The sequence below is a fragment of the Melozone crissalis genome, unplaced genomic scaffold (assembly GCF_028551555.1).
Source record: "Melozone crissalis strain CALT ecotype California unplaced genomic scaffold, PUWL_Pcris_2 ptg000026l_1, whole genome shotgun sequence".
In the NCBI taxonomy this organism is placed as follows: domain Eukaryota; kingdom Metazoa; phylum Chordata; class Aves; order Passeriformes; family Passerellidae; genus Melozone; species Melozone crissalis.
In genome coordinates this window covers 11,112,694-11,234,763 of record NW_026535804.1, presented here as the reverse complement: position 1 = coordinate 11,234,763, position 122,070 = coordinate 11,112,694, and the positions used below count along the sequence as shown (strand labels likewise).

Sequence of the window (122,070 nt, the reverse complement as noted above, 5' to 3'; positions counted from 1 at the left end):
ATGCTGCACACCTTGGCTCACAGCACCACACAGTGATTCACAGGAAGATCCATAGATTAGAAACCCAAACACACAAAAATCTATTCTCTTTTAACAATATTGAGGGTGTCTGGGTTCCAGGTCAAGCTCTGGATGTTGGCAGCTTTCAGTGTGACGCTTCAGTGTCCTGCATGCAGGGACAGAAGGACACTTGTCCCTCAGCAATGCAGTGTTTGCCAGGGAGTCTGAGCCTCTGGATGAGTTTTGCAGTGTAAAATCTGTCATTTTGCCACATGAAAGTGATAAAGAAACAGAGCAAGGAATTGATATGATCCAAAAAGAGCCTGAAAGGCAGTGCTTGAACTTCCTGCTGTGAGCCCAGCATGAGTCATGGGCCCAGAACCCCCGTGGACCCTGAGAGGTGCTGCGTGCTTGACATCAGCTCTGTGGAACAGTCCCCAGTGCAGAACCAGTTTGCCATGGGCACATCCCAAACCATTTCCATATGTTACTTTGAAGAAGAAAATGACTGCTAAGACTCAAATCAGAGCAAGCAAGTGCCAAGAAAAAAAAATGCCCTGAAGTGGCCAGATCTAACAGATAGACCAGTGGGGGAATCCATCTCCATGTGCCAGACGTGCCTGCTGCAGCACAGCCCTTCAGAGTCCCAGCTGGAAAGCTCCCAACACCCAAGGGGCAACACTGGGAACATTTCAGCTCCTGAGTCAGTGCTGACGAGCCCAGCGTGAGGGAGGCTGTGACCAGCTCAGCTCTGTCACACAGCTCTCCTGTGTTGGCTGAACCACAGGCTCCACATTTTGAAAAAGCCAGGATACCCTGGTTAAACTCACATTGGTAATGGTGCTCTTCCTGCCACCCAGCCAGGCTCAACTTGAACTCAGCGTTCTCTTTTTCTAGCCTGGGGAGTTCTGTCCTAGAACAATGCTTAACCTCCACCCCAACAGCAGGCCAAGAAGTCTTTAGGCACCCTCCTGACAATATTTACTGGGAACTCCTTGCTCAGGTGTCTCTGCACTTCAAGGGCTCTCCCTCTCCTCAGCTCCAATGAGGACAGGCATTAATGCAGTGGGAAACAGTTCCAGGTAAGGGTTAGGCTGCCCCACAAGACCTGGGAGATAGAAAACAGCACCTCAAATGGGGCAAAAAAAGGTTCTTGGCTCCAGAGAGAAGGAAGGAGATGGGAGAGCAGCAGGTCTGTGCCTCCTGCAGTTTGGATGTCAGCAGGCTTTGTTCTGCATCATTAACTTTATACAGCCTCTGGGCAGCCTCAGCAGTTCATGAACTGCCCAAGCATCTGCAAATGTGATTCTTGACTTTGAGATCTCTCTGGCACAAACCAAATTAAAGAGCACTGAGATAGTGTGCAGCTACTGCCCACTTCTTTTCCGGGAATGCCTGGGAAATACTTCCAGTGTTTCTTTTGTAACAGAATGTAAATACCCCCATTGAAAAGAATGCTCAGTTCTTGTGCTTTTAACACAGTCTGGGAGAGCTCCCTCTCCCAGTATCATCTGGGACGCAGTTCTCCTGCAAGATAAATGCACACATGAAAGCATTCAAAACATTTGAATTTGCTTACGTGCTTTTCTCTGAAAGCAGGTGGCAAAGTAAACACATTGGTCAGATGCACTCTCCTTGGTCTGGACTGACATCCAAGCAATGTCTGGCCTGACATCTAACAAACTGGCTACAGAATCAAGCCATTTCTGCAAGTTGCTGCCTCCCTCCCCCCAAGATAATAGAGCATTTTCCCAGATGGAAGGAACCCACTTGAAAAACAAAAGGTCTTTGAAATGTCAGCTCAGGCTTGCTTGGCCGCGCTGTGTGCCCACAGGAAAACGATGGAGCCTTTTTTCACTCTCCAGCTGTAACACTCACATCTGAAGCAGCAAGATGGTTAAGAATTGCAGCTCTAGATTCCTGCTCTCCTACTGATTTCCAGCCTCTCATTTAGCCATTTAGCCCCACTCTATCTCCAGCATAATGAAGATAAAAGCACTTTCTGGGCTGAGCATGGATCCAAGCTCTTGAGAGGTTTGCATGCTGCAGTAATGGGGATCAGCAATTGAACTGCTTGAACAAGCTTCAAGCCAGGCACAGGAGAACTGATCCAGTGTGGTTGGCAAAAGGAGTCAGGACATGGCATCCACATGGATGGGGGCTCCCTTGGCTCTGTGGGTACCAGAGAGTGCTTTGGGCAGCGTAGGTGCTGCCCTGCATTCTCTGTTTGAACTCGGCTATTTATCCAGTGTGGTTGGCAAAGGAAGTCAGGGCATGGCATCCACATGGATGGATGGATCCCCTTGGCTCTGTGGGCACCAGAGTGCTGTGGGCAGTGTGGGTGCTGTCCTGCATTCTCTGTTTGAACTCGGCTATTTATCCAGTGTGGTTGGCAAAGGAAGTCAGGGCATGGCATCCACATGGATGGATGGATCCCCTTGGCTCTGTGGGCACCAGAGTGCTGTGGGCAGTGTGGGTGCTGTCCTGCATTCTCTGTTTGAACTCTGCTATTAATGCATTTATTACACCAACATTTTGTGCCACTTCTCCTCCAAACCCCTCCTTGTCTCCTCTAGCATGGAAGAGGAGAAAGTCCCCCAGGTGATAAATCTTCCATGCCAAGAGCTTGGGCAGTGAGCGTGCCTCTCCCAAAGTTCTCCCTCCCAGCTGCTCCCTGCTCTGCTCACTCCAGGCTGAGGGAACCCAGCACTCCTCTGGCTGTTGGGACCTCCGTGTGTGCCCAGTCTCCCTCTCACAATGCAGCTTGTTCTGATCTCTCGCGTCAGAGCATTTTTTGATCTTTAGATAATTACAGAGGAGTTACAATTCGTGCGGTATCCAAGAGTTAAAAGGAAGGGGAAAGTTTCTCTCTCCCAGTTTTAACTCCTTTGCTCTCTGTGGTACAGGTCTCATGATTCTCAGCTGGAATCACTCCAGTGTGCACCCCAGAGAGCCAGGAACATGAGCCACCCTTGCTTGGCCTGTGTCACCCCTGTGAGCAGTGTCAGGCCCCCAGGGAGATAATCCGTGACCAGGGCACGTGAGATGTCCTAATGCTACTTAGGGAGATGGAGCATATCCAGAGTGAGGACAAGATAAGGAGCATTAATCCAACTGACAAGGAAATGCAACATCCAGTTGTGAGCTCTCCCCTGACCTCATCAGGCACATCTGCAAGGGCTGCTCCCAAGCACCCTGCCTGGCAGGATCAGGCACAGGCTCAGCACCTAAATCAGAGAAGGAACAACCACGAAAAGCAAAGCTCACAAAGCCTTGGTGACTCCAGACTGGCTGTGGAGTCTGCCATGACTGCTCCTGTTCCTCCCTCACCCTGGATGATGCCAGTACACACACGGCTCTCAGGGTCCCCATGAATCTTTCCCAATTTCTGTACCTTAAACAGAGGGCAATGAATTCCCTGTGCTCATGGCACGCACATCTCCCCTGTGTCCCCCTTCCCCTCCCCACTCCATGTTAGAACCTGCCCAGACAATTCAGCAACACAAGTTAGTCTGCTGGTGACTCTCACAAATGTGTTCTGTCCATTGGTTTTTACTTCCCCACATTTTTATATTTAATACGGGAATCACAATATTAAAAAAAGGATTTGAAGTGATGACTTCTGTGGTAGCTGCATCTTGTGATCAGGATTCTTCCAAACTCAGAATGGCCTCTGACAACCAATCCAGCTCTCTGCTTTCTTCTTATTTTTTCATTGCATAAGAGGAAAAATCTCCTTGTCTGCCCTGACAGAAACAACGAATAAACTCATCAAAGCATGAGGAGAGTGCAGGTGGAAATTCCACTCTCCCTTCTCTAGCACTCCATTAGCAGGGCTGCTCAACTCCCTCTGATGTCAGTGCTTCTTCCTGCAGGGGAGGGGCAGGGAACCCATGGATACTCCAAGGAGCAGGATTGAACAGACCCGGTGTAACCCATGGGTAATCCAAGGAACAGGATTGAACAGACCTGGTGTAACCCATGGATACTCCAAGGAGCAGGATTGAACAGACCCGGTGTAACCCATGGATGCTCCAAGGAGCAGGATTGAACAAACCCGGTGTAACCCATGGGATGCTCCAAGGAGCAGGATTTAGCAAACCCAGTGTAACCCATGGGTAATCCAAGGAACAGGATTGAACAAGCCTGGTGTAACCCATGGATATTCCAAGGAGCAGGACTGAACAAACCCAGTGTAACCCATGGGATAGTCCAAGGAGCAGGGTTTAACGAGCCCGCTGTAACCCACTGCATACTCCAAGGAGCAGGATTGAACAGACCCAGTGTAACCCATGGATATTCCAAGGAGCAGGATTTAGCAAACCCGGTGTAACCCATGGATACTCCAAGGAGCAGGATTGAACAAACTCGGTGTAACCCATGGGTACTCCAAGGAGCAGGATTGAACAAGCCCAGTGTAACCCATGGGATGCTCCAAGGAGCAGGGTTTAACGAGCCCGGTGTAACCCATGGGATGCTCCAAGGAGCAGGGTTTAACGAGCCCGGTGTAACCCATGGATACTCCAAGGAGCAGGGTTTAACGAGCCCGGTGTAACCCATGGATACTCCAAGGAGCAGGGTTTAACGAGCCCGGTGTAACCCATGGATACTCCAAGGAGCAGGGTTTAACGAGCCCGGTGTAACCTATGGATACTCCAAGGAGCAGGGTTTAACGAGCCCGCTGTGGGTGCGATGCCGGCCCGGCTGTGCGCAGCCTGCTCGGGGCACCAGAGGGCGGCATTTATTGTCTGTGAGAGCCTGAAGCAGCGCCACTGGCACTTCAGCGCTCCACACTTCGTGCTTTAAAGCTCCTAAAGGTCGGGGTGCAGCCCCTTCTTCCTCCTCCACCTGCTCGATGCACTCGGGAGGGGTGACAAAAAAGAGCAAAGCAAGCACTGTCCCTGCCACCTCTTCCTGCTCCTTCCACAGGGAAAAGTGGTTTCCTTGCTCTTAGAAATACTTGCTCACCTTATTACACATTCACCTTTTGCCTGTTTATCCCCTACAAGGCTGTAGTGCCTGAACAGGCTTCTGGTTATCAGGAATTCCAGTGAAGGATATAAAGATATTTAACAGATTTAGCTCTGCCAAGACCTTTTTCTTTCCCTGCAGCAGATTTAAAATACCAGATCTATCAGTGGGAGCAGGCTTTATCTGAGAGGGAAGAACTGAGCTGGAATTTCAACTCTGAGCCATGGAAAAGCCTAAAAGCTCTCAAAACCCTTTCCCATGTGGAATGGCAGCACACAGGATGCCATGGCTGGGAGAGGCCCTTCTGGGCACAGCACTGGTTTCCCAGCTTCTTCACCTCTGTTTCCTCTTTAAGGTTTCAGTGCAAACACCCAGGGTGGAGATCACAAACCAACATCCCTCACACCATGCCCTCTGCGCTGGAAAACATCTGAGATCAAATGGTCACACTCTGGACTGGGTTTGGAGTTAATGACTGAGTTGAGGTTGTTACTGTCAGTAGTTACTGCAGTCACAGGATTGTCAGGAAAGGGAGGCCCATTCCTGATATACTCTTCCCAGCAAACACATGCAGCAGCACAGGGACTGTCCTGGTGCCTGGCAGGGCTCTGCTGGCCTTGCCAGACCATTTTCCCAGGTGTGACATACACTCAGATCCCAGGAAATATCTTAGAATTTAACTACTACCCTAAATACCACCTCCCTCCAAAGCTGAATTCCTGAAGAATCACTTCAGCTACTTCTTTATGTTTGAGGCACCTGACACACCTCATCTCTTACCAGAAATGATGCCTTGTGAAGGCTGAGCTGGAGCAGAGGCTGGGCAGAGTTACAGAATAAAGCAGGGATTTATTCAAAGCATCTCCTCCATGGATCCACCTTGGGCAGCACAAGAGCCCAGCCAGGGCTGCACCTCAGGCAAATCAAAAATGGTCCCAAAATGAACCCAAAATGAGCCAAAATGTTCCCAAGATGAACCAAGATGGTCACAAAATGAACCCAAGATGAACCAAAATGGCCCCAAAATGCACGGCCGGGCACGGGGTCTCTCCCTTGGATCAGTTCTGCTCCATTTGCACCTTGCAGTTCATTGTCCCATTCCAGCTTTAGCCCATCCAGTCCCACCCTGCTTGTTTTTCTCTCTCCAGCCCACGGTGTTTGTGCTCCTGGGCTGAGATTTGGATCATTTGTCCTTGGTGCCCAGCTGGAGCAGGAATTGTTTTGTCTCCCTGCTCTGTGCACAGAGCTCAGCATCCCCTGATGTGAGCCCAGACCCTCACACTGAAGCAGCACAGAACCTGAAACATAGAAAAGATAAACCTGAGGCATCAGACTCAGTTTCCACCCAGAGCACCCCAGCTTCTATTTGACACCCAGCACCCAACTGCTCCAACATTCCAGAGCACAGATCCTGACATTTCCAAGGGTTTCACCAAAACACAGCAGCTCTTCCAGCCCAAGGAGCAGCCTGTCCTGACCTCACCCCCACCATGGTGACACAGCTGTACCCAACCTGCTCCAAAGGCCACCCACACTTTTTTAATGCTGCAGCAGAGGACAAGAACTCCCTGTTTCTCCCAGTCCTGCTGATCAAACAGCCTTTGCAGGCAGTGAGCTCAAAGGAGGATTGACCAACATGGTTGCATCAGTCAAACTGCAAAAATAATTGTGTTACCCAAGTCTCGGGTGCTTTATCAAGGTTTCATTTTAAAACCATGGTGATTGCCCAAGCAGCAAACATCCAGCTGCTGCTGTTGCTCAGAAACTGGGGGTTTTTTTTGAAACACAAGGCAGTGTCTCCCTGGTTTTGTTTATTGGAGGGCTTTGTTTTGTTTTCAAATTTTTTCCTGCTCCACAACCCCACTTCCTGTCTGACATCCCTGTTTCAAAATCAAACTTTGCTGATCCACAGGGACAGTTTCAGGACATTCAAGACCAGCTTTTCCAGTTCAAGTTTGGGTTTTATTAGAACTTTCCACTAGGCCCCTTGGAAAAGATGATGTTTTCCCCCCAAACATGATGTCCTGAAAATTATTCCCCTGCAGTGTCACTCATGTGTTTTGAGTCCTAGGGATGACCCACCATCCACCTCCCTCCAAAACGGTGTTTTGAAGATGTGTCTTTTCCTACTTCCTTCCCAAAATCAATCTATCTTCACTGCTGCAGCCTTCCAGCTGCCTCAAGGGGAATATTACAGGCACTCCAGGTCCCCATGGAGCAGAGGGGGATTAATCCAGGCAGATAAATGTGTCCACATGGACTCTGCCTCACAGGGATGGTATTGCATGGGGCTCCTTTTCCAAAAGTCCTGTGGTGCACACATCAAATGATCCGGGCCCGATGACTTCAGCACTCACATGAGGATTACTCATCTAATTATGGGGTTTGCAGGCTCTGCCCCGGCAGAGTTTCTGTGCGCGGTAATGTCACTGCACTGACTCCTGGAATGTCTGTATCTGACTCGGAGCTTTGTTTTCCTTTGTGTTTTCCCCGGCAGATCTGACCCCCCCACGGCAGCAGCGGTGTTAAGCACAGGAACGATGCACAAACGCCGTTAGCTTTAGGATAGCAATGCTGTAAAAACACAAAAACAACTCTTCAAAGCACTCTTAGCCAAGGAAGTGGAGAGGCGGACTGACTTGTTTTCCAGTCAGCGGTGCCACCATCACTTTTCCCCGCCCCATCCCCTCGCCCACGCCTTCCCTAGTGCCACCCCCGGCCCCTCAGCAGCCCCTTGTCGCCGTGTCCCCCTCGCCCCACCGCCGCAGCCGCGCTCCGCCAGATGCGCTCCAACATCTGTCCGCGCCCGTCTGATGCAACCACAACATCACCACGTGGCCACGCGCAGCTGTTCCGCGCCGCCAGCCAATGGCAGCCCGTTCCGCCACTCCGGGGGGCGGGCCCGCCCCGCCTGCTCCTCATCCCATAGGTCAGCCCCCGCGTCCATCAGCGGCGAGCGAGCCAATGGGCGGCGGCACCGCCCGTGCGGCGGCGGAGCGGGGCCAGGGCGGGCGCGGGGGCCGCAGCGGCCGAGGCGCCGCGCCCGCTCCATGGAGGCCGCGGCCGAGGCCCCGGGGGCGCCCGCGGCGCTCAGCTGCTTCTCCTACAACCAGGACTGCACGTAAGCGGGGCGGCCGCCGCGGGGCGGGGGGGACGGCGGCCGGGCCGCGCCGGGCGGGGTCGGTCCGGCCCCGCGGCCCGGAGCGGGGCGGGTCCCCATAGGGATGGCCCGGCGGAGCTCCCCCTTCACCGAGCGCTCACGGGCCGGGGCCCGGCGGAGCCCCCCGTTCACCGAGCGCTCACGGGCCGGGGCCCGGCGGAGCCCCCCGTTCACCGAGCGCTCACGGGCCGGGCTCGGGCTGCTCCAGCCCGGGTGAGCGGCCCCGGCCCCGCCGGCTCCCGGGGGAGGTGAATCGAGAGCGATGACCGGGCTTTGCCTCCCCCGCAGCCCGGGGAGCGCCCGGGGCCGGGCAGGGCAGCGGCGCTCCCCGGCTTTGTCTGCGGGCGCTGTGTGGGCACGGGGAGGCGGCGGCGTTGCCCAGGGCCACCGGCACCCCCCGGAGGCTCCCGGTGAGCAGCGGTGCCAGAGCACCGCCCCAGCTCGGGATAAATTACAGCCGCGCTCCCGCAGCCTCCCTGCCCTGCTCCCGTTTCTGAACCGTTCCCAGCCGGGACAGCAAATCCCGCCCGGAGCAGCGAGGCACACACGGATGTGGGAGCCCGGAGCCAGGATCGGCCCGGAGATAAGAATCAGAGATAGCGGCCTCACTCACACCTGGAAATGCCCTTTCCTTTGCAGCCCTGCTTTGCATTGGTGTGCCCGAACAAAGGGTGCTTTCAGGGATGTGGATGCGCTGCTGACGTGAACCTGCTGCTCGCTGTTCCCAGCGCAAACGCTGTGCATTCTGTTATGGGCTGGCTGCTGGTTTAAGACTTAGATCTCGCTGCTTACTGCATCTGGAACTGGGCAGAGACAGCGCTTGGCAAGACTCTGCCCACCACCCTTAACAGTGAGAGCAGAGCTTCCCCAGCCAGGATAAACCTTTGTGTCAGTACAGGTGGATCAGCCCCGGCTGAGGAAACAGCCCCTTCTGTGTCCCACAGCTCCTGTGTGCATCCTCCCAGGTAGATCTGGACCTGTTTGTTCCTCCAGCAGCCACAGAGAGGAGAGGATGAGTTTGCTCTCTCAGAGGGATGCTTGCCTTCTGTAGGCTGCAGCAGGCTGAGATGAAGAGCTGCATTCCTGAGTTTGTTACTCTGTATTATTTATGTTGGTATCTGAAGTTGTGCCTTCACAGAGCACTGTGCCAGGAACTACTCGTTTCCTCAATGTCAGGGTTTAACCCCAGCCAGCTCTTCACTCATCGAGGTGGAAAGAGAACCAAAAGGGTGAAAGTGAGAAAACTTACAGGCTGAGATAAAGACGGATTAATAATTAAAGCAAGAGCCACACATGCAATCAAAGCAGAGCAAGGAATTCATTCCCCATGTCCCATGGCAGGCAGGGGCTCAGCCATCCCCAGGACAGCAGGGAGGACAAAGGCCACCACTCCAAATGTCCTCCCCTTCCTCCTCCTTCATCCCCTGAGCCTGACATGGATGGCCTGGGGTGTCCCTGGGGTCACTTGGGGTCAGCTGTCCTGGCTGTGTCCCTTCCCAGCTCCTTGTGCCCTCACTGGAGGGGTGAGGAGCAGAAAACGCCTTGACTCTGCAAGCACAGCTCAACAATAACAAAAACATCCCCAGGTTATCAACCCTGTGCTCAGCACAAACCCCAAACCCAGCCCTGTATGAGGTAATAAGGCAAAACATCCCCATCCCAGTCCAAACCAGCCCACCATCCCTGCAGGGACTCTTGCTGCCACCTGGAGGGTTCCAGCTCTGAACCAGCAGGGTTTTGCTTTGTCTCTGCAGCTCCCTGGCCATTGGAACCACAACTGGATACAGACTCTTCTCCTTAAGTTCTGTGGAGCAACTGGACCAGGTCCATGAAAGCAGTAAGTCTCCTGTTTCCCTGGGAGGAACATTGACCAGCAGCACCTTCCATTTGTGGGAATCCTTCACCTTTGTTAGAGCCCAGTTCTCTTCCACTGCAGTGTATGCTGCAGCCCAGCACTCAGAGCAACTCCCCACTGGAATGTTTCAGGTACATGTGCAGCAGCCCACAGGCTTCCAGCACAGCTGCTGGAGAGCTCCCAGGCCTTTAATCCACTGTGGTATTTACAAGCAAGATGTTTTTAACAGGTTTTCCATGTAGAGAAGGTTCCACTCCCAGCAGGCCTGCAGCTCTTAGCTGTGCTCACAGCAGCATGCAGCACTCACTGAGCAGCCCAAAACAAGGCTGGCCTTGTGGAGCAGGGACCCCAGGCTGCCTCAGCACTGAGGGTAACACTTCCCAGCTGGGTCTGCTCATCACTGGGTATGCTCAGTGGCTGCAGGAGGGGTTTCAGCAATCAGACACAGCTGCCTCATCTGGAGCAGGGTCCAGGCTCCTTCCCCAGAGCCAGGGAAAGGGAAGCAGGTCCCTGTGATGGTGTTTGCAGGGGTCTGAGGATTAGGAAAGAAACAAGGATCTGACTCCATGTTGCAGAAGGCTGATTTATTATTTTATGATATATATTATATTAAAACTATACTAAAAGAATAGAAGAAAGCATTTCTTCAGAAGGCTGGCTAAGAACAGAAAAAGAAGGAATGATAACAAAGGCTTGTGTCTCAGAGAGAAAGCCTGAGCCAGCTGACTGTGATTGGCCATTAATTAGAAATAACCACATGAGTCAATCACAGATCCACCTGTTGCATCCCACAGCAGCAGATAACCAATGTTTACATTTTGTTCCTGAGGCCTCTCAGCTTCTCAGGAGGAAAAATCCTAAGGAAAAGATTTTTCATAAAAGATGTCTGTGACAGGTCCCTGCTGGTGTCACACTCACAGTTGTGGGGCAGCATTTGTTCCTCCAGTGCAGCCCAGCCCACGCTGAGCATCACTCAGGGCTGGGCAGGCTGGAGATTGCAGTCCCTGGGGATTTAGGTGCAGGGCCACCATTGCCTGCTGCCTTCTCCACACAGCAGGAGCCATCCCAAACACAGTCACTGCACTGTTTGCTCCCCCAGGGAGGCTGGGAGAAACCAGGCACCACACAGGAGAAACACCAAGCCACAGCCAGCTCCTGCCTTGCCTCAGCAAACCTCTCACATCTCCAGGAAACTCCCCTGGCCAAAGGCAGGCAGCTCCTCCCTTTATATCCCCTTCCCAAGGATCTAGTGCAGCTGGAGGGCCTGGGGATTGGCTTCAGCTGGGCCCTGCCCAGGAGAGAGAGGCACAGCAGCCCTGTCAAAGAGAACTGGGTATGTTCTTCCAGTGGATATGTTCTCTGGTGCTCCATTTCTGCCTTCGGGGGAAGGTTTTTTAACCTCTTCCTACTCCCACCTAATTGCTTTGTGGCAGGCATGGGAAGTTTTTCACAAAAATGATGTTAACACCTTAACACAGAGCTCCCAAGCCCATCCCCTCCTGAGCTGTGTTGTTGCTGCATTTTGCCCAGCTGAGGGCTCTGCCTTGCTCTCCCTGTGTGCCCAGATGAAATCCCAGAGTCTCCCAACCCCATCCCCTCCTGAGCTGTGTTGTTGCTGCATTTTGCCCATCTGAGGGCTCTGCCTTGCTCTCCCTGTGTGCCCAGATGAAATCCCAGATGTTTACATCGTGGAGCGTCTGTTCTCCAGCAGCCTTGTGGTCGTGGTCAGCCATGCCAAGCCACAGCAAATGAATGTGTACCACTTCAAGAAAGGGACAGAGATCTGCAACTACAGCTATTCCAGTAAAATCCTGTCCATCCGCCTGAACCGGCAGGTGAGAGGGGTTCCCACAGCCATCCCACTCTGGCTCTGTGCTGCCTTTGCTTTTCCAGCTGGGAGGGTTGTGAGTGGGATTTTAGGGGTGGATTTAGCCTGTGCTCTCCTCCCAGCCCCACATGAGAGGCCTGTGGCAGGAGCTGCAGGGCTGTGCTATCAGCTGCCCCCGCTGCTTCCTTCAGGAAAATGAAGCCAAGGCCTTGGGTTGGTGGCAGTTGCACAAAGGCTTTTTGTCATCTGCCTTCTTGCCTGTTCAGGACACAGCTCTGCCAAAACAACACCTTTTCATGTTCCTCCCTCCCTTGGATTCCACATCCTGACTCCAGGCCCACCTCTGCCATCCTGGGTGCAAGTGAGACCTTCAAAGTTGGTTACAAAAAACCCAGGAGTAACTTATCTGTAACCCAGGAGTAACTTTTCCACACTTATCTGTGGATAAGGCAAAAAGCTGCTTTCCAAGTGCTGCCAGCAGCCTTGGTTTTGTTTTAAAGGCATAAAACCCACTCAGGCCACTTACAATGAGAGTTTTAGAGTGTTATTCTCTACAATGAGAATTTTAGAGTGTTATTCTCTGATGTGAGACAGGCTCGTGCAGCCCTGAGCTCTTTTGGAGGATTTTAAGTCATCTTTTCCTTTTTGTCCATAATTATTTTCCAAGTATATGCCCTAAGAAGCAGAGGACACTTTACAATGAAGAAATAAGCAGTCTGGGTAATTGTATATAATCAGCCTCTCCTCAGTTAGCAACAGTGAGACCTGCAGTGAGCTCTCTGGACTGAGCTTCCAGTAAAGCTGTCTTTGACCAGGAGTTCCTGCTCTACAATTAAATCTGTCCTAAATTGATTTTTTTCACTTAAGCTCACAGGGAAACTGGCAAAAGAGAGAGTTCCTTTGAATTGCAGATAGATGTGTGTGTATAAAAATAAACTGGGAGTTTCTGCTGAGCAGCTCTAGGAGATTGGTGTGAATAAAATACATTCAGGCTACTCCCCTTGTGCTGCCTGAAGGTGATGCACAGTCCCAGCCTTGAATCCACATTTCTTGGCTGCATTATAAGCTGGGTTCAAATTCCTGGGCTGAGCTCATCCTCTGGCTGTGCCACACACACACCTGGGGGGATTTGGAGATGCTGCAGATGTTTAGAAACACAGAATCACATTTAGGTTGGAAAAGACCAATAAAACGTCAAGTCCAACCATTCCCCAGCACTGCCAAGGCTAAACCCTGTTCTAAAATGCCCCATCCACACATTTTTTAAATCCCTCCAGGGATGGTGACCCCACCACTGCCCTGAGCATGTTCAATACTTAATAACCCTTTTCACAAAGAATTTTTTCCTCAAATCCCATCTAAACCTTCCCAGTTTGGGTAGGTTGGAGAGGAATCATTATTTCAGTGTACATTCAGGAGTTGAACTGGTGCCCATCAGGTTCTGCATGTGACACTTGAACTCTTGCCTGAGCTCCTGCAGGAAAGCTGCACTCCCTGCAAGTTCACAGGAGGACAAATCCCAGACAAGGCATTAACTCAGGGGAATGGTGACAAATTAACCAGGAACAGGTCTCAAACAAAAGGTGCATGTTTCAATCTGTTCTCTCTGTGAAAAACTCCTCATTGTGCAAACAAGCAAACCCCTCTGTTGTTGTTGTGGGAATTCTTAGTTCCAAGCTCCATGATAACTCTGAATGTGTGGAGATAAATCCTGATTTGTCTCAGAGTGGGCAATCAGGCTGTGCTCTGGGACTGGTGTGAAACTCGTGGGGTTTCATTCACTGCTAAACCCTGCTGAGCTCTTTGGTGAGGTTTCAGGTGTTTATTTGGCCATTTCAGCCCCCAGACACAGCTCAGCTGACCTGATCCATCCAAACTACAGACCAAGCTGGTGGGCAGTGACATTTTGGACAATTAGCAATGCCTTGACCCCATGTAGCAATCACAGCACCTTCCTGAGGCTCTGTCTGTGTGCACAGTGAGGATAAAGCCCATCCCAGTGCCCCTCACGTGGCCACAGGGCTGCATGGAGGCCAGGAATTCTTAGTTCCAAGCTCCATGATAACTCTGAATGTGTGGAGATAAATCCTGATTTGTCTCAGAGTGGGCAATCAGGCTGTGCTCTGGGACTGGTGTGAAACTCCTGGGTTTTCATTCACTGCTGAAACCCTGCTGAGCCCTTTGGAGAGGTTTCAGGTGTTTGTTTGGCCGTGTCCAAACCCATTTCAGCCCCCAAACACAGCTCAGCTGACCTGATCCATCCAGACTACAGAACGAGCTGGTGGGCAGTGACATTTTGGACAATTAGCAATGCCTTGACCCCATGTAGCAATCACAGCACCTTCCTGAGGCTCTGTCTGTGTGCACAGTGAGGATAAAGCCCATGCCAGTGCCCCTCACGTGGCCACAGGGCTGCATGGAGGCCAGCAGGGGTGAACCAGCCCTCTCCAGCTCCTGCTGAGCTTGTCCAGACCTCCTCTGCCTCTTCACATCCCAAACTTTCCTGGATTTTGTCCCTGTGGGTACCAGCATCTCTGGAAACATCTGGAAACCTCCCTTCCTTCACCTGGACATCAAGAGCAGCCCGTTCTGGGAAAGCACATGGTGGCTTTGCCCAAATCAGCTGTATAAATATTCCTCTGCTTGCAAGTGGATGGCTCTTACTGTAGAAAAGGCAAAGTCTTCCTGGAAATGCAAAATGGCTCTGACACAGCCCCAGATGCTGTGGTTAGCAGGAATAGAAGTGGGAAAGAGTTTGATCTGAGAGTAATGGTGGAGCAAGGCAGAGATTTTTAATGTGGGTGTTTGAAGTTAGTGACTAAGCTCCACATTTAGATGCTAAATAAGTGGCCTCATTTCTGAAGAGGTGGAGGCTTCCTGGACATGGATTTGGGTGCTCCAGCTTCAGGATGGATGGGGTCTGGGTTTGGGCTTTTATTGGGATGTTTGTAGTGCTTCTGGACTCTTGGCACCAAGGGAGGTGAAGCTGTGCACTTGCTGGACTTACAAAGCTCAGCCCTTCAGCCAGACCCAAAGCCTGGTCCCAAAAAAGCCTCTGTGGTGACACAAAGCTGAGTGGCCCCAGAGGTGGTGGCCCAGGGCTGAGGTTACAGCATCAGGCTTCCCTTTGCCTTTCTGCCCTGCCTCCTCCTGGCTGGCTGGACATTGCTGGCAGGGTCAGCAGAGGACGTACAAGCACCTGAACTTGGGAAATCCCAGCCAAGATGGTGCAAGGGTGACTGTCCCTAACAAATGTGTCTCAGCTCTGTGTTTGTGCAGTTCTGCAGGCACAGAAAGCAGAGTTTTCCCTGCTGACATCAAAGGGGAAAAGAAACATTGGTGTGCTGGGCAGGTGCATTAGGTTTAGCAGCAGTGCAGACCCAGCAGCTCCATTTGTGTCCCAGATCAAGAAGCAGTCAGGGCAAAGGGCTGCATTCCCTCCTGGAGGCACTGACAAGCAGGACTTCAGCCTCTCTTTTTGTGATCAAAAAGTAATTTGTTAAGAACTGCAGAGAAAAGTTGGGGTAGGGATGGATGGCAGTCAAGGCTTGAGGTGGGGTGTGACCCTGGTGGGTCCTTCCTGTTGCTGGGGGTGTGGAAGATGCAGAGGAGCAGAGAAGTCAGGGTGTTTTGTCTTCTCTCTAAAGCAAGACTGGATGCAAAAACTCTCAAAACAAGAGTTGTACAAACCCAGGTGTGAGAGGGGATGGAGAAGCACAAGAGATCACGTTGCTGTTCCATTTCAGTGTGTGGGAAACTCCTTTTGGGTTTGTCTGACAGCAAAGGTTTGGGTTTGGGAGTGTGGAAGCCGCAGCCAGAGGCACTGCTGGCTCTGTGCATGTCCCCTGTGTCCTTGCAGAGGCTGGTGGTGTGCCTGGAAGAGTCCATCTACATCCATAACATCAAGGACATGAAGCTTCTGAAGACTATTATGGATACACCTCCCAACACAACAGGTGAGCATGGCAGAACTGTGTGAAAGGAGCTTTGGAGAGCCACAGCTTTGTTAGAATTTAAGCCAGCATTGTTAGAATTTAAGCCAGCCTGTGGCCTGTGCATGTTCACCCAGCACTGGGCAGTCAGAAATGCATGGAGCAGAGTGTGAAGGGACCCACAAGGATCTCTGAACCCAACTCCTTGCCCTGCACAGCAGCATCCCAACATCCCAGAGCATTGTCCAGACTCTCCTTGAGCTCTGCCAGGCCTGGGCTGTGACCCAGCTCTGTCCTGAGCAAAGCCTGCCCTGTTTGGAGCAAACCCCTGCTCTGGCCAGAGCAGCTGCATCAAAGGAGAGCAGAGATGGGCAGAAGGCTCTGAGTTCCCTTTGGGGTCATCTCCCAAAGTGATCCCTGGGGACAGAACACACAGCCAGGCCCAGCCCCAGTGCCTGCCAGGGAGTTCCCAGGAGCTGCCACCTGCTGTCACTGCAAAGCCCAGGGCAGGGCAGGGCAGGTGGCTGCAGCACAGATCCTGTGGGTGCGGCACAGGGGGAATCCGGCTTTCCTGCTGCTGGCAGAGGCTATTTTCTATCTTTAGCAGCAGAGAGGGAAGCTTGGCTGGGTGCCCACGGTGCTGTGCTGTCCTGCAGCATCCTTTCATGGCTGGGTGCTTGGGAAGCTGCTGATGTGCTCACGCTTGGCCTCGGGGCTTTCAAGGGATGCTCTGCCAGCAGCTCCCCTGACCTACTTCAGGTCTCAGCAGATGGACTCTCTGTGTGGATTAAACATGCTGAATGCTGCGAATATAATTAAAGTTTAAAGCCTTCCTGAGAAGGCCCAGCTGCAGGGTGGGCAGGGATACCCAGGCCTGGAGCTGTTCTGCAGAGGGGCTGGAGGATCAGGTCATGGTTTAAGAGCAGCAGGGCAGGACTGGGATGCTGCAGATCACAGGCTTCATATGGGCTTAGTGTTTTAAACCCCTTTTACTGCAGCAGCTGTCATTGAAATGAGCTCAGTGACAAGTGCAGTGTCCCTGTTGTCCCTGGGCCACCTGCTTTGGTCCCAAGCTTGACCCCAGTGATGGTGTGTCCATTAGGTCAGGGCAGTCCAGCCTCAGTGCTCTCTGTGCAGCTTGTTTAGGAGTGGGAATCTGTGCTGGGGGGTTTAGGAGCACATGGGAAATGTGTCACCCCCCTAAAGTGTGTGCCCTGGGCATGGTGACAGCAGCGCAGGCAGGACCAGGGTCTGCTGCAGCCACCCTGGCCAGTCACAGTGAGATCTCTGCCTGTTCCTGGCCAGCACCTGGCTCCTGATCCAGCCTCCTCCACGTAGGAGAGGAAAATGCCCACGGTGTCCAAGGCAGTTGTTTTTCATGTGATTCACATCAGGGGCAGGATTTGAACCAAGGAGGTCACAGTGCTCGGGGTGACTTGTGTGCTGTGTGGGCACATCTTGGGAGTGACTGCAGCTTTGGAAACCACCTTGTGGCTCCCCCCAAGCCCTGGATGTGCCTGGACCTGCTGGCCTGAGGGCAAGGCCAGGCTCCCTGGGCACAGTAGCATTTTTCCATGCTGCTTGAGGAAGCCACCTGTGACGTGGCACTCCCAGAGGTGCCATCTGAGCAGTGCCAGCCTGCCTGAGCCCACCACTGCAGCACCAACCCTCACCATGGCTGGGGGGCTGCTGCTCAGGGGAGAGCAGCATCTTCAAAGGCTGCCCGTGGCCCTGTGATCCCTGTTCTTTGTGTGTCCCCGAGGTCAGCCCAGTACACTCACATCTGTGTTTTCCCCTGGCCTGGTTTTCCGGCGGCTCTGCCGGCCAGAGGAGCAGAGGGAGCGGGTGACTCAGCCGGCTCAGAGCTCGCTTTGTTCAGCTCCAGCCTGCCCTGATCCTGTCTGAAAGGGCTCTGCTCATCTCCCTGGACCGGGGGATCACCATGCAGAGGGGGCAGGATGCTCATCACAGCCGCAGTCTCTGGGCTGTCTTTGCCTTCCTCCCATCCCTCCCTCCTTAATTGCCTTTTAATTGCGCGGCTTTGCTGCTGCCGTGCGTGCTCCTCATGCTCCTCGTGCCTCCCCCGTGCGCCATTCCTGGATGATGTGCACGCCTCTGGATGGATGGGGAGCGGATCCCTGGGGCCTCTGGCCGATCCTGCAGCTCCTGGCTGTGCTGAGCTCTCTTTGTTTGGTTATAAACAATGACCTAAAACGAGAGCTCCGGCCGATCCTTCCCCGCTGCTGCTGGGCGGGGGCCAGGGCTGTGTCCTGACACGGGGCTTGCACGGCACAGCACGGCACGTCCTGTCCCTTCTATGTGCTCTGTGTGGCTGTCCTGCTGCTGTGTGGCTGTCCTGCTGCTGTGTGGCTGTCCTGCTGGCCCCTTCTGTCCTGTCCCTTCTACGTGCTGTGTGTGGCTGTCCTGCTGCTGTGTGGCTGTCATGCTGGCCCCTTCAGTCCCATCCCATCCCATCCCATCCCATCCCATCCCATCCCATCCCCTCCCATCTACGTGCAGTGCGTGGCTGTCCCACTGTCCCCTTCAATCCCATCCCATCTACGTGCAGTGCGTGGCTGCCCTGCTGGCCCCTTCGGGGTGTCCCCACTGCCTTTAACCCCGCTGTTTCCTCCACACGTGGGATTAGGTGGGACTCCCGCCATGGGTCAGGAAGCTCAGGTCGTGCTGGAGCCTGGAGTCGGGTTTGGGGGGGCTGTGAGCACACGGATGTGGGGCAGGAAGCGAGTGAGGCAAGTTTGGTGTGTGACAGGATTCACTGGGCTGCAGGACGAGAGGCAGGAAGAGATGCTCTTTTCCGAGGTCACCTGGGGGACAGCGGATGGATGTACCCACTCACGTATCCATCTGTCCCTGTCTCATCCTGCAATTCCTGCCTACTTTGAAAGGAGCATTTGGGAACCTCTGTGCTCGTGTTGGCACAAAACCACATGGCTTTTGTGGGGAAGAATTCCCCCTGTGCTTGAGATTTCGCTGTGTTCGAGTTCCTTGTCGGCCGGTAACTCCCTGCACAGCTGGCGCATTTCCTTTGTCTTTCTCTGCTTCCCTTTTCCATTCCGAGCAGAAGGAAACGGCACTGCCTTCAGTGAGCTGCACCCACTCTGTGCTGCTCCTCTGAGCTCCCAGCCTGGCACCTACACCCTGTGCACAGCTGGACGTGTCCAGATGTGTCTGGACAGGAGTGCTGTGAGCACTCAGACCCACGTGTGCTGTTTCATGCACCTTCTCCGGGGAGTTAATGCAGGGGGAGCGCCCAGAGCGTGCTGAAAAGCCAGATTGGGTTCCTGTGCTCGGGGAGGGTGGCAGGGCACAGCCGCCCTTCTGTCCCGTACCAGCAGATGTCCCCACGGCCGAGCTGTTCCCAGCCCGGGGCCGAGCGGTGCCAGGAGGAACCAGAGCCCGAACCCCCGGCGTGCCCCGTGCTGTGCTCCCCCAGCCACAGCCTCAGCCGTGTCCCTGTGCCCCTGCCAGGTCTGTGTGCTCTCTCCATCAACCACGCCAACTCCTACTTGGCTTATCCCGGCAGCGCGACCAGCGGGGAGATCGCGCTTTACGACGGAAATACTTTGGTAAGTGCGAGGCTCAGCCTTTGGATACCGGCAGGGGCTGAAAACAAACAGAGCCACAGCAAAGCCAACGGGGCCCTTGGGAAGGATGAATAAATCCACTGCACCGAGCTGGAGTGCGAGGGAATTGCCTGGCAGGCACATCTGGACAGATCCCCCTTGCTCGGAGCTGACAGCTCTGAGATCAGGACGTGCATGTCCCAGCACGGGATATTGAGGGAAACGTGACCCACTGCCCTGCAGCCCCAGGGCCGCTGCCAGGCTCACGCTGGGGCTGCTGTGGGAGCGTCAGCAGCAGATCCCAGGGGAATGATGTGGCCAGCGTGGGTCGGGGGGGTTGGAGCTGCTCCAGGCACAGCACAGGACCTGGAGCAGCTTTGCCACACCGTGGGCTGGAAGGGATGCCTGACCCAAAGTCACAGAGAGGGCAGAGTGTCCAAAGTCCCCTTAGGAAATCTGTCCCTGGCTGGATGCAGGGTCATGATCATCTGCTGTTTATGCCAGGGCTTTGAGTTACATAAGGCTGGTGGCCCCCTACGCGCAGCCAGAGCTGAGGATCTGCAGCAGGGGAGGAGCAGAGCACAGGGAAATGCTGCTGCTCCAAGAGGTGCTGCAAGGGCTGGGGCTCCCTGCAGGTACCAGGGTGGTGCCACTGCAGCAGGAATTGCAGGGAAGGGCCAGGCTTTGGAGAGGGTGCAGGCACAATGCTGAGCCCTGGAGAGGCGGGGAGCTGAGGTTCTCTGCCCCTGAGGTGAGTGTCCTGTAATCACAGCGGCCATAACAGCAGAGGAATGAGCTCAAGGCAGGGCAGAGGTGAAGTGCTGAGGATGTTGAAGGGATCCCATCAGCACATGATGATCCCATGAATCCATATCAGCAGGTGTGGATAGCTGCAGGGCAGGAACGCCCTGCCCTCACACAGTCCAAGGAGCAGTGTGTGCCTTTGCTCTCACGTTCCCTTGTGCCCTACAGAAAACAGCCTGCACCATTCCTGCCCACGAGGGGCCTCTGGCTGCTCTCACCTTCAACTCCACCGGCTCCAAGCTGGCCAGTGCTTCTGAAAAAGTGAGTGAGTGTGGCTGCAAGTACCCTCCCTCTGCATCAGCACCCCTGAGCTGCCCCTTCTTAATCACAGCCAGCACAGGAGGGCCGCTGACTGGTCAGTGCGTGGGATCAGATTGAGCCCAGCTGGCAAACAGGAGGAGCCTTTGCACATCCTGAGTTTCCTGGGTGTGTCAGGGAAAGGGCTTGGGCTCCTTGGCCCGCTCCTACGTGGTATTTCCATTTGCATTTTTTGCAGGGCACAGTCATTCGTGTATTTTCCATTCCTGGGGGGCAAAAACTCTATGAATTCCGGCGAGGGATGAAAAGGTCAGTTCATTCTTCTGCAGTGACAAGTACACAGAGGCTCCCGGAGCCAGAGTGTAAACACAGGGACACAGGGCAGCGTCAGATCCCGGTGGCTTTGGCATCTTTTGCAGAAGGAAAACAAGAGCAAACATATCAGCTGGCAATGTCACTGTGCCAGGCTCTGCCCAGCTCATTGATTCCTTCCAGTGTGTCACAGAACAGGGCGAGGGCAGGGAACAGATGTGGAGTCACTCCATTTACTCTGTCCTTTCTTTTTTTCTTATTTGAAATAATGAAGTCCCCAGAATTGTCAGAGGCCTCATTCCAGCTGAACCTGTGCAGGAGATGCTGTTTGTGTCCCACTGTTCAGCACTTTGGCCATCCTCCCTGGTCTCTGCAGCACCAGCAGCTGCAGTGAGGCTGGCACAGATGTTCCCTCCACAGGCAGCTCTGTGAGCAAGGACGTTTCCACCTCTCTGGCTGTTTGTCACTAGCTGGAGGGTTCCCCCAGCCCTGCTGAGCAAAGGGATTAGGGAATGGCTGATCAGTGAGCCCACAGGCTCAGCAGCAGCTGTGCAGGGTGATCCTCACCATGGATGGGTCTCCTTTGTGCCCAGGCACTCCTCTGTGAGGCAAAGCCAGCAGTTCCCCTTGAGTGGGTGGCTGTGGGAGTGACAGTGCTGTCCTCGCTCTAGGTATGTGAACATCAGCTCCCTGGTGTTCAGCATGGATTCCCAGTTCCTCTGTGCTTCCAGCAACACTGAAACCGTGCACATCTTCAAACTGGAGCATCTCACAGACAGGTGAGGGCTTAGCCTGGCTTCACCTGCCTGCCCCGGGGCTGGGTCTGCTTCAGAGCTCTGTGTTTACACAGCTGCTCTCCACGTCCTCACCGTGTACTCTCCATGAGCAATTCCAGGTGCACAGTGTCCTTGTGTCCCCAGGGACTCACTCTTTGGAAAGCCACACACTGCAGCCCTGCTGTACACCTCTCTGGCTTTATTAGGTGCCACTGTCCCCTGTGATCTCCAGCCAGGCTGGTGCACAGTGTGAAGGTGCTCCAGAAAACCCTTCACCCGTGTGAGATCAGGTCTGTTCCTGGTGTTTTGTCCCACTGATCATGCTAACCCCACTGACCCTGCTTTGTGACCCCCCTCAGCCGGCCAGAGGAGCCTCCAACCTGGAGTGGGTACATGGGGAAGATGTTCCAGGCTGCCACCAACTACCTCCCTGCCCAGGTGTCCGGCATGATGAGCCAGGACCGAGCCTTTGCCACCGTCCGGCTGAACATCTCCGGGCAGAGGAACATCTGTGCCCTGTCCACGTACGTGCTGAGCCTGCTGAGCCCTGGCCAGGCCAGCCTGGCCTCGTCCCCTGTGCTGTGGGTGCTGCTCTGTCTGTGTGGGGGAGGATTTTGGCCTCAGGATGCTTTTCCCAGCAGGATTCAGAAGCTGCCTCGGCTGTTGGTGACGACGTCGGATGGACACCTCTACATCTATAACCTGGACCCCCAGGATGGAGGGGAGTGTGTCCTCATTAAAAATCACAGGTAACTCTACCTCCACTCACACCTCATACAGAGGCTGATCTTTTAAGCAATGAAGGGAAATCTCACCTGACAGCACAAAATGGAGCTTAGGAGCAAGAAAGTTAGAACTGAGTTTGTGATTGGAGCTCCCTGATCTGACAGGCGTGGCTGGGAAGCACAGCAGACACAGAGCTTCTTGCAGGAGAAACCTGAGACATCTCAGATGCCATGGCAGCTGTGGGACATCCCAGCAGGGCTGTGCTTTAGGAGATGCCCCAGCAGCAGAGCTCTGAGCATTGTGGTGGCAGGAGAGCAGAGCACCTTCTTCAGCATGGAGTGGGTGCTGGAGAGCTGACTGGGGGTGGGATGGTGTGGAGTGACACTGTGAGCTTCTGTGAACAAAGCCCAGTGCCAAAGCACAGGAATTTCTTCGTGGAAGGGGTTGTTAAGCACTGGAAGGGGTGCCCAGGCAGGTGGTGGGGAGCCCCAGAGCACCGAGGGCCACATCCAGTCACTCCTTGAACAGCTCACCATTCCTGGAATTGTTCAGAGAGTGACTGGATGTGGCCCTCAGTGCCCTGGTGTGGTGACAGGCTGGTGGTGATCAGTCAAAGGTTGGGCTGAGTGATCTCAGAGGTCTTTTCCAACCTAAATCACTCTGGGATCCTGTGCAAACAGAGCCTCCCCCGCCGCTCTCCAGGCCATATGCAAATCCCATTAAGCACGGAACCCCCCCGCACACATCTGGGCTGCTTGGCTCCAGATGTGAAGCCTTTGGGGTGGGGTGAGATGTAACATGTGCTCCAGGCCGGGAGGTGGCTGCCAGCCAGGAAAGTGCCAGCAGCTTTTGGAAAAGCCGCAAAACAAAAGCACTTCAAAGCTGCGCTGTCCAGCGCGCGCCGCCCGCAGCCCCAGCCTCGTCATGTGGGCTCCTCTGAGCAGCAGAGGGCTGAAAAGGGCCCTTCGGTCATGAGTTACATTACATCATACGATATCTCTGCTCAAACTCCGTCCTAAACTAGCCAGGGCTGCTTTTCCCATCTAGTCTGCTCCTGTTGGAAGCCCTTCGGAGCCCCCTCTGTGATTAGAAACACTGTTTGCCTTTGTAACCTAAAGCTTTTGTGGTCAGTCTGTTCCCTTCTGTTCCCATGCCAGCATTGTCCTCCAGCTGAAGTGGTGCTTCCCCTATCTCCTTCTTCACCCCCTGCTTTCCTTGTGGAGCACAATGCTCCCCTGTCCACAGCACTGCTGGGGCTGCTGCATGCAGTGATGGGGATGGGTGATGTGCTTCAAGATGTGGATGCATGGGCTTGTCTTAGCTGGAGCTGGGGAGGGACAGCCAGGATCATAAGTAACTCTTCTCCTCTCTCTTGATCTGTACAATTAGTCTGCTTGGCTCAGGAAAGATGGAGGAGAACAAAGAAAACGACCTTCAGCCTCCAGTACCTCAATCTTATGCAGCAACTGTAGCCAGACAAAGTACAGTGCCTTCAACTTCGACCATGCCAGGTGAGCACCACATGTGCCCTTGCTCAGGCAGAAGCCACAAAACCACCTGGGGCAAAGGGGAAAGTGTCCCACGTTCCAAGGGCTCATCCAGGATCGCCACAGGTGCACTGCACTCTGGGGCAGCAGGACTTTGGAGCTCTCTGGGTTCATCCCCTGCCACAAAAACAGGGCACGAGTTTTCTGCTCTGCTTCCTGTGCCAGCTCTGCTCCCAGGGCTGAGCAGGAACCACTCTTTAGCAGACAGCAGCTGCTGCCAGGTGGTTTCCAGGGGTTGTGACCATGGGTGTAGGAGTCATGGCTCACTGGTTTTGTGTCAGTCACTGACAGTCAGTCACTGTGGTGAGATTGTCACACCTTGCACTAAACTGCTGCAGGGAAAGACTGAATGACTGGTGACTATCTCATTATATCCCCAAGTGTAAGATCCACATCCAAGTGCAGATCTTACTCTGAAATTGGTGCTTGGGTTCATGGCAGGAGGAGGAAAGCTGCTGCCACAGTAGCTGGCCATGTAGTTCATCCATAACCCATACTATCCATGGAAACACCTTCCTCTTCCTCAGTCCCTGAAGGCAGAGGAAGCAGCTCAGTGCTGCAGAGGTGGTGACAGTGTGTGCTGCTGTGTGCAGCCTCCCCCCTCCCTTCCTGTAGTAACCCTTGGTGTTTTCCCCTGGCCAGGTTACTCGGAGGACGGCGGAGCCCTGCGGGGCGAGGTGATCCCAGAGCACGAGTTTGCAACTGGACCAGTCTGTCTGGATGATGAGAACGAGTTTCCTCCTGTGAGCATTCGGGACCCCTAAACCCGCAGTGCAGCCCTCATGCTGAGAAGGAAGTAGCAACCTCTCCCAGAAGAGATTCCATGGCCCCCTCCTTGTCCCAGCTCACTGGGAAAACTAAAATAACTGGATGGGTTCTAGGGACAGTGCCAGGAAAGTGACACCCCACTAAACAGCAGCTGGGGATGGGGCAAAAATGATTAAACCTAAGCAGAGATAGATCTGAACAAACTTGCTGAATGGTGTTCAGATCCAGACCTAACCTTTGTGCCTTGAGCAGATTTCTAATATTACCAGGGATAGTTTTAATTGGAACAATTTAGAAATAAAAACTTAATACCCTGTTGCATTTTCAGTCAGTTGTGTTAGTTCATGGAATGCAACTGGAACATACCTGAACTTCACCAGTCTCTTCATTTCCAAGGTAACTGAGAAGGAAACTCCTTTTCCAAGTACAAAGATGAAAGGAATAACAGAGTTTTAAACCATTTTATGATTTTTATGTGGCACTTTCTCAGTTACCATTGGAAGGAGCTAGTGGATTTTTCAATCTGACTTCAGCCTGGCAGTGTCTTTCTGGCTCCTTTTCCTATTCCACACTCATTAATTAAGTATCTAACCCCTAATTGGACAAATGTTGGTCTGTGCTATGATCTGGTTGTAATCAGCGGTGTCTTCATAGCAGTAATGCAGCAGAATACTGTAATGGATTTCAGGTTGCAGCCTTGGCAGGCTTCTGGAATTCCTTACTTCATTTTTACATATCCTGCTGCTGGAGTTTTGCCTGAAAAGGAGGAAGTACAAACCTTATTCCAGGATTCATTCCATGTGCTGAGCTGACCTCTGTGAGGCACCTTCCTCTGAGCTGAGGCAAAGTGTTACTTAGATAAAAGGAGCCTGGCTCATGACTCCCTTTGAGCCAGCACCACCTAAACCCAGCTCAACTCACACAACCCTCAGATTATTTCTTTCCTTACCTGCACCATTCCCTGCTGCAAACTGGGAGCAGGAATTTCCCACTTGTCCAACTCCATTACTCAAGAAGGATATTTCAAATGTCTCCCTCGCTGTGCCCACAGAGAAGGTGATGGCCCAGGCCCCTGGAAGGAGCAGCAGGGACAGAGAGAAATCCTTTGTTTCCTTCTGCTAAACCTGCTCTTGAACTCATGGTTTGGGGACAAGCAAATGCCAGCAGGCAGGGATCACGCTGCTCCTGAATGAGGCTTCCTGCTGGGGCTGTGCTGGATGAAAGCAGCCCCAAACCCCTGCTGCAGCACAGCAGGTGCTTTGTGAAATGAACTTTGATCCCTCCAAATCCTGTCATTAACCTGACAGAGCAGTGACATGTGTATTGTTAGGGAGGAGGAGGAGGTGTGGGAAGGGAAGGTGCTTTCCAAAAATACTCCCTGATAACGGTGCCTGAGCAAGTGGAGCTTCCAGATAAAGCCCCCGCTCCTGCTTTGGGGTTTGCCCTCGCAGTGGGAGCACTCAGGATGTTTGGATGCTCTGGATTTCACTGAACTTGGCTGTTTTCTCAGCACTTGAGATCTCCAGTCCCAGTCAAGGGGGTTTCAGGCCTCGGTCACTCCTGTGCAGAGGAGGAGGGGGAGAAAAACCTGACCTTATCCAACAAAAATGTTTTGACAGCGTTCGGCTTTGCGGAAACATGGGAAGGGTTTTGTTTGTTTTCCAGTGTGCAACAAAAAGACTTTTCAAAACCTCAAAACTTGTGACAAAATGGAATATTCACCCGCAGCCCACGGTATGGCTTTGAACTCAGACATGGTTCTGGAGAAACAGCAGTGCTCAAACCCCACAGTTTCTCCTCATTTTGAAACCTCTTGTCTTCCCTTGACCTCAAGCAAGACTTCAGAGGCTCTGCTGTTAAAGACTGAGGAAAACCAGCCTCAGCCTGACATAAAATCTGTCAAACACTGCCTGTTCATTAAGTGGAAGGAGGGACAGATCAGAGAGGAGATGAGGAGCCCAAGGAGGACTCATAAAAAGTGGCCTCACTAGAGGGGACGTGGATGTTGCTGCTGCTGGTGCCAGGATTGCAGAAGGAGGTTAAACCAGTTCAGTGACAATCCCTGCATGGTTGGGGTGGATTAAGCACTCCCAAGTCACTGCTGGTTTTGGGCAGGAAGGACTCAGGTGTTACTGAAGGGGACTGGAGCCATGGGTGCTGTGCTGGATGTGCAGGGAGGAGCCTGCAGAGATTTTACAGGGTAGGAAAAGCAAAACCAGCTCTGGCTGCAAAACTTTGGCAGTTTGAGCTGTTTTCTGCTCACCTGCCTGAGCAGCCACCCCTGTTCTGTGCGTGTAGCAGGGAGTGAGGTTTCCAGTGGTGCAGGGAGATGCTGGGGTGTGTTATGGGCCAGGCAGGGCACTGCAGTGAGGTTTGGCAAAAGAAATCCTACAGGATTCTGCAAGCAGCTGGGGAGTGCAGCCAGGGGATCTGCCCAAAACTCCTGGGGTTCAGTAGAAGGATGGTTTATTCCAGCAGGTTGGTCAGTGCTTTCCAGGCAGAGGTGATCCATCCTGCATTTGGCTGCAGGGCCCAGAGGTGTAGCTTTTATCAGGAGAGCCATTTCATTATGTCAAGTGAGACAGCAATCAGCTCTTCAAAGGCAGCTCCCCCTCACTGATACTCCATCACTCTTAAAAACCATCTCTTTCCCATCAGTTTTTGGCAGCTCCAAAACAGTTTGGGCACTTTCCTGCGCTGCCAAAGATTGCTGCTGCCTGTTGGAGGGCAAAAATCTACAACAGGGCAGAAATCAGTGCCCTGTCATGGAGTCCCCACACCCCTCTGCTGCTCCAGACCACAGATCTTGATACAACCAGGCTGCAGATACATCTCTGGCTCTGTGGAAGCAGTATTGGCCCAGATTCCTCCTGGCTCTTTGCTGGATGGTGTTTCCCTCATGCTGTTGCATGGATATAGACACTTAATTATTTTAAGTGATTATTTTTTAACAGCTGGCTGGTGGCAGAGGAAAGGCCACAGACTTTCCACTGAGGCTCTGCTTGTAATTATGTGTCATAGGGCATGAGGGAGCTTGGCAGAGCCTGGCTCCTGCCCTTGTAGCTCAGAGTGGCATTTTGGGCAGCTGGGCCTTGCAGGATTAAGCCCAGCTTATCAGTACATTATCTGAGGTCCCCTGGGAGTTGTGCCATCCAGTGTCAATGCCTGTGCCTGGAAACCTGGCCAGTGATGGTCCTGCAGCTCGTGGAGAGGCAGACCTGGGAGGAGGAGCTGGCAGAGAGCTTGTGCAGCAGGAGCTGTGGGTTCACATCCCTTCCAGAGACCTGCAGCAGGATTGTGGGGTTCACATCCCTTCCATGTCTGTGAGGCTGTGGGGTTCACATCCCTTCCATGTCTGTGAGGCTGTGGGGTTCTCATCCCTTCCATGTCTGTGAGGCTGTGGGGTTCACATCCCTTCCATGTCTGTGAGGCTGTGGGGTTCACATCCCTTCCAGAGACCCTCTGCAGCAGGAGCTGTGGGGTTCTCATCCCTTCCAGGCCATGTCTGGCAGGGCTGGAGCTGGGACAGATCTGTGCCAGGGCTGCCCAGGCCCCCTCAGGAGCAGGGGCACATTTCACCAGGATCTCTGTGGCAGGAGTAGCTGGTGGAGGTGAATCAGGGGCTGCTGCTGCCTCTTCTTCTCTGCTCCTGCTTTACTCTTTCACTCAGAGGCTTTGCTGGTGTTTAGGCTGAGCTTTCCCTCCCCTAATCCTGTCTGACATGTTGGAGTTGAACTCTGGCATCCATCCAGAGACCCCAGAGCAATGCAGGGATGCCCAGCACAAACCTGTCCCTCCAGCCACACCAGAGCTGAGCTTTTTGGGATCACTTAGTGAGGCAAATGCACTCCCCAAAGCCTGGCTCTGCTGAGCCCAGCACCAGCCAGAGGCCAGACCCCCTTATCACTGATCCAGATGGTTCCTGTTCCCAGGACTGTCAATTTGGGGAGGGGGAGAGCAAATAAATAAACCTCTCCCCAATGTGCCTTTGAATGGAAAGTAAAACACTGCGGGACATCCCTCCCCCTGCTCCTCCCATGTGCGTAAAACCAACTGGAAAAGCTCCCTGGTGCTGGGAAAAGTAAGGCCCTTGTGTTTTGATTTTGGTAGATAATCCTGTGCCGTGGAGGTCAGCCGGGCAAGGCCAAGAGGTCGTGAGGAGAAGCAAAACAGCCACGCTTGGGACAGCTGCTGGAAAAGCCAGGAGTTTCCAAGAACAGATCTGTGAGTCCCCAAGATGAGAAAAAATATATAGAAATTAAGGTTGGGCCAGGCTTTTTGCTGTGTGTAAGTGAACACCTGGCCCTGTTAGCCCCTGTTTTAATTTGTGTCTGGGTGGGGTGTCAATGTACTGTATGCACATGGCTCTATTTAACAAACTCTATGTTAGAACCACAGTGTAAATGCTAATTTAATCAGATTTGTATGTAACCAGAATTTTATATACCCATTTGTCCCCTTTTCTAATTTATGCTGTTTTATGTGTATAAATGTACTTATAGGAAGAGATATTAAACTTATGTCTTTGTACAGTATATACAGACTATTTTAACCCAGGCAAAGTATTTTTGCAGTGATATTAGAGAAGATGCCATTTGCTATGTTGAAAGACAGAATAAAGTCACAGTCTGTCCCTGGCAGCTCCTGCTGTTCTTTTTGGGGCCCTAAAGGTGTCAGTCTGGATTAAGTTTGGGGAGTGGGAGGGGTTTTGGGGGCTGGGGTGAGGGCAGCACACCTGGGTGAGTCCACACAAGTCTTCTTATGGCCAAAGAAAGATCTGGGTGTGTAAATCAGAATCCAGAATGGTTTCAGAACACCCTCACTCAGCTGCTGAGAAATCCCAGTGGTTTCTCAGGTTTCAGTTGCACCTTCATTTCTGCCTTTGCAGCTCCCCAGCCCTTTGCACCTGCCCAGGAATGGCCCCACAGGAGCTGTTCCACTCCATCTGTGCCTGCACTGGGATGGGCAGCAGCTCCTCTGCCTGGAGCCCTGATCTGCTGGGAGACCCCAGAGCAGGAACCCTGACCTCCCAAAACCCCACAGTTACACCCCTCTCTTTGCTGAGAGCTGCTGGGGACAGCCCCAGTTCTCTCCCAAACCCTTGGATGTCCCAGCACAACCCTGAGCTCCCCCCTGGCAGGACAAGCTGAGCATCCTTCCCACATGGATGGACAGCCCAGGACCCCCTTCCTTCCCTCCACAGCCAGCTGGGTCCTGCCATGACCCCTCTGAAGAAGCCCAGCAGGCAGCTGAGGGGCAGCTGCTCCCTTCCCAGAGCACTCCCCTCGTGCCAGCCAGGAATTGTCCCTCTGCAGCCACCAAGCTTGCAGGGTCTGTGCAGCAGAAGGGCTGATTGAGCCCCATCCTCCCCTGCCTTGTGCTCCCACAGCTGCTCCTGTAAGGTTCCTGTTCCTGTTTAGAGGAAAACCAAGCAAATTTCCCAGAGGAATCCTCTCCCAAAGCCGACTCTCACAGAAGGTAATTTTAATCCAAGAGTTCTCTCTTTCCCAGATACAGAGCCCTACAAAAAGCCTTCAAAGGGGACCCTCTGTGTGCTCCCCCAGACCCACACCCAGCTCACCTCCCTCCTCCCAGCACGGAGCACAGGGAACCACAGCCTCCATCCCACCTCCAGCCTGGATTTCACAGACACCACCCTTGGGAAAGGAGCAGCCTGAGCAATTATTTGCCTAAAGACAAAGCCAGGGTGTTGTGCTTTCCACGTGGGGATCCCGCGTGGCCCCGTGGCACCGGCAGCCCACGTGCTGCACGTTGCAGCAGGGAATTGCAGCTGGATCCTGGGAATAATCTGCAACTGAGACATTGTCTGCTGCAATGTCCTGCAGGGCTTGGGCATAAGCCCTGCTGATGGCAGGCAGCACTGCCTGGTACTCCCTGGAGGCCACATCCAGAGGCTCCTGCTCCTGGATGTCACGGGCCAGGTTGAAAATGAGGGGTGGGTGGTGCTGCTGTGCCGGCCCAGTGCTGCCATCACAGGCCAAGGCCCCTCCTGGGGAGGAAATGAGAGAAAAGCCTGGAGTCACAGAGGTCCAGGGATCACCTCTGTATTCCTCACCCACCCAGGATGGCCCATTCATTCCCACCCCATCCCAGCTCCTATTCCCGAGACCAACCCTGTCGCAGACATCTTTTCATGAAAAATCCTTTCCTTAGGGTTTTTTCCTCCTGAGAAGCTGAGAAGCCTCAGGAACAAAATGCAAACAATGATTATCTGCTGCTGTGGAATGCAACAGGTGCATCTGTGATTGGTCTCATGGGGTTGTTTCTAATTAATGGCCAATCACAGTCAGCTGGCTTGAACACAGGGCCCGAGCCACAAACCTTTGTTATCATTCTTTCCTTTCTAACCTTCTGATGAAACCTTTTCTTCTATTCTTTTAGTATAGTTTTAATGTAATGTATATCATTAAATAATAAATCAAGCCTTCTGAAACATGGAGTCAGATCCTCATCTCTTCCCTCATCCTCAGACCCCTGTGAGCACTGTCACAGCCCCAGGCTGCAGCACCACCCTGCAGACACAGCTCAGCACATCCTTGGGTCTGAATTAACCTGAGCTGGTTTTCACCTGCATCTGCAGGTATCTGAGAATTCCAGAAGCCTTTCCCTACACTTCAGACCCTCTGGCAGGGATGCAGTACCTGTGGTGTAGAAGGCCTTGTACTGATGCAGCCGCAGCGCCTCGACCTCGCCCACCTTCCCCGCCGCGCCGCTGTTGGGGTGCAGCAGAACCTGCAGGAAGGACAGGACAAGGACAGTTCCTGTCAGCCCATGGCAGGGAAAACGTGCCCCATGAAATCCACTCCCTGCCCACATGAGCCACATCCCACCCCGGACACATTCACAGCCGTCACTGAGGCCCTGGGCTCTGAGCAACAGCAGAGCTGTGAGCGCTGAAGCTGCTGTGCCTTCCTCCTGATTCTGTGTCACAGCAAGAAAATGAGTAAATAATTCTGAATTTAGCCAACACTGAACCCACCACATTAACTGGTGCATTGACTGGGAAATCTCAAACTGGTGAACTGAAACCACTACATGAAATTGGTGTTTCTGCCCGGTTTCAGTCTGGAACCACCACAGTGGGATGATGGCACAAGGGCCCCAGGAAACACCAACATCTCCCTGGGACTTTCCTGGCCCTGCAGGACCCTCTGAATTTACCTCCCAGTTTTGTGGCAGGAAAGGGATCACAAAGGCTCTGGGGCTTTCAGCAGAGCAGGGCAGATTATCATAAAATCACAGAATGGTTTGGGTTGGAAGGGACCCCAAAGCCCACGGGCAGGGACACCTTCCACTGTCCTGGGCTGCTCCAAGCTCCATCCAACCTGGCCTTGGACACTTCAGGGATAGGAAGCTTCTTGGGATAACCTGTGCCAGGGCCTCTCCACCCTTAAAATTAAGAATTTCTTCCTAACATCCAATCTAACTCTCCATCCTTTACTGTAAAACCATTCCCCCCTGTCCCATCACTAAATTATTTGGGAACCAGGATGGTCTCAGGTGCACCCAGCACCTCCCTGGGTGCTCACAGCTCAGCCAGCAGCGGGGACATCCAAGGGAGCCGAGCCCCAGGCTGGAGCCAGCAGGCAGCCACGAGCTGAGGGTGAGCTCATGGAGCAGAGGGGAAGGTGAGGTGCTGGAACATCCCTCCCACATCCCTCCCGTCCGTCTGACTCACCCCGCTGTGCAGGGGCTCCCTTCCCTGGCAACAGCCAGGAACGGGGTGAGCAGCGAGGGAAGGAGGGAGGGAAGGCTCAGATCTCTCCCCTTTGGTATTTAGGACACTTGATCCACACAGGAGGGCTGCTCTGGCACTGGGGAGCGAGGAGACAAGTGAGCTGGACGCTCCAGCAGCTCCTCTCTCCGATAACATCTGCCGCGGAGCCAGAGCTTCGCTGAGGGATGAGTCACTTGAGGTTTCCTCCCTGGGATTTGAGTTTAAAAAGTGATTCAAGAAATTTCCACTGTGCTGAAAAATTAGAAACATCTGCTGGAGTTGTAGGCAGCTGCAGTGCCAAGTTTAGTAACAGCACTCACAGCTGATGAGCGCAGCAGTGCCTGAGCAGGTGCCCGGCACGGAGCCCTGCCCCTCAGGGAGCACCCTGGGCACCCCGAGGTGTGGCACAGGGAATTCCTGGCACCCTGGGCACCCCGAGGTGTGCATCCCACCCTGCCTGGCACAGGGAATTCCAGGCACCCTGGGCACCCCAAAATGTCCATCCCACCCTGCCTGGCACAGGGAATTCCTGGCACCCTGGGCACCCCAAAATGTCCATCCCACCCTGCCTGGCACAGGGAATTCCTGGCACCCCGAGGTGTGCATCCCACCCTGTTTGGCACAGAGAATTCCAGGTACTCTGGGCACCCCAAGATGTCCATCCCATGTTGTCCAGATCAGAGCACCAATGGGCACCCTGAGATGTCCATCCACACTGCCTGGCACAGAGACACCCTGGGCACCCCAAAATGTCCATCCCACATTGTCCAGAATGGAGCATCAATGGACACCCCAAGATATCCATCCCACCCTGCCTGGCACAGGGAATTCCTGTTACCCTGGGCACCCCAAAATGTCCATCCCAGGCACCCCGAGGTGTCCACCCCACGCTGCCTGGTCTGGATGTAGCCACTGTCTCACACGGGGCTGGTTGGAACCTCATCCAAGAAATGCCAGGATTCAGGGTAGGGGGTGATCTCCAAATGCTCTCACTTTCTTTTATTGCTCTCAGTTGTAAGGTAAATTATTTGTTATAAAATCACCTTTTGTAATTTGGTTGGATCTTTTTGTGTTTTTGGGGGAAAATAAGAAGGGTGTGAAGAGGAGGAGGTGGTGCAGTGTGAGCCTGGTGCAAGGAGGAAGCTCTGCTGCAGAGTGCCCTTCTGCTGACACTCCTTGGGCAGGATAAAAGAGCTCCAAAGCAGGAATCAGCAAATATTCAAGGCCCTGTGAAGCCAAGGGACCAGGAGCTGAACCAATTAATCTGTCTCCAGCCTCAAAGCTTTGCCTGCACCTTTAACAGCACAGCTGGGACGCTGCCAAGGGCACTCAAATCTCCCTTCCTGCAAACAACCACGTTCCTAAACCTCTTAAAACCCCACACTTAGAAAATCTGTTATAATTTACTGCATAATTAAGGAGCTTGTTTTGACTCAAGAAACATTCCCAGATCTGGAACTCTTCCAATAATCCATGGCTATTATTTTAATAAATAAAAAATAGAGAAGCAGGGGTGGGGGGGAAGCCTTTTCTCTGCTGTAAATTCATTGCTTGAACTTGGTGCTCTGGGCTATTCACACTGAGCTGATGGACAGGGGGATTTACAGCCCTGGTACCCTCGGTGCTCCTTGGAGGATGTGGTTTATTTCTCCTGCCAACAGCCCTTGCTCTCAGCAGGACCTCGGTGTCACCCCAGCCCCATTGCTGCCCGTGCCAGCAGCAAGCACAGGCTGGGACACTGGGACAGCCCACACGGGGAGCTCCAGCCACCCCAATTAGCAAAGTGTGGAAATTGGGCATTGGAGTGAGCACGGAGCTGCTTTCAGGAGGATTTGTGTCAGGGCAAACCCTGCACGGGGTCACTGCCGGCCACTCACGGGCAGGGGATGGGACACAAGGGGACAGGAGGGGACAGGAGGGGGACATGGCTGCTCCCCCACCCCACGGGGCTGTGGGACCCTCTGAGGGCAGCCCACCCCATGGCAGAGTGATCCCAGCCCTTGTGGGGAGACCCATACAGGAATGAATGGCTGCACACTGACACCCAGAAAACCATTGCTCCCAGCAAACCATCATTCCCAGTAAACCACTGCTCCCAGCAAACCATCATTCCCAAAAAACCATCACTATCAGCAAAGCATCATTCCCAGTAAACCATTGCTCCCAGGAAAGCCTCGTTCCCAGCAAACCATTGATCCCAGCAAACCATCATTCCATAAAAACCCACCAATATCAGAAAAGCATTGCTCCCAGCAAACCATCATTCCCAGTAAACCACTGCTCCCAGCAAACCATCATCCTCAAAGCGTCATTCTCAGCAAACTATTGCTCCCAAAAAACCATCATTCCTGAAAACAACACCACTATCAGCAAAGCATCATTCCCAGCAAACCATTGCACCCAGCAAACCGTCATACCCAAAACAACACCACTATCAGCAAACCAGCATTCCCAAAAACACCACCACTATCAGCAAACCATTGCTCCCAGGAAAACCTCATTCCCAGTAAACCATTGCTCCCAGCAAACAATCATCCCCAATAAGCCACCACTATCAGCAAACCATTGCTCCCATTGCTCCCAACAAACCATTATTCCCAGGAAAACCTCATTCCCAGCAAACCATCATTCCCAGTAAACCACTGCTCTCAGAAAACCATCACTCCCAAAAAGCCACCAGTATCAGCAAACCATTGCTCCCAGCAAACCATCATTCCCAAAAAAACACCACTACCAGCAAACCACCATTCCCAGCAAACCATTGCTCCCAGGAAAACCTCATTCTCAGCAAACCATTGCTCCCAGGAAGCCATTGCTCCCAGGAAAATCTCATTGCCTGGAAAGGCTCATTCCCAGCAAGCCACTGCTCCCAGCAGCCCCAGTGCCCTGCTCCCAGCAGGGTTAATCTGAGGAGCAGAGCAGAGCAGAGCGTGCTGGCCCCATCCCATCCCCTTCCCTGCTCCATCTCCCAGTTCAGCAGAGGGTTCCATAAATACAAAGCAAATACCAAAGCCCTGATGGACACCGAAACAAATCCAGGATCCCGCTGGGAGCTGGCTCACAGCGCTTGCAGAGGGTGTACTTTAAAAGCAAAATCAGGGTTTATCCACGGGACTGCTATTGAAGCCACTTTTCTTTTTTTTTAATTGGTTCTGCAAAAATCTTGTGCAACTCCGAGACAAAAGTGTGGTCACCCTGCTTGTCCTGCAAACTGCGTTTTTTGGGGTGAATGGAGCTGTGGGATATGGGGTGGGCTGTCCTGATGGAACGAATTTTGTGTTTGTGTTTGATCAAGGCACAAGTTTGTTGTGTCTCAATGTGGTGCAATAAATAAGTGGGGATAACCAAGTTTGAAGCCCTGGAGCTGCCCTTGCCCACACTGATGCTCCTTTTGGGGCCAGGCAGGTGCTGTGCTGGGCACTGCAGGCTGCCACGAGCCTGAGCACCCCCAGCTGGTGTCCCTGGCTCCTTTTCTGTCTAGGGGCATTATTATTTGTTTTGTAACTAGGTTAACAAACCATAGTTGGAGGGTTGAAAGTTGGTTAGTAATTCATCAGTTGTCTAGGGAGGGCAGTAGGAGAGCTGGGAATGTCATTGAGATGAGGATTAGTGGGGTTCCTAGGAGGGATGGGCTTGAAAATTGGTCAAAGAAGCTGAAGTTCATGGTCAGGTTCAGGGGGCAGTGCTTGGAGCGATGGGTGGTTTGCTAGAGGGGGATTTATTGATGTGAATGACAGAATTGTGTGTGAATTGTCAGGTCACAGACACAGCTCTAGGAAGGTGCCAAACTGCAGGCACAGACATTTCCACCTCTGATCCCAGGTTTGTGAACGAAGCACAAAACAATTTTCATTAACCCAAAGCCCTTTAGGGCCAGTGAGTGTCCCTGCAGGGCTGATCGAATCCCAGCATCCCATGGGGAGATGCTCCGCCCAGGGGAGGAGCCAAGCATTCCCGCCTGGATCCAATCTGAGCTTTGGGACACTCCAGCAGCCTTTGCCCCCTGCATTCCCAGAGGAGCAGCTTTCTGCTGCCCTGCATGGCCAGAGGGAGCCCAGGCCCATCTCCAGCAGCCCTGGAGCTGCAGAGCAAAACTCCCCCCTTGTGCAGGATCCCTGCTGCAGCAGAGCCACAGCTGGCACTTCAGGAGGGCTGAGCCCCCGTGGCATGGGGCTGGGACACCGCCCTGGCACACAGGGGGCAGGGCATGGTCTCACTCTGACAGTGGTTTATTTTCTCTTTTTTGTACTATTACATTTGTATTTTTAATTTCCCTAATAAAGAACTGTTATTCCTGCTCCCATATCTTTGCCTGAGAGCCACTTAATTTCAAAATTATCATAATTCAGAGGGGTGGGTTTTGCATTTTCCATTTCAATGAAGCGGAAATTTCCGTTTCTGCCCTCCTCAGCACACACCTGGCTGTTCCAACCAAGGCACCACTCACCTGTTTCACCTGCTGCCAGGAGGGGGTGACACCAGGGGTGGCTCTGCCTTACCTTGTGCCCCACATCCGACCAGCCAAAGAGAACTGGGGACACATCCAAGCCATCAAAGCGCCTGTTTGGGGGCAGCGCTGCCCCAGCCAGGGCCACCAGCGTGGGGAAGATGTCCAGGATGCTGGGGAGAGAGGGGACAGCCATCAGAGCAAGGAGTGAGCACCCCTGGAGGGTCCCCCCCAACCTCATCTCTCCCAAGAGAGCTCCCAGCAGCTGGAAAGGCTGAACCCAGCCCTGGCCCTGGCTCCACAGCCCTGCCACCCCCAGACTGAGCCAGGATGTGGGCAGGGGCAGGGGGAGCAGGGCACTGAAGCCCTGGGCAGTAGGAAGGCAGCAGCAGGTCAGTCGCCCTCTGCAGAAAGTGCTACCCAGGGGTCTCCATGCCAGTGCCAGCAGCCCCTGGTGCCCAGGTCTCGGGTTTTGGTTGTTAATTGCTGCTCTGAGATGGGCAGGATGTCTCTGCTTCAGCCCATGCAACTGAAGAATGAGTCTGGACTCTTCACTTTTCGGTCTTGAGGTTGTTTATTAATTCTTATCTATAAAATTTTCTTTCTGCCCAGCCGAGATCTGCTCAGCAGGGCAGCCGCAGGCACTCTGTGTTGTCCTTTTATACTACAAACTACATATAACATATTTACACTTAATCCCCAATGCCTATCACCTATGTTAGACAGTGAACCTCTACTCTAAACCAATCCCAAAGTGCCAACAGCACTGCAGAAAATGGAGAACAAGAAGAAGAAAGAAAGGCTGGACACGCCCTGATTCCTCCATCTTGTCCCCATAACCCCCACACCAAAAATCCTAAAATCTGCATTTTCACCCTGTGATCATTTTGTTATTACACCGTTCAAGCCTGTGTGACTTTCACATCCTCATACAAAGCTGGCAACTTGCTGCAAGGTTCAAAATCAAATCCCCAGGTGTTCTGGGCTGCATGCCAGGGTCTCTGGACACCCAGAAGGATGTGCTGAGCTCCAGCAGAACCCTGCCCTGCTGTGGTGGGATTGACACGGTGCTGAGCACCCCGGGCACCATGGGGCACAGAGCCCTGCCCTGCCTGGGCTGCAGCAGCTCTGCCCAGCCCAGCTGCCAGCACAGCCAGGATGGTGCAATCTCCTCCTCAGCACCCTCCTGACCTACTTCTTCCCTGCCCTACTTCGGGCTGGGGCAGGGCAGGAGCACGCTGGGTGGCTCTGACCATAATTAACCATCATTAAGAAGAGCAGACGAGGCAGTTTTGGGGCAGTTTTGTGCAGAGCCCAGCGTGCAGGTGCTGGTCTGGGCTGAGGCATCAGCGTTGCTGTGCTGGCTGCAGCTCCCTGGCCCCGGGGCACGCTCACCCTCGCTCACCCCTGTGCTCATGGAGCCGCTGAGCAGCCTCTGTGCCCCAGCCAGGTGTTTCCATAACCCCAGGGGAGGAGGAGATCCCTGCAGATGGGAGAGGCCCTGCCCTGGTTTTTCCGGGGATCCCTCTGAGTGCTCAAGGCTCCCAGCCCCTCCTGCTTCACTCCGTGCCCATCAGCTGGGGGGGTTCAGTGTCCCCGTGGGGCGGTCCCCAGGGAAAAGCCACCAGTCCTGTGGGCACCTCGGTGTCCCTCCACACTCCCTGTCCCACCTCAGGGTGACACTTTGCTGAGCACGACCCATCACTCTCACATGCCCTCATCTGGTTCTGGGCTGCTCCCAAAGAGGGGGTGCCCCTTCCTGATGCTAGAGCACACCCTGCACAGCTGGCATGGCCCCACAGTGCCACAGCACCCTGCACAGCTGGCATGGCCCTGTGGCAGTGCCACAGCACCCCCTGCACAGCTGGCATGGCCCTGTGGCAGTGCCACAGCACCCTGCACAGCTGGCATGGCCCTGTGGCAGTGCCACAGCACCCCCTGCACAGCTGGCATGGCCCCACAGTGCCACAGCACCCTGCACAGCTGGCATGGCCCTGTGGCAGTGCCAGCCTCCTGAATGTGACTCCTGTGACTCCCACAGAGCCTGGAGTGACTGCCCCAAGCACCCGGAGTGCTGCACCTGCCTCTGCTGCATTTCCAGATTCCCAGCTGTCCAACCTGCCAGACTGGAGCTGGGAAATGCAGCAGATCAGATCTTGGAGCAGATAATCACAATTCCTGGGCTTGGAGGCAGGGCCAGGGGGATGGGATCCAGGCACTGATCCTGCCCGTGCTGCCCCAGCTGCCACAGGGGGTGGCAGCTCTGCCCCACAGCCCAGGGGTTTGGAGGTGAAGCCACAGACCCACAGCTCTGCCCCACAGCTCTGCCCCACAGCCCAGGGATGTGGAGATGAGGCCATGGGTGCTACGTGCTCCCCATCCCCTCACCAGGCTCCAGTGACTCAGTCATGGCTCAGAGCTTCCCCTGCCTGCACACACGCAGCTCCAGAGCTGCCCTGGGGCTGTGGAACGAGTGAGTGTCTGCAGCTCATCCCAGGGAGCTGGGAACACCCAGCACTGCCCCAGGGCCCACCAGCCAGGACCTGCTCCCAGCAGCTGGGACGTTTTTTCCCAACAGCCAGCAACCCCTCAGCCCCACCACTCTGTGGGATTCAGGGGTGAAAGGGGACACGGCATCCCAACATCCAACAACCCATCAGCCTGACCCAACACCATGGGGACCCGTCAAGGATGAAAGGAGACAGGACATCCCAATTCCCAGTGACCCCCAAACCTTCTCAACCTGACTCCCAGCATCATGGGGACCCATCACGGATGAATGGGGGCAGGACATCCCAATCCCCACTAACCCCAAACTCCCCCAGCCTGACCCCAGCACCGTGGGGACCCATCAGGGATGCACAGGGACATTTCCCCCACCCTGCCCCAGGCTGTGCCCCACACCTGCTGCCCAGGAGGGCTGTAAGGGTGGGTACAGCTGGCACATGAAGGGGTGCAGATGCTGGGCACATGGAGGGGAGCAGCTGGCACATGAGGGGGTGCAGATGTTGGGCACATGGAGGGGTGCAGCTGGCACATGAAGGGGTGCAGATGTTGGGCACAGGAAGGGGAGCAGCTGGCACATGGAGGGGTGCAGATGCTGGGCACATGAGGGGTGCAGATGTTGGGCACATGGAGAGGTGCAGATGCTGGGCACATGAGGGGTGCAGATGCTGGGCACATGAAGGGGAGCAGCTGGCACATGGAGGGGTGCAGATGCTGGGCACATGAGGGGTGCAGATGCTGGGCACATGAAGGGGAGCAGCTGGCACATGGAGGGGTGCAGACGCTGCAGGGAGAGGGGCAGCACAGACCCTCCCCTGCCCTCCTGCAGGGACTCCTCTCCTCACAACCACTCCCTCCTTGCACAAAGCCATTCACAGACCGCAGAGCCACCCCTGCTCCGTGCTGGGCAGCGAGAACATCATCATCATAATTTGTTAATTATCCAGGAGCACACGGAGCCCTGGTGGCTGCGAGCCCCAGCCCTCCAGCCTCACAAAAAGCCCTTTCAGCTCCTCTCAGCTGAGGCATTCAGGCTTGGAGAGGACAAAAGTACAGCCTGGCACAAGGCAGGGCATAACCAGAGCTGCCAAAGTCCAGGTGATGGCCTGGGGGGCAGCGTGGGAATGGGGGGTCCCTCCTTTTGGGTTGGCTGTTGATATTTGCTGCTCTGAGATGTGCAGGGTGTCTCTGCTTCAGTCTGTGCAAGTGAAGAACGAGTTTGGACTCTTCACTTTTCAGTCTTGAGGTTGTTTATAAATTCTTATCTATAAAATTTTCTTTCTGCCCAGCTGAGATCTGCTCAGCAGGGCAGCCACGAGCACTTTGACTGCTTCTGAGGCAGTGCTGTCTTTTTATACTACAAACTACCTATAACATATTTACACTTAATTCCCAATACCCATCACCTATGTTAGACAGTGAGCTTCTGTTCTAAATATAACATATTTACAACTACTTCCCAATACCCATCCCCTATGTTAGACAGTGCACTTCTGCTCTAAACCAATCCCAAAGTGCCAACATCACTGCAGAAAATGGAGAATAAGAAGAAAGAAGGACTAGACACGCCCTGATTGCTCCATCTTGTCCCCATAACCCCCATACCAAAAATCCTAAAATCTTCATTTTCACCCTGTGAATATCTTATTACTACACTATTCAAACCTGTGTGACTTTCACGTCCTCATACAAGCTGGTAATTTGATCCATGGGTCAAAATCGAATCCCCAGGTGTTCTGGGCAGCGTGCCAGGGTCTCTGAGCCCCCCAGCTCTGGACACCCGGAGGGATGTGCTGAGTTCCCACTCCTCCAAATGGGGCCACCCTGTTCCCAGAGGGGCTCTTACCTGAGGAGAGCCTGGCTGGTCCTCCCAGCAGGGACACGGCCAGGCCAGTACGCCAGGGCTGGCACCCTGTGCCCTCCTTCCCAGGTGGTTTGCTTGGCTGAGCTCCCACCTGCAGGAGAACAGGGCAGTGCTCAGCATCCTGCAGGTGCTGGGAAACCTCCTGGGCACGGGGCTCCCCATGGAGAGGAGCTGTCAGAGGCAGGGATGGTGTGAATCACCCCAAAGGAGGGTGGGTTCACTGGGCTAGGGAAGGGAGGAGCAGGAGCTGCTCAAAGGGGTCCCAGCTGGGCACTGGGTTGTGTTGGCGCCAGTGAGTGATGAGAAATGCAGCATTTGCCAGAGCCATCGCATTTCCATCCCCTTTGGTGCCAGGTGAGAGGATGGAGCAGGCAGGAAATGCAGGAATTTATTCCAGGGGCTCCTGTCCCTTACAGGGCTCAGCACCAACAGCTCCCCCTCCCCTGGCTGCTGGACACCTCATTAAAAACGCCATCGTGCTAATAACCCTCAGTTAATGAACCTGATCCATCCTCTCCCTGACAGCACCCAAAGCTCTGCCCTGCCCTTGGGTTTGAGATGCTGCCCAGTCCCTCCCTCCACCTGCAGTGCTGGGCACCAAAATCGGGGTGCTGAACTCCAAAATCGGGGTTCTGAGCACCAAAATCGGGGTGCTGAGCACCAAAATCGGGATGCTGAGCATCAAAATCGGGGGGGAGAACACCAAAATCGGGGTGCTGAGCATAAAAATTGGGGTGCTGAGCACAAAAATCGGGGTGTTGAGCACCAAAATCGGGGTGCAGAGCCCTGAAATGGGAGCACCAAGCATCAAAAGGGCTGGAATGGGTTTGTAGGGCCTCTGGCCTGGCTGCAGCCCAAAGGGCCCCAGGCAGCTGGAGGGGGAAGGGGTTGGGAATGGGGCAAAGAGAAAATCCCAAGGCGATTCACAAACGTCCCAGGAGCAGCCTTTGTGCGCTGCCTTTCAGCGTGCACATGGCAACGGCGCCTGGCCCGAGCCATTTCCTGGGGGCACGGCCAAGAGAGCCCCTGGGCTGTCCCCAGAGCTGTCCCCAGGGCTGTCCCCAACCCTGCTGGCCTCCCCATCCCTGCCCGGTGCTGATCCACGCCCTCAGGCAATGCTGCCTTGCACACCAATGGCACAGGTGCCCCAAAATCGGGGTGCTGAGCCCCAAAACTGGGGTGCTAAGCACAAAAATCGGGGTGCTGAGCCCCAAAATTGGGGTGCTAAGCACAAAAATCGGGGTGCTAAGCACCAAAACTGGAGTTTCGAGCACCAAAATTGGGGTGCTGAGCATCAAAATCTGGGTTCTGAGCACCACAATGGCGGTGCGAAGCACAAAGGTCGGGGTGCTAAGCACAAAAATCGGGGTGCTGAGCACCAAAATTGGGGTGCTAAGGACAAAAATTGGGGTGCTGAGCACCAAAATCGGATTTTTGAGCACCAAAATCGGGGTGCTGAGCCCCAAAATTGGGGTGCTGAGCACAAAAATCGGGGTGCTAAGCACAAAAATCGGAGGTTTGAGCATCAAAATTGGGGTGCTGAGCCCCAACATTGGGGTGCTAAGCTCAAAAATCGAGGTGCTAAGCACCAAAATCGGAGTTTTGAGCACCAAAATTGGAGTTTTGAGCACCAAAACTGGGGTGCTGAGCAGCCAATCGGACCAGCCCAGGACTGAGCACACTCCCAAATTCCTCACCCGAAGTTTTGGTGTTTCCCCCAGACACCCCAGGAAACCACAGCAATTAATATCCAGCCCCATCTGTGCCCATAAATGAAAGGGCTCGTGCTCCTGGGCGCATCTGCAGGGTTTTTCCAGGCATGGTCAGGGGGCTCTGGAAGGACATCAGACGGATGTTTCCTGACCAAGCCACCCCAGCACCGCTGGTCAGGTCAGGGCAGCCTGGGGTGAGGTCACATCAACGCTCGGGGAAGCAAACAGGGCTGAAACACCCAAAGCCAAGCAGGGAATTTTCTGCAGAGCGGGGATGATGCAGCCCTGCTGCCGCTGTGGGGACTTTCCAGGCTCTCCAGGAAAGCTGAACTGTGCATTCCCGCGGCGGGACGGAAACCTTGGTGCCACCACACGCACGGCAGGTCCTCAGCACAGGGACACCGGGCTCTGCAACTCCCCCAACCTGCCCCAAAACATCACATCCCCTCAATGTTTATCCCTCTCCCAGTATCCCTCCCCTTGCTGGAATTTTGACCCCAAAGTGGGAGAGGAATTTTTGGGGGTTTTGGGAAGGACAGAGAAAGGGGCAGCACACACGGATCTGCTGCTCTATCCCAGCTCCAGGGACCACCTGAAATCAGTGGAAAACATCCCTGGAATTTAGGGCTGGACCCTGAAACAAAGGATGGAGCTACAGGAAACACGCAGAAACATATTAACATGTAGAAACATGTAGGAACATGTAGAAACATGCAGAAATGTTGGAAATGTATAGAAACATGTTGGAAACACATAGAAATGTGTTAGAAACATGTAGAAACATGTTAGAAACATATAAACATCTAGAAACATATAGAAACATGTAGAAACATATAGAAACGTTAGAAACATGTAGAAATATGATAGAAACATATTTAAACTGTAGGAACACATAGAAACATGCAGAAACATGTTGAAAAGGTATATAAACATGTTGGAAATGTATAGAAACATGTTAGAAACATAGAAACGTGTTAGAAACATCTAGAAACATATGTTAGAAACATATAAACGTCTAGAAACACATAAACATGTAGAAACATATAGAAACATGTTAGAAACATGTAGAAATATGATAGAAACATGTATAAACCTGTAGGAACATATGGAAACATGCAGAAACATGTTGGAAAGGTATATAAACATGTTGGAAATGTATGTTAGAAACATATAAACATGTAGAAATGCATAAACATGTAGAAACATATAGAAACTTGTTAGAAACACATAGAAGCATGTTAGAAACTTGTAGAAACCTGTAGGAACATACAGAAACATATAAAAATATGTGGAAACACATGTTCTAGAAACATGTTAGAAATATAAAAATATGTAGAAATATAGAGAAACATGTTAGAAACATATAGAAACGTAGTAACATGTTGGAAATGTATAGAAACATGTTAGAAACATACAGAAACATGTTAGAAAAATAAACATGTAGGAACATATAGGAATGTATAGGAACATATAGGAACGTAGAAACATATAGAGACATATAGAAACATATAGAAACATATGAAAAAATATAGAAATAAATAGATTTTTTTAATGTATATTTTTTAGCCAGGGAGCAGCCTATCTTCCCCTGCTGTCCCATCCCTCGGGGGCTTTTCCCTGCCCAGGAACAATCCCCAGGGCTGGAAGGGCTGAGCATCCCAGCCTGGCATTCCTGGCAGTGCCAGCCCAGCCTGGCATCCCCAGGCTGGCTCTGCAAACGTCCTGCAGGCACCAGCTCAGGGATTTCCATCCCACCCTGGCCCCGGGGTGTTTTTATCCCCATGCCAGCCCCATGGGGATACCTGCATGTATAGACCCAGCAAAAACTGACAGTAAGGTCAGGACTAAGCCTTTTGTCCTTGGGGGTGTGTGGCAGCCATCTTGGCATCTTCATGCTTTTTATAAAATTTGGTGGGTGATTGGTTGATTATTTGTATCATGGTTTGTATTTTTGTATGGTTTTTTGGGAGGGAAGGGTAAGTTCTGGGGTTAATTGTGTGTTTGTTTGGGGGTGGTTGTGGAAACCCGCCTCATTAAAAACACCATCCTGACAGATGATGACAGTTGGGTTTTGATAATAGGAAATATAGAGGAAGGTTAATTGAAAGTATTGGTGATAAGCGATTTGGATAATGTAGGGATATATGGCTTAATTATTTGACAAAAAAAAAAAAAAGTCAAGATAAAAGAAATGGATGCGTAAAATGGAATTTAAATCCAAGTTCCTCCCTCCCTGCCGGGGGCTCTGCAGGGCACAGGGGCTGCAAGGGGCCGTGGTCTGAGTTCTGCTCGTCCTGTTCTGCACCATCTGCTCGGGCTTGTGACCGGGGGTTGCTCAAGAGCAGCAGCCCGGGGCCGGCAGCGGGGTTTGCTGGGTTTGTTTACTACAAAACTGAGGTTACGGTTCCATCCCCGGGGCCAGGAGAAGGAAAGGCTCCGGGAATGGGACAGAGCCAGCGCTGTTTGCCCGGGGAATGGCCACGGTGGCGCGGCCAGGGTGTCAGGAAGAGGAGGAGGAGGAGGATGAGCCTCGGTGCTGACCCCGGGACTGGCACGGTAACACCGCGTAACACAAGCAGAAGTGGGAAACGCCTGACTCATGGATGTTTCTGGCTGCCCCGGCTGAAATAAACCCACCGAGCAGATGGCTTGGCCGGAAAAGGAGGAAAGAGTGAAAAAAAAAACCTCAAAACAAAACAAAATTAAAACCCAACAAAACGGTGGAGTGAAAGAAAAGCCAAATCCCAGCGTGTGGGGAGGGTGGTGGATGGTGGGTGCTCTGCTCTGGGGGCTGTGAGACCCTGATGGGGCAGATCCCAGCATCCCATCTGCAAACCAGCACACTCACCCCAAGCTCCGGGGTTATGGGGACCCAAACCCACCCCCCACAGCAGTTCTGGGGGAAACTTGGCTGTTTGAAAGAAAAAACATAGCGCTGGGGTGTGTTCAAGCCAAGGGCAGCAGCCAGGGAGAGGCTGGCATGGATGGAATGATGCCCATGTCCCTTTGGTGGGCACCGAGGGCTTTGTGGAGCAGCCAGGGAGAGGCTGGCATGGATGGAATGATGCCCATGTCCCTTTGGTGGGCACCGAGGGCTTTGTGGAGCAGCCAGGGAGAGGCTGGCATGGATGGAATGATGCCCATGTCCCCTCGGTGGGCACTGAGGGCTTTGTGGAGCAGCCCCCCCGTGTCCCTGGATTTGGGACCCCTCTGTGCCCCTGGCACTGGGACCCCCCCACGGTGCCAGGTTACCTCTCTGCCTCTGCCAGGCACCCACGAATGGCCCCAGGCGTCCTGCCAGCTCACACTTCTGTGCCCAGGGGCCATTGTCACCTGCAAGAGAAAGAAATGTCCCCGTGAGGGACACCAGGACCACAGGGGACACCCACAGTGTGGGGTAGGCAAGGACAAGTGACCCTTGCATCCCTCTCTGCCACCCGTGCGATGCCTCCCCACGGGGAGTTGATGGATTTTGGTGTTTTGCAGTTTGTCTGCAGGGCTGATGGGTTTTGGTTATTGCAGTTTGTTTGCAGGGCTGATGGGTTTTGGTGTTTTGCAGTTTGTTTGCAGGGCTGATGGATTTTGGTGTTTTGCAGTTTGTTTGCAGGGCTGATGGATTTTGGTGTTTTGCAGTTTGTTTGCAGGGCTGATGGGTTTTGGTTATTGCAGTTTGTTTGCAGGGTTGATGGGTTTTGGTTTTTGCAGTTTGTTTGCAGGGCTGATGGGTTTTGGTTATTGCAGTTTGTTTGCAGGGCTGATGGGTTTTGGTTTTTGCAGTTTGTTTGCAGGGTTGATGGGTTTTGGTTATTGCAGTTTGTTTGCAGGGCTGATGGATTTTGGTTTTTGCAGTTTGTTTGCAGGGGCTGGAGGGCAACCAGGGCAGCCAGGGCAGGGCAGGGCAGGGCAGGGGGGGCTCGGTGCCACCAGCTCCGGGTGTTAATGAGCGGCCGAGCGGTTCCTGTCATCAGCAGCGAGACATCCTCATTAGGGAGGCTGCTCGGGACACAGAGCGGATTTGGGCTTCTTAACGAACGAGGATTTGTGCCTTAATTAGTCACGGCCCTGCCACTGCAGCCCCGCAGGCGGAGGGGGGGGTGGCAGGGCGGGCACAGTGGCAGGATGGGCACAGTGGCAGGATGGGCACAGTTTGCAGGGTGGGCACAGTGGCAGGATGGGCACCATGGCAGGGTGGGCACGGCAGCCTGGGACCCCCACCCAGCCCCACGGTGGGACCACTCCCCACCCACAGAGCAGTGAGAGCATCCAGGGCAGGGGACACTGAGAGCAGGAGACATTGAGCGCAAGGGATATGGAGGGCAGGGGACACTGAGGGTAGGGGACATGGAGGGCAGGGGACACCAAGGGCAGGGGACATCGAGGGCAGGGGACATCGAGGACAGGGGGCATCAAGGGTGGGGGACATCAAGAGGAGGAGACATTGAGGGCAGGGCATATCGAGGGCAGAAGACACTGAGGGCAGGGGACATTGAGGGCAGGGGACATGCAGGGCAGGGGACAAGCACAGATCCTGCCCCCACCCCCAGGTGCACCCCCAGTGTCACCCCCCTTTTGGCACAACGCAGGAGCAGCGAGTGAGATCAGAATTGTTTTGCTCATTCTTTTCTCTGCTCCTCTCAGGCTCAGAGAAGCCCACAGCCCCATCCCTGCAGTGCCCTGCAGTACCTGTGAACCAGAGCAGCGTGCTGCCCCTGCCCAGGCTGTCTGCTGCCTCCTTCACCCGTGCCACCAGCGCATCCATCTCCCCCAGGGAGGCTCCGTAGATGCCCCTGCCCAGGCCGGGGGGCAGCGGGGGCACCAGCGGGACGTGCATATGGGCCAGGGCCAGGTACAGGAAGAAGGGCTGTCCTTTGGCACTGCACAGGGGACACACAGAGAGCGTTCAGCCTTTGGGGTCACTGGGGTGGTGGCACTGCTGAGCCTGGGGACACAAACCCTTCCACTCCTGCCTCTGGAAAATCACCCCATGTACACCACCCAGCTCCAGGCACCCCTCTCCTTACAGGGAGGAAGCTGAGCTGAGCCATTTCTCCCCTGCTGCTGCTTAAACCTCTCCCCACTGTCCCCCTGTTGTCAGCTGTGCCCCCATTTGGGGTGGATTTGCCCCTTCCTCCATCTCCATCTCCAAGCACTCCATGCTGCTGCACCCACACACCTCCCTCCCCTCTCTGAGGGCCCATTTTGTCCCTTTTTCCCCCTCCCCAGCTGGTGCCCGGCCTGGTGGCACTGTGGGCACAGGATGTGGCACAGCAGGGCCCCCACACAGCCCAGCACGGCCCGGGCAGTGCCACCATCCTGCAGCACGTCCACCGCCATGCATAGTCCCGCAGCAGCACAGGACACGTCCTGTTTGCTTGTTTACAGCTATATTTATCTGCTCCAACGAGCCTGCTCTTCCTCAGGGAGCTCGGAGGGGAAGGGTGGGATGGCAGCAGCGAGGAGGGGCCGGATCCAGGGCTGCGCACGGGCCCGGCCCCATCTCTGCCTCCTGCCAGCCCTGCCCGTGCGTGGCTGCGCTTCCTTCCTCTGCCCGGCACCCACCTGGCCTGCAAAATGAGCAAAAAACCCCATCCTGCCCGGAGCTGAGGGGGCTGGAGCCCCAGGAAGGGTTTTCTCAAAATCCCTGCTCTGACTTTCCTCAAAAATTATGGCTTTAAAAATATACAACCCCTTTAGAGGGCACCAGAAGAGCCTCAGGGCCTCCTCCTCCAGCAGGAAGCCAAGCCATGGACACCAAGCCAAGGCCCGATCCTGCCTGGAGCTGAGGGGGCTGGAGCCCCATGAAGGGTTTTCTCAAAACCCCTACCTTGACTTTCCCCAAAAACAATGTTTTAAAAGCACACAACCCCTTCAGAGGACACCAGAAGAGCCTCAGTGCCTCCAGCAGGACACCAAGCCATGGACCCCAAGCCAAGCTCCCATCCTGCCCAGAGTTGCTGGGGGGCTGGAGCCCCAGAAAGGGTTTCCTCAAAACCTCCACTTCTACTTTCCTCAAAAATGATGGTTTAAAAACACACAACCCCTTTAGAGGGCACCAGAAAAGACTCAGTGCCTCCTCCTCCAGGAAGCCAAGCCATGGACACCAAGCCAAGCCCCCATCTTGCCTGGAGCCCCACAAAGGGTTTCCTCAAAATCCCCACCTTGACTTTCCCCAAAATTGATATTTTAAAAACATGCAACCCTTTAGAGGACACCAGAAGAGCCTCAGTGCCTCCTCCAGCAGGAAGCCAAGCCATGGACACCCCAAATCTGAGCCATGGAACAACACCCATCTCCTCTGGCATCTCTCCTGGCACCCTGCCCATCCCTGCAGGACGTGGGGCTCCGCAGAGCTCATGTGCCCCTCGCAAACAGCCACTGTGAGAGCTCTTCCCAAGGGATACCAGAGCCCCCAGAGCAGGGAAAGCTGCTTCCCCTGGCTCCAGCACCCAGACGGACTCGTGGCTGTGGTGCTCATCCCTCTCGTTTGCCACTCAGACACCTCGGAATTGTCCTGAAGATCAGGCAAACGTTTAATCAATAACTGAAGACAGCAGTCCCTGACTTTTGCTCCCACGTTCGCCTGTGCCACGTCTCACTGTCACAAATTGCTCAACCTCGGCTGGTTAAAAAAACACCGAGATGGCAAATCCGGTGTTCTTTTGTTGCCCTGTAATGAATGAGTCAGGCAGGGGAAAACTGGAATAAGCCATCAAAGGGAAGGGAAGAAAAGGCAGGCACCTGCCTAATCCTGTTCTCCATGAACACAGATAACCCCTAAACACTTCTGGGAGTTTAATGGTTTTTCCTATTAACCCAGAGCTTACACACTTGGTTTCACAGCCACAGAGCACCCAGGCAGCCCAGAGGGCTGAAGATTTGGCAGGAGAAGGGGTTGGTGCTGCCCCACAGCCCAAAGCCTGGGTACCCTCAGCATCCCAAACGTGGCCAAGCAGGCAGGGGAGAACTGGAATAAGCAGGGGCAGGGGAAAACTGAAATAAGCCATCAGGGGAGGGAAGAAAAGGCAGGCACCTGCCTAATCCTTTTCTCCATGAGCACAGATAACCCCTAAACACTTATGGGAGTTTAAAGGTTTTTCCTATTAACCCAGAGTTTATACACTCCATTTCACAGCCACAGAGCACCCAGACAGCCTGGAGTGCTCTGTTTGGCAGGAGAAGGGGTTGGCAGGATACCCACAGCCCAGGGCCTGGGTATCCTCAGCATCCCAAATGTGGCCAAGCCACCCCACGGCAAATCCTTGGTATCTTACGGGTCAAATACAGGTTTTATGCAACAAAACAGTGCCCAGTTTGATAAAGAGCCATTTCCCCCTGTGCTGCTCCCTGTCCAGCCCTGTTTCACACAAACCTTCCCGTGCCTGTTATCCCGGGATGCGGGCAGGGATGGGCTCGGGCAGGGCTGCCCGGCAGCGCTTCCTCTCCTCGCTCTGCAGGGAGGCGTTTTGCAAAGTCACAGCTCGTAATCCGCCAATAATGGGGATTAAAATTACACAACCCGTCAGCAGGGCTCGGGGGCCTCGCTGGAGGAGCCACTTTGCTCCTCGGGGACAATCAGAGCCGGGCACCTCCTGTGCTCTGAGCCTGGGGGAGGCAGATCCTGGAGCCCAGGGTGCTTTATCCCCAAAATGGATCCAATCTCTCATACAGGGAGTGTTCAAACACCTCTGGTGCTGTTCTGGTCCCACCCTGACACCACTCAGCGCCTGCCAGCACTTCACACCCATGGAGGCACCTCCAGCACCCCATTGCCACCCCATCCACAGGGATGGACAGACCTTGACATCCTTCACATTTCCCCCAGGAAGGAGGCGTAGCCCCACACCCATGGAGGCGCCTCCAAGCACCCCATTGTTGCCTCATCCCCAGGGATGCAGGGATGGTCAGACCTTGGTGCATATTCCCCCCAGGAAGGAGGCACAGCCCACTCAAAGGCTTTGACTTTCCCCAAAAACGATGGTTTTAAAAACACACAACCCTTTAGAGGGCACCAGAAGAGCCCCAGTGCCTCCTCCAGCAGGAAGCCAAGCCATGGGCACCCCAAATCTGAACCCATCTCCCCTGGCACTGCACCAGGGTGATGCAGAGGAGTCCTGCAGTGCCCCAGGAGCTCTCCCAGCTACGGGGACACACAGGGGACAGTGGGTGGCCTCACCTGGCCCTCTGGATGAACCTCTCTGCCTCCTCTGCGTAGCGCCTGGCCAGGCTGCCGAGCTCCACGGGCTGCTGGACGATGGTGATGTTCTCCATGAGAGGCAGGGCAACCTCTGTGTAACAGTCCTTCCTCACCACCCTGCTGGGAAAAGCCACCCCAGGCTTGTCACAGAGCCTGGCTGATCCCCTGGCTTCAAGGGAGGGAGAACAAGGGGAGTGGTGCCAATGTCCCCATGGAACGGGGGGCTCACAGGCTGCAGGGGGAAACTGGGGGCACAGAGCGTGAGGGGAGGTGACCACAAGGGCAGCCCTCAGGGCTGGGGACACTGCTGCACACACCCAGCTCCCCGTGCCAGCCCTGGAGCCCCGCGCCAGCCCTGGAGCCCCGTGCCCGTACCTGGCAGCGGCGCTGTGCCCTGGGCAGGGCGGGCAGGGGGGCAGGTTGTAGCCAGGGGTGTCTGTGCAGCCCATGTCGTGGCTGTAGGGGATCCCATAGTAGTAGTCGAAGCCTGAGAGGACAGTGAGGGGGTCAGCAGGGTCCAGGGGGCCGCAGGGCCCTCAGCCCGTGCCCCTGGCACAGCCCTTACCACGGGAGGTGGGGTGATGGTGGCCGTGGTGTCCCAGGTGCCACTTGCCTGCAGGAAAGCCACAGAACATCATTTCAGGGGTGACACAGCCCTGGCCACCAGCAGCCCTCACCCACAAGGTGCCCACAGCGCTGGGGGCTTTAATCAAGCTACAAGGAAGGTCCCTTGTTTGTGCTGGCTGCCATTCCAGAACGCCGTCTATTTTTGCAGAAAACCCAGAAAAAAATGCATAAGGTATCTCATGGCTGTGCAAAGCGAGTGTTTCCAGCCTTAAAAGGCTCTTTCATGTGTTTGTGTTCTGAGCAGACAGCTCCCTAAACCCAGCTTCATCCCCTGACCTCCAGCACGTGTTTGCTCCCACCAAACGTGCTGATCCAAGAGGGAAAACTGCAAAAACTGGGGGGGGGAATGGAGAAACAGAGGGAATTTCTGCCAGCACAACAGCAGGAGCTGCAGATGCAAAGGGTTTGGGCAGACTGAGGGGCACCCACAGTGACAGGAGGGTGCCCAAAGCCACCAGGCCAGCAGCACTGCCCATGGTGTGGGATGCAGGATGGCAGAGCCAATCCTGTTTGCTAAGGAACACCCAGCACATTCCTCGGGAGATAAAGCAGTGAGAGATTAAATGGAGAAGTCGGGATTTCCGGCAGCACCCTTGAAAAGAAAGATTTTAAGCCTGGCATTGCAAAATGCAAGGGGGATGTGTGAAATCTTCCTCACGTGATCCTTTAGTTTTCCCTTTCACCGCCAGCATTTCACCCTGGCACCCCCTGGCACGCTGGGTGCCACCATTTCACCCTGGCACCCCCTGGCACGCTGGGTGCCACCATTTCACCCTGGCACCCCCTGGCACACTGGGTGCCACCATTTCACCCTGGCACCCCCTGGCACGCTGGGTGCCACCATTTCACCCTGGCACCTCCCCAGTGCCCCTGGCACTCTGGGCATTACCTATGGCCCCTGTGCTGTAGCCAGCCTCCCTCAGGACCTCGGCCAGGGTGGTCTCGTTGCGGGGGAGGCCCCCAAGAGAGGAGATGGCGAAGTTGTGGGTGACCCCGTTGCGCAGCCCCAGGCGCCCCGTGAGCAGCGAGGCGCGGGACGGGGAGCACGTGGAGGCAGCTGAGTGGAAATCCACGAACCTGCAAAACGAAAAACCCTTCAACCCATGACATCCTGTGTGCCCTGTCCCTCCCCGCTCCCCTGGATGCTCCCCCTTTTGCCCTGGGGATGAGGGTGAGGACTGGCAGAGGAAGGCTCCAGCAGGGATGGATGGAGCTGCACCCCAATGTGCCAGGCTCTGGCTGCCCTCCCCATGCAGCCAAACCCACACCAACAAAATTCCCTCACCTGCCAGTCCCACCGGGCTGAATTCCCCTGTGCTGCAGGGCAGAGGAACCAGGGGTGCAGGGTGAGGGCAGGGAGGGCGACAGACATTACCTTGTTCCTTCAGCAGCCAACTGATCCAAATGCGGCGTCTCCTTCGTCTCTGCCCAGTTGGCGCCCAGATCCCCCCAGCCCACATCATCAGCCAGGATGACGATGAAGTTGGGCTGCCTGCTCTCCACACAGGGAGCCCAGAGCCCCACCAGCACCAGGGTGGGCACCAGCACTGCCCACGGGGACAGGGGTGGTGTCCCCATGGTGCCACACGTCCCCTCCTGCCCGCGCTGCAGCACCGCTGGTCTCCCCCAAACTGCCCCTGCCGTGTCCCTGTGGATGCAGCTGAGCCTTCCAGGGCTCTGTCCCTTCCTCAGCTGCTCTGTGGGGCTGGAGCAGGGCTGGGGTCTGGGTTGGGAGCGGGGCTGGGGTCTGGGTTTGCAGCAGGGCTGGGGTCTGGGTTGGGAGCGGGGCTGGGGTCTGGGTTTGGAGCGGGGCTGGGGTCTGGGTTTGCAGCGGGGCTGGGGTCTGGGTTTGCTCCCTTGGCTGCCGACCGAGCTGCGACACCTCCTCCGCCTTTCACACCCCGGCACAGCCGATATTCCCGAAACCGGCGCCAGCAAAGGTGTTATTCTTAGAAGTCAAAAAACACCCTTTGAAGTCACTGTCACCCTATTTATATCTTTCCTTCCTTCCTGGTAAATATCTAATTAGACACCAAACCGAAGCGGTATTTTCCCCTCCAGGAGCGGGTTCGATCCGCGGCAGCTCCTCGCAGCTCCTCTCCCCTCGCCGCAGCCTGAGTGATGTTTGTGTCCAAAACTGGCTCCTTCCCTGCAGGCTGAGCCCCTCAGCCTTGGGTGGGGCCTGCTGGGGCTCTGTCAGTCCATCCTTCACCTGCTTACAGCATCCCCTGTGCAAGGGAAATGAAATAGTCAGGACAGGGGAGTGAGTGCTCCTGCAGCCCAGCCTGGGGCAGAGCAGCTTCTGCAGAGATCAGGGCAAAAAGCCTCCAGAGACCAGGGCAAAGCAGCTTCTGCAGAGATCAGGGCAAAAAGCCTCCAGAGACCAGGACAAAACAGCTCCAGACACCTGGGCAAAGCAGCTCCTCCAGACACCAAGACTTTGCCTTTGAAGTTGTTCTGCTGCCTGGTTCCCAATGGCTCAACTGGAAAGGATGGGAATGCAGAGTGCCCCTTCCCTAAACCCACTGCTCAGGCTGGGATGGTTTCCTGTGCTCCTGCCATCCCCTGCTCCTGCCATCCCATTCCTGCCATCCCCTGCTCCTGCCATCCCATTCCTGCCATCCCCTGCTCCTGCCACCCCCTGCTCCCTCCTGCTTGTCAAGAGCTTTCCCCCAAGTGCTACAGCCCCACAAAGGGTTCATACAGGGCCCTGCCCTCGTTTGTGACAGCTGGCACGTGTCTGAATCTGAAGCTCACTGTCTGAATTTAGTTCTGCTCCCTCTGCCCCACAGCTGCCAGAGCAGAAGCACAACCCGGCTGCTGGAGGGAGCTGCCCCAGAGGTGAAGGGCAGGAATCCATACAGACCCAGAGGGCAAAACCCACCCTTTTTTTGGGTGAATTAAGCACATCCAGCTGCTTAGGGCAGAATTTGGCCTCCAGAGATGGGAAGGTTCAAGGACAAAGCCTCCAAGGAGCAATGGCAGAGCTCCATGGAGCAGATGGAGATGCGGAATACGACGTCTTGAACACAGAGTTATGGCCAAAGGAGCTGCAGAGATCTGCCAAAAATCCTGCTGGGTCCTGCACCAGGAGCTCTGCAGTGGCTGTGGGGTCTGTGCTGGGCTGGGATGGCCAGGACCAGCTGTCCCCAGAGGTACCAGGGATGTGGCAGGAGGGATGCAGCTCCCATGGGATGGCCAAGCAGGACAACACCCATTATCACAGAGAGGGAGAGTAGGGAAGCCAAAACTGGGAAACAAAAGAGAAGAACAGGACAGGAGGAGGCAGGAGAGGGAATAGGATGAGCCCCATCTGTAGGCCAAGCTGTTTGTAGCTTGCAAAGGGAATTATTCCCAGGTTTTGCTGTTCACATCTTTAAAAGCTTTGGGCTGTCACTTGGATCAGCAGCTCCTGGGCTGTCAGCAGAGCAGTGCAGTGATCAGAGATGTGGCTCCATTCATAATTCATAGCCCAGAGTGATAATTTATGGAGGCTGGAGGCTCTCAGTGCACAGCTAATGGGGGTGGGATGTGGGGCTGAGCTGTGGGAGGGGGCTCAGCTCTGGGAAACCCTGCTCAGCCCTGCCCTAACAAAGCCCACGAGCTCAGCTCCTGTTCTGCACCCTCTGCATCCCCACAGCTCCAACAACCCAGAGTAGGTGTCTGGACATGTTTGATGGCAGCCAAGCTGCCTTCACTTCCAAAACAAAAATTCCTTTGCAATTTCCTTGGATTTCCTCATGGGACTTGAAAGGAGCAGCAGCTCTGCTTGGGTCCCACACCCCCTGCCCAGGGCTGAGCCCAGCTGGGCCAGGGACAGCACAGAGCTGAGTCACCAACCTCACAGTGGGCAGGGAGGCCTCAGCCCATCCCAGCCCCATCCCAACCTCATCCCATCCCATTCCATCCCCATCCCATCCCATCCCCATCCCAACATCATCCCATCCCATTCCATCCCCATCCCATCCCATCCCATCCCATCCCATCCCATCCCATCCCAGCCCCTTCCCAGCCCCATCCCAGCCCCATCCCAGCCCCATCCCAGCCCTATTCCAGCCCCATCTCAATCCCATCCCAGCCCCGTCCCATTCCCATCCCTGCCCCATCCCATCCCTTCCCAACCCTATTCCAGCCCCATCCCAGCCCCATCCCAGTTCCCTGTCTGGTTCTCTCCACAACAGAGCGGGATATCAATCACCCTGTGCCAGATATGAGGTTTGGGAAAAAACAAAGCCCCAGAATTGGGCTGATCTCCTCAGGCAGGTGGTGTTCAGCTTTCTGGGAAGACACACCAGCTAATCCTGCCCTCCGGCACCTCCACTGGCACCCAGCAGCTCCCAGCCTCTCCCAGGCTGAGCTGCTCTCTGTGCCAAGTCCCAGCCTCTCCAAACACCCTTCCCAAACCCAGACCCAGCTCCTGAGGGGCTGCTCTGCACCCCCAGAGTGCCCCAGGCTCCCCCAGCTGCACCTGCAGCCCCACAGAAACCCCAGCCCACCTCAAAGCAGCCGAACCCACAAACCCCCGTCCCTTCCGTTGACTCTGGGCAGGGATGCCAGGATGACACAGCTAACAAAAACAACCCAAACCATTTTCAAAGGACACTCTCTCCTCCCTAAATTACAGGGAAAGTCTTTCAGGGCTCAAATTCATGCATTAGCATCAAACAAAACCTGCTGATCCCTGATGCCCAGAGCTGTTTGAAGGCGAGGCAGAACACAGCCTGTGGGATGCCCACATCCAGACCACATCCATGAGTGTGAGGCCATCCCTGGCATCAGCTCTGAGCCCTCCCTGACCCTTTCCAGCTCAGATTCCTGGTTCAGGCTGTGCAGGGTGGGAGCCCCCTGGGATCCCCCCTGCACCAGGACCTGCACCCCCTCCGCAGCCAGACCCACGCAGAGCTATCCCCATTGACTTTCAGCTCTTTCTGCAAAAAGCAGAATGACTCAGGAGAGATTCCCCAGGCTGGCAGGAGCGCCGTGGCACCTGTGCCAAGCAGGAAACGCTGCCCGGGTGGCTGCAGCTGCAGGAGGGGCAGGGAGGGATCGCTGGCTTGGGGATGAGCGGGGTTGGCAGCTGGACGTGGCACACCTGGTGAGCGGCACAGCACGCACCTTGGACCAGGGCAGCCCTGAACAAACAAAGAACCTGCCTTCTGCAAGCCAGGCACGCAGCTCACAGCAGCCTGGAGAATCAAAACCAGATAAACCAGTTTAGAAAAGCACCCAAAGCCTCTCCAAGCAGGACTGGTCCCTGTGTAGATGCCTCTCTGGGATGTCACCCCTGGCAGTGGCACCACAGAGGGGTCACCCTCACTGTGCTGGCATTATCTGTCGTGTTATTTATTACACATTAACCAGAAAGTTTACAAATCTTGGGGCCAGCGTGATCGTTTTCGCATTTTTCACATTCTTTCACATCTTCACACCTGCCTGGAGAGCAAAGCAGTGGCTGGAGCCCAGAAAAACCTGCGGCCCTTTGAAGCACACCCAGCTGTGCTGAGCCACCCCCTGGGGCTCACAACCCACTCTGGGGGTCCCAGCTCTGATCTCCAGCCCAAACCCACCCAGTGGTCCTGCCCAAAGTCCCAGCAGGACCCCCCATCCCGACCACGAGGAGCAGGGAGAAAAGGACACAGCAAAGGATGAGAAATTCAAACTGAATTTCTGCTGTTACCCAGGAGCTCCCAGTGTCACCCCTTGTGCCAGCAGGGGCCAGGGAAACTGAGGCAGGCAAGCAGGAGTGATGGCTCAGCTGTGCTGAGTGATGTGGGATGGGGACACCTCCCCATGGTGCTGACCCCACTGGGGGGGATGGATGGCAGGGCAGACAGGCTTTCAGGGGGCAGAAAAACAAATCTATGATTTTTTTTTTTTTTTTTTTTTTTTTGCAATTTAGGATCCCAGAGATTTTGATTTGAGCAGAGAAGGGCAGGAGTACCTGGTGAGGAGTCTGACCATGGGGCAGGAGCTCTGTGTCTGCCCCCTTGGGCCTCCCTGGTGCTGGCATGTTTACCAGCAGAGCTCCATTCCCAGCACAAGCGTGCTGACAATGCTCTGAACACAGTCAGGACTTCATTCCAGGAAAAAAGGTTTTCTGCTGGCATAGTTTACACTAGTTCTCCTCACAGAACAAGCAGCACCGACAAAAACATACTTCTGCAGATTTACCAGGATTTCTGCCAGCTCCTGGGACAGGAGAATGTTTTTCACCCATCTCACTGCTGGGTCTTTCAGAGAAAACATTTCACATGCCGAGCAGGGCTGGGCAAACCCCGGCAGAATAAATGAGCTGGAAGTGCCGGAGCCACCCAGCCAGGGGCCCGCGCTCCCCTCTCTGCCCAGCCCGCCCTCCTTCCCAGCTCCTGGCTCATTTATCTCATTTATGCCCTCAGCCAGCACTCCGCTCTGCTTCCCTGTGGGTTACAGAGCCCCCAGCCCTGCTGCTGGAGCTGCTGGGATGATGGAGAGACACGTCCTGCAGTGAGCGCTGCCAGGCACGGGACTGACCCGAGATGGAAAAGGATCCCAGCCAAGCCAAGCAGCAAATTGGGAAATTCCCCAAAAAATATGGGGAAAAAGGGTTTTATAGTGGGGCTGGAGAGGCTGTAGCCACCATCCCTGTGGGTTACAGAGCCCCCAGCCCTGCTGGAGCTGTTGGGATGATGGAGAGACACGTCCCACTGTGATCGCTGCCAGGCACGGGATGGACCCACGGTGGATGTGCCAGGGAAAAAGATCCCAGCCAAGCCAAGCAGCAAATTGGGAAATTTGGGATATTACCCCAAAAATATGGGGGGAAAAGGGTTTTACCCCAGCCCTGCTGCTGGAGTTGTTGGGATGATGGAGAGACATGTCCTGCAGCGAGCACTGCCAGGCACGGGACTGACCCGGGATGGAAAAGGATCCCAGCCAAGCCAGCAGTAGGGAAAATCCCAAAAAATATGGGGGAAAAAAGGGTTTTACAGTGGGGCTGGAGAGGCTGTAGCCACCATCCCTGTCCAGCCCCCAGCCCTGCTGCTGGAGCTGCTGGGATGATGGAGAGACACGTCCTGCAGTGAGCGCTGCCAGGCACGGGATGGACCCAGGATGAAAAGGATTCCAGCCAAGGCAAGCAGCAAATTGGGAAATTCCCCCAAAAATATGGGGGAAAAAGGGTTTTACCCCAGCCCTGCTGCTGGAGTTGCTGGGATGATGGAGGTCCTGCAGCAAGCACTGCCAGGCACGGGACTGACCCATGGTGGATGTGCCAGGGAACAGGATGCAAACCAAGCCGAGCAGCAAATTGGGAAATTTGGGAAATTACCCCAAAAAATATGGGGGAAAAAGGGTTCTACAGTGGGGCTGGAGAGGCTGCAGCCACCATCCCTGTCCCCCCACAGGGCCCCTGCAGCCCCCTCGGCTCCCCGGAGCCTTATTGCTCTTGGAGAGCCCAAAGGGAAGGATTGGGAAGGTGAGGCAGAGAACAGATGCAGAGCACTGACAAGAAATACCGAGGAGCAAATCGCTCTGGGGTTTTTCATGCCAGAGATATTTGCATTCTTATTTCTCCCCTGGAGGCACAAACCTCTTTTGTTGTCCCACAAGCACTTGCACTGTGTTACCAGGAAGAATTTCAGCACGGGGGAAGGTGCCCCATTCCCAGGGAAAAGCTTGGATAACGGGATTTTGGCTCTGCAGGACCAGATAAAGGGTGGTCACCCTTTATCTGCACCCCTGAAAGGCAGGGCATGGGTAAACGACACCCATCCCAAAGGCTCCCTCAGAGAAAGGGGCTTCCCATGGCTCTCAAGGACACATAGGGTCCTCCCATGGCTGAGGATCCAGATTTCTGATGGATTTCTGGTGGATTTCTGGTGGATTTCTGATGGATTTCTGATGGATTTCAGCTTGTTCAGGAGGGGACTATGAGGAGGGGAGTGCTGAAACCTCCCTGAGAGCACCAGCACTTGCGGTTGGGCCAGCATTGCCAAGAGAAACCAGCAGCAGCTTTCCAAAAAAAAAAAAAAAAAAAAAAAAAAAAAAAGGCAACAATTTGCCTCATTTTGGGCAATCTGGATAATCTGGAGAATTTTGCCCCAGCTACCTGCTGCCCTTGGCTGTGTTGTCCCACCAGCAATCCCATTGGGAAAAGCAGCAGAAGGGGCTGTGGCCAAGCCAAACACAGCAGCGCTTGCAGTGCAGGGACATTTGAACCTGGCTGCTTTTTCCAGGATCAGGAAAAAGGATCAGGATCAGAACCAGATCAGGAGGTTCCACATTAACCCAGCACTCTGTGGTGGGCTCCTGGGCCAGCACGGGAGGCAGAACCCAGTGGCCCACAAGTCACAAGGAAAGGTGCAAGGCTCCAAATCCTCCTGGCAGCCCAAATCCATCAGTGCCCAGCGCACAGAAAGCAGGAACAGCAGCAGCTCTGAGGCTGCCAGAGCTCCATGAGAGCTTGGACAACACTCTCAAGGACAATGTGGGATTTTTGGGGTGTCTGTGCACAGCCAGGGGTTGGACTCAATGATCCCTTCCAGCTCAGGATGTTCTGTGATTTTAGGATGACAGAACCCCTGTTCCCTCCCTCCCCATGCCTGTAAGTGGTGAGTTTGTCTCTCCTGCTCTGCTTGACTCACAAATCCCTGCTTTTTAAGCATCCTGCATAAAGGACACGTTTTCCCTTAAAAATCCAACTAAGGAGCTGGTTTTCCCTAGGAAATGCAACCCATGGAAATGTTTTCCCCTTATGACTCAACCAAGGGACATGTTTTTCCCTAAAAAAATGCAACTAAATGAGATGTTTTTCCCTAAAATGCAACAAAAGAGCATGTTTTTCCCTAAAAGCCCTTAAAAGTCCAGCTAAAGGAGATGATTTCCCAAAACAAATATAGGCAAGGGAGATGTTTCCCCAAAAATGCAACTGACAGAGATATCTCCACCTAAAAATTTAACTGAGGGAGATGTTTTTCCCTGGGAACGCAAGTAAAGGAAATGTATTCCATAAAAATACAACTAAGGGATGGGTTTTTCACTAAATAAAAAAAAAGACAACTGAAGGAGATGTTTTCCCCTAAAAATAGAACCACGAGAGATGGTTCCCCCTAAAAATCCAAGCAAGGAAAATGTTTGCCCTAAAAACGCAACCAAAGGAGATGTTTTTCCCCTAAAATTGCAACAAAATGAGATTTTCCCTAAAGGAAAGGAGGTTTTCCCTAAAGATGCAACTAAAGGAAGTGGCTTCCCCTAAAAATACAATGTTTTTCCCTAGAAACACAACTAAAGGAGATGTTTTGGTCTGGAAATTACAAACAAGGGGTATATTTCCCCGTTAGGGAAAAGATGGGCAGCACCCAAACCTCGGAGGGGACAGAAACACCGGGGGGTTGGGGGGCTCCGGTATGTGCTCCCTGCATCCCACCCACACCTGGGGATGCTGTGGACCCCGAATTGCGGGGATGATGCGGATTCCGAATCGTGGGGATGTTCCGGACCCCAGGAATACTCCAGACCCCAGACCCTGGGGATGCTCGGGACCTCGGACTGCGCACCCCGGGGATGCTCCAGACCTCACACCCTGGGGATGTTCCATACCCTGAATTGTGGGGATGCTCCGGACCCCACACCCGGGGATGCTCCGGACCCTGAATCGTGGGGATGATGTGGACCCCGCATAGTGGGGATGCTCTGGACCCTGGGGATGCTCCAGACCCCACACTCGGGGGATGCTCCGGACCCCGAATTGCGGGGATGATGCGGACCCCGCATTGCGGGGATGCTCCAGACCCCTCATCCCGCACCCGGGGGTGCTCCGGACCCCGCACCGCAGGAATATCCCGGACCCCGAATTGCGGGGATGCTCCAGACCCCGCACCCTGGGGGTGCTCGAGACCCCGCACACGGGGGATGCACCGGACCCCGGGAATACCCTGGACCCGCACCTGGGGATGTTCCAGCCCCCGCACCCTGGGGGTGCTCCAGACCCCGCACCCGGGAATACCCCGGACCCCGCACCTGCCGGAGCGCCCCGTGCGGGGCAGGTGCGGGCCGGGGGCTGTGGGGGCTGCGGGGCAGGTGCGGGCCTGGGGCTGCGGTGCTTGCGGTGCTGCCGGGGATGCTCGGGACCCCGCGGGGCCGCCCCTGCACCGCCCCTCCCGCACACGCGGTGCCGCCGCTGGGCGAGCCGGGCCCGGCGCCGCGCACATGGGCGCTGCGGAGCCGCCGGCGGAGACCGGCTCCAGCCGGTATAAAAGGGCTGCGAGCGAGCACCGAGCAGCAGCAGCCGCCGCCGCGGGCAGCGGGAGCAGCAGCGGCCGGAGGCCGGCGGGCAGCGGGGCCGCCTCCTCGCCGAGGGTCGCCCGCTCGCCCTCCCGGGCCATGGGCAGCCCCTGACCCCGCCGCAGCACCGGGTGAGTGGGGCTCCCGCCCGGCCATTCCGGGGGAGCTGGGTGGGGGAGGGCTTTGTTTCCCTTCTTTTAAATTTTTTTTCCCCGTCTTTTGGGGCGCTTTTTAACGTTATTTTTTCGTTTTTTCCAGCGTTTTCCTTCCCCACCTCCCCTCGCCCGCATCCCTGTATTTTTAGCCCGCGGCCCCGGCGATGCAGGAATCAGGGCTGAAATGTTGGGAAAGTGATGCAGGGAAGGGGGGGCCACGCCGGGCCCCTGCGCTCCGGCTTCTTCATTTTCAATTTTTCCCCCGACCACCATTATTTCTTTTAATCTTTAAATGTACAAAACACACGCCCAGGTTTGCGGTTTCGCTGGGTTGTTTTTCCTTCCCTTATCATTATTTTTTTTTTTTCTGCTCCCTAAGCGTGCTTCCTCCCGATCTGCTTTTTTCTCCCCTTGCAGTGACACAGGAATTGGTGGAAATCTCTCGGGGGGTCTCCCGGCACTTCCCGCAAAGTTCGGGGGTCCCGCCCGCGCCCCTCGCCCTGCGCGGCTGCGGCAGAGCCGGGCGCGGGCGGCAGCGCAGGGAGGGATGCGGAGCCCCCGCCTCGCTCCATCCATCCCCGGCGGAGCGGAGCGGATCCCCCGGGAGCCGTGCGGCACCGCACGGGGGGCTGCGGGGTTTGGGGACCCCCCCTGCCCCGCTCGGGGACCCCCGGCGCGGGCTCGCAGCCCGGCCGGGCTCCCGTGCACTCACTCGCCTGCTGCGCCGGGCCAAGTTCCGCGGTGGGCTCGGAGCGCGGGGCCGAGGAGCCGAGTCTAAAATGGAGGAGGGAAATGCCGGTGGCTGCCGGGCACGGCGGCGGCGCGGGGGGAGCCGCAGGTCCGGGCGGGACGGGGCGGCCGCCGCGGGCACCGCTCCGTGCACGGCCGGGAGCGAGCGGGGCTGGGCGCGCTGTGTCCCACGGGGCTGGCTCCGGCACCGGCACCGGCACCGCCACGCGGGTGGGGCCGTGACCCCGGCGCTGTCCCCCCGCAGCGCGCGTGAGGCGGTGACCCCGGCACTGTGCCCTGTACAGGTGCGGCAGTGATCCCCGCACAGGTTTGGCAGTGACCCCCGGCACTGTCCCCGGTACAGGTGTGGCGGTGACCCCGGCACTGTGCCCTTTACAGGTGTGGCAATGATCCCCGGCACTGTCCCCTTTACAAGTGCGGCAGTGATCCCCCCGCACAGGTTTGGCAGTGACCCCAGCACTGTCCCCTGTACAGGTGTGGCAGTGACCCCCGGCACTGTCCCCTGCACAGGTGTGGTGGTGACCGTGGCACAGCAGACCCCCCTGCAGGTGTGGCAGTGAGCCAGGACCGACCCCTCCACTGCAGGTGATTCTGTCACTGTCCCCCTGTGCCGGGGCACTTGTCCCCCTGCCCAGGTGTGGTGCTGCAGTGGCCTCGGCTCCATGCTCCCCCCACGCAGGTGTGGCAGTGACCTGGCCCTTGTCCCCCTGCCCAGGTGTGATGCTGGCCCCAGCACAGGGGGACCCTCTGCAGGTGTGGCAGTGAGCCCAGGACTGTAACCCTGACATTGTCCCCATTGTGTGGCTGTGGCGGTGACCCCAGCACAGTGTCCTCCCCCGGTGTGTGACACTGGTGCTGTCCCCCCGTGCAGTGCTGGGGTTCCGTGGGCAGCTCCATGTGGGACCCACAGCCCCGGCTGACACGGGGCAAGGCTGAGGACACCCCATATCTTACGGGGTGATCCCGTCCAGCGGGGTGGCAGTGGTGCCAAGGACTGCAGGGGAGCTGGTGATAGCGGGGGTGTCCCCACTCCCCATTTTGAGGTGTGGGCAGCCCTGTGCTGCAGTTTTGGGGCCAGCCAGGCTGGGGACGATGGGTGCCCGGGGCTCCTGCGGCTCCAGCAGCCCGCGGTGGATCTTTCACGAACTGCATCCATCCGCCCCCGTGCACCACAGGCAGATGACAGCTCCCAGCTCCCGGGCTTGGCTGCTGGGAACAGCCAGCCCGGGTGCTGAGCTGGGAGTTTCTGGTGCTGGGCTCACAGGGCAGCAGCAGCAAGGAGGGACAGAGGCAGAAACACCAGCCCAGCTCCCACACTTGGTCCAGCTCGCGGTGCCTTAGGGTGCTACAGCTCTCAGGCTGTGCCTCTCCCAGCAAAATTCAGCTTCAACTGATGCCTGGCTGCCTGTCCCCTCTTTTCCCAGATCCAAAATGACGGTCAAAGCTGTAAAGATGCCGTGCACCTCTGCAAACGTTTATACTAAAGTGCCTGACGGAGGATGGGGCTGGACGGTCGCCTTTGCGTTCTTTGTTGTGGAAGCCCTGACATACGGCATCATAAAATCCTTTGGAGTCTTCTTCAACGACCTGATGGACAGCTTTGACGAAACCAACAGCAGGATATCCTGGATAATATCCATCTGTGTGTTTGTACAGACCTTCACAGGTAAGAGGAGCGGGCGCTCGGTCCGGGTGCAAGGGGCAGCCCTGCTGCTGACTCAGCACGCAAGGACCTGGCACCTGTGACTTTTGTGCCTCTAATGGCTCCATTATAAATTAAATCACAGCCATAAAGCTCAGAGGCTGCTCCTCAAATGCCAAGGAATGTCTGTCTCAGCCTGGCAGTCCCTTTGAGCCCTTTGAGTCTGTGGGTGGTGCAGGGACATGGTCCATGTCACTGAGCCTGACCCAGTTGTTCAGGTCCCACCAGCAAGGGGCAACACCCAGAGTGTTCAAACAAAACTCTGCAGTGAAAAGGATTAGAAATAACTTGAGTCTTGCTGAAATCCAGTGGGCATGTGGCTGGAGATTTGTCCCAGGCTGCCAGCAAGGGGCAAAACCCAGAGTTTTCAAACCAAACTCAAAGTAACTTGAGCCTTGGTAAAATTCAGTGGTACCAGGCATGTGGCTGGAGATTTGTCCCAGGCTGCCGCGTGTGTTCTGGTGATTTTTAGCATGTCCTAAATGCTGTGAGCTGTGCCCTGAGGGTGGCTCCAGGGTGATGCTGTGCCATGCAGGGAGGTGGCACCTCAGGGAACCCAGGCAGGAGCATGAGGAGAGCTCTGCAGGAGGTGGTGGCTGTGAAGTTGCTGAGGTGGGTGCTGACCACGTCGCTCTCCCTCTGCAGCTCCTCTGTCGACGGTCCTGAGCAACCGCTTCGGCCACCGGCTGGTGGTGATGGCCGGGGGGCTGCTGGTCAGCGCTGGCATGGTCATCGCGTCCTTCGCCCGCAGCGTGGTGCACATGTACGTCACCATCGGCATCGTCTCCGGTGAGCCACCCTCCTGTCCCCCGTGCTGCTGCCCCTCCTGAGCCGATCCCGCAGCGAGGATGGGCCCCAGGCTCGGCTTTGTGCCTGTGCCACCCCGGGCACCGCCCTGGGCTCGGCCCTGAGCTCGTGCAGCGGCACCGGTGGCTTCTGGTGAGCTGAGCAAAGCTCAGAGAAGGGCAAAGCTGCACCCGGGATCAAATCCTCTAACGCTGCCTCTGTCTCTGGTTTCTTCTCCTGATGCTTTTCCCCCTCTCCAGCCTGCCCTGGGTGTTCTGTTGATGTCCATGGCCAGGAGCTTGCCTTGCTTAGGGGAACAGTTGCTACAGGCTCAAATACTTTAAGCATAATGAGGTCCTCAAAGTGGACCCCACTGGAGGTCCATTTGCATTATCTAGCAGGTTTGGGAGGCTGGGTCTCTTGGTTTGGGTTTTTACTCTCCTTTTTTCTTTTTTTCTTCTTTTCTTTTCCCCCTTCCAAATTACAAAAAAATAACATTCTGGTTTCCCCAATGATTTTCTTCCAGGGTGACTTGCTGAGTTGGCCGAAATGATTCTGTAATGACCGCCGGGAAAGCCGACTTAACGTGTTCTTGCATCGGTGTTTCCCCCTCCTTTACTTGTTGTTATGGCAATTTTTGGCATTTATTCACAGGCCTGGGATACTGCCTCTCCTTCCTCCCGACTGTCACCATTTTATCACAGTATTTTGACAAAAGGCGCTCGCTGGTCACAGCGGTGGCATCCACAGGGGAATGTTTCGCCGTCTTCTCCTTCGCACCAGGTACGGTGCCCACGTGCTGGGAGGGCCAAAAGCACAAATCCTTTCCCCAAGCAAACAGCCAGAGGCCAACTCAGTGCCCACAAGTGGTTGCTCACATGCCTGTAGCAGACAGAGTGACAGCAGTGCCAGGGACGTGTGTGACACTCCCTGAGCCCCCCCGGTGCCATGTGCCAGTGCAGGACATGCCTGGCTGATACGCAGCCCGCCAGCCTCCCTATATAGATCTGGCAGGGCTAAAAATAAGCCCGAGAAACTTCAGCTATTTAAAACACACAGTGCCCAGAACTGCTCCTAAAGGTTACTGGGCTTGTGCTCAGCACGGGCTGCCAAAGAGCTGCAGCCTTTTGGGGAGCTGTGCCCAGGCGTCACAGCCCTGTCACCTCTGCCCGTGGAGGTTTATGTGGTGTGCTGTGCTCGTGTGCTCTGGGCTAATCCTCACTGCAAAGCTGCTTTGGGTGCAAAGGAGGGCTGGTAATTAGGCAGTGACGTGCACCTTTGAGCAGAGCTGAGAGACTTCCTCTGCTGGCTGGTTTCAGGATGGGGGCAGCTGAGGAAGGGCACTTAAGCACTGAGTTTGCCCTCTTCACAGGAAACAACACCCCTTTGTCCCCAGACCTGCTGAGACCTCAAAAAAGGTTTTCTAGAGAGTGGCATCTGCTAGCAGGTGGTAAAAGCCACAGCTTTTCGCTTCTGTCTGCTGCAGCAGAGGGGAGGAATTTGGGTGCCAGACCCCAGGGTGGAGGGACCCCTACTCAGCCTTTCTGAGAGGCAGCCAGAACCCTCCAGTGCAGAATCTCCACTCCCTTCCCTGGCTGTAAATTCAATTCCTTGGTGTGACTACAGGCTTTCCCAGTTACACTTCTCCTCTTCCCCCAGCAATCACGGCCCTGAAGGAGCAGATTGGCTGGAGGTACAGCATGCTTTCTGTCGGGGTGCTGCAGCTGGGCATCACCGCCTGCGGCTCGCTGCTGCGCCCCATCGTCATCAGAGAGCAGGAAGAAGTGAAAGCACAGCCTCCAGAGGAGTCCACAGAGACAAAGTACATGCTTGAAAACGAACAAACATGCACCTCAATCGAGTCCATAGACTCAGGAGTCGATATAACTACCTCACCCAGCAATGTGCCTGGAAAAACCAAAGCAGAGCCGAAAAGTGAAGAACCAAAGCAACACGGACAGAACCCCGTTGACAATAGCAGCACCCCTCCAGCACCAAAAACCAAACTACTGGACTTCTCTGTGATGAGAGACTATAGCTTTATCTGTTATGCATTCTTTGGCCTGTTTGCAACCCTGGGCTTCTTCGCTCCCTCCCTCTACATCATCCCCCTGAGCCGCAGCCTGGGCATCGGCAAGGACCACTCTGCCTACATCCTGTCGGCCATGGCCATCGCCGAGGTCTTCGGCAGGATTTTTGCAGGCTGGATCCTCAACAAGAAGCCCATCCGCAAGATCTACATCGAGCTCATCTGCGTCATCCTGCTGTCTGTAGCCTTGGTTGCCTTCCCTTTTGCCTCTGGATTCTGGGGCTTGATGATATGTAGCGTTTATTTTGGGTTCATGCTCGGCACGGTGGCGGGCACACATATTCCCCTCCTGGCTGAAGACGACGTGGTTGGCATTGAGAGGATGTCCTCTGCAGCTGGAGTCTATGTCTTCATTCAAAGCTTAGCTGGGTTGGCTGGACCACCCCTCGCAGGTAACACAAACTTTGGTCTTGGTTTTGTTTTGGAGATGTTAGACAGCTGTGGGTGCTGATCTCTGCCTAGAAGGTGTTCTGGCAGCACTAATCACAGCCCTGCAACCACTACTGGGAGTCTCCCAGAGCCAGAGACTGCAATGCAGCTCTGCAGAGTCCCACGGTTGAGGCGCTGAGGAACCTCAGAGGGAAGGGAAATACTGCAGTGCTCCCCTGATCCTGTCAGAAACCCAGAGCTGGCACCACTTCAGGCACCAGCAGAGGCGAATCCCTCTCGCTGTGCCTGTGCCACGCGCTGCAGGAAGGTGAGGGCTGGCAGAACAAACAGATGCCTGCTGCATCTCAGGCTCAGCATCCCTGCAGTGCCCAGGGGAACGCTGGAGGTGACACTGTGTACCCCAGAACACAATGGGGTTTGCTTTTTTAACATGGCATCCGATTGTCACCGAGTTTTGGCCGCAGATAAAATGCAGATTAAAGCCCTACAGGAGGGCATGGCGGGGGGGGAGTGGGCTGTGGCTGACTGCTGTAAATGTTTATTTTCCAGGTGTCTTAGTGGATACGACAAAGAACTACAGCTCAGCCTTCTACTCCTGTGCTGCTGGCATGGTCCTGGGGGCCGTGTTCCTGGCCCTGGTGAGGCCGTGCAAGACTGGGCTCTGCCACCACCACCACCAGCAGCAGCAGCAGCAGCAGCAGGTGGAGGAGAGCACGGCAGGGCCACCACCAGAACTGCCAGATGACTTTATAGATATGGATATTGGAAAAGCAGAAAATTCAGGAAAAGGCTCTGACAGCGTGGTATAAAAAACCCTGTTCCTTCTCCATCTAATGCACTCAGTGTAAGGCTGGGGGAAATGTCAGCTCTGCTCCACGTTTTAAAACTCCATTCTAAAGGGAATGTGAAATTTTAAATGTGAACAGTTGCTACCAACAATTTATTTTTTTTTTTAAATATTAGACAGAATTTTTTTTAACCAACAATGGAAAGCTCCATAGAAAATACGGATAGCCACATAAGAATAACTTCTGTCTAGCATGAAGATGTGATGCACACTTGCTTTCCTGATAACAAGCATAGGTAAAGGTCCAACTGATCCATAAATACTGACAACAGCAACAGCAGAAGCAGCTCGGCCTCTGACTGTCACCCATCCCCTACCACAAATTCCACACAGACCCGATGATATGAACTGGAGCATCTCATACACCACCAGTAGCCAACTGAATCTTCTTCTGGAGGGACACAGACTCACCTTTTAGCTTGGAGGAGGAGGAGGAGGAGGCCAGGCTAGATAGCTGACAATTAGAGACCATTGCTAATGATCTTAACTTGAATGTCACATAATGCTGGGAAATCCAAGGCTCCGTGTGTCTTTATGGCCAGTTATTACTGCACATATTTCGTAAGATCATTTTTCTTCTCCCAACTGGGATCCTTAGAACTGTTTTCTGTTGATAGTCAGACCTGATGTACTGTTTCTAATTTAACTAGTATTTATTAATTTATTCTGAGATTGTTAAAAGGAGTTTAGCTTAAATAACTGGAGAGGAAAAATGATCTTCTGCATAACGGAAAGCTGTCTTTACATCAACCTCTCCAATGCCTATCTTGTATTGCTTGTGAAATTGTTGGGAAAATTACTCTTACAGCATAAAGTGTAGCTGTTTTTAATAGGTAAGTCTTAAGTAACCCAGTTATTTTAAAAGGAAAAAAAACAAAACAAAACAAACAAAAAGAATTACAGGTCCAGCATCGTTTTCCACGGCAAAGGCTCAGCTGGAACCAGCCCACCCCACAGGGAGGATTTGGCCCAGGATGTCTTAATGTACCCCAACCTTGGCTCAGAGTGCACGAGGGGATCTCTGCTGCAGCCCCAGACCCTTCCCCAGTCTGTGCCCCCCAGTTCTGCCCCCTCGGGATGCTGGGGGGGCCGGGCTGAGCTGCACCCCCTCCCCAGCTCTGCCCTCACGTCAGCCAAAGGGGCTTTTATATTTTTGCTGCTGACCCCAGTGAGAAGTGAAGCGGAGCCTGTGCACGAAGGGGAGGATGAAAGGCAGCGCTGGAGCTGTTCATTATGAACGGGAGAGATTCCTGCTCACGGTGACACGAGCTTGCTTACCCCACCTATATGCATCTTCTCGCCTCTAGGCAACTCAGGGGGACAAATCAAACAAGTCTGTTCTGGTTTGGGGGGGGAAAAAATCAACCCCAAACCGCCATTTCTGTGTACTTAAGTGGAAGTGGCATCATCCATTAACTGCTACACTGACCTGTCTTGTGTTTTACCAGCCATAGAAATGTGGGACAATCTGTACAAGAAAAAAGAAAAAAAAAAAAAAAAGAACAACCTCTTTTTTGGGAAGGTGCTTGGTTTGTTTTTTTTCTGTCTTAGATGTCCAAAAAAAAAAAAAAAAAGAAGAAAAATTTTAAAAACTAAAAAAAAAAAAAAAAGAAGAAAAAAGAAGGAAAAATAATAATAATTTAAAAAAAAAAAAGCAACAGGCACTCTTGCAACCAAGTGGCTGGAGCAATTCATCCTCACTGCCCGGGACCTGCGGTCTCGTGTCCTTCCTCTGCCTCAGCACTTTATCACGGCCAGCAGAACCTCGCTGTGTTGCACCCAGGACTGGAAGATCCCTACAGAGAACCAGAGTTGTGTGAGTCGCTGATCAGTGAACAAATAGCCACGTTGCATTACGATGTACCTTTAATTTATTGTTAATTTATGATACTTCAAGCGTTTTGGTAAATGTTCTGTAGCCTATCCTCGTCAGGTTGTTGAAGTCTTTGTGAAATGAGACCTCACTACAGCACTTTGCTATTACAACTGCTTGGAAGTGGAATTAAGGCCTGCAGGTTTTGCGTGTGTGTGGAAGCTCCCTGTTCTGCAGATTTGCGAGGTTCTACTGTATTTAGTTTGGGGTTTTTATTTTTTTTCTCTCTCTCTCTTTTTTTTTAATTTGAATCACCAAGTTTCCAATCCCGATCAAACGCTCCGTTTGTCACTGACCTCACAGTCCGTGTCTGTTCCTGTCACGAGCAGGGGAGCGAGTGGTGAGTGTGTGTGTGTGAGGGCACAGCACAAGCAGGATTTACTGATTTGTTTGTAACTAAGCGGACTCTGGAAATACTCTTTAAAAAACACTGAGATTTGCAATAAACTTTTTCCTTTTTTTTTGGTTTTTTTTTTTTTTTTTCCTTTTATTTTTAAACAATAAACGCAGTGAAGGAACTTCTCTTCCTCTCGCTGGGTTGCAGTGGGAGCTGTCACATGCCATTCCTGCAGCCTGGAGTGCCTTTGCCTGGGGTTGGGCAATCCCAGCTCTCAGGAGGAGAAAGCACCAACACAACCCTGCTATTGGTGCTGAGCTCAGGGGTGCTCCTGTGAGCCCTCACCCCTGATTTAGAGGGAGATTTTTCCCCTCCTGGTGCCTGAATTGTGGCACTTGGGAGCGTTCCCCACGGGGCACACAATCATGGAATTATTCCATCATTGAATAAATCATAAAATTTATCATTTTATCATTTGTTCAATGATAAAATTGAATTCGGCTGAATTGCTGAATACTTTCTCCATTTACTTAAAATCTACTTAAACCACCCCCCCCCCAAAAAAAAAAGCCACTAAATAGCAGATTAGTCATGCTAAAGAGCAATTTTCAGTCCCTCAAAGCTAATTTATTGATTTGCCCTTCCCTGCTCACCCTGTCCAGCATCCCTAGCAGGAGCAGTGCTGCCACGTCCCAAATCCCTCTGCCTGCATTAGGTTTGCAAATGCTGAGGGAATCATCACCACGCTGATGTGCATTAGGTACAGGCTGTTTCCATTCTGCATGCAAACAGGCTGGAACACCAGCACCAAAGTCCAGGGAAGATAATCTGCCTCCAAATTCGACTCTGGCTCGCTTACAGCACTGAACAAACATTATTTGCAACACTTTCCTCCAAAGCAACCCCCCAAAAAGAGGCATTGCAAAGGCTGCACACAGCTCGCGTAAATTTAAAATAAAAGCACATTTAACTGGAACACTATCAGATGTCTCCCTGCACAGAAAGATTTTTAAGAGTTATTTTTCCCACCTGGTTTAAATTAATTGCCTGTGACCTTCTCTGTTGTGCTGGCACAAAGACATTAAAGCAAGAAGAAAACAGGATAAGGAGATATTTATTCAGCAGCACTGTACATCTCTCTAGCAGCACAGTAAAGAGGGGAATGTGGGCAGGACGTGCCTCAGCAATCCCTGGTATTCCTCTCCAAAGGGCTTGTATAAACTCTTGTAGTCAATGAGGCCAGTGCTGGCCAAATGTAAATAGAGGAAATTACACAAGGGCAGGAGCCCTCAGACCATAGGTATCTGTCCTTGAGGCAGAAAGGAAGCTGGGCTATTAAACCAGTTATTTATATACATTTATATACATTTTATGTATACATATTTATATACAGTTTGCTGTTTTGGGACCCTTAAACAAAAAAATTTTAAAAAATCAAAACCAAAAAAAAAAAACCCCAAAACCCAAAACAACAACAACAACAAAAAAACCTAAAAAACTCAAAAAACCCCAAACTCCCCCCCCAAAAAAAAAAAAACAAAAAACAAAAAACAGAAAAACCCCATCAAAACAAAACAAACAAACAAACAAAAACCACAAAAAACCCACACACAAAAAACCCCAGAAACACAAAAACCCCCAAAAAACAACAAAATAAACCAAACCAAACAACCCCCCCCCCAAAACTCTAACAAACCCAAACAAACAAACAAAAACAAAACCAAAAAACAGAAACCCAGCCAAACAAAAAAAAGACAAAACCATTTTTTCCATTTGAAATTAAAAGGGAAGGGAAAGCTCTTGCCCTTTTTCACTTATTTCAGCAAGATGACACCAGGTTCTTGAGGGGGACAAATGAATCCTTTGCAAATGGCCAAACTGGGCTTGGAAAGAAGGCAAAGGAGGTGCTCCCAAACCAGCTCGGATGTTTTAACTCGTCCCCTCGGATGTTACTTGTTACCGCCTGAGATCATCGTGTTCCAGCTGCCTGTAGTAAACATGACCTGGATTCTCACAGCGATGCAAGCCCGGCTGCAGCCGGCCCTGCTCACCTCCTTCCGCCTCAAAACCCCAACTAAGGATGCTGCACGGGCTGGGATTTAGGAAAAGTATTGGGTTTAGGAGAAGTATTGGGTTTAGGAAGAGTTTTGGGCTTAGGAAAAGCCTTGGGTTTAGGAAGAGTTTTGGGTTTAGGAAGAGTTTTGAGTTTAGGAAAAGTTTTGAGTTTAGGAAAAGCCTTGGGTTTTGGAAAAGTCTTGGGTGTAGGAAAAAAGTCTTGGGTTTAGGAAAAGTCTCGGGTTTAGGAAAGGTCTCAGGTTTAGGAAAAGTACTGGGTTTAGGAAAGGTCTCAGGTTTAGGAAGTTTCAGGTTTAGGAAAAGTTTCAGGTTTAGGAAAAGGCTCAGGTTTAGGAAATGTTTTGGGTTTAGGAGAAGTATTGGGTTTAGGTTTAGGAAAAGTCTCAGTTTGCGAAAAGCCTTGGGTTTAGGAAAAGTCTCAGGCTTAGGAAAAGTTTTGGGTTTAGGAAAAACCTTGGGTTTAGGAAAAGTCTTGGATTTAGGAAAAGTATTGCGTTTAGGAAAAGTACTGGGTTTAGGAAAAGCCTTGGATTTAGGAAGAGTTTTGGGTTTAGGAACAGTATTGGGTTTAGGAAAAGTATTGGGTTTAGGAAAGGTCTCAGGTTTAGGAAAAGTCTTGGGTTTAGGAAAAGTTTCAGGTTTAGGAAAAGGCTCAGGTTTAGGAAATGTTTTGGGTTTAGGAAAAGCCTTGGGTTTAGGAAAAGGCTCAGGTTTAGGAAATGTTTTGGGTTTAGGAAAAGCCTTGGGTTTAGGAAAAGTCTCGGGTTTAGGAAAAGTCTTGTGTTTAGGAAAAGAGTCTTGGGTTTAGGAAAAGTCTTGGGTTTAGGAAAAGAGTCTTGGGTTTAGGAAAAGTCTTGGGTTTAGGAAAAGGCTCAGGTTTAGGAAAAGCCTTGGGTTTAGGAAAAGTGTCAGGTTTAGGAAAAGTTTCGCGTTTAGGAAAGCATCCCTTGCATCGTGGCTGGGTTTGAAGGCTGAGGGAGCCCAGGGGGGCTGGTTTACACCTGATGCTGAAAGGCAGGAAGAAATTGAGGAAGGATTCCTCCATGGAAAGGGTGGTCAGGCGTGAAAAGGGGAGGTTTGGAGTCCCCATCCCTGGGGGTGTCCCAGGAATGCCACTATGTGGCACTCAGTTTAGCTGATAAGGTGGTGTTTGAGCAAAAATTGGGCTCAATTTTGGATTTTTTTCCAACCCTAATGGCTCCATTCTGTGATTCCATGTTCTCACACACACTCTGCTGGTCCCCAGAGCTGGCTGGCAGCCCCCTGCAGGTCCAGGCCTCCTCCTCTGGACATGGTGGCAGCAAACCACAGAGTTTTCCCCTCCCCAGCCCCATCCCGTGGACTTTTACTTGCTGGATTTGCAAATCCAGGGCCACACCAGCACAAAGCTCACTCTGCACATGGCACTAAGCCATCCAATAAATCAAATACAGCCCTCCCCTCCTTCCCAGCGCAGTCGTCGAGCTCCAGTTACAACAATTTGTGGTAAAATATTACTCAGCAGCACTTTGGGCTGTGTGAGCAGCTCTGCCTCGCAGCAGACAGCCCTTAAATCACAGCTTTGTCACAGAAGCCACAAGCATAACCAAAAGTCTCATTACACGCAGACGCCGCGAGGAGAAGGCCAAGGAGACAATGGCTCCCCTCATTCCCTTTGTCAGAGCTTTCATTCATCTTGTGAAGGCTTTTTCTGCTGCAGCCGCTGCTGGGGGCTGGCACAGGAGCAGCCCCGAGCACCCCAAAGAGCCTGGGAGCAGCAAAATTGGGTGAGAGCATCACCCTGTGCTCCTCCAGCAGGGCTGGTGCCTCCCCTCTGCCCCTCTGGTTCATTTTAATCCCCACCAGTGTGGGAAATTATCACAATTAGAGGGTTTTAAACACTTCTGGGCTCTTTCCTTTTGCTGTGATAGGACAGGTGGTTTTATTTTTCACGTGTTGCAAAATGAGACAAAGACCCAAATTCTGCAGTGAAGAGCAAAGGGCTTTTGTGAAATTGCACCTGAGGATGGCAGGGGACAGGCACTGCTGGGGTTGGGGGTTTTCCATTCCCACCATTTCCATTTCCATTTCCATTTCCATTTCCATTCCATTTTCATTTCCCTTCCACATGCGCAGGGCAGAAGGATGACAGTGACTCCCCTCTGCCCCTCTGGTTCACTTTAATCCCCACCAGTGTGGGAAATTATCACAATTAGAGGGTTTTAAACACTTCTGGGCTCTTTCCTTTTGCTGTGATAGGACAGGTGGTTTTATTTTCCACATGTTGCAAAATGAGACCCAAATTCTGCAGTGAAGAGCAAAGGGCTTTTGTGAAATTGCACCTGAGGATGGCAGGGGACAGGCACTGCTGGGGTTGGGGGTTTTCCATTCCCACCATTTCCGTTCAATTTCCATGCGCAGGATGGGATGAAGCCCTGTGGGTACAGGATAGGACGAATCTCTGCGGGTGCAGGATGGGATGAATCCCTGGAAATGCAGGATGGAATGAATCCTTTGGGTTACAGGATGAGATGGAGCTCTGTGGATGCAGGAAAGGATGAATCCCTAGGGATGTGGGATGGGATGCATCCCTGACCCTCAGCACATCCCCAGCCCTGTGGGTGCAGGATGGGATGAATCCCTGTGGATAGAGGAAAGGATGAATCCCTGTGGGTGCAGGATGGGATGAATTTCTGTGGGTGCAGGATGGGATGAATCCCTGTGGATAGAGGAAAGGATGAATCCCTGTGGGTGCAGGATGGGATGAAGCCCTGTGGGTGCAGGATGGGATGAAGCCCTGTGGATACAGGAAGGGATGAATTCCTGGGGGTGCAGGATGGGATGTGCCTCTGCTGCCCCTACAAAAGCAGTGCAGGGGGACAAGCCAGCCTTTCCCAAGCACTGCAGTGCTGGGAAATTGGGAGCAGCAGCTTGGAGAGGGGCCCCAGCAGGGCCATCCCCTTCCACAGGCTGCAGCTCCTGCCTGCCCTGAAATCCCTCCCTTCCCCTGGGGTGCTGCCAGCCCCAGCTCACCCTCCCTGCCCCAGCACAGCCCCAGAGCCTCCCTGCGCAGCGTCATCCTCACCCCCAGCGCTCTGCCTCAGCCCTATCAGCCCTATCAGCCTTATCAGCCTTATCAGCCCCGGGCAGGCACAGCCCTGCCCTGTCCCAGGGCTATCGGGGCCACAAACCCTGCAGGGCTGGCCCCACCAGGGTGACAGGGGTGACACTGGGGACACACTCTCTTTATTGGCCCTTTTCTGCCCAATGCCAGCTGCTCCCAGCCCAGCCAGGGCTCGCAGAGACTCACTGGCCCTGCACAGCTCCCCCTTCTCTGCAATTCCCCACCCAGATTGAAAATATATTAAATAAACTGTACCTGCAAAGGGAATTTCTCTGTTTCTTCTACATTTTGCTGCCTCCAGTGACAGAGCTCAGAGCTTTTTCTAGCTTTGGCCAATATATAATATAATATAATATAATATAATATAATATAATATAATATAATATAATATAATATAATGTTATGTTATGTTATGTTATGTTATGTTATGTTATGTTATGTTATGTTATGTTATGTTATGTTATATTATATTATGATATATAATAATATATAATATAATATATAATAATATATAATATAATATATAATACATAATACATTATATATTATGTATTATATGATATATTATATATGATATATAATATATTATATATTGTATATTATATATTGTATATTGTATATAATATATATTATATAATATATTATATATTGTATATTATATATTATATATTATATATTATGTATTGTATATTATATATTATATATTATATATTGTATATTATATATTGTATATTATATATTGTATATTATGTTTATATTATACAATATATATATAATATAAATATAAAGTTGGACTCAATGATCTTAGAGATCCTTTCCAACCTCATTATTTTGTGATTCTGTGCATATCATAGAGAACCCCAGCAGGTGAATCCACCCTCCCCCATCAGCACTTACAGCAAACCCAGGTGCAAACCCAAATAACCAAACCCAGATCACCCAAATAATTAAACCCAAACCCCTCTCAAGCTTTAGCTCACTAAGTGTTCTCATGGAGACACAACCAGATCTACACAGGCAGTGTCACATCTCTATGAATAAAACAAAGGGTTTTATTCATATTTTTTATTTATTTCGTTTCTTTGCACAGCTCTGAGTCAAGAATCCCTAATGTGTTTGTCTTCAGGGATGAGACTCTGACCCACCTGTGAGCTCTCCTTGGTTCAAAGGCCCTGGAACAGAGCAGAGAGGCCAAAACTGCTCAGTGTGCAAGTGGGAACTGCACACAAACCTTGCCAAATTCTACTCTGTGGACCAAGGAAACAACAGCAGTAAATATCAAAATGCATAAGAGGTTCCATTTCAAAGGAGTGATTTTTAAAACGCATCTAGACGTGCTCTGGTGTGGACTTCTAATAGCAAAATTCAGGTGTTTTAGAGGAGTTAATTGCTCACAGTGTGCGAGGGCAGGAAGGGAGGACAAAAGCTGAGAGCAAAAATTACCCTGAAAATTGTGCACAGTGGGAAATGTGCCCTGGCAGCCTGAGCTGGGGCCAGGGACAGGGGGGACAATCTGCCAGCACAGGGCAGGAAATGTCCTGCCTGGGAGAGGTAAAGGGCAGAAACTGCCCAAATCCTGAATACAGGAATTACAAATAAGGTAAAGAACAACAGCCTGCCCAAATTCTGAATACAGGAATTACAAATAAGGTAAAGAACAGAAATCTGCCCAAATCCTGAATACAGGAATTACAGATAAGGTAAAGAACAACAACCTGCCCAAATTCTGGTTACAGGAAAAAATAATGTAAAGAACAGAAACCTGCCCAAATCCTGGCTACAGGAATTACAAATAAGGTAAAGAACAGAAATCTGCCCAAATCCTGAATACAGGAATTACAGATAATATAAAGAACAGAAACCTGCCCAAATCCTGGTGTCAGGAATTAGAAATAAGGTGAAGAACAAAAACCTGCCCAAATCCTGATTGCAGGAATTACAAATAAGCTGTAGAACAGAAACCTGCCCAAATCCTGGTCGCAGTAATTACAAACAACATCCTGACACAGGAAATTAAACCTCTCACACAAAGCATCCACTAAAAATGCGAACCTGATTTTAATTATTTAAATAATTATATTTATATAATATTTATATAAATTATTTATATATCAATATACAAAATAATTTATGTCAATATATTATATTTGTTATAGAATATATAATATATTATTATAGATATTAGATTATCTATTATTATATAATTATTATAAATATTATATAAATATATAAATATTATTTATACAATATATATTTATATAATGTCTACAAAAAATTACTGGTTGCAGTAATTACATAAATAAAATACAATAGATTAAAAAAGAGAAACCTGACCAAATCCTGGTTACAGTAATTACAAATAAGGTAAAGAATGGAAACCTGCCCAAATCCTGGTTACAGTAATTACAAATAAGGTAAAGAACAGAAACCTGCCCAAATCCTGGTTACAGTAATTACAAATAAGGTAAAGAACAGAAACCTGCCAAAATCCTGGTTGCAGTAATTACAAACAACATCCTGACACAGGAAATTAAACCTCTCACGCAAAGCACCCGTTAAAAATGTGAACCTGATTGAAAGAAAAAAATAAAAAAGGAGAGAGAAATTATGTAAACAATCTGGATTAAATCCACTTTCTCCTGAACATCATGAAATATATGAGATGCAGCCAGACTCGTCTGCTCTCGCTGGGCAGGTCCCAGAGCGCTCCCCAGCCTGGGTTTGGGAGCGTTCAAGGGTGATGAAGACAAAGATTCCTGGATCCAGGCAGCCTCAGCACACCCCAAACACTGAGCATCATGCTAGCAACCAGTGGCAGCCAAGGCACACAAACATTAGCTTTCCAGAGAAGAATTTTTAGTGCACTGGTAGTTCCCTGTCAGACAGTAAATTTTAAAATAGTCCACGGTCGATGGCAGAGAGTAACCCTTGAAATGCACAAAGTTTCCTGCATTAATTGTGCTTCAGCCCTGCAGCAGCACCCCGAGGCATTTTAACAACCTCTCATGGTTCTCCTTGAGCACTTTTAGGGGTTTTGGTGAACACATTTGGGGTTTCTGCCACTGCTTCACCGTCACCTCTGTGCAGTCCTTGATAATAAGGTTGTCAAGTTGTAACACACAAAATGAAAATGAAAGGAGAAAGATGAAAGGTTTTAATCTTTGAAAGACTGGTGGAAAATCCTCCTCTCTGTTGCCTGCATTGTGCTGCCTGTGTCTGAAAACAACAGCTAACACTGGTGAGAGGTTTTCAATGCTCTGAGCAGCACAGCCCTTCTCCTGTTTCCCCAAATACCCTCTGTGACACCTGCTTCTACTTAGCAAAACAAATAAACAGCCACCAACCACAAGTGTAACTCTCCACCACTGACATTTCTTTGCATGTCTCAGACCACAGCTTCCTTTGGAAACCCTGAACTTGTGTGCTGCTACAGTTCCTGTGCCTGCGAGGCCGCTCAGAGATGAGAAAAACAAGCAAACACACCGAGGCAGAAGCTGCTGGTATCTACAGCAACAGAGACACAAACCAGGCAGGGTTGTGAAACTCATCCTGTGCCAGGAGCTCGGAGCCCAGGGCTGGCTCAGGGGGCTGAAATGCAGGTGAGAGCGGATGGTTTGGGGCACAGGTGACACCAGCAGGGCCAGCAGGTCTGGGGACAGCACAACCCAGCCAGGTGTGGGGCTGCAGGGAGGCAGAGGGGCCAAAACCCTGCCCAGAGCATCCTGCTGCTCCCAGTGTGCTGCGGGACACCCTCAGGATGCCTCAGGGATGGTGAAGGTGTTGGAAAACACTCTGAGATGTCTCCTCACACCGTGGCACTGGTTCCTGCAGGGGCTGGGCTCTGCCCTGGCCGCCCCCAGCGCTGCACAAGGGAGGAAGGAAGAGGTTGGTGCAGCTCCTGTCACTGCCCAGGCTCCCTGCCCTGGCGTTTCTGTCACCTCGCTGTGCCAGCAGAGGCTCAGGATGGATATCAGGAATGGTTCTACCCCCAGAGGGTGCTGGCACTGCCCAGGTCACCAGGGAATAGCCTCGAGGCTGCCAGAGCTCCAGGAGGGTTTGGACAGAGCTGCCAGGGTGGGATTGTTGGCTCTGTGCTGGACTTGAATGATCCTTGTGGTTTTCTCTTTCTCTCTTCTCTTCTCTTCTCTTCTCTTCTCTTCTCTTCTCTTCTCTTCTCTTCTCTTCTCTTCTCTTCTCTCTTCTCTTCTCTCTTCTCTTCCTCTTCCTCTTCTCTTCTCGGGCGTTCGGAGGTGACAGCGGCGGAGGGACCGGGGAGACCGGGGAAGGTGCATGTGTCCCCTGGCCCTGCCTGTGTCCCCTGGCCCTGCCTGTGTCCCCTGGCCGTGTGTCCCTGTCCCCTCCATGTCCCTCCCTGTGTCCCCTCCCTGTCTCCTGTCCGTGTATCCCCATGTCCCCCTGTCCCTGTCCGTGTGTCCCTGTCCTCTGTCCCTGTCCCCCCCCGCCCCGTTCCCGCAGCACCCCCCGGCTGTGCGGGCCGCGCGCGCCCCCTGCCGGCCCCCCTGGGGGCTGCGGGACAGGGACACACGGACAGGGACACACGGACAGCAGGGACAGGGACACACGGACCGGGACACACGGACAGCAGGGACAGGGACACACGGACAGGGACAGGGGGACATGGAGACACCCAGGATAGGGATAGGAACACATGGACAGGGACAGGAGGGACAGAGAAAGGGACACACGGACAGGGACACATGGGACAGGGACAGGCGGGGCATGGGGACACACAGGACAGGGATAGGGACAAGCGGGACATGAGGACAGGAGGGACAGGACAGGCGGGACGGAGACACAGGGAACAGGGACACACGGACAGGGACAGACGGGGCATGAGGACACACGGGACAGGGACAAGGACAGGGACATGGGGACACACAGTACAAGGACAGGCGGGACAGGGACACACGGGACGGGGACAGCCGGGTCATGGGGACACACGGGACAGGGACAGACAGGACAGGGACAGGCGGGGCATGGGGACACACGGGATGCAAACAGGAGGGATGAGGACACACGGGATGGGGACAGGCTGAACAGGGACACACGGGACAGGGAGGCATGGGGACATACAGGGTGGGGACATGTGGGACATAAGGGATGGGGACACACAGGACAGCGACACACGGGCTGGGGACACACGGACTGGCTGTGCTGCACTGGTTCGTTCCAGCGTGAACTGACAGCAGGATTGCCATGATTAATTTACAATGTGGGCACGAGAGAGATGGGGCATATTTTATTAATCCAGCTCATTTAAAAGCTTTAAGAGACCTGCAGGAAGCAGCAGCGAGGGAAGGAGAACTCCGAGGTCTTGGTAATGAAAGCATCACCCTTCCTGGAGGAGATTTTGGGTAAAATTTGCAAAAAAAACCCCAACATTATGAGTGACAATGCACCATGACCACACTCTGAACACCGAGCTGAATCCCCTCAGGGATTTTCCTGCCTCCATGCATTTTTCCAGAAACATTTTCCCTCTCTTTTCCTTCTGACCAGAGGCATTCTGGCTTTGCTGGTTCGTGCAGGTGTCTCAGGAGCAGCATTTCCTCCACACACCCCACAGCTCTTTGGGGTTTTTATTGAATCCAAGCAAAGAAAAGCTGCGATATTTACACTGTGTGATGCTTTTTGTGTTTGGGAGCTTTTACAAGCGCTGGTGAGGTTTGCTGGGAGGCAGAGGAGGAGTTCAGCCCATGGTTCCTATAGCCAAGTATAAACGTTCTATTTTTCCCCCTGATAATTTCATTTTCTCCAGCATTTCAGAGACATAAACCAGGGGAAAACACAGCTTCTGTATTCAGTGCTCTGATGTTCCTGGGATCCATCCTGTGCTCAGATCATGGCACTGAACAACCTGAGCTGGCTGCAGACAATGATCTTGCCATGCCAGTCAAGCCAAGATCTGTTTCTCCCACAATTTCTGAATTATTTCCCACAAACATTGCATGAGCAGCTCTTCCCAAACTGCCTGGCACAAAAGGATGGGGTGACATTCACGTCCCACCAACAGGAATCCCATCTGAGCAAAAGATGGAGGGAAAAAATCAGCTTATGATAAAGAAATGTGAGATCCAAAGAGCCGTGGAAATGGGAAATTAGGTTCAGTTTTTGGTTTCGTTTCAGATGTTTTGGTTGTTCTTTTGCTTTACAGGAACTGGAAATATCTGGGGTTGTGTCCCGCAGCACTGCCAGGAGCTGTTCAGAGGAGGATGAGTTGTTTCAATGCAAACAAACAGCAAGGTTTAGGTTTAAATGCAAAAGTTTAAATTCAGGTTTAAATTTTGGTTTAAATGCAAAAGTTTAAATTCAGGTTTAAATTTAGGTTTAAATGCAAAGGTTTGCATTTAGGTTTAAATGCAAAAGTTTAAATTTAGGTTTAAATTGGGGTTTAAATTTTGGTTTAAATGCAAAGGTTTGCATTTAGGTTTAAATGAAGAGGTTTAAATTTAGGTTTAAATGCAAAGGGTTAAATTTAATAATATTTCACCTTGAGTATTGCAGAAGTGAGAGGAGCAGAAGAAGGGATTCCTGCTGGGGAAGAAGATGCATAAAATAAGAACAAGAAAAATAAACTTTAATAACAACTTAATAACTTTAATAACAAGAAAAATAAAATTTTATAAAAAGAAATATCCCCTTTTCTCCTCAAGTTTTGTAAGTGGGCATGGGAAAGAGAGGGAAGGAGAGTCTGTGTGAGTCGTCTGCAAGAACAAAAGAGGAAGTTTTGCCCTTAATTTTAGACAATTTTTCAGCAAATGCCAGACATGATGTAAGAATGCTGGTGCTGCTGAAGCCTTGCTCAACTTGTACCCTGCAAATCCTGGTGTTAGCGACACTCTGGAAATGCTGATTTCACTGAAGTTCTTTCGTTTGCTTCCCTTTTATTCAGGGAAATTGGAGGCTGCAGCAGGAACCAGCCATCAATTCCCAGCTGCTCTGGATCAATAAAAGAGAATCAGCTCATCCGGCAAAAATGCAAAATATTCTACCTAGGCAACCCAAGGAAGATCTGCATCACTGATGGATGCTGGATTTTCTTGCAAGAAAAGCTGAAAACAACAACAAGGGACAGACTGGGGGTGCTGAAGCTCCCATGGGTGGTGGTGGCACTGCAGGGACAGTTTGAGGGGTCACTCCTGCAGGTGAGTTACTCACAGCTGCTGTCACCCCCAAACTCCCCTGGCTGGGATATGAGCTGGAATATGAATTTCACTGGGCTTGGAAGCAGCCACTCAGCACAAAGGCTGCCTGGGGCAATGGGGATGTTAAATTAAATGTCCTTCTCCTTTTTTCCCTGCTCTGGATCTGACCGAGGTGGCTTTTTGCTATGTCACAGAAGCTGGTTGTGTTCCAGGATGCAGGTGACAACAAAGGGGACAGGACAGCACCTGCAGCCTGGCCCAGAGCCACCAAAGCTGGTGCTGGGCAGGACAGAGATTTGGGCATCAGCAGATTTGGGCTCTAAGATGCTGCCTGGCAATGGGCAGGATGCTGGGAAGGGCATCAGCATCTTTTATACAGGTAATATCCACTACTGAATGCTGGGAGTGGGAAAAACTCACTCACTTTGGGAACTGCTGGGTGCACAGGATCTCGTGCTTCCTCCTGCTCTGCAAGTCCTGAATTAATAAAAACCAGTCTGCACTCATCAGCATCATCTTAATGGGTCACCACATTTCCAGCCATCCAGGCAGGGAAATGGGATTTATTCAGGTGCTGGATCTGCTGACAAACATCTCCTGCATTTCCTGGGAGCCCTCCCTGCCCCAGGAGCAGCGAACACAACCTGCTGCTCACAGCTTGGGAGTGCTCAGCCTCAAATATTCACTGTGTGGAGCTGCAAGCAGAGCCCCAGGCCCGGGTTTGTCAGATCCAGGGCTCAGAATTCATCAAAGCCAGAGCTGGGCAGAGGCAGCAGCTCAGGGCAGGGACTGCTCTCCCCTCACCTCTCACTGGGGATGTTTGGATTCTTCATCTCATTCTTCATCTTCATCTGTTTGCTGAGCCAGGCTGAGCACTGATCTGCCATGGAGCAGCTTGGGAATGGCAGGAGCTGCTCTGAGCAGGGCACTGAGCAAGAACCCAGAGCCCAGGGAATGCTGCTGGTGGGAGATGCACTCCAGCAATGTCTTGTTCCTCATGTGCAGAAAAGAAAGCAGAGAAAGGCAATGCAAGAGCGCCTGAAGTTAGGCACAAATAAAACACTGCTGCAAAGCCTTGTGGGACTTGATCCACCTGGGTCACAGAATCACAGAATCCCAGAGTTCACAGAATCACAGAATTATAGAACTCAGAGAATTCACAGAAACACAAAATTACAGAATTCACAAAATTCACAGAATTCCCAGAATCCCCAGGTTGTCAGAGCCCTCCAAGCCCATCGAGTCCAGCCCAGCCCCAGCCCCTCACCCAAGCCCTGGCCCCCAGTGCCACATCCAGGCTTTGTCAAACACACCCAGGGATGGGGACTCCACCCCCTCCCCGGGCAGAACATTCCAGAACTTTATCCCCCTTTCTGTCAAACACTTTCCCTGCTCTCCAGCCTGTATTTCCCTTGGTGCAGCTCAGGCTGTGTGCTCTGGTTGTGTCAGTGCTGCTGGAGACAGAGCCCAGCCCCAGCTGAGCACAGGCACCTTTCAGGAGCTGTGCAGAGTGATAAGATCCTTCTCATCAATTTAATCAAGTAATTCCCATTTCACACACACTGGGAACAGTTCAGCTGGTGTCAACACAAGTGGACAATCAGGTGGAGGGGCCAGAAGCATCTCCTGCCATCACCTGTCCTGTTTTAGAGGGCAAACCCAGCAGGGGCTGTCCCAGAGCAGATTCCTGTCCCATTTCCAGCCAGAGCAGACTCCTGCCCCATTTCCAGCTGGATTCCCCATGGGATCTCTCTCCTGGCAGCAGCTCCTCAGCACTTTGCCCTCCATGGTCACCTCTGCTCCCCAGGGAAGGGACCAAGGCCAGCTCCGAACCCAGCTCCTGCATTTTTAACCCCTCCTGTCAGTTATTGTGCAATCACTGAGTTACTCTAACAGGAAGGAAGAGGCTTGAGCACCCAACCTACATTCAGCACTGCAACGAGGTAAATCAAAAGTGTTGCAAACGTGAAGAAATTTCATTTCCTCCTGGAAATAAATCCTGGAATGTGCTTTTTTCCCCACTTCTGCTCTTCCCAGCACTTCAGTGCAGGGAGGTGATCAGAGCCCAGGATGGTCCAACACCACTGAGCCATTCCTAAGAAGAAATTATTAGTTATTTATAGGTTATTAATCATTTAATAGAATTACAATGGAATCATGGAATGGTTTGGGTCAGAAGGGACCTTAAAGCTCAGCCAGTTCCATGGGCAGGGATATTTTCCACTAGAGCAGTTTGCTCCAGGCTTGAGTGTCCCAAAAAGTCCCCAAAAGCTTCCCCAGCAGCCCAGGTGAAGGCAATGCAGTTACACCTGTGATATTTGGATTATAAACCCCAACAAACATCATGTGTTATGCTGAGTTCTAGATGGGCTTGGTTTTACTCCTCAGGTGGCACCTCAGGAAACGGGATGCAAAAACAAAAAGGAAAAAAAGGCTGAAAAAACCCCTGGATTTTCAAGTCAGAGGAACATTACAGCATTCAGCTGGTGAGATTTCCCAGAGTGAAAAGGGACAGGCAGGACCTGGAGAGCACACAGAGCTGAGTGCAGGGCACAGAGCAGGTTTGGCACTGGTTTCAGTGACCAGGGGTGGCTCTGGGAGCCTCCAGACCCCAACTCACCCCAAAACACCCACACAGAGAATTCTGCACTCCTGTGCCTGTCAGCAGTGCTGAGCTCCAGCTCTGCAAACGGGGATGAGGGATGAGCTGGGCTCAGCATTTTGGGGACTGAGTGCCCCCAGCCAGCCAAACTCAAGGAATCTTGTGGAAAATGAAGCATTTCAGGCCTATAAAAACTGATCAGAAATCAATGTTTTGCTGCAAAGTTCTGCTTCATACTGCAGCCTCCTTCTCCAGGAGGCAGAGGCTGGCTTAGTCAAAAAGAGCTAAAATAAATAAATAAATCAACTCTGCTATATCAAGATCCATAATTCATAAAGCTTTGTCGCAGAACACACCCAAGTGCCATCAATATTTTAAATATTGAGCACAGAACTGGCTGTCAAGTGCAAGTCAGCAATTCCTGGTGCCTCCCTGCTGGGGACAAAGCTGAGCAGAACCTGGAGGAGCCTTCTGAGCACAGTTTGTTTGACTCTGTTCCGTATTTTATTTGAAACACAAGATGTGTTTGCAGGAGCAAATCAGCCAGGCTCTGCCAACCAACAAAAAGAATCAGCCGGCTGCCTGTGCTGGTTAATAAACAGAAAAAATGATTTCACCACACCAACATGAGGCTGTATATGTTTATTCATCGTCAGTACTTTTGTACACAAGGCAAATATTAATAGCTGAAAGGCAACACTTTTGGAGAGTATGTACAGAGCAATGTACAAGCAAGTGTAAGAGGTTTGAAACTATGAATTGATTTAACCATTTTATAAAAAAGAAGTGATGCTTTTTCTTCTAAGATCTCCCTTAGAAATAATTTATTGCCAATCTTAAACTAAAGCGAGGAGAGGGAAAAAAAAATTTACAATACAAAGTAGTCCCTGGAAAGTTTATAAAAAGTTAAACATATAAAATTGTAAGCCACAAACATTTATACAAAGCTAATACAAATCTTGGTTTTGTTAAAGATCTATGAGGTTGTTATAAAATATATTTTTACATAAAGGCTTCACATAAGGTAAGCTCTCACTGCTACTGGAAGCGCAGGAAAGCAGTTTTAAATAGTCTGCAATTCAACTTATCTTCAAGTACAACGCAAAGAAATTGCAAAATGGCACTGTATTGCAATGCTGTGTAATTAAAAACTACATTACGGTACCATCAGAGAGACAAGACCTGTAAAGTGAACTGGTGAACCATTTGCAGGAGACTTCCCCAGGACGTGGAACAGGAGTGGGGCTGGAAAATGGAAATGAACCTTCTGCAAGAACAGCCAGGGATGTTCTGGGGCATGAGGAACAGCTCAGATCCACCAGGAACCCCCAGGACGTGGAACAGGAGTGGAAAATGGAAATGAACCTTCTGCAAGAACAGCCAGGGATGTTCTGGGGCATGAGGAACAGCTCAGATCCACCAGGAACCCCCAGGACGTGGAACAGGAGTGGAAAATGGAAATGAACCTTCTGCAAGAACAGCCAGGGGTGTTCTGGAGCATGAGGGACAGCTCAGATCCACCAGGAACCCCCAGGACGTGGAACAGGAGTGGGGCTGGAAAATGGAAATGAAAATTCTGCAAGAAGAACAGCCAGGGGTGTTCTGGAGCATGAGGGACAGCTCAGATCCACCAGGAACCCCCACCCACCCCATCATTGCTGGATTTCTGAATTTAAAGCTACTCACAAACAAGCCCCATAAACACCTTTGAGATCAACTTGATTTTTTTTTTTTAAGAGCAGTTATTCTAGAGAAAGCTGAAGTTTCACACAAACTGATGGCTTATGCTCCCACATACAATATATATATAAAAAAAGAGTAACATTGTTAAAGCCCTGATGAACAGCCACAGTTTTTAGGTATCAATGATCTCAGCTGAACACTCTGCAGCAGGGAACAGTTGCTCAAACACCAATTTCACCTTCAAGTACAGCTTGTACAGGACAGTGGTTTATCTCCATAGGGTCAGTGATCTTTACAACACAGCTCACTCCAGCAAAGAGAACTCAAGAATTTTGGGAATCTTGATTTTCTGGGACATTTCACTTTCTATCTGCTCTCCCACCTTCACTAGGCATACAGCCCAACCTTGTACCACAGACTGGTTTCCATGAGGAAGCTTCACTCCCACCAGCTCTGGTTGTTTCAGGACAAAACTCAGCCTGCTCAGAGCATCAACCCTTCAGCTTTTGTACCAGATTTATGTTCTGCTATAAAAAAAATGAGATGCAGGAACAAATCCAACAGGAAATACAACAGCCCAAGGTGTGCTCCACTCAGGGAGGCCATGAAGAGCGAGCCTGAGGATGGACAAGGTGCAGATTTGGGGTTTTGGCTGTAGGGGAACACAGGAACCATGTAAACAAACATCCAGGTGCATTCCCTCACCCTCCCAGCACTGGGAGTGGGAAACCCGAGTGACTGGACTCAGTTATTTCATTAAACAATTCATTTCTGCCTGAGATTATTCACAGAGTGCTTTATCCACCAGGGCTACAAGTGAGCCAGCACTGGGTCCCCCCTGCTCTCCTGCAGCCCTGGGCTCACAGGGAGAGAGATCTGGAACAGGGGTTCACAACAGGGATTTTTGTGGGGTTTTGGGGATTTCCCCCACTTCAGCCAAGGCCAGAAGTGCGCAGAGCCTTGGTGACCCTGGCTGCATCCTCACACTGCCATCAGCTTTGAGGATCTTCAGTAAATTAACAGCTGCCATGGACAAAAAATTCATCAATACTTCACATAAATTAGTTCAGACCAATCCCTGGTACTCACCCTGTCATCCACTACCAGCCTTTAGTTCTTCTGCAATCATCTGGTCTGACACCCTCCAAAGCCCCTACTGCAGACCTCTCCAAACCAACTGCTTTCATCAGATTTAAGTCTCTGTTTTGAAAAGACACTTGTCCAGACACCTGTCAGCCAAGGAAAAACCAACCCAGCTCCTCCTCCTGGTGACAACCAAGGGCAGGGATTTGTTTTCTGCTTTCCAAGACTGGACTTGGAGGCCACCAGAGGTTTGTGTCTGTTCTTGGAGCATTTATAGCCCAAAGGAGAATTTCTGCTCCCATCACAGGTGTGTTGCTCAGTCCTTCAAAGAGCCTCACCAGCCTTTCCTGAGGTCTCTGCTTCATCCTCCTTCCTGAATTGCTCACATATAACCTGAACACACCCAATCCATGTCCAGTAGAGGCAAAATCTCCATTAAATATCCCCAACCAAGATTCTTTTAACCCTCCTGACATCAGTGCTGCATCCAGACTTCAGGATTATGTTTAGATTCTGCACTTTGACTTCTCCCAAGCTCTTTTCAGAATTCTTTCCTCCCCAAACAGTGCCTGATAGCCAGAATCACAGACTAACCTATGACTATTCACTGGATGATATAAAAAAATAGAGGTCTTTCAAAGCACCTAACTAAATCAAAATACACAATTCCCCTTCTGCTGCCAGGAGAACGAGGCACAGAGATGTTAACACACCTCACACTCACAGTAAGTACAGGCTGAGCTCAGGAGTCAGGCAGCTTTCCTATGTCCTGGCAGGGCCACTGCTCCCAGCAGTGACACCACCATGTCACCCCTGGCTCGTGGGATGACAATAAAGAAATATTCAAGGATTGGCCACCAGCATGATCCACAGGAATTGGCCAATTCCAGGGGCAAAGGGGCAGCTGAGCTGCCCACACCACTCCAGCCTGGGGAAAACGTGGCAGGGACACTGATATTTCTATCACAATCTCACTCTCTTTTTGCAGTGTGCTGTGGGGTACATCAGGATTGCTTCATTTTCACTATTTTTCATCATTATTATTATTATAATTTCTTCTTTTAATCACATGGCAATGCTAACAACTCCCCATAAGAAATGAAACAAAACTGCAAAAGGACTTTGGGTAAAACAGTCACAAGCAGCACTCTGGAAGATGCTGTGCAACATTATTTGGCTCAAGTACACTTAGGATTGCTTAGACCCAACTGGAAAGTCTCAGAAAGAACCTCATCAGCTCAAGCACATTCTGCTGGGACAAGGTTTTTCATTTTTTCAGAATTAAACATTCATCTGCACGGTGTCAGCTACACAAGGCCTCTGCTGGGAATTGGTAAGGCCACTGAAAATGCCAGAGGAGGACAGAACACAAGGAGGCACTTCGGTTTGCAGGTCCTTCTCTCCATCAGCAAATGCTCCTGACTCAGAGAGGCACCTGGCAAGGAGGCAGGGAGGTCAAATAAAGCAGTGCTAAGGTAAAGAGCTTCCAGAACAGGTGACCCACAGGGAACATCTGCTCAGGGAAGGTAAAAAACACAAGCTGGGCTTGCTCCCCCCTTCCCACACCAGCACGCCAAGAGGATTGATCAGAGCGCTCTGTGCTTTGCCATGGCTCCAGGACACGTCTGGAGTGAATCCGTGTACTGTGCCAACCAGGAATCCCTCATCACTGCACTCAGCACTTCCTGATATGTCTGAAACTCCTGATTTTCCATATTTTTGAAGCATCCCCTATTCCATCCCAATGCCATGGTTTATACTTAAGCAGGAAGTAGGTTACACCCAGGAATGGGCTGCAAAGAGATGATTCCAGCAAGGGATCTGATGGGATTTCTAACCAAAACCAGACCTGAGAAATCATAAGTCAGCTATGGTATCACAGTCTTCACAATGAAATCAGATGTGAGAAGTTTCTCTCTCTCCCCCCCCCACCTTAAATTACCGCCACAGTCTAATAATTGCAACAATTTCATTGACGTTTCCACTTGGAATTCTGGATTTTCTAGGATAATACACATGTTGGTAAAAGGTCAAATTTACCACTTTACAGGTAACTTAGACATAGGTCTGCTATAAAATTACAACTTGAGTCAACTTGAAGCTACACTGGAAGAGATTAAGCCTGAATTTCTGCAGAAATTGGCAATAACGTGTTCAGCAGCAGCTTTCAGCCACATATCAAGAAGTCTGACAGGATCTGGATTTCTCTACTCCTGCTGTAAACTTCTAGTTAAAAAAAACCAACACACAAGAGTTACTGGAACAAAGCAGTCTTTTTGCACATCACTGTAGCATCAGCTGCTTGAGGTTGTCGTGCAGGATGGTATCTTTGACATCACGGAACACTAGCCGGATGTTCTCTGTGTTAATGGCAGTGGTGAAGTGGTGGTACAGCGGCTTCTGCTGCTGGTCCCGGCGTTTCGTGCGAAAACAATCCACCAGGAATTTCTGGACATCTGTTAAGCAGTGGGGATCCCCTTCAAACTCTGGGAAATAGTCTTTGATGCTGACTTTCTGTACTTTTTCCTCGAGCAAGTCCGTTTTGTTCAAGAAGAGGATGATGGAGACGTTGCTGAACACCCGGTTGTTGACTATCGTTTCAAAAATGTTCAGGGACTCCGTCAGGCGATTCGTCTGTCTGTCCTCCATCAGCACTTGGTCAAACTCACTGGAGGACACCAGGAACAAAATGGATGTGACACTGTCAAAGCACTCGAACCATCGCTTCCGCTCCGACCTCTGGCCGCCCACGTCGACCATCTTGAAAGGGACGTTTTTGATTTCAAAGTCGTACTCGTGAATCCCCTTGGTGGGCCTTCGTGCCAGCAGGATGTCTTGCTGTGAGGGAAGGTAATCCTAGAAAAATAAGGAGAGTTTTGTGATTAGGATGTGAAAATGGGCTGAGCTGCAGTGGGGAGAGCAGCTTGCGTGGAACAGGATGAGGTTTGCAATAAAGTTACATGGATGTGGATTTCCATGCTAGAAAACATTCCCAATATTAAACCAGAACATGTACCCCAAAGAACTTCAGCTTTCCCACATGACAAGGATCCATAATCAATTTCAGAGAGGAACCAGCAATTCCTCCTGCCAGTTTCCCTCATTCTGTTTCACTTCATGCTTCCTTCACTCCCTTCCCACAGCGCTGGCTGCCAACAGAGTTTTGTGATTAGGATGTGATAGTGGGTATGGGCACAGCTGAGCTGCAGTGGGGAGAGCAGCCTGCATGGGAACTGGACAAGGTTTGCAATAAAGACATGGATGTGGATTTCCATGCTAAGAAACACAGCCAATATTAAACCAGAACATGGTTTTCCATGCTTTTGGGAAAGAGCTGGAGGCCAAAGCAGGAAATACATCCAATATTAAACCAGAACATGGACCCCAAAGAACTTCAGCTTTCCCACATGACAAGGATCCATAAGCAACCTCAAAGGTGAACCAGCAATTCCTCCTGCCAGTTTCCCTCATTCTGTTTCACTTCATGCTTCCTTCATTCCCTTCCCACAATGGTGGTTGCCAATAATTTTGTGATTAGGATATGAGAATGGGAATGGGCACAGCTGAGCTGCAGTGGAGAGAGCAGCTTGCATGGAACAAGGTTTGCAATAAAAACACATGGATGTGGATTTCCATGCTAGGAAACACACCCAATATTAAACCAGAACATGTACCCCAAAGAACTCAAGCTTTCCCTTTGCCACATGACAAGGATCCATAACCAACCTCAAAGGTGAACCAGCGATTCCTCCTGCCAGTTTCTCTCATTTTGTTTCACTTCATGCTTCCTTCATTCCCTTCCCACAATGGGTTCTAAACCAGCTTTCTCAAACCAGTAACTGTGGGATATCCCATGCCAGCTGTGGGTTCTCCATTCCTCCCATGACTGCTTCCAGAAACAAACCAGCTGCTCCACTAAATAACTCCGAAGCAATCAATTATGTCTGAAAACTAAAACCTAAGCAACTTCCTGTGTTTGTGCCATGCATCTTTGCATCCTGCTGGATCAGTGCACACTGGTGAGCTCACACTGCCTGGCTTTGCCCAAAATTTACTGTGCAGTGAGTAGAACAGGGGCAGAAACTGAGAGCTGGGGACAGTTCTTTCCTGGGGGGCAGACAGCTGTATCCTGAAGCTCTCCAGTCCATCTCTCCCCAGAATTTAAGAGGCATTATTAAGACTAATTTTTTTTTTTATTGTGATATGAACATCATCAATGGATGCAAATGAAGAGGAATTCTTATTAATCAGCTTTGGATAGCATGAATTCAACTCTCAGATTGGGGATTTCTTCATTCCTAGAATTACACTTTGGTCTCTGGTCCAAGTCTTTCTGTTATCTGCAAAGTGCATTTCTACCACAGCTGCCTGTGCTGGACTTTAAAACCTTGTTGTTCACTTGTTATGGAAACTTTTCCTCATATTTTTCCAGCATTTCTCACCCTTTCAGAGAGCTCAATTTAGGTTTTGGAATTTCAGTCTCTTGTTAAAAAGTGAATGATCTATGATCTTCCTTTGACAGTGCCAGTTCCCACACTTGGAGCTTTTATAAAGACATGCAAGAGCAAGGTTCAGAAAGTCTGATTCAAGCAGTCAGCTGGGTGGGGGAACAGGCACACAGCACCATGGCTATTCCAGTAGCTCTATCTAAAGTTTAAGGCAGCTGGGCAAGCTCAAACCACAAAAATAAAATTTAAAAATCATGAAGTGAGCGCAACATTTCAAAAGCTCAAGGGTCACTTTGCTTGACCCTGTAAGTTCCAAAGTGAAACCAGAGAGAGAGGGCTTTGTGTGAACTCTGGGTTCCTCTTCCCGAGCTGCCCATGACTCGGGCACTGATTTTTATCGTGGCACAAATTACAAAGCAGCTCCGAGGCACACACAGGCTCCCCACCCTGCAGCCTTTGCTGCAGCTCTGCACACAGCCAAACCCCACAGCACGGAAATCTGGAGGGAGGAGAATTCCTAAAGCAGCATCAAGCTCCCCCAAACTGACCAACAGAGGTGCTGTCACCCCCTTGTGTGATTAATGGACAACTTTAAAGGTGATAAGACTTTTCCCTTTGTTACATGTACCTTGGGTCTTCTGTACTGAAATTAGAGAGAGGAGAACAACCAGCAAAGCAGTGCAGGGAGTGTATGAAATGTCAGTGGGCACAGGTGAAGGGATTTTGAGCAAAGCTGACTGTCAACATGCAGGCAGGAGTGTCACAGGTTCAGCACTCACTCCAGCTTCCAAACAGGAATGGATATTTTGTTTTTCAGGAAGTTTGTCTCAGCTTCTCAGAACAAAAGCAACAAGTCTTAAGAAAACTCATGAGTGACAGAAATTAATAATTATGTAAATAAAGAAAACCAACTAATATAATAGGCAAAACCACATGCACCTTCAATATTGAAACAAGGGCACAAAGCAAACTCTCCTGGGAGTTGGCCTGTAATGTTTATTCAGTAAAGCTTTCCAGAAGAAGCTTATCCCCAGAATTCCTGACAAATTCCCTCACGAGTACTATTACTCATTGAAAATTCCTTCCACACTTGAGAGAATCCTTTCCAGTGCTTTCTGCTTCTACATTCCACCATGGAACTGGGTGTCTTCAGGGTCCCCTCCAACCCAAACCACTCCATGTTTTATGCTGGATATTGGTTACTCTGATCCACCAGGCAGCACATGGGCTCTGTGAGTTCAGTGCTGGTATCCAGCCACCCTCTGGCTACAGGAGACCAAACACAACAACTCTCAGAACTCTCCCAGTACTTTAATTCTCTATCTGAAGGACATTTATGTTTTCTCCCTCATGCCCAGACCCTTGGAACACAAGCAGCTTGCCCCTGTCTCAGCGCTGATCCCATTCTCCACGTGTGAGAGCATGCAGTACCAGGTGAGTATTTTCCTTGAATGGCACTGAGTGTTATTTTCCAAGTTCTTTCAATGTTTTGCCATTGCCAATAAGTGTTTTCTTCCCCTCAAGCATCCTCACACTGATACTGATTTGGAACATGTGCTTTCTCCCTGATTTTCCTATCTCCTTTCCTCAAACTCACTGCAGTCTGCTTCTCCTAAAGGAGCTCCTTTGGTTATCAGCAGCTCTTTAGGCTATCACATCACTGCTTGCCTAGCTCAAATTACAATTTAAGGCATGACTAAGATCCAATCACAGGATGGAAAGCCAAGTCTCTCTGTGAGGTATTTTGGATACACAGAGTCTGCACTGGCAGTTGAAATAGCAACACACAGGGAATCCAGGAGATCCCACGCACGTCTGCCTGTCAGATACTCTTATTCTGCTGATCTGATTAAATCTGAACATTAAGTTCTTTTCCCTCTGTGCTCTTATCAGCTCCCTTTTGGCAAAGGGCACGTGAATTGCAGATCTATGTGTTTAGAAGCAATTTAGTTGCAAGTCAGCCCAGTTGCATCAGATAAGAACAAATACTTTTATTTACAATTTGGGGCAACAATCATTAGATAATCTTGCATATAGATAAGAATAAACCAGAAGAACCTATCAAATCTTTCACTAACAAAACTTAGCTAGTGCTTTTTTCCTCATGGATTTAACATTTTTTACAACAGCAGATCCTGATGAGTCTCTCTGATTCTCAACACCAACCTGAAGCCAGAAAAGCTGTAATTCACAGCACTGCCACAGGAACATCAGACCTGCTGTGTGTTTATGTATAAAAATATTTAAAAACCCAACTGCTGACTAAGCTTCACACTTTAATCAAAGAATGGACCAAAGTTCCTCCATTAAGAACTTGGAAATGGAGCTGCAAAACTTCATCCAAGATTGCTGGGGAAAATTCCAAGCCCTTTGAAACTGAAAGGCACTGGATTCAAAGACCATGAGAAATCCCCCACTGGCAGAGAGTTCAGCAGCTCATTAGAGCAAGTGCAGTTCCCCTCCTAAGTGCAAGTTTCAAATCTCAAGACCAAATCCAAATTCAGAGACAAGGTGCTGGAGCTCTCAAGCCAGAGATCTGGGAAAAACACTGATCAGCAGAGCTTTAATCAGAACAATGATAGCTCAAAGCAGAAAAATAGTCTGGCTTAAAATTTAATCTGTTAAAAACAAAAATGAAATAAAACATGATGTAACAGGGTTTCACTGAAGTGGTTTGGATTCCTTCATTTGTTACCATCAGCTGGGAATGACCATGGAGAAACTGCCTCCCCAGAGAGTTCAACACCATATTAAAACTCCTGTTTTAAAGGCAATTTTTCCACATGCCACTCCTGCAATCTAGAAGTGATGAGCATCAGCAGATACCTTCATTATCCAAGTGCTAATTAACAGTTATATAAAAAAGTCTTCTACAAAAATTTCAGGTTTTTCTCCAGAGAAAACAGACTTTATTCTTTACTGAGTTTATGTTAAAGTAGATATTTCTGGAAGGTACCCCTGACCTGTGACTGATTTAACTCAAGAGTTCCTAACTGGACACATAACCCCAAACCCAGTCGTTTTTAGATGTCATTTAGTCTTGAAAAGCTACTTTAACAGTCTCCTGCCTGGCCAAGCTTTTGTAACTTGTTTTTTGTTCGATTTTGACAGATGGTTTATTTCCAGAAAGTGTCCTGGCCCTTGCATTGCCCTGTGTTTCTGACATGTCAGTGATGAACTGCTGAGATAATGCGACAGCCCGAGCTAACTAAAGATAAAGTCATTGCAGTAGGCACTAATTACATTTCATCTATTTAAAACCCAGAGATCACAAAGACTACTTCAAACTCAAGACTGGAAAGAAAAATAAAAAAGGACTTACTTGTTCTCCAAGTTTATCCAAGTTGTCCAAGAAATACTTTACAGATTCCCCCTAAAAACAAATCAAACAGTTATTTAAATAAGCGACATCCTTGATCCCAAGAGTTTACATTCTGAAGTCCAGATAATTTATCAGAAACCTACATTTAAGCATTGTAAGCGTTAATCACTGCCCTTTTTAAAAGCAGCTATCCTAAGAACACAACTGATGATTTATTCTTAGGCCAGTTAATATTTAAGCTTGAAAGCATAAAAGGCACATCTATAATAGTCACATTCTTTCCAAGTTTAGGCTTGATAAATAAATCCAAGTGTTATCCACAGGGAGCATCAATGAAGCAGCCACACCTTCCTTATGAAAAGAAACATTCAATTCCTCTGAGGCTTAGCAGAGTGTGCACACAGGCATTCAGGTGCAGGGATTAATCACCAGAGAAAGTTCATTTTTACTTTACAGGACTCATGCCCACAGAGATGAGCAGAACACAGCATGAGAAACCACAGCACACAAAGCATTTTACTCCAGTTTCCCCTCACACACCAAGCTGCACCAGAACATCTTACTCTGAGTGATGAGCAGAGCTGCTGTGCATGATATCACATTTACAATCCAGGTTTATCTCCTGGGTTCAACTCATCCCTGTCCTGGCAAAGGTAACTGCAGTTTTTAATCCCTCCAGTAATGCAGAACTAAAGGTTTTTTCATGGTAAACCTGAGCCACAGTCAAGCCTGCAGAGCTCCATAAGGGTGCTGGGATTAAGGAGGAATTCTGCCATGGGTACTGCTGCACCTGAGTTCCCTGCAATAGGAATGTACTGATGGAATTCACTGCAGAGGAAAACACCTTTTCAAGGTTCTCAGCATCCTCACAGAAGCACAAATCTGCTCCCTTTTGGAAACTCTTCATTACCAGCTGTAACTTACTCATTTTACAGTAAGTGCAGAGAAGAAGCCACCTGTGTTTTCACTCTGCAGGTGGAAGAGCAGGAATTCTGACTGAGCTTTCTCAATGAGAAAATCAAACAGCATCTGAGGCCGGGGTGACTACACCTAATCCAGACAAGTGAATCAGGACAGGAGCTACACCCTGATAATGACCTCCCCTCACTTCAATCTGAGCTCTGCAAGCCTATCTAGGGAGAATACAAACCTCACTATTCAACTGTGCTATCTCAGCATCTGCCCTGAGCAGAGCAGGGTAAATAAAGGCCAAAAATGGTTCTGGCAGACACATCAGCAAGGTACCTCTGCAAGGTTTCCAGGCACTAAAATAAATAAATTACATAATCCAAGGAGATGCCACACCTTTAAGTGTGCAATTTGAACATCAATGTTTAATGAGGCAGAACTGGGGCTCTGGTTGGAACATGCCTCGTGCTCGACACACCTGCAGGAGAGAGCCCCACACACCTCTGGGCCTTATTTTACCTCCTGTTTGCCTCAGCTGTCCTGATTTTCTCTGGGGTGACAAAAACACCATTTCAGCAGCACACAGCAGCAGCTGCTTGCAATGACAGCAGTACTGTGTCTTTTCCATCATCTGTTCTAGCCTCAATCCTCTAAGGAAGGTACACAGGGAAGAGCATTCCTATTTCACAGAAAATAAACAACCCTGCTGCATGAATCCATCAAGCTTCCCAAAAAGGAGAAACAGGATCAGAATCCAGGCCTTCCAAGTGCTAAAGCCACTGTCTGTAGCTGAATACTAAGGCAAAATAAAATTTAAGGTCAGGTTTAATTTCTTTTTTAGGTGCCAATAGGAGCTGGCAAGCTTCCCCTCCCCACAGGGCTGGCTACATCCCAATCAGGCAGACTGCAGACTCACTAAGTGCAGGTATTTACTCTGGAATACCTGAGGCTGAACTTGTGTGTGTGCATACAAACATGCATTTTAATCTCAGGCAGCTTTTTATACAACTTACAGCAATACCTACTCCCTAAAGGAGCATTAACTCTGCAGTTAATGTGGAAGTTACAACCTCTTCCTCTCCTTTAAGTCCCAGGGCTTGCAGCTACTGCAATGCACAGAGCACTTGGAGCAGACAAGCAAACCACAGCCTGGAAAGGTCACAAAACATCCCCACAGGCAGCTTTCCAAAAGAGGGGATTTCCTGAAATCACAAATGCAAAATGCACAGGCCTGCAGCGACAGCAACGCCCCAGAGCCACCCATCCAACACAAAGTCACCCAGGGAGCAGCGAGATGGCAGCTCCACCTCTGGGCTGTCACCTGTCACAGTCAATGGCACACAGACATCGAGGTGGCCAGGCTGAAACTGAAGAGACTGAACTATTAAATCCATCAGTTCCAACATGACACAGCTCATTAAGCTGAGCCATTCCAGCTTCCCTCCTCCACACCGTGGGCTCAGCTGCCTGGGCTCTCCCCTCATGAAAATCTGTTCAGACAGCAAGTGCTGTGGCCATGACTCAGCCCAGTAACCAGGGACAGAAGTCGTTCATTCAGTTTTTTACCTGCATACCAATTAAACACCTAGAACAGCTTCAAACTCATCATCTCTCCCATCCCACTCCAGCCACAAGCCAGGGCCCTGACCAGGGGTAATTTTCTGTCTGCCCTGGACATGTTGCTATCAGCAGGCTGAGCTCTGCTAACTACAGACACTCCTGAAGAGCCAACTACCTCACTGACCAGATCTTTATCAGAACGCACTACTGGAGAACCAGAGAGTTCTGACCCATTTAAACAAGCTTCAAAGAGGCAGCATTACAAAGCAGCCAAGCTTTAATCCCTTCCCAAAATGTGAAGTTTTTTATTTTATCCAATAATGAAGAGAAACACATTGAAAAACTCAGCACACAACAACTGAGGAAAGCTTTAATGCCACCTATTTTTAAAAATCAGTTGGAAAAGGACCCATTCACATCCCTGCACAACAGCAGCCCCAAAGGCAGCCTCTGTGTCAGGCTGCTTTTTCTTGGTAGACACAGAACCAGATCCCACTCAGTAAATCCATGACAGTGACCAGATTTAAATAGCTGTGTTCAACAGCTGTCACCTAAAATTTCCTTTCTGACAAACTGTAAACTCTCTGGTTTACCCAAGATGACTAGAAAAAAGAAACTGGGTTTCCCCACTGTGTGCCACTAATGCCTGTGTGGCTCACCATGTCCAGCCCTGCCACGAGGCTGCTCAGCAATCAGGCTGTGGTGTCACACCACAAAGGAGCCACACCAAGGGCAAAATCGAGCCAGAAATGAGAAAACTGAAGGATCTGCCCCCATGAAAACCCCCACAGTTCTCCATTACACTCCTGATGTCTTCACACCCACGTTCTGTGAGTACATAGGACGGAAATTTAAAGATTAGCTAAAAATACAGAGATGTCCTCAGGACAGGAAGGACCTTGACCTGTTGGAAGGAGGCCAGAGGAGGCCACCAAGTTGATTACAGAGATGGAGAACCTCTCCTACGAGGAAATGCTGAGAGAATTGGGAATGTGCAGCCCGGAAAAGGGAAGACTTTGGGGTTACCTGACTGTGGCCTTCAGTACTCAAAGGAAAGATGGAAAAACTATTTACAAGGGTCTGGAGTGAGAGGACAAGGGGGAATGGCTTCACACTGACAGAAAGAAGGTTTAGATTGGTTATTAGGAAGAAATTCTTTACTCTGAAGATTCTGTGGCACTGGCACAAGCTGCCCAGAGCTGTGGATGCTGCACCCCTGGGAATGCTCAGGGCCAGGCTGGACAGGGCTTGGAGCAAGCTGGGATAGTGGCAGGTGTCCCTGCACACCATTCCATGGCTCTGGGTGACAGCCTCACATCAGTCCCATGTGAATTTTCTTTTTCAAATGCAGATGAACCCTCTGAAGGCATTTGTACAGCTGAGCAGTTTGGAAATGCAAATCTCTGCAGGCTGCAGTGACACTGCAGGAACCAGCCATGCCATGGCACTCAACTCAGCCCCTGCACCTCAAGTACAGCCCAAAGATGCCAACACAAGGACAAAACCCAGCACAGGTTGGGCACACACCTCAAATAAATACTGAGGTACTGCAATAAACCAAACTTCTTGAGCACACCCCAAAAGAGCAGAATGAACAACCCACACATCAGCTCCAAAGGCCTTCTGGAGTTACAGTTTTAAACTTTATTAAATTTTCTCAGGGTATTGGATTTTTAAGCAGTGCCTTTTGAAGCTTGAGAAAGATGCCCTTTTTTGTTCAGATGGAATACACATGTCTCAGCTGCGGCCCTTCAGCCTCCTCCTGATTCAGAAATGCATGTAAACCACAGGAAGTTGACTGTTAAGTAACTTTATTCATAACTGTCAACTATTCCATTTTCAGCAAGGTTTGAGTCAAACCAGCCTGTGTCTCCTGTGATCCTCCCTGAGAGAGCCAAGCCCCTTCACCATCAATGTACAACAAAACTGAAATCTTACTCCCATCAAGGTGACTGACACAACAGCTTCCCCTACAACTCTGCATTTAACTACTTGTTAAATGAAATACCTCCAGTTCTAGAATTCATTCTTTTTACTAAGACATTTTACAAATTCATGTTTTTTCCAAAGCAGAGGTGAACATTTAGCTGTAGGCCAACACCTGCTGGTGTGGTCACTTGCAGTAAACCAGAGCAAGTATCTTTTCTAAGCAAAACACAGCACAGAGATCACTGGCTGGTTACTGCCTAAAGCAAAGTAACCACAAAAATATTTCTGGGGAGGGAAGAAAAAAAACCCTACATGAAATATACACTAGATGAACACATCTTTTAAACCCAGGAAGCACCAATTTATTTGGTTTCCATGAAAACAATGTCAGCAATCTAAATATGATTTGTTGAAACCTCAGCATGGCCAAATGGCTTTTTAGCTCTTCAAGGGGATCAGGGAAACTGCATTTTTTCCACTAGCAATTGCTTAAAAAAGAAAAAAGAGATAGAGAAAAAGCATCAAATAAAGATTTAGTCATCACAAGGTTTAAAGAAAGAAACAATTTATCAAACCATCTAGGTTTGGCCGCAAGTTCAGTGGAACATACTGAACTGACAGGGCTTATTAAGTGTCTGAAATAATAAATGTGATACTTTAGGAAAATAGGAGATATAACTTAGTAGCTCTATATTAGAACTCTAAGAACCACCAAACATTTTCTCTTCCTGACCTTACTTGAATTTCTTGAAATAGAGAAACAAATATTTCCTATTTTAACTAATTAAAAACCCACAAAAACACTAGAAACAAGAACACCACCAAAAATAAGCTTTTTTACAAGCCTAGTTTAGAATAAGAACAGGTAATTGCAGTGTTTTCAGGCTGGTGTGTACATGCCTAAATATGCAAACCAAACCATCCATAACTCTGGAGAATCAGCTTGAAGGAAGATGATGGAGACATAAACAGAGTCTGAAAATTCTGCATTTTACAGCACCCTAGTAATGCTTACAGCAAACACTTCATTATGTGCAGGGTGTTTTTCTGTTAGGGGCTTAATCCAGGAAAATCCATATCTGAGGATTTTAGCAAAGGAAAGAATCTGTAAAAACCTTTTTTCCTTGCACCCCACCCTAAGCTGATTTAAAAGAAGACTGAGTACAAATCAATAGTGCTGCCACTGAAGGTTTAGCAGCTGTCTCCTGAAATGACAGTAATAAACAGAGGGATAATGAATGGAGAAACATTTCCATCCAATCAATCAATGCAGATTCCCAGAGGAAGGGAGATCACAGGGCACACCCTCCTCCACCCAAACAGGGACATCCTCAGCATTGCACAAAGGAGGGGGATGCTCCAGATGACACATTTATGCCATGAATGCATATCCTAATTACAGTAATGAGCTCAAATCCACAACTGCCTTGATTGTTAGAGCAGCAGCTTTAACCAAGTCTCATGTCACGACATTCAGCTGCTTTGGTCTCTTGCTGGTCTCACACTCGGAGGTAAATGAAACAATTTTGGTTCCTTCACAGCTTTCAGGTTTCTGCAATTTCTCTTTGCAGTCACTCCTCCCAGTGCTTTTCGAAGAGGATTCCTCTTTTAAAGATGCCCCAGCCAACAGACTAGAACAAAACTTCCCCAATTCTTACCTATAACCTGTTTACTCAAGGAACTAAACTTTAAAAATAATCTTTCCCTGTTTTACAGCAGCAATCCAGCAACTTGATTGGTCTCTCCTAAAGTGATGGGAAACAATTTATTTCTGAATTGCCACTTGATTTAACACTCACTCTTTCAAGCAGCATTAGCAGCATTCTGGAAGTCTATAACAAGCATATACAATAACTAATTTTTAATAATGGTGCTGAAGGTATTTGGGGAAAAAAGCCCAGGTAAGCAGTAGTATATACTTACTTCCCAAATTGAAAATTGGGGTCAAAATATTTGAGTGTGCACTAACACAAAACACACTTCCCTGTGAGAGGTTTCCTTTATCCAAGTGTTAATTATGGCCAAAGCACAGCAGTCCCCATTTATGCCCACAGGAGCATTACTGTGGCCATGTGCATATCAGCCAAGTGTTCCATGTGAAATGAATCCCAAACTTCCCAAAACCAAAGGGCAAACTGCTGGGAAATGGCACTGCTGCCTGTGGGAGCATGAATGGAGCAGCCTCACAAGGGCTGGGTCAGGACCTGCAGTACAAGCTGGGGTCGTGGTGGTTCATTAACTGATCTGAGTGCAAAAAGGGAAACTGAGTTTTGTGAGTTTGGAGTGTCTGGGAAGGAAGGAACAAGTTGAAGTGAGTAAGAAGAACCTCCCAGGAGATTCTGACTCCTCACCCACCCAGGGAAGCAAAGGGACACACAGCACAGTGTCTCCTAGAGGCTGAAGCACAGACAGTGTGTGTCAAACCAGACATCTCCCATCTCCCAGCTCCTCTCTCCAGCATGAATGGAGCAGCCTCACAAGGGCTGGGTCAGGACCTGCAGTACAAGCTGGGGTCGTGGTGGTTCATTAACTGATCTGAGTGCAAAAAGAGAAACTGATTTTTGTGTATGTGTGAGTTTGGACTGTCTGGGAAGGAAGGGGAAAGCTGAAGTAACCAAGCAGAACCTCCCAGGCAGGGAAGCACAGCACAGTGTCTCTCAGAGGCTGAGGCACAGACAGTGTCTGTCAAGACCAGACATCTCACATCTCGCAGCTTCTTTCTCTCCAGTTCACAATTTGAATAGTCACTTAAACCTGATCTGCCCATCTCCAGAGATAAAACTCAGCACATTGGGATTAATTCCTGTTTGTCTGCAAGAACAGAGAGTTCAGACACAGTTGCTGAGTACAAAATAATGCTGCTGCTCATCAATCCCCATCACAAATGCGTCACAGCTCAGCCCAGCTCTCAGAGTTCAGCCCCATTTCCCCTTTTCAGTGCTTGCTGTGTGCAGCTCGAGCTGGGTTTGCCTTCTCAGAGCCATCAGAACTGCGTCACGCGGGGTAGAAGTGAAACCTGCCTCGTGTTTGGTCCCACAAACTCAGTATCTGCCCTAAAAACAGGAAAGGTTCAAGTCCTGACTCACAGAAGCCATCTTTTGTAAAACCTGTTGGTGGCAGAGCAGAATTCTGTTTGCAACAGCTGGATCACTTTGCCTGGAGGGTGCTCCACTCCAAAGGCACCACGAGAGGAGTCAGCCCAAGTTTATTTCATCAGTGACATTTTTATCTTGCATAACAGCATTAACAAAGAAAGGTGAAGGGGTTTAAGAAGGGGTTTAACCCAATAATATCCCTTTAATCTATTATCCCCTATTTAGTGTAATCCAATTAATCCATAATTCTCAAAATGTGGATAACAAATGGAGGGAGACAGAGCACGCCAACCTGAGGCCTGCACTGTGACACCCTGGCAGCACCTGCCATGCCCTGACAGTGACAGCAGGATGTCACCAAGCCAGCCTGCAATTAAATACTCCAAACAAGGCTCCAGCATCAGCTGCTGCTCCCTCCTGCACCCATTCAGCACTGCTCTCCCTTCAAAGTGCCACGCTCACAACTCACACAGATTGTCTCCCATCAGTACAGCATTTACAGTTTCATACATACCATGCCGCTCCAATTAAATTAATTAAAACATGATTGAACTGTAAAAAGAAGTTAATCTGCATACCACTATACCACAGAGCAAACTGTTCCAGTTTTCAATTACTTTCCTAAGAGGGAAGAAATCCATTTCGGTTTTCTTAGCTAGGTATTCCTCCCCTCTCCTGGTGGAATTTAATTGCTGAATTCTTAATTACTCAAAAATATGCAAAGTCACTACAGCTTTTAGGTAGGAAACAGCATTCCACTAAAGCCTGCAAAACTACAATTTCTCCACACCAGGCATTCTGCTATTGTATTTCTAATTCTGAAAGAGTGCTTGGAAACCAGGATGTGACATATTCTAGAGACAGCTGAGACTCCTTCCAACAACTAAAAACCCTCAGAGTCCACAGCATCAATCCTGGAGTGAAGAAATTCTTCCCTGTGAGGTCCTGGCACAGCTGGCCCAGCCCTGGAATGTCCAAGACCAGGCTGGACAGAGCTTGGGGCACCCTGGGACAGTGGAAGGTTGGGAGAAGAACAAGATGAGCTTTAATGTTCCTCCATCCCAAAGCATTCTGTGATTCCATGGTTTTCCTTAGGATCACCATCAAACAGGAAGCAAACTCCAGGTTGTTCAGACCCTTCTGGAGATCAGAGAGAGGTTGAGGAACACATGGGACAACCACAGACCCAGAGCATCCAACCAAAAGGTTTGCCAGAAATTAATCCATGAAACAGAAATTTCTGAACAGAAATTAATCCATGAAAGCAAGGATCAAGTGAACTTTGTTTCTTCAAAAGTGTTTTTAGTCCCTCCCTAAGTATTTACAATCCAAACTCTTCTTTCACAGAGTTTACTTTAGGGAAGACACCAATACCTTGCAGAAAATTTTCAAATTTCATTGATGAAATCAATCCTCCAAGAACACACAGCCCTAGAAATCCTATGAAAACGTGCACTGAGCAAGGAGAAACTGCCACCTCCCAGTCACTATTTACACTCTGGGCAGCATCTCTCTAAACCTCGGATGTTTTGCACACAAAACAGACTGGAAGCAGACTGTAAACATTTGCTCTTTCAGAGCACTGACCCACTGGCTCCATGACTTCATGTGTTTGTAACTCCAACTGCATTTCATCTAATGCTGGAGCAGTGTGAGTCTGCAAAACTGCCATCCATCATTCAGAGCTTTACTGGCTTCCAAGTTGTACAAGACCAGCACAGGCTCCCAAAAACATGACAAATATTTGGCATGTGGAAATGGATCAGCACTAAAACTGGCCATACTGAACTTGAAGATGCTTGAAAAGTCCATTATTGCATAAACTCTGCACTAAATCACAACATTTCAAAATCAGAGCCCTGAACTGGATCCCAATGCACTTCTCTAGGATTCAGTTTTAAAGTACATTTGGTTCCTATTTCAGCCTCATGAGAAATCCAGATGACCAAATGCCTTTTAGTTCCTTCCTCTGTCTCAATTAGAAGAATCCATTTCAATAAAGTTCTGGTATTTCTGTTTGCAGCCAGTGATGCACTCACAAACCAGCTCTCCTTCCAAGCTGACAGGATCCTGTGATAATTTACTGGGTCTAGTGAAAGATCTACCTGGACCATTAGCTGAATTTTGGTGCTTTTAAAAACTAAAACTTGTGTCTAAAGTAAAAGTGAAGTACACAAGACTCCCTAAACAGCAGCAAGAGGCAGAAAACATTTCATGTCACTTGCAGAATTCCATACTATGAATTAACTTAAACTAGAAAGAAATAAATATAGTTGTTCTAGTAATTAATTTCTAAGAGTCCAAATAGCACTCACTTGTAAAATTTGAGTAATCACCCTGCTTTTTTTTTTCTCCACAATTCTGTGTAGATATTGTGAAATACAAGTGATACCAGTGCACTGTTTCCACCCCTGGAAATTCTGCATCCTCTTGATTTGGTCACCAGTGGGTGATATTTTACCATCATGTGCCCAAACAGAGAAGTGCTCCCAGGCTGGCTGCAGAGATCCCAGCATTTTGTCTAAAATTATTTCCCCAGCATTTTTAAACAAAGGAAAAAGAAACAGAAACTCTTGTGGTATTACACATTGCTGTATCCTTGAGCCATAAAAAGAATTTGGGGGCTTTTCAGTTCCTTGGTTAAGTCTCTGAAGAGGAGAATGATATTTCACTTATTAACTGAGGAGACTCTGAAGGAAAAGAAATTTAAGGCAGGAATGGCTATGATGGAGAGGTGTGCAACATGGCACAGTGAACTGAGTGCTGTAAAAGGCAGCTCACTCCCAATTACTGTACAGAAATTTTCTTTTCTGAAGTTGCTGTTGTCAGTTGCTGTGATGATAATTCAGGCTGTTTTCTGTATTTAAAATTCCTCAACTTTTCCAGCTCCATTACCTGATGCTTCTTGTTAATGTAGACATGCAAGCTAAGAAGATACAGGAAGTAATTTAGGACTTTTTTAGCTGCTGATGGACTCTTAAACATTTTCTTTATCACTACTTAAAATCAACCCATCAGGCAGCTCTGGGATAAAATATAAGTGCTAGTCTCTGGGATTATTCAGATTTTTATTTGAATTAAACACAATTTATTTACAGTTTGAGGCTGCCAAGTTAACTAATATCATGTTCTATGACTCATTTATTCACCTTTAAGATATAAATAAAGGCTTCATATTCCAGAGTAATACAAGATATTATTTGGTATCAGGCAGCCTCCATCAGCACTGTGAGCATACACCTTGTTATTCTGTAAAAGGGCAGGTTCTGCACCCTCAAACTTCTCAACTGAATTTGATAATTCAGCTCCTTAGCAAAGGAAAGTGCCAGCAGACACAATGCTGGCACAGAGATTATCTTGCTTTCCCACAACTGCAGTTATTCTCTTGCTTTTCTGACGCAGTCGGTGAGGTCAGCTGCATTTGGTTTTCTCACATTTTCTTAAGCAACTTCCTCAGCTACCACAAGCTGAAGTTTCCTACTCCTCTGCTAGTTCTGTGTAAGAGGTGCAGCCTGAATTCAGAAGATATCAAAGCATTCATGAACTGAAATCTGGGACAATAAAGAGCCAAAACAGTCAGCAAGCAGAACTTAGGTGTAATATGTGCTTGGTGAGAGCAGACTTCACCAGCCTCTAGGGCTGAAGCCTTGTTACAGCAAACTCAAATCAGGGAACAGCAGCACGAATCAGCAGTGCCTCTGGCATGGCAGCCCAGTCCTGAAGGATTCCATATTTACACATGAAAAGCTCCCTCTCTCTGCCTGCCTCAGGTGCACAACACAGGCAGGGAAGATGACACTGCACTTACCCACAGCTTTGCTGACACCACAGCCCAGGGACTGTGCAGGGTTTGTGCTCAGGAAGTCAGCTCTGCATGGACCCAGAGGGGTGCAGCCAGTGCTGGGTAAATTCCAAAGGTTGTGAGGAGCCAGCTCTGCAGGTACCAACATGCAACACCTTGCAGTGAGCAGAGAGCACGGAAATGAGCGTGCAATAAATGCCTGCACCGAGGGCTCAGCTCACACTGCACAGCAGAAGCAGCAAAAGCTCCTCTAACACATTTGCAGAGATTCAGAACAACCTGCTGAGAAGACGTTCACATGCTCAAGATGTGAATATTCATATTCAGAAGGGCACTTGTATTTTATATTTATTTAAGCACAGTTACAGAATTCCCGTTTTTTTTCAAGAAGTAGGTCAGCTTCCAGTCTTCTGCAATAAAATGTTTAGGAAACCAAGGCACATGACTACCAACAGGACACAGCTTGTTGGAGATGGCATATGTATAGGAACACATCCCTCTGCTCCCACACTGCATTGTACAAGTCTGCATTTTAAAAGCAGTGGCTCCCCATAAACTGATCACAGAACCCCAGAATGGTCTGGGGTGGAAGGGACCTCAAAAATCCCCTTGTTCCACCCTGCTGCCAAGGGCAGGGGCCTTTCCACTAGACCAGGTCAGTCAGTATCTGGATTGGGTTTGAACTAAGAATTCCATCCTGAGAGATTGCACTGAAACCATGCAGAAAGCACAGGCTTGCACAAGGCAAGTGCAGCACACAGGACTCCAAAGGCATTGCTGCTTGGAAGATAACTCATCCTGATTCAGGCACAGCATGTCTACACCTAGACAGCTCCTGCTGAAAGACCTCTCAAGTCCAGAACCACATTTGTGCTTAATAGCAACAAAAAATAAATAAAAACAAAAGCAAAACAAATATATATATATATACACATAAATATAGCAACATCCTGAAAAAAAATATGGCAAAGAGGTTCCCCATTAAAACCAGACCAGCACCAACTGGAAATAAAGACCAGCCCACTCTCCAAACACTTCAGTATTTTGCTGCTAATAAGAAAAGTCAGCAGGCAGGAAAGGAAGAGTGGTGGGAAGGCAGTCCCAGAAACAGCACTTCAGCTCTCAGAGGCTGAAATAAATCTTAATCCCACTTTGGAAAAGGATAAAAATGGCATTTTGTGCTAAATTAGTATAATTCACCTGAAGATCACTCAGCTTGACTGAAATATTACAGTCAATCCCCAATACCAAAGCACTGGCACACACTGGAGGGTTTTGGTCACAAATCTGGAGTAAGGACACTCAAGCCTTCACTGCTGGACTCCAGAGTTAACCCCTATAAGGAGTCTTATTAATGCCAACTCATTATCTTGTCATTGGGGCTGGAAAAACAGCACATCTTCAAAAAATCCGAGTCTCTTTTGGATTCCTCCTTTTGAGGATTTGAACAGCTCATTTTAAAGTATAAACCTGTAAATCACTTTTCTTTCCATATTTATAGCAACAATGTTTGATAAATCTTTTCACCTGAGGACCATGGGATGGCAAGGAGCCTTTTCCAAGGGCTTTAAGAAGTCATTGCTCACTGTACACAGGCTATCCTTAAATCTGATGTTTGGCAGAGTACTGATTAGAGAAAGGGGAAAAACTGTTCATACTTCAACATATGTAAAGCAGCAGCTTTTTGGGTTTCCACATAGAAATTTAAGCAATAGTCAGTGTAATTGCAACACTGTATTTCAATAAACTCTAAATTATGTGATTAAATGCTCACATAGCCAATGTTCAGAGAAATGTTGGGTGACTGGATCTCATGTCTGTAATGAAGAGTCTCCTGTCAGTCTCAGAACAGTTTATGCACTCAGTCATGTCCCAATGGAAGCAGCTCCTGCACCCTTCAAGCAGAGCGGGAGCACTGAACACCCAGTCCCAGATCAGGAGGAGATCCAAGGGGAAATCCATGCCTACTTCCCAATGTAGGGGTGTGGGGAGAGTAAAAAGATGAACACTGGGAGGAAAACATTGCAGAAGCTGCTGAAAGGCTTCTGAAAGCCACTGGCACAAACACAATGTGGACACCTCCATCAATGACAGGTAAGACAATTTTTCCAGGCTCTACATTTGTGACTTCAGAGGGACTTTGTGCACTGACCTCGCTGCTGTCCCATAAGATGGGAATCCACCCTCCAAAACGGGAAAACTTCAACATCTGGAAACTTAGCCTGGCTTCACACACAACTGACCCTGCAGGATCAGCCTCTATAATCAGGCACATTTCAGGATGTGTTGAAAGAACAATAAACTTTCCTAATATTCTCCAGTATCCATTTCAGGCCTCATCCTTCCAGTAGAGCTTAATTAATATTCTTGTGTGTACAACAGCCCCACTAATGTTTAGACAGAACCCTGACAAATCCAAGGACAGTAAGACAAAATACAATCCAATCTCCCAGTAAACTGATCAATACTTGCCAAAAATACTTGTCTGCAAAAGAAAAATGCTACATGGAAGCTGCTGCAGAGCTATCAGTGTAATTCAAGCAGAACACGCCTTTTCCTGTCCTCTATAATCTGATCTAGCACTTGCAGAAATGTGACAGAAAAAGCTGTGATCCAGAGGTGAGCGCACATCCTAGAATCCTTATTGTATCACCTGTGCCTGCAGTTCTGTGCAAACATGGACAAAAATAAAGTGTCCTCTCACATGAATCTCACACCTCTGCAGCTTTCTGGCTTCAAAATACCCAACAACATCCACTTCAGCTGCAAGTAGGGCAATAAATATCTGTCTGAAGATCAACAACTGCTGGTGGCAAAGATCAAAACCCACCCAAAAGTTACCTTCAACAAGAACAAACACTGAACACATTCAAAGCTTATCACACATCTGAGGCTCTCATCACACTCTTCCATTCTCAGAGAACAATGAGACTCCTGGAGAACACTTCAAAATGCTTCTCTGTTAACAGCTCTCACAGCAAGTTCAAGAAATGCCTGACATGAGAGGGAAGCACGAGGCTACTCTCACTCACAAGGGCCCTGCTCAGTGTTCCCAGCACCAAAGGCTGCTCAGCAAAGCTCCAGGAGAGCAGCAAACCCTCACAGCACACACTGAAAGCTCAGCAGCACAAACAGAACAGGCAGGACATGCCCAGGTAAGTCAGCCTGCACGCTGCAGAAGTGACAGAGTGGCTGTGTTTATCCAAGTCACTTCAGATTTTTACCGGAAACCAAGCGCTGAGGGGAAATGTGAAATGTTAATGAGGTGTCAGGTGTTGGGCTGATTCAGATCAATCTGTAACTCAGCCCTGCCAGCCTCCTGAGAGGCCAGAGGAGAAACAAGCCTGGGGGATGCAGGAGAGGAGCCTGAGGATGACCAGAACCTCCAGGGTGAGTTACAGAACAAGCACCTGAATGAGTCTGGTTTGTAATAAAATGTGAGGGATTATAACACCAACCACCTGGGAAGCACTGCAGTGGCACACACTGCACTAAGCTGTAATTAGCTTTTCCAGTTTTAAAGCACTACACAAGCATGACCTAATGAATTTTCATAAATGCTGCTTCCAGTGGCCAGAAGGCCCCTATTTTTATACCAATGGAAATAAATCATATTGGCCATCCCATGACCACTTGAGTTAACAAAATGAGGAAGGACACTCCAGTGAACTAGACGTGGAAATGCTGATTCCTAATTCCATTAAAATACAACCAAGTTCTTTTTTTTTGCTGCTATAAAAAGATCTCATTGTTTCCTTAGGCTCCCAACATCATCAGTAAAAGATCCTGGAGAAAAACAAAAAAGCAAGAGCAGCTTTACAAGCCCTCATAAAGGTACATATGTGTTGAAGTTTTATCCATATTATTGCAGAAATCTCAATTTTAAACCTTTTTTCTCTACCCAGGCTACAAATGGCTTCTACACTACACATTCTTGCTGCGTTTTTTCTAGAATTTATGTGTAAATTTGGACATTTTTCACTCCTTACCCATCACTGCTCCACTTTCCATTTGCTCACCTCTACCTCTGTCCCAGAGTGTCCTATTCCCATGGCAAACACTTCCCACTGTTTCTGCCTGTGCTCTCTCAGTATGAGCCATGTTTTTCAGTCTGAAGAGCAGTTAGAGCAGATCCAGACCAATAATGCTCCTCTACTACGTCAGTCCCAGAATTTTATATTATTTTTAGTGCTACTTTTCCCCCTCTCCTACTCATCTAATCACTGCTGCTATCTCCCATCATATTTTTTTGCCACAAGCAGCTAAACTGGAAGCAGAACAATATTTTCCTCTTTTCCCCCATTCTACAGTGTTAAAAATTTTCAGTCTGGAGCCTTCACTCAAGAGTCAGTACTTGACACGCCTGAACTGTCTGTGTCCCTCCCAACTTCCCCTGCTCTGGGACACGCCTGGCACTCCCTCCTTAACCATTTGTGTCCCTCCTGTCCTGTCACAGCACAGGAACTCTCTGAGCACTCCCTCAGGTACAGCAAGAATCCACATTGCTGCAGGAGCTTCCCTCTGCTCTGCTGCCCACATGGAGCTCTGGGGTAAAACTGAGACTTCATGCTTGGTCAGCACAGATCACAGTGCCTGCACTCCACACAATGACATCATTCAACTGCCTTTTTTTTTTTTTCTTTCATGTTTATAACTTGGCATAAATATGTCCAGCTGAGATTTTGAAAGGATTTAGGAAATAAAGTAATATAAGAATAAATGAAGCAGTTATCTTGCTTTCAGAAATTATTAGGATAGTACTGAACTATTAAGAGCACCTAAGAAATATTCCTGAGTTTTACCTAAAGCACAACATGATAAATATACATTGAACAGATTTAGGGATTTACAGAAGAAAGCAACAGCTTTCTTTGTGTAAGGTTCAGAAGAACAAATTCTTCACTACCCTCTTCACAATCCACTCAAAGTGAAACTCTGCACATGTTTCAGTTATGGAAAGAAGCCACTTCCCAGGGCCTCAAGATGACAGAACAGTAATTGCTCCCTTCCCTTTGCTACACAGCCCCAAGTCACTGAAGATGTTTAATCGAAGACAAAACTGTTTTATTGAACAGATTTTAAGCAGATCCCTCCAGCACAGCAATTACACCCCTAGAACTCACATCTGCACCAGAATCTTGACTACACGAGAGCAATTACTCTTTTATGATCACTTGAAGGTGAAACTCAAGGAGCAACAGGTCTGCTTAGGAACTTATTTACAGAGCTCAGCCCAGGGCTGGGCAGGTGATAGGGCACTGCAGCACCTGCCCATTCTGCAATCTGCAGAAGGCATTCCATGATCAGGGCAATACATATTTATAGAATATTTACACAAGCTCTTTAAGTCAGCCTATGATTACACAACCATTCATAATAGCTCAACAGGAGACATCATGAGCTATTGTTTGGATTCACACTAACACAAAGGTTATTTTTAAGACATAAAAACACAAAGCCACTTATGTTTGAGAGACCTACCAGAAAAGATTTAATCTATTTTAAGGTTCTCAACCCCCACCCCCACAAAACTCTATGCCACTGGTATACACAAGTCTATGAACAAACAACCAAATTTAACTCAAAACTGTTCATTTCTTTTTGCAGCATTTGCATGGGAATGGAGCAAAGGGAGTTCAGCTGTCACACAAAGCTGGAACTGCTGCTCAAGAATCAAGAGGTTTCTTTTTCCTTTCCAACCCCACTACTGAATTGTGTACTCTGTCTCACTAAAGTAAAATTGTGTATTCCATTATATTTCCATTCCATTTTGTTACATTGAAGCTCAGAACTTCAATGCAACAAAAATCTCATTACATGAGTATTAACACAGACATTCAAAATTAAACAGGAAGTATACAGAGGGAATGTTTGCTAGATTGCTCAAACTGGAATAGAGAAGGGAGTGGTTTTTAAATTCTTCTCATTAACCCATGCATATCTTTTCTTTAAAAATCACATTACTATAAAGCCTGTCTTTTTTTGACAAAGCATTTTTTTTGCTTGGCTTGGTTAAGTTGATGCACCAGTTAATAAAAGGGTGGTAATAATCACATAGTAAAAATACTGTGCAGGGACCAGCTTTGTTACAAAACTTAAAAGCCCTCAATACCTCAGCTTTCCCACATATGAAATGAGGGCAATTACGTCAGAATCTCTTTTATTACTATTAAAAAAGGGGGGGGAAGTAGCTAAACGCAGCTGTGTGCAACACCACAGAGTCACAGCCAACCCAGCACCCAAAAAACGCGCACGGAAGCGGCCGGGCCGGCGTTTCACAGAGAAGCAAGGCAGGAACAAAATCACACGCGGGCACTTTGGGACACTGAGAGGCAAATCTTACCAGCTGGAACTCCCTGCGCCTGTCGTAGGCGTGCTGGATGCCACTGTCTGCCCACAGGGCGCGGATGGCAGGCAGGTAGTCCAGAAAGACGCTGGTCTCCACCATGCCCTGCACCACGGTGACCGCGCGCGTGTCGAAGGCCATCACCTTGTCACCGTTGCTCTGGTTGGCAGGGTCCCCCCAGGGGATGTGCAGCTTCTCCCTGGCGTCCACCAGGACTCGCACACCTGCAGTGACAAGGAAAGGCACTGTGAGCAGTTTCTCAGCATCTCCTGTTTCACCAGCCCTCAGAGGAACAATGCGCCCGCTCTGCACAGAGCTCAATGGGAACATCCACCCGTAGTGTCCCAAAAACTGACCCAAACCACTGCACTTACAGCTAACAGCAAACCCCAGATCTGCTATCTCAAGAACATCATAACAGGATTATCCCCATAGTCCAAACTCAATTCCTGAAAAAGTGTTATTTTTAATTACTAACTTTATCCAACCTGTGCTACAAAACTCTTCCACTTGGCTTGAGTACAAAGTACACTTAAAAGTTTATTTCAAAATATGTTAAACCACCTCACTTCTTGCTTTAAGGTTCTCTACGTTTTTTGTTCTTACCAACTTGGTATCCAGTTATATCAAATTATACAAAGAATCTCTATCACTGACAGTATTTCTAACATTGCCTTTAATACTTTAAGAGAGACTAAAACATGTACTAAAATAATTGCACTTGCTAAAAGTATGTTTCTACAGCTTAACTGCAGAGGAATTATATCACCTAAAGGCCTTCCTGCACTTCTGCAGCTGTTTTGGTAAACATTTTCTAGAAGAAAAAGAGTATTTTAAACTTCTTTTTAAAGTCCTTCTGAAAAATATAAAAACGCACTGTGCTCATATTGATAAGATAAATGCAGGGGAATTATTTCAAGTACTAAATTTACTGCTGAAAAAACAAAAAGAAAATTTCAGAAAGAATAAACAACTGTAAAGGCATAGGAAGAGATATAAGGAAATTAAGATGTGGCAACAAACGACTGTTCAGTAACACACTCATTCAGTGCCAAGGTGTTTTGTCAAGGTTCATCCCCTTTCCATGGTTTTTCTCTCTGTCAAAGGCAGGTAACTGTCAAATCTATCTGTGACAGCAGGAAAAGAGCCCACACTGATGTGTAGTTCCTACGTGTAAGTACTTGGAACTTTCACAGAGTACCAAGTAGCTTTAACAATAAACTTTAACCTGGTTGAGATACATGCAAACTTTAACCTGGTTGAGATACATGTGTGTGATTTCTCCTGCCTTCTACTGCTATCAACAGTTTTTCCTGGCTTGATTCATCAGCAGATTTGTAAAACAACTCTCTCTGAGAATTGCTGGATTTTCAGGAGCTGAGTCTGGCAACACTTTGCTGTTTTGAGAAACCACATTAAGATTTTGTCCAACTATTACACAGTCCAAACTGAAAATCCAAGGAGCAATTTAGATAAGAGAGAAAATGAGTGAGGATGACCAATGAAGTCAGGATGACAGCAGTGAAATCAAGCGTCCACTACTCCCCTAAACCATGTGTGGAGGTTTTGGCAAAGCATCTATGAGAGAGGCTCTGCCTGCGGGCTGCAGTTAATTGATGTGTCAGCCCAGTTTCCAACACAACGGCAGCGATTCCTCCACTGCAGCGAAAAACTGAAAGCACACAGGGCTGGGCTCCTCCTCATGCACTTCCAGGTGCATCTTCCCCCATCCATTACCGCTCATTACTGCACTCGCATTACCAGGAAATCACAGAATCACGGAATCAATTAGATTGGAAAAGACCTCTGAGATCATTCAGTCCAACCTATGACCGAACACCACCTTGTCAACCAGACTTGCCATTAAGTGCCACCTCCAGCGACAGTGACTCCACCACCTCCCTGGACAGCCCATTCCCGTGGCTGAAGTGAAGAAATTCTTCCTGATATCCAGCATAAAGCAGCTTAACACTGTCCCCTCATCCTATCTCTGGTTCCCTGGGAGCAGAGCCCGACCCCACCTGGCTACAACGTCCTTTCAATAGAGAGCGATAAGATCACCCCTGAGCGTCCTGTTCTTCAGGCTGAGCCCCCCCATGAGCTCCAGCCCCTTCCCCAGCTCCGCCGCCCTTCTCTGGCCTCACTCCAGAGGCAGAGCCCGGCACCTCCGGGACTCAAACCGCTGCTCCCGGGGCCGGAGCCGCCCCGCGGGCCGCACCCGGGCAGCGCGGTGACAGCGCCGCGGGCGCCGAGGGGCTGCGAACCGGCCCCGGGGGAGGCTCCGGCGCCGGGACAGCGCGGGAGGAGGCGGCGGCCCCGCGGCTCCCCCGGCCCGCGGGACCCGCCCGAGCCGCCTCTCCCCGCCCCGGCCGGGCCCGGCGCTCGCAGGGCGGCCCGTGCCCGCCGCCCTCACCCACCCTTGATCACGTTGCTGTAGATGGTGGCGCGGAACTCCTCGCGGGCCGCGCGGTCCCAGTCCTGCCCGTGGATGATCCGCATCTGCTTGAGGAAGGTGGACTTGCCGCTCTCGCCCGCGCCCAGCAGCAGGATCTTGACGAGGCGCTTCACGTAGGTCTTCTCGCGGTTGAGGCACTTGTCGATCTCCTTGGACTTGCGCTGCTGCTCGGCCTCGCCGCTGGTGAGGAGGCAGCCGGGGAAGCAGCCGGACAGCGCGGAGCGGGACGGCAGGAAATCCGCCATCTTAGCGAGCGCTGCCAGCGAGGGGAGCGCCCGCCCGCCGCCCAGCGCCGCGCGCGCCCCGCACCGCGCCTGCGCGCCCCGCCACGCCCGGCGCGTGACGGGAGCGCGCCCCGCCCACAGCGCCGGCTCCGCCCCCTCCCCGGCCCCTCACAGGAAATGGCGGGAGCGGAGGGCGGCGGGTCGCCCTCAGGGATCCTGGGAGACACCGACCGGGACCCCCGGGAGCCGCCAGCCCGATCCCCGACCCTGCACATCCCACCCCGTCCCTCAGGTGCCTCACAGCCTTGTCCGAACGTTCCTTGATCTATGACAGGCAGAGCGCTTTTTAACCGGACTGATAATTTACTTGTAATAGTCTGCCTTTTCCTCAAGAAATGCCCCGAATCGCTTTGAACTTGAGCTTGAAATTGGGATTTTTCAGCACCGTTCCTGGAGGAGATGCAGGCTGTGCCTTTCTGGAGTATTTCTGAAGCCTTTCTGTGCCTCTTGGCTGCTCACAAGGAAACACAGTGAAAGAACATTCAGGAACAGGGTGCTGCTGTGTAATGGAGTTAAAGGTTTATAGATGCACATGATTATAATTTTAACATGCTTTGTAATGGGAAATAAAGTTAAGGTGGAGAATGACTTCATGGAGTCATAAAGGTTTGGAAGAGACCTTTAAGATCAAATCCAGCCATCCACCCAGGATCCACAAACCCTCATCACCCAGCACCAGGTCCCTATGTTTCTCAAACACCTTCAGGCATAGTGACTCCACCACCTTCCTGGGCAGCCCCTTCCAATGCCAGACCACCCTAACAGTAATTATTTTTTTTTTCCTCATCTAATCTGAATCCCCCATGTCTCATCTTGAGGCCGTGTCCACCGGTCCTCTCACTGTAGACAGGCAGAAGAAACTAAATCATAGAAACAATCAATTAGGTTGGAAAAGATCTCTCAGATCATCCAGCCCAATCTGTGGCTAATCACCTCTTTGCCAACTGGACCATGGCACCGATTGCCACATGCAGGCTTTCCTTGAGCACCTCCAGGGTGTCTCCACCACATCTCTGGGCAGTCCATTCCAATGTCTAATTACACTTTCTATGAAGAAATTTACCGTAATGTCCAATCCCAACCTCCCCATGAGCAGCTCGAGGTTGTTCCCTCATGTCCTGTCCCTTGTTCCCCGGAGCAGAGCCTGACCCCCAGCTGGCTGCACCCTGCTCTCAGCGGTTACAGAGTGAGAAGGTCCCCCCGAACCTTCTTTCCTCCAGGCTGAGCCCCCAGAGTTCCCTCAGCACCTCCTGGTGCTCCAGCCCCTTCCCAGCTCCATTCCCTTCTCCAGACATGCTCCAGCCCTTCAATGTTCTTCCTGAACAGAGGGGCCCAGAACAGGACGCGGGAACTGACACAGCCACTCCTGTCCCTGTCCCTGGCTTCTCATTAGTATGTTTAGGAGTGAAGATGAGAGGAGATCTCATTAATGAATATAAATATCTCCAAGGTGAGCACCAAGATGATGGTCCCAGATTCCTCAGTGGTACCCAGTGCAGGATGAGGAGCAATGACCACAAACTAAAACAAAACATGAGAAGTTCCACCTCAACATGAGGAAGAATTTCTTTTCATGGAGGGAGCAGAGCCTTGGAACAGCTACCTGGGGAGATTTTGGAGTTTCCCTCTCGGGAGATGTTCCAAACACACCTGGACCCGTTCCTGGATGACCCTGCTCAGGCAGGGGGGGTCGGGCTGGATGATTTTGGGAGGTCCCTTCCAATTTTAACCAATCTGGATTCCATGGAAATGAGCCCCGTGGCTGCGGGGAAGCTGCGGCCCGGGCAGGTCAGCCCCGGGTCAGAGGGGCAGGATGGTGCTTGCCAGCTAAGCAGGTTTTGTCCTCGCTGCAGAAAGAGACTCGTTTTGTTAAAACACTTGGAAAAATCGGCACGTCCTTCCTCTCTGCCTGGCTGAGAAGAGCTCCCCGGTGCTGCAGGGCTGAGCAAACAGCCTGGGGCCGAGCTCTCGAAGGCACAGTGAGCTGAAGAGAGTGGGACTCTATCTGACACTGAGTTAAAGGAGCAAAGACCTATTTTCAATGGTAACCCTGCATGTGAGGGGTAGAACAACTCACGGGCTGAGGAACCTCCAAGGACTGAAAATCACAAGGACTGAAAATCCCACACTTCATTCCACCCAGCCCTAAGCACTGCTGTTCTTTTAGTCATTTGTTTATTAAATTAATTACCCCCAGTTACATAATTTTAGTGCAAATATTGCACTAAACATTTGCCTCTCCTTACATCTCCTAGTCTTTATCTGCTGAGTTTTCCTCTCAATTTATTCTGCCTTTTCTCCCAACATTAATAATAACTTAGAAAAAGGAAGAAATAAATGTGAAAACTGTGAGGTAAGAACAAGGAAATGTCACTTGGCCCCGGCTGGAAGGACCTTCAAAATCTGAAATGGGTAGCAGTGTTCTGAAATGGGCATCAGTGTTCTGAAATGGGTGTCAGTGTTCTCACCTTAGGTTGGTCCCACACAGAGATAAACTGCATGGGAATTATTTCACAGGGCCTTACCAGAAAAAAAAAAAAAAAAAAGGCATTTCTTGTAGGAGAACAGGATGTGGTGTAAAATTAATACAAGGAGCACATCCTGGTGCTCTTGGTACAGATGTGGAAGCCAGTCATTCCTGAGCTCGGGTCTCAGTTTTAAAATGAAGTTTTAAGATATTTGACTCAGCCCTCCTCTCACCTCCCTAGCTGCAGAGGACTCCTGAGTTTCTACAATCGAGTCAGTGTTGGGGAGTCCTTGACCTCCCTGTTGCTCTTTTGCTCTCCCCTTCAGTGAGGAGCTCTCCAAAGCTCCATTCCTGTGTGCTGGCCCAGCAGCCTGGATCGCAGCCTGGATCTCAGCCTGGCTCTCAGCTACTGCCCTGCCCAGGGGCTGTTCCTGCCCTGCCCAGGGGCTGTCCCTGCCCTGCCCAGGGGCTGTTCCTGCCCTGCCCAGGGGCTGTCCCTGCCCTGTGCAGGGGCTGTTCCTGCACTGCACAAGGGCTGTTCCTGCCCTGCCCAGGGGCTGTCCCTGCCCTGTGCAGGGGCTGTTCCTGCACTGCACAAGGGCTGTTCCTGCCCTGCCCAGGGGCTGTTCCTGCCCTGTGCGGGGGCTGTTCCTGCCCTGCCCAGGGGCTGTTCCTGCCCTGTGCAGGGGCTGTTCCTGCACTGCACAAGGGCTGTTCCTGCCCTGCCCAGGGGCTGTTCCTGCCCTGTGCGGGGGCTGTTCCTGCCCTGCCCAGGGGCTGTTCCTGCCCTGTGCAGGGGCTGTTCCTGCACTGCACAAGGGCTGTTCCTGCCCTGTGCAGGGGCTGTTCCTGCCCTGCCCAGGGGCTGTTCCTGCCCTGCCCAGGGGCTGTTCCTGCCCTGTGCAGGGGCTGTTCCTGCACTGCACAAGGGCTGTTCCTGCCCTGTGCAGGGGCTGTTCCTGCACTGCACAAGGGCTGTTCCTGCCCTGTGCAGGGGCTGTTCCTGCCCTGCCCAGGGGCTGTTCCTGCCCTGTGCAGGGGCTGTTCCTGCCCTGCCCAGGGGCTGTTCCTGCCCTGTGCAGGGGCTGTTCCTGCCCTGCCCAGGGGCTGTTCCTGCCCTGTGCAGGGGCTGTTCCTGCACTGCACAAGGGCTGTTCCTGCCCTGTGCAGGGGCTGTTCCTGCCCTGCCCAGGGGCTGTTCCTGCCCTGTGCAGGGGCTGTTCCTGCCCTGCCCAGGGGCTGTTCCTGCCCTGTGCAGGGGCTGTTCCTGCACTGCACAAGGGCTGTTCCTGCCCTGTGCAGGGGCTGTTCCTGCCCTGCCCAGGGGCTGTTCCTGCCCTGTGCAGGGGCTGTTCCTGCCCTGCATGTCCATGTTCCCTGGAGAGGGCTCAGCACCACCCAGCTCAGCTGTGAGGCCAGCTGCATCCTCCCAGCGCACAGCCAGGCTTCATCTCTGAGGCAGGGTGCACAAGGTCTTTCTCTGCCTGGCTTTTTTCCTTCCTCTTTGCCACTGCTTTCCTCGGCTTTCCTGGAAAGCCCAGGAATGACGGGAAACAAATGCTGCCCGTTTGTGCTCGCAGCTCTTCCCATGAGGCTGCTGAGGAAACTTCTCATTTTCAGTGCTTGTGCCCCACCAGGCAGGACAATGGACTCTGGAGATATTCCTTTAACCATTGCCGTGCTGGCAGAGCTGAGCTCAAGTCACGCCTCTCTCTATGCCACAGTTCACACATTTTTATTTTTATTTTTGGCAAACTGCTTTGAAATCTTCCTGGAAGGAACTGCGTGCTAAAACCGAGCCCCCACTTGTCACTTGCTTCACTTACGTTACCCCTTCCTTCCCCTCAGGGCGTCCCCAGCTTCCTTACATAGAAAGGTGGCTTACTCACCACATGCCTTTTGTGTTGGATGATTCAACTTTCTGATGTGTGAAAAAGGGGCAACCACGTAGGAAATGTGACCTTTTAAAGACAGGGGGGGATTCCCTCGGCAGCGCTTTCCACAGGAGGAACTCTGGAGAATTGAGAGTGGGTCTGTTGAGAGCAATCACAGCTTGTGGGGCTGCACAAGGAGACCAGAAGGATAAAATCCAGCTTTCAGCAGAATTTCCCCAGCCTGGACACGCTCTGTGTGAGAGGCTGGCAGGGATCTGTGGGCTCTGGAGAGCCCATGGACACTCAGCATTGCCCTGTGATGTGATGTGATGATGTGATGTGATGTGATGTGATGTGATGTGATGTGATGATGTGATGTGATGTGATGTTTGTATTTCCACTACAGCATCATTCACCCTCTGTGTGGGGTAGAACACCCATGGAAACTTGCAGCTACATAAATACCACTGCATTTACCATCCAAAGCAGGAGGTTAAGGGGACTCCCCAGGGAATGTCTTTCTGCATTATCTGGGGAGCAGAAAGGCCAGGGTGAACGTGGGGAGTCCCAAATCTGGAAGGAGCCTGCATGGCTGCTGCTGGTGCTCTCCACCACTTTCCTGCTGTTCAAGTCCCTTGTTTTCTTGACCAACAAATTCACACATCAGCCAGCCAGGCTGTGCCAAGGACTGGAGAATTCTTTGCTTTCCACAAGTGTAGGTTTTGTGATTAGAGGCCCAGGAGTGTCTGCCCTAGACAAGCCTCTATAATCTGATTTAAATGCCTCGTGCTTCATGTGGCAGATCTGCCAAGAGCATTAACTGCTGGGGTGGTTCACCTGGGCACAGGTGAAATCTCAGTTCATGTGTGTTGGTGCTGTGGGTCACTCACTCACAGATGTTAATAAAGCTGAATTCACCTTGGACATCTTGTGGAAATTACACAAAGTAGCTTTATAATACAGGAATATCCATAAGCTTCACCATAGCTTGTCAGAGAAGACTAGAAATAGAAAAAAACCCACACCTGACCTGTGGGGGGGTGTTTGGGGGATCGGAAGGATTTAAAAT

General features: G+C 50.9%; 4 protein-coding genes and 1 long non-coding RNA gene across 9 annotated transcripts; 2 read left to right on the top strand and 3 right to left on the bottom strand.

Annotated features, from left to right (window-relative positions):
- The first annotated feature begins 8,000 nt into the window (after positions 1-8,000).
- Positions 8,001-29,161, top strand: WIPI1 (WD repeat domain, phosphoinositide interacting 1). The gene is made up of 13 exons (XM_054278826.1): positions 8,001-8,092; positions 9,886-9,968; positions 11,652-11,821; positions 15,674-15,770; positions 19,236-19,333; positions 20,303-20,395; positions 20,631-20,701; positions 21,376-21,483; positions 21,840-22,004; positions 22,122-22,229; positions 23,596-23,717; positions 24,396-24,496; positions 28,632-29,161. Exons 1-13 carry the CDS (start codon positions 8,022-8,024, stop codon positions 28,677-28,679), a joined length of 1,335 nt encoding a protein of 444 aa, XP_054134801.1. The 5' UTR covers positions 8,001-8,021; the 3' UTR covers positions 28,680-29,161.
- An 871-nt stretch (positions 29,162-30,032) lies between these two features.
- On the bottom strand, positions 30,033-53,199 carry ARSG (arylsulfatase G). Of its 4 annotated transcripts, none has more exons than XM_054278817.1 (11): positions 52,984-53,199; positions 52,498-52,685; positions 51,547-51,594; positions 51,357-51,468; positions 50,961-51,101; positions 47,471-47,661; positions 46,040-46,120; positions 41,058-41,166; positions 36,759-36,879; positions 31,184-31,274; positions 30,033-30,531 (listed from the first exon to the last, which is right to left on the bottom strand). In XM_054278817.1, the coding sequence occupies exons 1-11, from the start codon at positions 53,184-53,186 to the stop codon at positions 30,212-30,214; spliced, it is 1,605 nt and encodes a 534-aa protein (XP_054134792.1). In that variant the 5' UTR covers positions 53,187-53,199; the 3' UTR covers positions 30,033-30,211. The 4 variants fall into 4 exon arrangements, with proteins under 4 accessions (XP_054134792.1, XP_054134793.1, XP_054134790.1 ...); XM_054278818.1 differs by having other exon boundaries at positions 50,961-51,098; XM_054278815.1 differs by having other exon boundaries at positions 52,498-53,150.
- Positions 53,200-53,584: 385 nt separating this feature from the next.
- LOC128938475 (uncharacterized) lies at positions 53,585-62,796 on the bottom strand. The gene is made up of 2 exons (XR_008483145.1): positions 62,736-62,796; positions 53,585-53,836 (listed from the first exon to the last, which is right to left on the bottom strand). It is a non-coding gene; the product is annotated as an uncharacterized LOC128938475 (long non-coding RNA).
- SLC16A6 (solute carrier family 16 member 6) lies at positions 61,912-70,037 on the top strand. Of its 2 annotated transcripts, XM_054278747.1 has the most exons (7): positions 61,912-61,999; positions 64,198-64,439; positions 65,121-65,264; positions 65,916-66,044; positions 66,921-67,742; positions 68,290-69,648; positions 69,704-70,037. In XM_054278747.1, the coding sequence occupies exons 2-6, from the start codon at positions 64,205-64,207 to the stop codon at positions 68,547-68,549; spliced, it is 1,590 nt and encodes a 529-aa protein (XP_054134722.1). In that variant the 5' UTR covers positions 61,912-61,999; positions 64,198-64,204; the 3' UTR covers positions 68,550-69,648; positions 69,704-70,037. The 2 variants fall into 2 exon arrangements, with proteins under 2 accessions (XP_054134722.1, XP_054134723.1); XM_054278748.1 differs by lacking the exons at positions 61,912-61,999; positions 64,198-64,439 and having other exon boundaries at positions 65,207-65,264; positions 65,788-66,044.
- Positions 70,038-87,885: 17,848 nt separating this feature from the next.
- Positions 87,886-116,652, bottom strand: GNA13 (G protein subunit alpha 13). Its single transcript, XM_054278894.1, has 4 exons — positions 116,339-116,652; positions 113,919-114,145; positions 96,281-96,331; positions 87,886-91,366 (listed from the first exon to the last, which is right to left on the bottom strand). The coding sequence occupies exons 1-4, from the start codon at positions 116,619-116,621 to the stop codon at positions 90,794-90,796; spliced, it is 1,134 nt and encodes a 377-aa protein (XP_054134869.1). The 5' UTR covers positions 116,622-116,652; the 3' UTR covers positions 87,886-90,793.
- Between the last annotated feature and the right edge of the window lie 5,418 nt (positions 116,653-122,070).

Bases quoted from the DNA above. Each gene is read 5' to 3' on its own strand.
- ARSG (XM_054278815.1), bottom strand. From the start codon at position 53,071: ATGATGTGGGCTGGGGGGATCTGGGCGCCAACTGGGCAGAGACGAAGG. The intron at 51,102-51,356 runs GTACGGGCACGG...GGCTTTTCCCAG, and splicing joins GGGCACAGCGCCGCTGCCAG to CAGGGTGGTGAGGAAGGACT. The intron at 46,121-47,470 runs GTACTGCAGGGC...TTTCTCTTGCAG, and splicing joins CACGCTGCTCTGGTTCACAG to GTGACAATGGCCCCTGGGCA.
- SLC16A6 (XM_054278747.1), top strand. From the start codon at position 64,205: ATGACGGTCAAAGCTGTAAAGATGCCGTGCACCTCTGCAAACGTTTAT. The intron at 66,045-66,920 runs GTACGGTGCCCA...CTCTTCCCCCAG, and splicing joins CGTCTTCTCCTTCGCACCAG to CAATCACGGCCCTGAAGGAG. The intron at 67,743-68,289 runs GTAACACAAACT...TTTATTTTCCAG, and splicing joins GGCTGGACCACCCCTCGCAG to GTGTCTTAGTGGATACGACA.
- GNA13 (XM_054278894.1), bottom strand. From the start codon at position 116,621: ATGGCGGATTTCCTGCCGTCCCGCTCCGCGCTGTCCGGCTGCTTCCCC. The intron at 114,146-116,338 runs GTGGGTGAGGGC...TTGTCACTGCAG, and splicing joins CTACAGCAACGTGATCAAGG to GTGTGCGAGTCCTGGTGGAC. The intron at 96,332-113,918 runs GTAAGATTTGCC...ATTTGTTTTTAG, and splicing joins GGCGCAGGGAGTTCCAGCTG to GGGGAATCTGTAAAGTATTT.
- WIPI1 (XM_054278826.1), top strand. From the start codon at position 8,022: ATGGAGGCCGCGGCCGAGGCCCCGGGGGCGCCCGCGGCGCTCAGCTGC. The intron at 9,969-11,651 runs GTAAGTCTCCTG...CTGTGTGCCCAG, and splicing joins GGACCAGGTCCATGAAAGCA to ATGAAATCCCAGATGTTTAC. The intron at 19,334-20,302 runs GTAAGTGCGAGG...TGTGCCCTACAG, and splicing joins TTTACGACGGAAATACTTTG to AAAACAGCCTGCACCATTCC.